Below are 121,896 nucleotides of genomic sequence, written 5' to 3' on the forward strand. Positions count from 1 at the left end.
GAGGTGCAGCGATCTGGTGTTGTGGGATGGTCCACTCGGAAAGACCGTCAGTGGCGTGCACCCGGAACTGTTTGAGGACATTGAGGTGACTGCACGCCACTCATCGACCCACTTTGCATGCTCCATGAAGGCGGAGTCCAGGAGGGTCGAGGTTCTCCATAACTACTGCCCCAAGCCAAAGAGCAGCGTAGAAGTCGGAACTACGGCTGCGTGCAATGCTGAGGTCGTGAAGTGGTTGCAGTGGGACAGCATTGGGGCCGCCTGTAACCCTATGTGCGGTGGTTGTCGTTGTGGAAAGTGCGCCCCTGGAGGGAAGGAGATGTCGCTTGCTGACGAGCGAGAGTTAGAGATCATCAGGGGAGGTCTGACCTTCAAGTTAAGCGACAACCACAGCGACAAGCCCCACTGGGACGCCAGGTACCCCTGGAAAGAGAACCCCGCTACCCTGCCGAACAACCGTGATGCTGTCAAAGCGGCGTTCCTGAAATCGGAGAAGCGCCTCGAGAGGGATCCGAAGTGGAAGGAGGCTTACGCGAGGCAGGTGCACGACATGGTAGCCAGGGGGGCCGCAGTCAAGCTTTCCAGGGCTGCAATGGACAGTTGGAACGGAGCGGTGTGGTGGGTTAACCACCTGACAGCACCCAACCCACACTCCGTCTCCACTCCTGTAAGACTAGTCTGGGACAGCAGCCGGGAATTCAGGGGTGTTAGCCTGAATGGCATCCTTCTGAAGGGCCCAGACGTATTGAACCCCATCCGGGCGGTCCTGCTCCGTTTCCGGGAGGGGGAGCACGCAGCGGTTGGAGATGTGTCCAAGATGTACAACTCGGTGTGGTTGGAGGATCAGGAGGTGCATGTCCATCGCTTCCTGTGGAGGGACTCTCCGGCAGATGACATCGAGGACTACGCCGTGGTACGGGTGAACATGGGGGATAAGCCGGCTGGTTGTATCGCCCAGGTGGCCATGAGGGAGACCGCCCATCTGCCCCAGTTCGCCAACAAAGTGGAAGAAAGACATGTTATTGTGGACAACGCCTATGTGGACGACATTCTGGTGTCCCACAATGACCCCCAGAGGCTGGGTGAGATCCTTCAGGGGGTTGAGGCCATTCTCGCAACTGGGGGGTTTTACCTTAAGCCATGGGTGCGGTCTGGCCATAGTGGGAGGCAAGACAGTGTTCCCACCAAAACTGAGACTATTGTATTGCCCAACCAGCTGCGCGACGAGGACAACAAGGCCCTGGGAGTGGGTTACCACGTGGGGAAGGACAAACTTTTCCTCATGGTGGCAGTCAATTTCTCCACAAGGAAGAAAAAGATGCGCACCGAGCTCGACCTCACCCTGGAGGACATAGAGGAGAAAACACCGGATCCCCTTACCCGTCGTATGTTACTGAGCCAGGTAGCCGGACTGTATGACCCCCTTGGTCTGGCGACGCCCCTGAAACAGAAGGGTGTCATTCTTGTCAGGAGGGCCTTTCAAGAGGCCGGCACATTGACTAAGGATACGTGGGATAAACCACTGTCTCGTGAGCTGCGTGGGAGGGCGATCGAGCTCTTCAAAGAGTATGCCCAGCTGAGTACCATCACTTTCCCCAGGAGTATTACACCTTCCGGCTGGCTGGGTAAACCCTGGGGGATTACATTTTCCGACGGGAGCTGTGACTCTTATGGGGCGGTTCTCTACCTGCGCTGGGAGACTTCAGGGGGTGTTGTGACCCGACTCGTGGAGTCAAAGGCTAAATTGACCCCCATCGACCAGAAGGGCGACGCTGTTAAAGCGGAGATCTGCGGAGCCGTCTTTGCTGCCCGACTGAAGGGGTATGTACTGAAGCACGGGCGGCTGGAAGTGGGGAGGTGGTACCACTTCGTTGACAGCCAGACAGTGTTGGGAGCCATCCAGCGGGAAAGTTATGGGTTCCAAACTTTCTTTGCTAACCGTGTTGGTGAAATCCAGAAGGCCGGACCTGTGACAGATTGGTGGTGGGTTCCCGGTCAGTACAACGTGGCCGACCTAGTCACGAGAGGGTGTTCCCCTGGGCAGCTTGATGGTGACTCCTCGTGGCAGAGAGGTCCCGAGTTCCTGACCAGAGCGGTGGAGGAGTGGCCCATGAAGTCTGCTGCAGAGGTGGCCTCCGGTACCAGGGAGGTGGTGAGTAAGCTCCAAAGGAAAGCTTTCTCTGCCATCGTTACAAGGGCTCGGGCAAAGAAGTTGTCTGCTTCAGGTGATCCTACTGTTGTGGGCGCCATGGTCGGGGAGGGTGCGATCACCTTGTCTCCTACAGTCGATGACAGGGGATCCTCGCCAGATACTGCCACAGGATCTTCATCATCAGCATCTAGCGCCTGCAGTACGAAGAAGTTTTGGGGGTCAGCTCTTGTAAGTCAGATGGATCTTTCAAGGTTTTCTACACTGAACAGACTCTGTGGGGCTGTGGGATATGTTCGCAGAGCCGTGCACTCCTGGTTACTCTGCAGAGGTCGAACCGACGTGCGAGAACAGTGGGAGGCAGTACTCACAGTCCGGGAGCGAGAGGAGGCATTCAAAGACGTATGTCTCGCAGCCCAGACAGGTGTGACCTTTCCCACGACAACACTCAACCGTCTGGTTGTGAACAAGGACAGTGCGACAGGCCTCTTGTTGTGCCACGGCCGGATCCAGTCTGTTGTTAAGGGGGGTTCTGGGGTCCCGCTGATCCCCTACAAGGAGCGGATCAGCACCCTCCTTGCTGAAGAAGCCCACCGTGTCAACCATGAAGGCGTTGCCGGTACCCTCCTTCGGATGAGGAAAAGAGCCTGGGTGGTGCAAGGTCCTAGACTCGCTCGCAAAACTGTGGACTCATGTATTCATTGTCGGAAGCGCAAAGCCAAGTTATGCTCTCAAGTTATGAGCGATCTCCCTTCTGTACGCACCGGGCCAGCAGCTCCTTTCGAGTATACAACGCTGGACCTGTTCGGTCCATACACAGTCAGGGACGGTGTGAGGCGGCGCACAAAGAAGAAGGTCTGGGGCGTGGTCTTCAGTTGTATGGCCTCGAGAGCTATCCATGCAGATTTGGTCGAGGACCTATCAACTGAAGGCTTTCTCAAGACTTATCAGCGTTTCACCGCCCTAAGAGGTCATCCCCGTAAGCTCTGGTCCGACCAGGGCACCAACTTCGTGGGGGCCAGACCTGCGCTGGAGGATCTCTACAGCTTCCTGGCGGGTATCGACAAGGAGGCAGTCCAAAGGAGAGCAGTTGTGGCTGGGACTGAATGGGTGTGGGAGTTTAGCCCAGCGGACTCGCCGCATCGGAATGGGGCAGCGGAGGCAGCTGTCCGCGTGCTGAAGAGGTCATTGAGCAGTGTTGGTGAGGAGGGTGATTTGACCATCCTGGAGTTCCAAACCCTCCTCTACCTGGCTGCCAACCTTTCCAATGAGAGACCGATCGGAGCCAGAGCTCAGGTTCTGGAAGAGACTGTGGACGTTGTGACACCGAACTCGTTGCTGTTGGGTCGAGCGGGGCCTAGAGGTGACACCCAGGGCTTTGAATTCCCTACCTACCCGTTCAGTCGTCTGCGAGCAGTCCAGGTGGAGGTGGACAAGTTTTGGAGGCGTTGGAGCCAGTTGGCAGGACCTCACCTGTTCGTCCGGCAAAAGTGGCATTCCCCAGCCCGGAATGTCTCTGTTGGAGACCTGGTATGGGTTGCAGACCAAAACGCCCTCCGGGGTCGATTCAGGCTGGGTCGTGTCGAGGAGGCGTGTCCAGATGATAAAGGTGTTGTCCGAGACGTCAGGGTGAGGATTTGTCATAGTCTTCCTATCAGCCTGTCCCAAGCCAGGAAGGACAAAGAGCCGTGTCCTTCCACGGTGCTACACAGAGACGTCAGAAGGCTGGTGGTGTTGCTACCAGTAGAGCAGCAGGAGGAGGCTTAACTTACTCCCCTGAGGACTTATGGACACTTGAATGCAGGACTCAGACCAAATCTGTGTCACTGGACAGTTATGTTGTTGTTGTTGTCATTTGAGAAGTTGCACATTATCTGTGTATTACATTGTTGTGTTAATAATAGTTATTGTGGCCTACTTACTCAAGGACAAGTAGCCCAAGTGGGAGGTGTGTGAAGTTTTCCTATTTTTCAAACATGTTATTTTGCCTCCTACTGTTTATATTGTTTCATTTATAGCGCCCTCTAGCGGCAGCAGTACACTTTGTATTTCTTCTTCGGTGGTTATTTCATTATGACTCGGTTTGACTGGTGAAGCTGAGCTGGTGAGTTGGTATACAAAGTAATTATAATTTGTGTTAAATATCATAACTATGTCCGTGCCATTAACATAGTGATGTTTATATTTTGTGTTTTGCAGTTGATTACCTGCTGCTGACGGCACAATCACTGTTTTAAGTGCTAAAATAAGCATGTGTGGAGTTGCTAATGGAGAAAATAAACACGTGGAAAAGACAGAGATTGAGTGTTGGAGCTGAGTGTGACACTGTTTCGCCGGTCAAGCACACCCCGTGCGGTGGGATTTATTAATTTAAGACAGTTAGGTTAACAAAAAACCGTACAATTATATTTGATACTGACATCCATGTTTCCCTCAGAATAAACTGTGATAACTCTGAGGAACCTTTACCTTTCCATAAAGAGCCATCATGAGGTCAAGAATTCACCTTGTCTACTACTTTGTCCCATCAGCTTAAGCTGTACTTTGTGTTTAGTGCTAATTAGCAAATGTGAGCATGCTAACCATCTGTAATCTTTTGTTTTGAAAACAAGAACATCACCAAAAGAATAAGTGCAGAGTTTTTACCTGACAAAGGGATCATGCTCTGAATAAATTCTTTCAGAAAGTTGGTTGTGAATAGAGAAACTCATCTGATGTCTTGTTGAAGTGGTTATTTCACATGTAAAGTCACTGAAACCAGAACAAAGACCTGAATATCTGACAGTAAAAAGATCCTCTTGAATTGACCTTTTCACCTCAGGTTAATTAACTTCTTGACTCTCACCACTCACAAGTGTCTAAAAAGGTTCGGCTGCCATCTGTCAACACACCAAACCTGAGGTTGTAGTGCTGTGATCACTATCTCACCATCTACACAGAGGGGCAATTTACTCCCATGCCCACAGGAGATCATAAGGCACTCAAGCGATAAATTACAAGCCTGAATCTAAGACTGCGGCTCCGAGTGTGTGAACAGAAAAAATTTGCAAAATGATGTGTCCCCGACTCGTTCCAGTGTGGTATGTGTCACTATCACAATAGGATGTGCTTCCTGGTACCTTCATGCTCAACTTATTGTTTTAATAAGAATACACAAGGGGTTTTTCACCAGTACTGAGACTTGTATGTGACATAAACATACAGGAAATTATGATTACAAAAGTTATGCAAGTTACTAATCTACCACGCAGGACATATTTGGTGTGTCACAGCTTGGGATTGTGTACTGATGTCATCTCTCGGTGACACCGGAAATCCTACTTTGGTTTCATCAAACTACAACAGCTCTGATACTTATATTGGTGCACTCTTAAACAGACCTTTCCATACTTTCAATGCAATAATGTAACTTTGACCAAAAAAGGCAATGTAGAAGGTTGAAAACCAGTCTAAAATGGGCTTAAACATACGAAACCACTGGTATGTCCTTTAAGGTGTGTATTTGTGGAAGGAAGTGGAGATTCAGAATCTATAAATGTCATGTAAAATTCATGGTATTCACATAATAACCACACAGGGAGTTCTTAATTTAGGTGGTGGATACGGATATGCCTGCAGGACAGCTTTCATCACTTTTACCCTGTAAAAAGTTAGAAGATTGAAGAAGATTGGGAAACCTTCGACAGCCTCCTTCTTCCTTCCTCTTTTCCTCTTCTCCCCCAACATGCACACCTGACAAGACAGGTGAAGCGAGGTAAGTAGCAACAAGAGGCAACAGCATCCCTCAGGGCTGAAGCTCCTCTCCTTTGATCCTTCACAGCAGATATGATCATTGATGGTCCCTCACCCTCCCTTCTCCAAAAGACCTTCAGAGTCATCTCTCCGAATGCAAGCTGCACTAATCTCAGTGATCCTTATCTCCACACTTCAAAAAAGGGACCAAAGGACCAAAAAAAATCCTGTTTCTGTCTCAAAGTTCAGTAAAATCTCTTGACCTAAATCCTAATGAGGAGTTTCACTACCCTGGGATGAAACAGCTCAGCTCTGCCACCTGTTTGTATGCTGTTATGGGCTCCGCTTTCCAAAGGAGTCTGAGGGTGAGCCAGAGTTCCTCATTTGTGTCGAGCTCATAGCTTTTAAACAGATGCTGGACCCGCTGTAGCCAAACCAGCCTCACTTTTAGTGTTGACCCATGTGGTGATTCTATTTAGCTTCTTACAGACCCCATTAAATTTACCCGAATGAGTCGAGCCAAATATATAAAGCAATTTCAGTTTATATGGAGTCAACTTTAGTGAGTCACTTTTAGTTTTTACCAGCGTGCACAGGTTGGTTTGAAGGAATCCTCCAAGAGATATATTTTGAGGATGATTTAAACTCTGGAGTATAAGTTTTTCTCCCACAGGAGATGTGTTATAGTGTTTGAGTTATATTGTTAGAAGCTTGTGTGGGAAACTCTTCAAACATGTGTTCCCCAAGGATGAAAACTGTGTATGCCGTTTGTTGACTCACACTGCAACACAATGTATGGCACCCACTCCCTTAGCATTCAAAAGAAAATGAGTGACAGATACATTTCAGCCGTGGTAGAAGAGTAGGCGGTTACAGAGGAAGGAATTAGTCCAATGTGTTGATTGTTCTTGTATAATTCAGCAGAACATCCCCATAAACTGATCTACACTCCCTCCTAATCATCTATTACCCTCCTACATGGACAACAAACACAAAAAAGCCCATTTCCCTCTGCGGATGGTTAGCTGCAATGGTTTTATAATGGCTTACACGTTTAAACGTCCTCTTCTATTTTATAGGAAGAAGGAAAAATAATAACAGCAACATTCCAGAGGGGCTGTAATTTTCTTCCGGCGGGTAAAAGTTGTCCATTATGGTCAGGGTCAAGGAACACATGCAACCCCGTCATCAGGGCCGCGTGGTCGGCCACATCAGAACCGCCCGTCACAACCAGTGGAAAGGCCCTGTCTGTTAGCACAACACACAGCCAATCGCTAGCCAGAGGCCCCAGCGCCTCGGTACATTTGCCCCCCCTAACCACGCCGTGCTCTAATTTAAGCACACATATTCCATTGAAATTACAGCATACATACCCACCCTTCCCTGCAATTTGCATGATTTGCACGCTGATGGGGTGAACTTAGACAATGTTGATACAGTGGATATTCAGGAAGTTTCTTTTTCCTTGTTTAGGACAGGGTTTGGGAAGACAAAAGTTTCATCTGGAATCTCTGGTTGATTCAGATTCATTCAGTCATAAAACAGCAGCTATCTTACACAGTTACGGATGACCGAGCAGCTAAAGTCACTCGTTCATAAAATTCATTCGGCCTTATCAGATGGTGCACGAGATTGTCTTCCAAACAGTTTTCTGAACAAGCAAACAGAAGTAAGAGGTGTTTGCCAGACCTCACACCACCAATGCCACAAAACTTAATCTGTCCAGATGTGCAGCAAAAACAAAAGTAATGAGTTTGACACTTTGTAAAGCCAAGTTTTCTTTTCATTATTTCGTCTGTGTTGGTAAGAGTTTGAGTTTTTGAAAGTTTTAAACTCACAACAATAGTCTGAAGATCCTTTGTAAAATGTGTAGAAATGAAAAATAATATAGTAATTAAAATGTTTTATGAAAGATGCCATACAGGAACATAAATCATTATATTCACAGCAGCTATATGATTTCCAAATTGGCACAGTAATAACTTATAAATATACATTTTCAAAAGAAGGTTATACTTGTTTTTTTACAACCACCAGAAATGTGCAAGTTGTTCATGCCAAATGTAATTATGATACCAAATGTTTTGCCTCCTTATGCCTCTATTGTGTGTTCAATGTTGTGCAGCTTGCACCCATTTTATAGGGATTTGTTTTAACTGCATGTATGTCTTTTCAAGCTGCAATAGTTAATATGTTTATATTAATAATATATTAATTGAATCTGACAACATAAAGGATATTATCTCCTGACACTGCAGTTACCCTCAGTCCTACAGGGTGTTTTAGTCTCATAGTTTTGGTTTTACAAAGTTAGCGACAAGCTAGTGAGCATTTTTTTAGGATTTGATAGAAAACCAAAACACAAAAGGAAATGGAGATGAAATGTTGGACTTATATTTGTCAGGTGGCCAAAAACTGCAAATAAATGCTAATGTCGCTCCTCTTTCTACTGAATGTGTGAATACGCTAATGCTTGCCATCATTTTATACAGAGGGATAATATGTTCACTGTAACGCACTGTAAGCTGATTCAACATAAAAACACTCATTTCCTGTTGCCATAAAAATGTGATTAACTAAACTAATCTGAAATAGTTTGTAAGTGAGCTCATGTATTATGGTGATGTAATTCCTCTAAATTTACAGAACATGAGAAAACAAGTTAATTACACTTAAGATGTGAAGTTTAATCAACAACTGTTGAGTGACACATGTTACAGTCAGAGTTGAAAGAGTCATCGGGGTTTTACAGTTGTGTCTGCTCCTGCTGGAGCCACTTTCATAACAGAGGTGGTACAAAGACAACAAGTCAAGATCCCAGTCATTTTATAAATTATAAGTGCATGTGAAACAGGGACTGAATCATCTTGGTTAGCATGGTTTTAATTACTGTCTGAAGAAGCAATCATGGCTTAGCTTAAGACACGCAGCATGCCTGCATTATTCATGGTAAGAGTTTGGTAACATTTTAGATTATGGCTTGCAAAGTACAGAGTAATTATTCCCAATTTACAGTGTCATGTTTTGTACTAGCAGTGTACCAGTACAGTACATACATATACTTACATAGGTACATGGAAACAAGCTGTAAAGAGAGAAATATTATGGGAAGTGATGAAGAAGATCTTTCACTGTTGGTATTTTTAACAAACGGGTCCCTATTTTGATGTTAGGTTGTTACAATTTGGTCATAACTGAGCAACAAAGGTGGATCAATCAATCAATCAATCAATCAATCAAGCAATCTTTATTTGTATAGCGTCAAATCACAACAGAGTTATCTCAAGGCACATAGAGCAGGTTCTAAACCGAACTCTTCAGGTATGTTTGGAGGAGCGTAGCAAAATTAGTTCTGCATCGCTTTAATTTCTTTCTTAATGCTTATAATTTAGTAATAAACATAATTTCTAGGACACAGGGTTGGCTTGTGATATCTGTCCTAAATTGATAATCTTGTTTTGTTTTGAATTTATTATCTGTGGTAAAAGAAGTTCCTAACTAACTAGATGGCTTGACATGACAACATTAAACAGTACTCAGTGTGATACATAGGTGCATTTGCAAACATGAAAGCAAATATGTCTGTGCAGTGGATTGTGAGAACAGTGTTTGGCCCATTCATGCATCAACAAATCCATGTCAGACTCTATCAGTGTTTTGTTAATGAGAAACGTTCTTGTTTATAACAGCATGAGTTCAAGTAAAAAACAAAACACACCCTGGCAACTTGTCTTGTATATCTGCTGTTGGAGCAAACTGTCAATCGGGAGTTAAAAATGTTGCCCATTGTGGGTTTTGGTCATGCAAGAGTACACTTCTTTCATCTAAAGTATGAGTGTATTGGCTCGTGGGATGTTGCTCAGCTGCATCAACACGGCGAGACAGAGTGGAATTTTACAGGTGTTGTGGGAATGTGAGTCTCATCTCTGCAAAGGAAAAAAAATAAAGTAATAATCTTCACTCCTACAGAGGCTTAATGCTTGTTGTTGAACCTGAAGTCAGTTGGCATGTATCTCCTCTTGGAGGCGTTAACAATGGATACCGTCCGGATCTCACGAGGGTTTTCTCAATGTGTGTGATAGATGCACTGAAAGATATGACAGACAACATAAGACTCACGCCTCACCTGGGAATGCCGCAAACAACACACTACCACTACTCTGCATGGTGTGTTTCCAGGGATAGACAGTGGCAGTGATGACTCATCACGGCGAGCTGGGAACCTGCAGGGTGAAATATGTTGTGGTTATGAGTTATTTTGATTAGACTATCAGATCCAGACACAGCTGATGGTATTTGGCTTTATTTTTAGAAGATTTGTCTGTTGTGTTTTGTTCTGAGGTGATCGTGAGAATCAGATTCCACAAGTCTTTTTGACATGATGTTCTTACTCTGCATTTCACGTCAACAAAGATGTCAGTGGTTGTGTGCAAGCAGTTGGCAGGTGTGCTCTGCAGAGGCGTGTTTAACTTTTGTTCACCAAGGAGACAAAGATATTTACAGAGAACATGATGTGCATACCTGTATTTCCTGGGGCTCTACTCGAATACTTTGGCATGATTTACAGTTCAATAAATATCTTTTACCTTTATAGGGCCTTTATACAACACCTCAGTTCAGCCTCTGACTGAAACCATCTGTTTTAGCTCCTGTCTTTTTAAGGCCCCCCCGCCTGATGAGCCCACTCTGTTGTGATTGGTCAGCTGCAGGAAGATGCCCCTCAGCTCCAGATGGAAAGTAAACAAATAGTAGTAGTAAGATTTCACTTCTTTTTCTTTATCCTTTACTCAAAATGGAAACCTCTCAAATACAGTAGTACGTGTTCAAGCCTGAGTCTAATCCAAACAATGTGAGTGTACAATGTGATTAATCTCAGCAACAAAGACAAACAATCCGATGTAATAACTAGGAGGAAGTAAAGGTAACATTGCAAATTAAGCGTTCAGAGCAGGCTAAAACCCGGATTTGTGACATTCAAAAGCATTTTTACATACGTTGCAGTCGAAATTTGGATTATGTTTAACATAAACGTGACATTATTATATTATAGCAACAACAGAAAATCACAAAAAAACATCATATGGTCCTTTTAAGATAACACAGAACAGTGATCCCTAACCAATGAAGGTATTTGGCATTTTACCAGGTTGTATGTGAGAGGTTTATCTAATTATTAACTCAATTAAAACTGAAACAGTTGTTTGATTTTTTATAAAAATGTATCCACGTGTTATGTAAAGGAAGAAAATAGCCAAATATAATTAGAAATATATGATTTTGATCTGTAGTGAATTTAAAATGACCAGTAAGTTTTCCATACTGATGTCAGATGTCACCAAATGTTGCAGTTGAGAGTTGAAAAATAGTTCGAAGGGAAGCAGATGGAAACAAACTGATGGATTAATGGTTGAAATAGCATACGTAACAGTATTCCATAAATGGCTGATATTAAAGAGCTGAAATTATTAGCTGTAAGTAATAGTTATAATAGCTAAAAGTAACAGATATAGGCTTCTGTTGAAATAACTCATGGTAAAATGGATTATCCAAGTGGTGGACATTCACAATTCAGTTATTCTCACAATACACCGTACAGTGCAGTAACATCCAGTTTGTAATCCAATTCATACGAACACAGGAACATGGTGGGCATGCTGTTAATGAAGGGTTCTGATAGCAATGCAGGGGTGACATCAAACAAAAAAAAAGTTTGGGAACCTGACCCAGACAATACTTCATGACAGAATGCTTGTAATCCACATGAAACGTCTTTATTTTGGGTTTATTTCAATACATAAAACATGCATTTGTCCAATATAAGAGCATCGTGGACATGGATGTCACGTTTACAGTTCAAGGCGGGCTTTGTTCAGCAGTGATGTGGTTCATTCATTTACTCAGGTGTGTTGAGGGCACCACAATGCTACGCTATCACACAGTAAGTGCTTTTGAATAGGAATTTGTTCATTGTCACATAAGATGGAGAGCTATGGGGGCCTTGGCATTTGAAAAGGCCACATTTGAGGGCCTCCTCGGTGAGTGTTTACCTTCAAGGACAAATGAAGCCATTGAGTCCCTGCGAGCTGTGAATGAGCTCCTTCTGCACACACGAGCTTTTTGAATACACATCAAAACAACCTCAGCAAACTCAGGGACACATTCCACAGGCGTTTAATGTGAGGGCAAATAGGCAACCACTTCAATAAAATACCTCTTGGATGGAATTGCATAAGTCAGAAAAGTAAGCGCTGGCCAGACCGGGGTGAAACTCAGGGAAACACTAACGACTGAAGGTTTACCTGAAGTTTTTAAGGACTGTTTTAAAGAGAGTGGATTTATTGTGTTGACAGGTTTACAGCAAACGCTGCGCAACTGGTTTGCACAGATACAAAAAGTTGATTGAGGTGATGCTGAAGATGTTTATCAGACCGAGTCAGAATCACACTGATCGAGGCAGAGTTCATTCATCAAATCTTTGTAAAATATATAGAGGAAGACAAAGAAAACCCTCCGCCACATGTCTATTTTTACATACCGTCTTTTTGAGGTTGAAAAGACAATAACAAGTTGAGCCCTGTGAAGGCCATCCTATTTTAATTATATTGTACCAAAGCTCCCCCGCCCCATCTCCCTCCCCTTTCCGCAACCCCTTCCCTTCACAAACACACACAAAAAGGCATCACATTACACGCTAACATCCCCGGTCCCCGCGCCATGTAATTATACAATCGGCAGAAAACATTTATTTTTAGGGTCAGTAAATGTTTGACTTCTGCTTGTGTGTACAAGGCTGAGAGAACAGGCAGGGGTATTTCACTATAAAATTTTTAACAACTCAAGCTTCATTGTCCAGTTTGGGGATTTTATGATCTGTAGGCGTTCACTCAAGTTGAAAGCATTTCCAGTTTCCAGCATTATCCAAGAAAAGATTTGAGGCACGCAGTGTTCTCAATATAACAGGTGTAACTAGTTAAAGCTACTTTGGTTGCTGTACATGATGAATTTTCGGTGTAATACTTCTTTTGTGACAGCTGTTGAAATTCGGTTCATTAATGAGATTAAGATACAAGGGGAGTAATTCCATTTTCACAGCAAGTTTTAATCATCTGATGAGTAATTATAACAATACAATACTTCTTAGATTACAGACAGAAAGATTAAATTAAAATGAAATTCAATGAAAAAATATATTGCACAGCCATGTTTCTTCATTTCACTTTATTGTGCCAGACATGTGGTTACTAAACATGAAGCAACAACCATCAGTAAAAAATACTAATAACTGAGTGGTTGATGGTCTTGAATAAATAAACAATGATCCAGGTCAGGACTCCCATTATTTTTATTTCATGTTTTTAATTACAATTTTCTTGAAATTCGTACAGCCCGGGAGCATTTTTGTTGCTATTTAATGGTGTACTGGCCAGAAAATGAGTTTTGCAAGCCAGAACTGTTTGAAGCTGGAAAACGAATCTATGAGTCATTGGGATTGGTTGACAACTCTATCAAAGCTTTTAATATATAATGTATTATGGGGATTTTGTGCTTCGGGAGGGTAAAATCTTAGTCATAGGATCTGCAACTTCTGCGTGAGTAGGCCTAATTCTCACATTTTTTAGACATGAGTGTGATGAGTAGAACAAGTATGTTTGGGCTTTCACGCCTTTAACAGATGCTGCACCTTTCCTGATCTGCACAGCAACAATGAGGGAAAGTCATTGTTATTATTATTTTTAAAAGAAAAGTGAACAGAATATACACAAGTCATTTCTTTCATTTATTAAAAGTAAAAACACAAACTCTTCCTGTGCTTTAACCCTTCCAAGGATGGTGTGGTGATCATTTTTATTTGTCTTATTGTCAACAAATCCCTTTAAAAGTTGCTGTGTTGTCAAACTCTGATCAATGTTATACCTCTGTGTCATAGGTAACACATAAGAGAGCCACAGTGTTGCATTGGTGAATTATTCCTTCTTTACATGAGTACATTTTGAGTCATAAATATGCACACAATGTGTATTAATCCACAGCTGAAAATAGTCCCCAACAATTACACCACTTATTTCTGTTTGAGTAAATCTTTTCATTAGATTTGTTGATTTAAGGAAACATACAGCATCATCTGGTTGAACCTCACTCAAAGTTGACAAAGCAGCCTTCGTGCAAAAGCACAACACCTCACAATGCTTTGTGTGTAAACACATTTAAGATACCGATATCACCGCAACCACACGGGTTCATTTTGCACATCAATCTTTAAGCCTGTATTTACAACTCGTTGGAGCATTTTGTGTATTGTGTCTGCAACGTATTTTTAAAAAGTACAAAGTGACTGAGAGACAAAAAGAGAGTGAGAGTCATTCTGCTTTCTAGTATCGTTTTGAGCAAAAAGAACAAGACAGCACACGGTTCATCCTGGTGTTTATTACTCATCATAAAGACGAAGAATAATAAGGGATAATTGCCGTTGCAGCTATAAGCTGTGACTTGTCTCTCCAATGTCTTGCTGTCCGTCACATCTTCTGAGGGCCGACGTGTATTTACTCAGTGTTCGGGTATGATGACCACGGTTCCAGTGAGTTAGCACATGTTTGATCTGTGAGGTTCATGTGACCTGTGAGGCAGCAGTCAAACAGATCTACGCCCCGCTTTTGTTTTCCAAGACGTACGATCGCCCAAAGCGAACTGTTTGCAAAAGTTTGGGCCTTATCTCTGGTTTAGAATAAATAAAACATTTGCAATAGAAGTTATCAATGTTGGTAATGTGCCAATGTGCATTTAATCTAATCTGCAGCAGGAGGACATTGAATCCATGCCAAGGAGTTTTACAGCACAGTAGGGAAATGTTCTATGAGTGTCTGTCTCGCTCATGTTTTTATCAGCTAAGGAACACTAAAAAACTCAAGCAGAAATGGATACATTGATTTATTTTTTATATCGTCCCGTCTTGACTGCTGTAACTCAATTTTCACATGCCTCAGCAAAACATCCCTGGATCATTTCCAAGTGGTCCTCCAGGTCCTCCAAAAGGTTTCATGTGACTGTTCTTCACTGGCTCCCCATCAAAGTCATAATCCGATTCAAAGTTCTTGGGATCACCTGTAGAGCTCCACACAGTCAAGCTCCAGCCTACATTAAAGATCGACATTACCAGAAGGTCTCTAATGTCCTCTGATTAGGGTTTTGCTGTTTGTTCCTGAATCATGGCTTAAAACTAAAAGACTAAAAGAAACTTTGCTTTTGAGTTTGTGCCTCCTAAGCTTTAGGTATGTCTCCCTTTGGATTTAAGATCTGTGGACTCTGTGGACACCTTCAGCAGCTCAAGGCCCATTTGTTTAGACTTGCCTGCTATATAAATAAAGTTGCGTACTCCTTATGTGATTTACCTTATCGAAAAGTGCCTATAAGTGTCTATAGGTGTGTTTTACTGGCTCAGACTTCAGATATGTTTTCATCCAATACCTCTGCAAAGTTCGATTTTAGTACATACTGTTTACAGTAAATTTTCAAAAATTACAAAATTGGGATGATTATTCCTCATAGGTTTCTGTTTTAAAATGATTCACTGATTTATTTTGGAGAAATGAAACTAGGTTTTAAGTTCAAAAGTGTAAAAAAGTGATATTATTCAATCAGCCATGGTCATAAGTAGCATTTAAAAAAATACTAAATGAGAAGGAGAAAGAAACATGCTCAATACGTCAGATAGATCTTTCTGTCACACAAGCCAAAATTTAATCTTGTCCAAATATCTGATGAACAGAGATTGATGGGGGACAATACACGGCACACCCATGGTTGTGGTTATGGTGACTCATGCTTAAAAATCAGGCTGCTGGCACTCATAGTGATAGCGGCACATATTCCCACACATTCAGTTATCTACAAACATCTTGAATATTCCAGTTATATAAAAGAGTTTTATACACTAAACTGCATCTCTTCTCCTGTGATGCAGTGACCTAAACTGATCTGTTTTATTTGATGCCAGTTTTCTTTCTTTACCATTGATTCCTGCATGCAACCTGAGATCACCTGAATTCATCCTCTTTCAAGGTGAAAGACCAAAGGTGACCTGCCTTTTTGGTTTTTGGAAAGACCTGCCTGAGGAGCCCCAGGTAGAGAAGTCACCTCACCCTGCTCACTCATATGTATATTACCTAACACGATCATAAAACTTTGTCTTTGCCTGTTTTATTATTTACAAGAATTTTTTTCACAACTTCCCATTGAGCACGACAGGTTGAGCACAGTAATGCAATTTGAACATTAAGGGTAATCAAAAGAGTTTCAGGATGAGTCAAGATTTAGCAAGATCTTCCTCATTTTGGGTCAAGCAGGATGTTAATCAGCCACAGAAGAGACCTCACTGGAATGTGCTGATAAAAGTCTCCTTAATGAAAGTCACATGTTGTATTGCTCCAGTATAGAAATAAGTGCAGTGAAGTTTGCCGTCAAAGGGCTTACCTGAAGAAAACTATCCAACCTGTGCTTGTTGAAGCAGATACATTCTGATTATTTGATAAATCAAAAATTATACCTCTCTGTTCTATATTGCCCCAAAGTTTATCTAACAATACAAATGAGTTTTACTGCTATTGTGATTCTTGATTAGTTAGGGGACGGAGGGACCTCAGGGCTACAGCTTCGTTACCTGCACTTTGTGTTTGGTGTTGATGGGAGAAGGGGTAGGGGGGTTACTTTACTAGAGATGCTATCAGGTGACGGAGTATTTACCTCCATTGGTGTTTTCTGTAATTAAAGAGTTTACTAAAAGCGGTGACCACTAATCACTTCAGCAACTGTTGACCTCCAATTCATGGTACCGTAGGTCCATGCGAGCTGAGACCAAGTATAAATGCACAGAAATTATGATACCGTTGAAATGAAACTGCCAATCGAAATATGAAACTTTCGTTTAAATTCATTTCTGTTCTACTAATTACAAGATGAATCAGTCATCTTTCTCTAATGTGTTTTGAGTAACAGCTCATCTTTGAAATACGACACTGTCGGCACAGAATCTGCAGCCTACGGGGGACGCCATGCCCAAAGGAAACCACTGAGAAGCCTTGACTGTGTTAAGCTGGACAGCTTATCTACGACACATCTCCAGGGCTGCTTAAAAAGTCTGCAATTATAGGTTGCCACAAAGAAAGAGAAGATGAGTTAAGCAGGGCTGGTACAGAGCGGGTGTATTTTAAAGGTTACAATTTACATCAAACATTTTTTCCAGTTCGTCCTTTTCAATCTATAATTGAATAATCATGTTTTGGTTTCTGTTTTGCTTTGCAAGACAATTTAGTTCATGTTAGCAGAGCAGAACAATGGGAGAAAAAGCCCCCCAGCTTCTCAAGCTGTAAACAGAGAATAATATCCATGACTTCAACCAAACAAGTGACCATGGTGCCTTTTTTCTGTTGGTTGTTCCTTCATTCACATTTTCTGTTTTGGGGTCATCAGCTCGGGATCTTCTTTTAAATGCCTCAATATGTTTACCTCTAACAGTTACTGAGTAACATGTTACACACTGACCCAAGCAAAAGGGATCCAAAAGTGACCAAAGATTGTATTTAGGTAAGTTTTGAAATCCCTCAATAAGATGTTGGACAACATTGCATAGACATATTATTCAATATAATTTTAGACTACTTTTTGTCTATTGTCGGCTTGGATTAGTAACATAATACCTCAAAGAAGCAGCTCAGTAAGAAGCTTAGAATATCAAGAAACACGACCTCCGTCATGCTGGGGACAATATCTGGGGCAGCTATGAATTTTATATTTTGCAATGTGATATCGCTACAGCAGGACATGTGATGTCATTTCCCCTGGGTGTTCAGTTTGGCAGGGTTGCAGGAGATTAAAGGTTCTTCCGATGTGCTTCCTCTGCCTCTGAAGAAGAAGCAGTGCGCTCCCCTTCTAATTTGCCTCCTCCTGCCATTTGCTGTGTGCACAGATTGAAGCCTTTGAAGTGGTGAAGCTCTCTTGCATATGATGTAAATGCTGTGTGTGTGCGTGTGTTTGTGTATGTGTGTGTGTGTGTGTGTGTGTGTGTGTGTGTGTGTGTGTGTGTGTACCAGTCCTGGTGTGATAATACAAAATATAAGAGTTCAACAAAGGGTAGATTTCCTGCCGTCCTCATTCCCATGTAACACAAAGCAGGTGGACAATAGAGGCAGGCTCAGTCACCGTCATTATCCGCTGAGATTCACCGCGAGCTTTAGTTACATGAGCCCGGCACACATCCCTCCAGTGACCCTACTGAACAGGTAACCTCGGGTTTATCTGCATGACCGTCAGTATAAGGTTGCATATGATGGCTTGTGTTTCCAAATGTTACTGTATATATGTTTTCCTACATTTGGGTAGAAAATTCTCCCATGAAAAACACAGCCAATATTTGAAAAAATGACAGATAATATTCAGATAATACACTAAAATAACAGGTAATGTGGTTAAGGTACTTCTTCCACATGCTGAGTTTGTGATTTTTTTAACCAAACTTTTGTTTCTCAGCAGGCCTGGCTGGTATGTTTTAACTGAATAAACAGTCTGAACAAAAAGTAAAACTGAGTGAATATGAATGATTTATAACACTGCTTAGAACTGAGATTAGAAGCTTCAAAAGCTTTGAATATGCAATTAACTGTCAATCTAAACTGTATATTTCAGCAACACAGTTTCTTCTCCGCTGCCTTCAGGCTGTTCTTTCAGCATCATGCTGAGAGAGGGACTGTTAGCAGGAGCTCGGCTGGTTTGTCTGCCTGCTGACAGACATTAAAACGTTCCCTCATCTGATAGCAGCCCAGTCTTTGATTAGTTAAGCGAAACAATGGTTCGGCAGCGAGTGTGAGATCACAACACAGAGCCAAAAAGAGAGAGAGAGACAGAGAGAGCGGGAATGTTGAGGCAGATATTGATTTGAAGGTTTAATTACAGCATCCTGCAGGGAAAACATGAGAGTCCAAACACAAATAATACATTCCTGTACCCTGAATGTGCAGCTGAGTGCATTTGAATGCAGATTTACTCTTTGTGTACATTTCACCATAGTGTGTTTGCATGTGGCAGTTTATGTGTGTGTGTTCATTTTAGTATCTAGAACTTCAACCCTAAACATTAAAACATTTCATATGCAGTATTAGACTTTTGACTGGTGATGAAACTGTAAGCAGCTTGAAATGTTGATAAAAAGCGGTCCAGCAGGAAACCACATTTGTTGGTGGAGACATTCCTTTTTGTCTTTGATTTGGTCTTTACAGTGTTATAACAAAAATCTGCCAGAGCCAGAGAGTTCAATTATTTAAACTTGTTCCTGATTCTAGTACAGTAACCTGCCTTATTCTTTATTCATTATAACTGTTTATTAATTTATTTGTGGAAAACTATCACTCTCTTTTGGACATCCATAAAACACCGAGTAACACACATTTGCAGTGATAAATATGTCTTCATAGGTATTATGATTGTTGTCAAATATTGTACATCAATAAACACTTAAATATTCTTATAACTGATTGTATCTACATTATAGTATAAAGCATGCATTGCGTGTTTGTATGGTCTGCAGTGTGTGATCAAAGAGGGTCAAACTACAAGATTAAGTCGATCCAGGGTCCTTTTTTAGCATAATTGTGTTTCCATACAGCTGTGTGCTTCTCTATTTACATTCACATTTTACCATTTGGCAGACGCTTTTATCCAAAGTGACTTACAAGGAAGGCAAGACAATCAAAAGCATTAAAGGATAGTGACTCAGTGTCTGGTACAAATTCTCAAGTAGCTGTACAATAGCAATGAGAAAGAGGGAGACTTTTTACATTTTTAAATAAGAAACAACTGAAAGTAGACAAGTACATCAGAAATATCATAAACATTAAGAAAGTAGTGCAACAATCAACAACATGCTAAAAGGTTGAATTTGTGTTTCATGTGACATAAATGCTGTTCATTATGTTATTCGGGCAGTTTTCATTCATGTCTTTTATCTATACCAGTATATTTTTGTGATTGTTGGAGCCTACTCCCATTATGTGGGAATGGAGTCACTGTTTGAGACTGTTTTTAATCCAGACGGCAGCTCTCCCACATTCTTCTGTCCTATTGGGGTTTTCTGGTGGCATGATGGACTCTCAGGTGGCTTTTATTCAGCAGGTCAACAAGACCTCACAGGAGCTGCTGGCAGCCCCGGTGCCCACACAGCCAATTCACCAGCACTCAGCAAGACAATAATGCAAGGGGCCCCTCACAATGCAAGGGCTCCCATTAACAATGAGAGGGACTAAAGCAGCAATCAATGCAGGACTCCCGATGAGGCAGACCAGGGCTGAGCAGACGTCTGGGCTGGGGATTTAAGAAGAGGCCTCAGGCAATCATACCTGACTGCAGGCAACCTGAGATGCAGGGTGGAAGGAGGGGCAGCGGTGGAGACACTTTAAGGGTTGAATGAATTGTTGGTAAATGTTACGGGGGGAGAAATCAGGATAACTGTTTAAAAGAGGTATTTATGATATAGCTTTAATTCATGGGTGCAACTGCTCGTGCTCATGCTCAAACATCACATTACATCCATATATTTCCAGCTTCTACAATAGAGACTGACAGTAGAATATTATTAGTCACATTTGATATCAGCTTTTCTGGCTTCTCTCCAGCTCTCTCCGGCCCGATTTTTGCGTCAACTCTGGAACACCACATAAGGGTAGCTCTCTGCACCACCATTCATGCTAACAGCCTGTAACATAACTGAAGGTATGGATGGAAGTCTACCGGGAACAGACCCTGGAGCCCAAGCAGTCAGGAGACCCTAAAGCCAGATCCTCTGTTTGAAATGGCAACTATTTAGATTTTATTTTGGAAAGTCAAAGGCATCAGTCAAAACTGCAGATGGCCTGATTATGTTTATTTGTTTTTGTTCAACACCTGCAACCTTTAATAGTGATTATTTGCTGATACTGAATTCTTTCACATCTGTTTATACAGTACAGCGGCACAGTGCATCTTTGTAATTTGAAAAAAGAAGAGCATCAGAGGCCTGTTATGTGTCTGGCAGCATATTGCATTAAAATTCAGATTAACTAACTGTATTAAATCTGATCACAAAAAAACACACAGTAGTCCTATAATGATGATAAAACAATATCACCCAGCAGGAATGACGTTCAATACAAACTACCTTTATGTTTTTCAAGAAGGCACCTAATTTTCATATAACCTTTGTCTTATCTGGCAGGGTATTAAAGTTAAATGAAATACAGATGGATGGTTTTAAATAGAAGGTACATCTAAACAACGTTTTGGTTCTTCAAAATTCCTCAGATATTGCAGCCAAGCACACTTCAGCTTCAACATTCAACCCGAGAAGCTCTTTTTTTATCAGTGTACACATTCATTAGTCAATTGAGAAACACTTTGCATCTGAAAACAAAGAACTAAGCATCTGAAAGAAGCAATCAACCGAAACAACAAAGAGCTTTTCTGGCATTAAACGATAAGTAAGAACTCACGAATCCTGCCAGAAAGTACCAATGAAATCATTTTAGCTCAAATAGAAAAAAATTTAAAAATTTAAAAAAAGGAAATATGAACAAATGGAGAGATAAGTGTGCTTGCCTGTGTCTGTCTGTTTGCACGTGTGTGTGTGTGTATGCACGTGTGTGTGTTTTAGTGACACGCCGCATAAATATTTACCATCTCTAACCAAATGACTGTGCTGATGTGGATTTAAAAGCTAACATTACAGAGGATGAAATAATGAGCTTGTGGTTTCAGGGAGCTGGAGGGAAACACGCTTGGACAAATAAGGACGGCGAGTAAATGGGGCCTTTGTTGAGCTCTGTGATACTTCTCACTCTGCACAAACAGAGAGGAGGTGTCGGAGGTGATTAGGAAAACAAATGTCAAGTTCTTTCACTCTGCTATCAGCTCTTTTCAATGCAATACTGCACAGGTGCATGGAGCGTGCGTATGTGTGTGTTTAAGTGAGCGTGTGTGGAAGCACGTCCAATTTAAGCTGCAGATTGTCAGGATTTGACTTGATGAATGCTTTTTTCCATCTTTCCTCTTGCCTGCAAAGACAATGTATGGCAGAATTACCCCTTTCTCTGCAATTGTTTTCTTTGTCTCTGGTCCAAAAACAGGGATGCTCTGAGGTGTATTGTCAGATTTGAGACACTACAAGCTCACACTGAGAAACGTTTTCAGTTGAATACACTGTTTGTCTTTTTGCTAAGTCAACAAGGCAAAAAGCATCTGAAGGATCGTTGCTTCTGCTTCCTCCACAAACAGGTTGAGTCAGGAGCTGCATAAAAGCCAACATAAGAAATCACATGCACCCTGAAGTGTCAGTGTACTGTAAGGAATTTTATGCAGTTGGCTGTGAGAAAATCAAACCCATAAATGGCCTTATCTGCATGACTTGACGCTACTCATAAATGGTAAATAATTACAAAGTAACAGACAGATGCAGCACATCCCACGTTACTGCGCAAAATGAACAGAAAGCACTCAGAAAGAAACAGACAAAAGCGCAGTCAGTCCTCTTTTATTTGTCTCTCTCTGTCAACAGAAGCACATATTCAGTTTATGATGTGCTCATTAAAATACTTGCAGAGTCTCAGCTAGCATTTTACTGGGAGGTCGTGCTCAAGGAGCTCCTCTGTAGATCATTTTATTACAGTTTTATTGCTCTAAGATGTAAACAAAGCAGGAAAAAACACTCACTAAAATTGTTTGCAGGAGTTGTCTCACTTTGACAATTTGCTCCGTTGTGTGTATCTGCAGGGGGCAAAGCTGTAATCCTGCTGCTGATTTTACTCGACACTTTCAGATCTATGAAAGCGCCATGCAACACACAACCACTTTTTTCCAGGTTCAAGTTTAGCTTAATGTAAACTTTTTTATGGATTCAGATGAACCTGCAGTATGAGCTGTTGCAGATATAATTGATAAAACAGTCAATTAGACACAAAATTAAACATATAGACAGACATCATCTTTTCAGAGGAGAGCATTATGAAGAAAGAGTTACAGAAATCTCAAAAAAAATGAACAACGAACCGGAATAAAAGATACACAAATTCCTTTTTCAACTGTTCCTTAAGGATCCAGCTATGAGGATCTATGGTTGTAACTATAAAAACACATTGAAGGTGTGGTGGAAGATGAGACCTGTAAGGTACAGGTAAGGTAAACACACACATGGAATGTAGTAATAGTTTTATAAGCCTGTTTAACACAAAACACACCTACACTGAGTAACGTGTCTACAAAAACATGTCCAAAGTTGATTTATAAGTATTACCCCAACACGAGTCTCAGATAGAAACTATCGCTATCGTCCAACCAATATATGCACAACATATAGTTTTAACATTAGTCATTTTTGAATTATTCAAACTGAAGCGATCGAGCCGCTGTGAAAAAAACACCCTTGACACTGATGAATCAGCTTCACCTTATCAATAGAAATACAGATAAGTACAAAATGAAAAAACAAATTGCTGCAAAGCTAATGTCAACGCCCAATGCTTTGCAAACAGTTTCCTTTCCATCCTTTGAACTCTGCATTTACCTTGAATGATAGCAGGGATATTATCAGATGCAAGAGGAGAGTGAGGTGAAGCTTGCTGATTTCCCCTTAAAACAAACAAGAGGAGAAGAAAATAGTGGCCTGATAAATAATTGGTTAAATTTCTGTCAATTTTTTCGCTTTTGCTACCTCTCTCCTTCTTTCTCTCTTCCTTTCCTCTTCCTTCTTCACTCTTCAGTGGATCTTTTTTTTTTTTTTTGCCATTCCAGTTTGGACCAGTTTTAATTGTGAAACCAAATCAAATCCAAACTTGTATCAAACATGCCACTAGGAAGTTCTCAGTATTTATATGCCAAAAAGTAAACCTTCGCCTTTCATCCAAGACATTTAGCATAATTTTGCTTGGCTGAGGCAGCGTTAGCATGAAGCAACACGAGGCACGACAGTGAAAACAAAGCAGCATAAGAGTGTAGTTGAACTGGCGATGGATTTGAAATTATTTTAAGTGGAATAAATATTTAACAATGAGATCCCTGTCATATTGGCATATACAAAGAATTTAGCTGTTAGGAAATAGCTTGTTTTTAGTTCATGTGCACATCTTTTTGATACAGTTAAATTCACTTTCGAAATCTTTTCCCCGTAACATTTTCAACACAACTAAGCAGTAACAGTTTTTTTTGAGCCAACTATGAGGCACAAAGATTTGAAACTTGCATGGAGATCATTTTGAGCTGTGGGTTGAACTTTAAATGGGACATATTCTGCTGTTTGGGATTTTTTGCTATTTATATACTATTAGGATGCTCGATCTCGCTAAAGTGAAAATTAAAAAACTTGAGGTGGATATATATATAGAAATGTTCCCTACAGGTCTCAACCCAGGCTTCATCCTGCTCCGAAAGGTTTTTTCTGCCTTGCTAATGAGCTAACGTCACCTCATCACACACAGTTGGTTCTGTAGTCCACGGTTTTTTCATGTGTTGTTGGCTTTTTTCGAACCCCTTAAACGTACACTTTTGAAAACGCTACTTTTAGTTTGAAAACTCTGGGATTGTGTCTTCCTCTGGATCGATGGAAACAGAGACTTTTGTAAACGATGACCGGGACACCCACGTTCACTTCCTGATTGGGTCATAACAGTCATGACATGCCCGACTTAACTCATGTTACTCTCATCATCGGTCCCAGGAAAGGTCATCTTTTTGCCACTGCTGTTCAGTCTTTTCTGCAACTAACCGAACAACCAACCACCGAGTAGACAACCTGCTTCCTGTTTACACTGGCACATGTATGCCCAGTGTATGTAAATGGTCATGTGATATGTGTGAGTATGGACAGAGATTATTTTCATTTTAAAATACAGTTGAAATGAAAAGATGTGAGTGTGGACATAGCCTCAGACAGAGACTGAACTGAGCACTGGGCAGCAGAAGGGTCAGTATGAGTTAAAGAGTTTTAAAAATGTAAATACTTCATCAAAAATTGTTTGAAAATTGCTGCTGATGCTGAAATTAGACTAGATATAAACTCTAAGTCCTCCGTGGCATTAAACAACCTTTCACCTTGTACATTGTGAGTAACTTCCTGCATTGGCTCGTGCTATATGCAAAACATCACATGAGAATGGAACATTTTTCATGACAAAAAGAAAGTACCTTAACAGCAAATTTTTTACTTATTTTCCCACGTGTGTGTTTCTTTCTCTTTCTCAGTCCCACAGCAGAGTTTTCATGTCAAGTCTGTCGTCACCTCTCAGGTCAGGCCCAGGGCACTGTGTTGTCTCCAGGTGAGAGGAGAGTCCTTCTTGTACTCTTGATGTTTATCACTTCAGTGCTGAGGACCTGCTGAGTGAGGTCAGTGTAAACTGGGATTAACCCTTCCCACTTTCTGGTTGACCAGGGGGTCAGGGGTACTATCCTGCCTCTCAGTCAGCTCCCTTGTTTTTACTTCTTTTGTCTGGAGGAGCATCTGAAATATTTCAATCATTTAAAGAGCTTTTCTTTGCTGAGAGGTTGCCTCCAGTTGTCAGAGTCGAGAGCTCATTTGAGCTAGAGCAGGTGAAACACGAGATGTTGGGGTTCTCCAGGGATTGATGGATTGCTGAGATGCCAGAGGATTTAATGGCTATTATTAGTGTCATGTCCTGGGAATAAAAAATCTTTCAATGCATCATAATCAAAATTTGTCAAAAAAAAGCAAAACTGTCTCAGTTTATATACTGACCTGTCACATGTTTGATAGTTTTTGTATTTAATCCAACAAGCAAATATTTCTTTTTAAGACAGTGAATTTGGCCTTTTTGAAAATTATGCATTAAAGGTATTTTCCCCCTCAGACCATTACAAATTACAATTCAAGACCATATTTTAGCATTAGAGTAAAATTCCGTTAAAAAAACTATCCGTTCTAGTTCTTTCGAATGACTTTTTTGTAAACGTGACTATCTGCAGAATGTATCAGCTGCTAAAGAGCAATGATAATTATGTAATGCACTACAGCTTATCTTTCATTGCTGTTAGACATTATAATAGTTGCATTACTCATATTGTAATTAAATATGCAATTAGCAAATATGATATTGGCGCCAGAGATCTGCCATTAAACTTCCAATGAAGTGCCCTGAACTTGGTCTTGCTCCAGAAGTCTGTGCGGCCACACTGTGACCTCCCAGGCAGTGTTTACTCTCCGATGCAGCATGAACATGTTTTCACTGTGGATCCTGGGCTCATAAAACACACTAATTAGAGGGCATCCTCCAGCCAAGTGCAGCTATCAGTCAGTCATTTTATGTTTATGGCCATTTTTTCTGTTGCTGTAAAACTCTGTTGCTGAAGTGGTCTATAGCTGGCTTGAGGAGCCTTAGGAAGAGATAAGGCACCTATAATTTCTCCGTATCAGCAGTGAGGTTAACACTGTCTCCATCAGGCTGTAACCCTTGGTCAGGCACCAATACAAGGATTTGACAGTCGCCCACGCATGTTCTCAAAGCCAAGGTCTGTGTGTGCAGTTATGTACAAGTGTGTTACGTTGTAAGTACCCAACTCTTGCATTTTTTGGAGGTAAAGAGAGGGCATCATTCCCTTGTATGTGTTTCAACAAAGCAGATTCCATCGTAAAGACCCAACGTAGTCTTGAGTGACATGCAAGATGCAGATTTGACAGGAAGAAAAGGGGAGAGGGAGGTATTTTGTTCTTGAACTGGATGTGACCATGTTAGCATGCTAAAAACGCAGATAGGAATACCTCACTAAAGCTCAGTTCAAACAGATACTGTATTGAAGGCATGAGAAAAGACCAACAATCCGGGTCCCATCCAGCAAGCATGCGATGAGTCATGGCAGCTTGGCAAACAACGATGTCTGGCATGACTCATAACCACTGACACATGGGTATCCAGAACACGTGGATGGGCATAAAACAGGCAAGTCCAGGCAAAGGGCTGCATCCAGCCTGACAGCCGTTTACATCTGGTGGATCTGTCCATCTAAGTCTATGTGCAGCAGGATCTTTCACCCGCTCACATGGCCATATACTCTTGTGATTAGCAGCCTATTGCAAACAGCAACAAACCTGCTATGAGTCACTGAGTCAACATGCAAGTTGTCTTCTTTTCTTTGGCACTAAACAGCTCCCATCCCATTGTCCAAATATTTCTACATTGCCCAAGAAAGAGTTGAGCAGTTATTCGTGCACATGTATGACAAAATTGCCAAAAATACCTATACACGTTCACATAAAAATATGCACGTGTTTCCTTTCTTTTTTTGTTTATGTTTTTGATTCATAGTTTCAAGTCCAGTTTGCAAAAGCAAACACGCTTACACACACACACACGCACACACCTGTCACTCTGGCAGTTATACAGGCTTTGCATATCCCGCCTTCCTTTTTGAACAGGATTTTGAGATTTATCTTTCACACTAAGCGAGGCATATGCTGCAGCCAATAAATTTGTCCAAGCTGATATAAACTGATCTGATGCAATATGATGTGTTGTATATTCATTCACTGTTTCCTAAGAACAGTCATAAACAGCTGTGAGATGTGGTTCGTACCAGGTATTTGTAAGGCTACTGTTAGGCTGGTGTTAGTTGATCCAGGGTGCTCCCACAGAGGTAAACAGGGCAGGCTTTCTTCAACCTGACATTAGATTGGACTCTGTGCCAAAATATGAATGACATGAGGACATTTAGTACTCCTGGTTTAAGCTCTCAGTTGTATTATGGGAACTAATACAGCTGGTAATTCATTTGGTGGAATGTGGCAATTCCTGTTGATGCCCTCAGGGAAATAAAGAGAAAAGACCTGACCAACTGTCCAAGTCTTTTAAGATTTCTGAGGCATAAAATCTGATTTTTCAGGAAAAACAAAAATCTGTTTTGTGGCTTTAAGGGGTTTCATTTGCTTTCAGTGTAAATTCACAGCTTGTTCCAAGACTTATTGAATTAAATGACATGAAACAAGCTGAGTAATCTGCCAAACTTTTACTTCTCGTGATCTTTTTTCCATCTTCAAGAGCACATTCGTGCCCCTGGACCTAATATAAGTGAAACTGGCCTGTTTTGCGGTTGTGTTGGCTAGTCATCTGTGTTGGCAGCAGCACGTAACTAGAAAGCAGTAATGAAAAACAACTGTTTCTGTGCTGACAACAACCTTAAGAGCGAACACATTCAAAAGTCAAACCAGATTAACAAAGAGTTGACGGCAGGGTTGCTAAATGTTTATATCAGAGCAAACATAGATCGTGAATGAGGCTATAATACTACTTCCCCTTTATCCCCTTCAGTAACATTAAGGGATTACTTCTACTTAAACATTTCTGTACCTATTTGCTTTCTTGCCAAGAGTTAGATTAGAAGATGGATGCCACATGTCATGTCTGTGCATTAAGTATAGACGTAGAGGAAAGTGTTGAGTAGCTTAGCTTAGCATCAAGACTGGAAGCAGGGAGAAACAGCAAGTTCAAAAATAGATATAATAATAACTCTGGAGTTCACAAATTAACATCCTATTAGCCCCAGCATGTAACTCTCCCTAAAATCCTCAAACAGTCATTTTTATATTTCTGTTTGTGCCCAGACTGAACAAACAAGATGTATTAATCAGTAAGCTTCAAAGGTGCTGGAAGGTGTATTTTTTTTTAACTTTGTTCGAAGCTAAATTAATCACTTCCTTCATCCACCTCAATAGTTACTGTAACACACAAACATAAAAGTGGTATCAATCTTCTTATTTCCCCAAAGCATCAAACTATTCCTTTAGAAAAATCTTTTTAACCCAAACTGTCTGATAGCACCATATCTGTAGCAGCTCGTTCCAGCTGCTCATTGAGGCTTTCTGATGTTTACAACAAGTGAAATCAGTTTTTTTTAGGCTGCACTATTCAATCAGATGGAAATATTGTAGCTGCAATATACACACATTTAGCACACATTTACAGAAACATTCAATCTGACATATTTGATATCTTTGGACACATCAGGATCTCCACAATAATTTAAAATAAAGCTATGTGGTTTGAACAATGTTTGGCTGCACAGTGTGAGTTTGTATTAACTGACTCACCAGCAGTTCAGTTAGGGTTTAAGAAATAAGTAGATAATGAAATGGCGATCTGTTTTCATAATATCAACTCTGTTTTACAGAAAAAAAACATTTCATGTCTATATAGAGTTCAGATACATCAATAAATAACAGCTGTAACTTGAGGGCCAATGAATCAATTGAATAATACTTTGATTTATCCGTTTTATCTCTCAGATTTTTCCTGTTTGAGAGAATCACATTTTGAGACTCTGTTCTGGATAAATGAAACATTATTGCTGAGGATATTTTGAAGTGTGAAGTTACAAGGAGGAAAAGAACTTGTCGAGTGGAGGATTTTATACAGGTTACAGTGAAGGCGTGCCGATGCAGCAAGTTAAAAAGTACAACACAGCTGCTCCATGTCAAAGCAAGCTGGAAATAAAATATCTGCTGCATTGTGCCAAAAATCTGTTGGAGTTAGGTTATGAAATTTATGAGACTGATAAAGGGAAATCCTAATCAAGAACACATGTTGTATTACAGATGTAGTTAAGGAAACCATCTGCCACTGACATCTACATTGTGAATGGTAATCCAAAGGAATTTGACAAGTTGACTGGAAATGTTTCACAATCAGTGTCTCCTAACCCTCCTTTGGATTTGTCATTTGTTGTTGCACTTCCCACAGAAAATCCACCCTGCCGTGACTTGAAAGTGTGGACGTGACCTCTCTGCGGTCATTCAGTGTCTGAAGATGAAGAAAAGGTCTCTGGGGTCCTGATGTAGCCTCTGCACTGGACACCACAGCTCAGAGGTCTCTAACAGAGAATGGGATACGTTTTCCTTTTCTTTTTTTTTTTCTCCAATGTCGCGTAAACACCAGCGCCAGACCTGAGTGGGATCAAAGTGCTCATTAAAGAAGCCCACAACCCTGAGAAATGGCAGACCAAATAGCAGCCCATGGTGGCGGGCAAAAACTAAATTTGGAACAAGGGCACGCATTCATTTCCCAGGAATGGGGTGTCTTAGGCAATTGCCATTGAGCAACGACAGTGTTTTAAACAGTGTTTTTTTAAAGCTACAGTAACAAACAGCTCAGTTTTGGTGCAGAAAACAGAGGAAGAGTTGTTCTTCCAGACAGATAGATAGATAGATAGACGGATAGACAGATAGATAGATAGATAGATAGATAGATAGATAGATAGATAGATAGATAGACATAGATAGAAAGAAAACAATCTCTGGTGCATGTTTTGGATCATGCATTGACAGTGAAATCAGTGGATGCCATGAGTCACATATTTCATTAATACTGTAAATATTCAGACGAATCACTAAACAATTTTGCTTTCAGCAGTATGTTGGATTTCTTTCGTCGCAATTGTTGATTTCAAACAGTCCAGCTGTATTGTAAAAAGGAAATTATGAGATTTATTCAAGATTGTGTCAGTGAAAAAGCAAAATGATGGGAGTACTCCGCCAGCTATTCATTACATAGTTCAGTGCAACTCTATAAACAGGTGAACAAACCTCCAGTTAAAATAACATACACTTATATGGAAAGAAAATGTGCATTACATCTTATTTTCATACCACAGAGGTGTCATAGTTTCTGCTCATTTAACGGTTTCCGCCAGCTGGGCTGAAATAGTAGTAATGCAGCATTTGTGTATGTGACTGAAACACACTGAGGCATCTGTTGTAAGTTGGTGAACACAGGGGTGTGATTCACAGGTTGCCACTACTTAAAATCTGCACCTTTTTTCTTTTTGCTTTTAAAGGGTATGATAGGAGTCAAAGGGGCGTCAAACAGCCCTCTCTATCGTTTGGCAAAATACAGAAAAACACATTTGATGTGGCTGCTGAGTGGGAGCAAAAACTCAAAAGCACAATTGCATATCACCACTTGCAGGCTTCTTGAAGGCTCAATCAGACTGTTGTTGTTAACATTTGCGTACAGGACAATAGGTTTTCCAGTTATGAACGTAAATCAAAACTGCCTCGTGTAAACAGACGGAGCGAAACAATCTGGAATCATCTGTTGATTCAGATTTCTATTTGAGTCTTTGTGATTATGGCTTTCCCACCATTGCTCTGTAATTATAGGCCTGCTCTCCTCAGCAGTAAGGTTCACATTACAAGTGCGGTTATCAACATGTGTGTGAGAGTGAGTGAGAATGTGTGAGAGTGAGTGTACGTGACAGGCAGCGGAGGACTTTCAGCGCAGGCTGAGCGTGCCTGCGGTTGACCTGTTACCCTTAATGTCCACCGTGGAGCTTACTTATCAGAGACAATGCTGCTGGTGAGACTTACAGTAATATACAGTGTGATACATGAAGTGTACTGCTGACCATGAATGTTACCGCTAAGTACAGTTTTTTCTTTAGGTCGTTGTTCTCTTCTTGAGTGTTTCCATTTTATGCAGCTTTATGCTACAATATTTATTAATAAGGGAATACTGTATTTTAAGTTACTTTACAAATCAAGTTGTGGCACATAAAACATGTTAATCATTATTACAATCATCTATGATATATGGTGTGTGTGTGCTTACTAACACACACACATCATTACAAATCCATTCGAAATTACACATATAAGGGTCAGCTACTCTGTACAGCTACTCCAAACGTCAGAATAAAGATGAAAGAAGATAATCATTAGTGTTGCCATTTACAGTAATACTGAGTCAGTATGCAACATGAGCTATTTAACGTCAATCCTGTCAGACAAAGGCGGACCTCACCAGTAACAATGAAACTTAAGAGGGGATAACATTGAAAATACTTGGAATGGCTACTCCTGAAAGTCAGAAATGTGTACATAATAGAGAATCTAGCAAACTTACTGTCAATACTGACTGACTGTGTGCCTTTAATTTGAGACAGGTGAGCTTCCTGTGGAGGTCTGCTCAGTGACAACAACTTATGAACTGCGCAAAATATCTAAAAAAGGACACAAAAACTCCAAAACCACAACAATACAATGACCTCAGTTCACAATTTGGTATACAAAAGAAATCTAGGCCATAGTCTTAAAATTTCTTTGTTTCTTTGTGGAGTGCCATCATGCTGGTTCATAACTTATGTACCTTTATTTTTATGTAATTTTAAAGGCAGGAATTTTAGTTTTAATGGAGCATTTTTAAAAGGTGGTATTTCCAGATTTTCCCAAGTAAAAGATAATAATATCTTGATGTTTGTTTCATTGTGAATGTAGCCAAAAAGACAACATAATTATGCAAAATGATGTTTCATTTTTGTCAAACAGGCAGATTTTTGAGTAGAAATGCAGGCGTACTGCCGTTAGGTAAAACCACATTTCAACTGGAACTTTGATTCTCCAGAGAAGTCATCAGTCAAACAGAGGACAGGACTGAGTTGTAGTTTCTTAAAGCTCAAGAGACAGCGCCAACAGTCCTACTTTTTAAGTGTAGATAGAGATATTCCCAGATGAGGCTTAGACAGGCCTAACCCTGAATGATGAATTAGGCTATTCACCTCTCTCAAATCCACACAGACCTCTGTGTGTTTTGTCACATGAAAACACAAGGTTGCCTCTTTACCCCAGGCCCAAGTATGTAAAAACAGAGGAAATAGCTGAAAGAAAAGGTGTCATTTTTCTTCATCTGAAAGAGTGTTATGTGTGTGTGTGTGTGTGTATGGCTGAGACAGAGAGAGAGAGTAGGAGAAAGTGCGAGTGCCTGCATGCGTGAGAAGCACATGGAGAGAAAGTGAGAGCGCGAAGGCAGAAAGAGTAACCGGCCTCTAATTCGCTGATCTCAGCTGATTACATTTTCCCGTCCAGACTGTAGACATTCCTCCAACCTGTGGCCGCAACCATCGGGCCCCTCGGTTTTAACTCTGTAGCAGAGTCCCATTAGAGGTAAACAACCCTGAGTCTATGCAGACCACAGAAACAGGTGGGCGTGCGAGGTGAGACTGCCCACTGGAACCCTGTTTGAGGTCAACAGACCAATCCTCAACAATACTTTTAACCTTTTGTGCATCTGATTTTCTCACGGACATCTAAAAGGAGAAAAAAATAAAGGATCCCTAGCGGTTTCTTTCTGTTTAGATGGCTGCGAATTAAAAAAAAAAAATCAGTGCCGCAAGGAGTTAAACATCAGATGTGTTTGCTGCTCAAATACAGCCTTTGAATTTGATCTGCCAAAGTTGATCGGAGTGAAGCTGTCATTCCCACAGGGAGCAGACCACTTCACATCCCTAGGTTGGCACCGTCGTGTGAAACAGCAATATCTGCCCTGATGTCAGTGACACAGGGAAGTTGTGACTTGGCAGAAATGATTAAGGTTCACAGCACATCTATGTTGCGTGTGTGCGCGCGTGTGCGCTCTGACTCAAGCAGCTCCTCTCACTAGGCCTGTGTGTCGCTGTAGGCCCGCAAACACATACACGCAGTCAAAACACACACCTCACCCCAACGACAGCATCAGTTTTTCCGCCATGGAGGCCACAAAGGTCAGGGAAACACTGGCAGCGTTTCAACAAGCGCGCACTTGACCCCCACACACACACACATCACCACCCCCCCTTTGCTCCTCGGCAGGCTGCACGTTTACTATCAACAGGAAACATCTTTCACAGTAAAGGAAGTGTTACTCTCTAATTGGCATGATGTGATTCAATGACCAGATTACTCTCAGCCAATGGGAGGGGGCTTATTTTAAGAGGAGGTATAAAAGGGAAGAGAGGCCCTTCCAGAAAGCTTAGACGGCACAAAGTTCTCACACTGACTACATGGTGTGCTCTCAGCTCAACTTCTGCAAAGTTGTTAAGACTGTACATAGAAGCATTACTAAGCACATCTGGTTTCATTGTTGTTTCATGGATCCCATAACACATCATGAAACCACAGTCTAAGCAAAAGAAGATGGGGGAAACCCAGAGTGCAAAAAAACTGGCCTCATTATGATTCTCCAGTCTTGGCATAAAGTATGCGTTCCTCCTCGCACATTTTACGAACAGAGAAAAATAATCCAGTAGCCTGTAATATATCATATAATAAATCATGTTGGAGCTAAAAAGGTAAATGAAGGTGAGAGGAAAGTCCAATTGAGAGGGATTTAATATTATTTTTTTCTCTATTCACAGAATTATTCACACTTTGGAGCTCTGCCTCATGACGTAGCAGCTACCCCCTCTCTGCTGCCACTGATGCCATAGCCTCATTTTTAGTCTGCACATTCCAAAAAGTGATTGTTCTTGCCAACTTTGACTTTGACTTTTTTTCTGCTTCAATGGACAAGGCAAGAGGCATGAGAACAGAGCCAAAAATATCATAATACAGAGGGTGACATTAGGGGAGCGCGGCCTAAGCGACGGGGAGCTATGACGGAGTTCCCTGATTAGTGAGTTACCACGCAGAGACAAAGGGCCTCTGAAATCACAGGAAACAGAACAATCAAAGAGCCGGCGCACATTCCAAGAAAAGCATGATCCAGGACGTTGCTTTGTCTGAACATCTGATGAAAGCTTTAGCTGAGCCAGTGCATTGAATTATTAGTAAGGAATGACACATAGGACAGACGGCATAGCTAAAATCTGAAATGACTGAAACACATACATCAGATGCTATCTGTGATCGCTGTTCCTCACATTTTCCTGCTGAGAGAAGGAAAATCAAAAGACATGAATCCATATTTGGATAAGAACTGACCCTAATTATAACTCCCACACTGTTTGAATCGGTCTTACAACCTCACTAACAGGTATTTTTATACACTTGCAACCCTCAAAACTGTGGGGTCCCCTTCCCCAGCACCACCGGGCCCACACAGCTTCCCCCGTGAACCATAAGGTTCGGCCTGGACTCATGAAATAACCAGCTCCCTTTCCCCAAAATGGCAGCTCTGTTTCCGCAGTGCTGGCTTGCTGGATTAGAACAATTCCCCACCAGCCCATAATTTGTGGGATTCTCATAACATGACACACCCTGCCATACATTTCCATTATAACCCCATTTTGTCCTCTGATGAGGCTATTTCAGGATGAAGGGCATCTTATCCAATTTCTGGTGAAGGACCCTGTGAGGGGCTGCTTCGGGTTAAGGCCTTCACAGATGGACTTCTAGCCGCTGAATGTCTCAGATTTCTCCTCAATTGTTCAGTAGCAGGTAACAACAGGGTTGGACAGAAAACCCTCAATGTGGTTGCACAAATTCCAGGTCAAGTAGAGATGAAGGAGATCTATTTTTGGCAAAATGTGTTGTTTATCTCGGTGAGTAAAACCAGTGGGGAACCTCTTCCCCCACAAGTCAGGCCCACTTCTCTAACTTGTGGCTCATGTGGCGGCCGATGTAATGTGGTTGCTCGAGTATTTATTTTCTCTTTCTCTTTCTGAGGTTGATGTTGTGAGAATGAGCAGCTAACATTAATTAGCAATAACTAATTAAGGCAGAGTATTAGGTAATCTAGGTATTAGTATCCCCTGAGTATAACAAATATGATATCTTGCAAATCCGTCATTACAGTATCACATGCAGAAAACAGGACAAGCTGTGGCTCCTTTCACCACATTTCCAGGCCGACAGTGTATCAGTCAGGCTTGTGTAACACAATGGGGCGCGGGCGAAAAATGCCAGATGAATATAAATCTTAGTCGACCTCATAGTCTGCAAAAACAAATTAGGGCCCGGCAGTACCCTTGGCTCATTCAGACACACACATTATATACACAACTGGTGTACATGTGTTTCTTTTAATCCCTGATTTGAAAGACAACATTCGACATGGGCCTCAGTGAAGGCAAGAATGTGGTATCTCTGTCTTGAGCCTGTGTGAGGTCCACGCTGCTGTGCTGATTATAGACGAAGCACAAAAGAGAGATGCAGAGATGGAGAGACAATGTTAATGCAGTTCTCACATGTTTCTGCTTAGGCTGAACAGGAAGGTTACAGCATGATGCCAGAATGCTGAATGATGCACCCGTTTCCTGATAACGTTAAAGGCGAAGAAACTTCAACACATGTCACTCAGACAATAAGGGATATTAATTTTATTCCATTACACCATCACTCCATAAAGACAGCCTGCACACATACACACATGAAAATACACATGCTCAAAACAGTCAGACACAAATGTGATTGGTGGATTATTGCCAAAAGCTTTACATACATTTTATTTGCAGTCTCAAAAAGGTGCTCTACGTTGAGTAGAGAGGAACTGTGATTGTTCATTGCAAGCATGCAAGCTAACTCAGTTTGCGTTAACCCACAACACACAAAAGCACACGCACACACACTCGAAACACACATTTCAGGAAACTATGGCCAAACTGTGAGAAGATTCACTGTTCGAAAAACAGGAAGTGGTTACCAGCTGCACCTCTGTAATACTCAAAATACTCTGTCAACCTTTCAGCCAATGACAACCGATGTCTGAATATTTTAAACTCCAAAGAAGGACTTAGAGAATTGCTTTATCGAATCCTCGAATTCATGTTTTATTTGCTTTATTTGCATAAGAAACAGATGCATGTTCAAACAAGCACATTATTGAAGGATTCTCGTTTGTGCTGGAATGCAGCCCCTCAAAGAAGCAATCCCTTGTCATTAGAAAGTTTCCCTCTCACGTGCATGCAGGCCTTTGTTAAAGAATATCTCTATCCCTTTAACAAAAGAATGTCTGAATTGCATAATGTGCCAGTCAGGTAGATTAGTAAAGGCTTATTCCCCTGCACCGTGTCTGTGCTGCTGATTGCTGTGCCTCAGGTTAAACAGAGCAGCTGCATTTGAGAATGTCGTCCTGAGCTGCATGGCTCTTCTTCCAAATGAACGCACATGCATTTATGGATCAAGTGTGTTTATCCCCTTGGCCTGCCGCAGGTTGAAGTACATGACCTGTCCTGCTGTGGGGCTGTGCCCAGGCAAGCTGACAATTGCAAGGGCTTAAATGAGAATGAAAACAAGAAACGAATAAATCCAGCCAAGTGTCCTTATCTGAGAGGTTAGTGTCAGCGGCTCAGGGGACAACACAGGCAACAGGTCTTGCAAAGAGCTGGCGTGAGAACTGGTTCTGACAGTTGAGCTGAGCTGCAAACAAGATGGGTCTGATAAGTACCTAAGAGAGAGCTAAGGTGTGTTTTAAGTGGTCAGTCAAGGTTGAGTGGGTGGGGATCTCTTGCTCTCCAGAGGTCATGGACTCCTGGATGCCTCAGAGAAGCAGCCACTTTGACCTTTTGACCCTCAAAGTAGTCTGTGAGAAGTTGTCATAGGCTCAGATGTTTAGGAGGGATAGTTGCTCTGTGTCGGCTTTCCCCTCTCCGTCAGAGCACATGCTGTTGCTAAGCAGTGGGTGTGTGTATTCACTATGACAATACAAGATGATCACACTTTTTGGGAACAGTTGTCTGATGAATAAGACAGCCACAGAGGAGTTACATCAACAGTCCTTGGAAATGCTGAAATAGACCTGACTCTGCCTTGACATATAAAAAAAAATATGCCTTGAAGCCTGATTTGGATATGCATGTTGATTATACACAGTATCAGTTTAGACATTGTTTCTCATTTAAGGTAATGGGAACGTGTGTCCAAACTTTTGACTGATACCATCATACCATCTGTAATCCAACACTGTGCTGATGTCAGATGGTGTCATTTACTTAAATTTCATCTGCTATTAGTTTAATTTTCACTCCTCAACCTATGATAACAACCCCCCACCCCCCATTTATTTTTCACAAAAAGCCCGTAAATTCCAGCCTGATCAATGGTGGGCCCCATTCAGGAAGTGAGTGAAGAGGCACCGATGATACGAGAGATACAGGTTATTTAAGAACAGCGGGGAGAAGGGGGGTTTGTAGTTAACCAGTCGGGTGAGGCCCCTAAGCCATTACAGTAGGTTAATTATACCTTAGTTGAAGTGTTAAATAGACCAGTAACCTGCGCTTTGGTCCCTTTTATTGAAGCCAGGTGTAGTAAATAAATCAATTAGGTATGTGGCTTCAGAAGTAATTTGACTCACTTCATTCCTCGGGGGAGTTTTCAAAGCTATCTTAAACTTTATATTTGGCACAGTGTGGGCATTTTCAGTTTTGCTACAGTAATACAACATGAGAATATTTAAAATAGCTGAAAATTCTCCAACTGTAAACGACTGAACAGATTTTCAATCAGGTTTCATCAGTGGATTGCACATAGCCACAAAAGAAACTGCTGAAAGTCGAGAGGAAACCGACGTGCGGCTCAGCAAACCACTCTCTCCGTTGAGGTAGCACACTTCACAAATGATGAACTGAATATTTTGCATTGGTGTGGATTCACTCTGTGCATCGTGGACCCACCTGGTTAGCTGACAAACCACACTATAAACACCAATTCCTGTCTGCAGGCTAAGACTGAAAGAGGACACATCAAAATCTGAAAACTGCGCGTGCCAAAAGGTCGGTACACACCGGATCTCGTTTGTTTGTCAACCACAGGTTGTTATCTTCTCTGCCTTTTTACAGCCAAACCCAAAAATCTAAATTACTCAGTTGTAGATACACCCATAGCACCTGAACATCCCTCTTAACTGTTCTAACTGTCCAACGTTGAAAAGGTATTACTAGTACTTGTTACACCCAAAAATCACATCATCATGTCTATTTTTCTCAAACTGAACCTCTCAGTACAGTCATCATTATTAGACATCTGTTAAGACATCAGACATTCATAGTTTCCATATTCAACTGCACAAGCCAACAAGTGCTACTGAATGCACTAGATACTGTCTGTAAGCATCTTTCTCACCCCTCATCTGCTGATTTTTTTTTATGACAGTTTGACTCGGGGTAAATGTCCCTTTACTCTTTTGAGATAGCATCTGTAATGTGCAGAGGAACCTACCTGCCCCAAGCCCCTCACCTTCCAACCCCCACCCCTCTCTCTTTCTGCCTTTGCCACAGTTTGATGAGTTATTGACTGTCTAGGTGCTGGATGATTTGCGGGTGAATCCGTGATGATGCCTCCTCGCCTTGAGACATGGAGAAGAACAGACTTCACCTGTGTGGATTTAAGGTTTTGTAATTACTCTCACCAAGACCTGACGTTAGATATCAAAGCATACTCTGACTTTAAATAGCGAGGTTGTACAAATACGATTCAATGTCAGGGTTTTCTTGGAGTTTACTTCATAAAATCTCATGATCCTCCGCAAGTTCTTTACACAACAAGAAAGAATATAAAATAGTAACACATCCTATCACCAATCTTACGCCCCTGCCCTGAGAATGAGCTCTCTTCACACACATTTAATAACTTATAGTAGGCTTTCACCCATTGTTGCAGAGGCATCCTGACCAATTGACCTCTGCACAATGACACTTCAGCTGATGACCTGTCCTCCCACTTGATTTACTACACGATGACTGCCATTCACTACGCAATTCGATTTCTATTTCACCATCACATTGTAACTCATACTCCTTTCCCAAACAACTCACTTCTGACAGTGTGAGCTGTCTGAAATGGGTCAATCTTTGGGCTTTGAACTCTGTGTTTTCAATGTCATCCATTTAGCAAAAACACAACACCATTCAGGGGTACAGGATCAATATCCACTCTCTGAAAGAACGCGGTTCTGTGAAAACAGACGAGTACACTCAAGGAATCGTAACCAGGTGTAGGAGAGGAAATACCTGGAACATTCCTTAATGCAGGAATGTTTTTATTAGCGTTTTTACAAATGTCGCCATTTTAAGGTGTGTACACTATAAAGTGCAGTGCAGGCTGGATCACTCAATCAAGCAGAGCGTGGCTTCAATGGGGAACCTGTGTCGAGGCCAGGGTTATGCTATTTGAACAGCTGGCACAGTTTAGTTCGGCATGTTCAAATGCGCACAGGTCTGAGGCTGTCATACCACACAGGGGAAAAAAACACAGGCCTCCCCCGGTTTTGGCAGGATAGACTTTATACAGTGTCATCATGCTCAACGTGTTGTGCGAACAGGCGTGTTAAGCTGCTCACAGTAGATGGTTCAAAAATCAGTGCATCAAAAAAAGAGAGTTGAAAGGCTGTTAGTCAGAACATCTATCTTTATAAGTGTGGAAGTGTGCAGCTTTCAGTTGTCTTTTTTTATGTCTGCCGCTGAGCCAGCAACTAACTCAAGTCAAAAAATTTACATATTATCAGTGAAACCCCTGTCACATCCGCGCAGTCAATACATGAGCTTTTAAAAAAAAGTTAAACATTTTGGAAAACACACTTACTTACTATCTTTCCATGAGTAAGAAGATTGAATTAAACAAACATGCACACTTCACAAAATGTCGAACTATTCCTTTAAAGTGAAAAAACACACACAAACAACTTATTTTACTATTTCACTTCATATATCACAATTTGCACTGAGCCTGGCCAGCATTTTGAACTGTCATGTGTCCAAAGGCCAGCCTAAAAATGTTTCAGTACTTTCAGAGTGACCCACTTGAAGCCCCTGAGAGCCTGCCCATTCTCATTTATCAAATAAAAAGCACCTTTCTTAGCACTTTGCAGAGAAAAAAACAACATTTTCACAGCCAACGAAGCCATGTGTGTGTGGTGTGACGAGTGGGACCGGTATGATTCCTGGTGTTAACAGCTAATAAATTGGGGCCCATCCCCCGGTGCTCTACTGGCTCAATTATATCCACATGTAGCCATTATTCCTGCCATGTTAGCTGGAGTGGGCTGCATATTTTTAAAAGGTGGGTTTCCATAACACTTGCTGAAAGCTACGTTGGTTGTCGAGACACATGTTTGAGCTCTATGGAAGCCAGACGCTGCCTGTTTTAATGCAGAGGTGCGGTGGAACGCAGCAGGAGCTCTTTGTCTTCAAAAGTCTCACCTCAGTTATGTGTGTAGAGACGATAAACAGGTTTGTTACCTGGACTGAGTGGCAAACAAAATTCAGATTAACCAAAAGCCTTGGGTGTTTTAACGCTTTTATCGACAACTTTCTACCAATATAACTGACTGATAAACCTAGCTAATGTCAATGCAGACCTGTGATAAATCCTGACTTTAAATTGTATTTTAGTAATTAAATTGTGTGGTTAAAGACATTCAGTTCCATGAAAAGCCTTTACAGACACTTACAAACGAACAAGGCCTGAAGTTAGACTGGTGTCTCTGTATTCTCCAGTATCAACTGGTTTGCTTTTTCATCTTAACCATGTAAACAACCAGGCAGTGTCATGCAGCTGCCATACATTATTCAAATGAATGCAGTGTCATTAACCACTGTATATACTGATGGTTACTGGCTGCTCTGTTTGGTGACAGTTATCTCTAACAGTGAAACTCAACTGTTCTTCAGTTATGCTAATTCAACCAAAGAAACCGTGCTGAATGATCCCCAGCAGGTACAAATGTGGGCTCAGGACTATCTGCTCAGTCCCTGTGCTGTTTTTTTAAACAAATGTTTGAGGTTTTCTGAAATTGGAGCAGGACTGGAGCCAGCTCTTTGAGTGTCACACTGTTGGCACGTGCCAACCTTTTCTGCTCAACATTTCTCTCCACCCCCTTGTCCTTCCCCCATTTTTTTCCTACAGGGGGGATGGAGAGCCTCAATGCTATCATTCTTTGATTCTGTTTGAATCTGGCCGCATGTGAGCAGGAAAAGGAGCCAAACGTGCTTCCTGAGTGGTCCGGGGGGGAAACGCTGTAATAAGCAAGGGGTGGGCGGTTAAAAATAACCGGGCTATATAAGCCCGGAGCAGGATCCCACTCACTCTCAAACTCTCACTGACTCTCGCTCAGTCAGGACGTCCCGTGCTGGTACGGCGCTACCTCTCACACTTACACACTGTTTTTCCATGGAAGTTAGTGGAGTGTGCCACATGATGCAGAGCTGATGTGTCCAAATCCTCACCGCAGTGACGGAAAACTTACAGACCTGACACAGACATGATGCATGCCTATATTCATGTCACTGACTTGAACAGTCCAATAATAACTTATAAGTGACAACATGGGGTTTCATCATGGACGATATGAGTCTAAATCTATACGATGAGCCATGAAACCCAAGCGTTGTGCTGTTTTTAGGACACAAATTACCAGGAAAATTCGCAACATTTAAGTTATTTATGGGAAAGTGTTTTGCAAGAGCAGGTGTATTAAAAAGCAGACTATCCTCAACAATGTATTTCATTGTCACCACTGCAAGAACATGTCAACTTCATGTCTTGACAACAACTTGACAACTTGTTGATAACCTGCTAACCTCAGTGTAGCTGCACAGATAAGTCAACAGCGATAGCACAAGCTTTACAATTGTGAAATGACAGTTGCCCAATGCTTAAACTATTGTGTAAATCTCAATTCAGGGAAAGAGATTTTCAGAGGCTTTTCTGGAAATGTTACATTCAACACTTATTTCATACGACGATTTCATTGGTTCCTCTTCTCAAGGAAAAAAGAGAAAAAAATTGCAACTTGCATGAGGCTGCAGGTCTGAAGAGCGAAAGTGACACTGTGTTTTGACTAAAAAGGACACAGGGTCAAGAATCTGCGGTGGGCATTGAATCCCTACCAGCTCCATGGTGTTTGTCCTATTTGTGACCTCTGACCTCTCTATAGAGGGGGCAGTCAAGGAGAGAATTTCCCTACAGGGACTAATTAAGCACCACTTCTGTATGAACTTACAAGACTCTTTCCCTGAAACCTCCACTGAGAAATGTTTTTGTGTGGGCTGGAGTCAGAGGAGAGTCCCACCCATCTTATGTGAGGCCCTGCTCATTCGTCCAGTTTGCCCATATTAAATTCTCTCGTCAGGTATGTACACTTCTCCACAGGAAGTGACGGATCAGAATGAAATACAAACCTGTCTCTAAAAAAGTCATGTGAATTAGTGCGCACTCCCTGCAAGGAAACACCAGACTTGGCCACTACACCTTTTTTTTTGTCTTTTCTCATCCCTTTGCTGCACCTCACAGAGCCGAGCACACTATGTACAGTTTTAGGCTACTCAAAAGCACATCTTACAGTCCTGTCTGTCTGCCATTTGGAGCTGAGAGATGTCAAGGAAGGTCTTACTACAGTTATGTTGAAAATCACCATCTGGTTGCATCATAACAATATACTGCAAAAGGGAGTGTGTGCAAATAATGGATAAACCAGCTAGGTTTAGTAGGTGACATGCTTGCTTTATGGTGACAATTTTGTGAAGAACGAGTAATGTTTAGTTTGTAAAACTGAATGAATGAGTGAGTGAATGAGTCATTGATTTGATAAATTTGTTTTTTTGTCAAGTAATTTCCCAGTTTAAAAGGTCACCAGAGTAATTTGAACTTCCTTATCTTTCTAGAATTTAGTCATGATCTGAACAAACCGTTTTGTCATATGAAAACAGCAGTTTAGTTGTCTATTCATTGTAGGGTTGATTCTGCCTTTATATAACTTGTATCCTATATGACCACAAATTGTTGCTTTTAAACAACACACACACACACACACACACACACACACACACACACACACACATATATAGATATATATATTTGAGATGTATGTGTTAACTAGTGAGTTTCAGAGGTGGTTGGTATGCAGATTTTGTTACCTTTTGACAAATCCAGGCCAGCAGTTTCCCCCTGTCATCTCGCCTTTATGCTAAACTAAGCTAAGCTAACCTGACCATCTCCTAGCTCCAACTATATATTGAACAGACAAACATAGAAGTGGTATGGATCCTCTTATTTAACTCACAGCAGGAAAGCGAAAAAGCTTATTTCCAGAACTATTCCCAACTATTGCTTTAAGCAAGACACCAAACCACACACAAAAATGTGAGCCACTTTGGCCAAAAGCATCCAAAAAATGAAATAAAATCAGTGAGGCTATGAAAGGTTCAGTGAAAAATCACACACACATTCAATATTCTGTTGAGATAGCCAGTTTTATATATTGAAGCACAATCAAATGTCCACAGACACTGTTGTTCAGCAGGTGCAAACCACCAATGTGGCCTTCAAAGACTGGAAAGGTTTTTTGAAATAATTAATCTATGAGATAAAAGTGTGACTATGAAGAGTACAATAGTGGGTTAACTTCCCTCAATTGAAACTGTGAAACATTACAAAGCGTTAAAGGTAGCTGAGTGACTGGAGAAGTGAGAGTGCCCTCGCTCTCACTGGTAGCAGAGGACTGCTGCACAGAGCTGAGGTCAGAGGCACCGGTCAGAGGTTCAGACATCATGTCGACTGCTCTGCTGCCTCTAAAAACACACTTCCTCTCCGGCCTTTACTGGATCTCTGCCGTGTGACGCATTTTCCACTGAACAGACAGCACAGATCAGGGATCAGGATGTGGAAACCTCACAGCTGCACTGACTGGTGATGGTGGACATGACAGCTTGATGAGAGGAGATCTGTCTGTCACGAGGAGCTGAGCTCAGTCATTCTGTGTTTGTTCAGATCATCAGTACAGAGTGCCTTTACATTTTTCTTTCACTGTACCTGTCGCAGGAGGGGAAGGGGAAGTTTGGGATTAAATGATGATTCAGTACGTGAAGATAGATAAAGAACAAGAAAACACATGGCCCTAAAGTATATTTATTCAAGTACTGTGCTGAAGCACTTGAGTATTCCCATTTTATATCACTTCTTACTTTTTTTGCACAACATTGCTGAAGGATATGTTGTAATTTTACTTCTCTACATTTATACAACAGAAACAGTTACCTGTTCCTTTGTTTTTTTGCAGATTGAGATTATTTAAATTAATTAAACTACAATGCATGGGATATAATAATTCAGTGCTATAATATATAATATTATCACTGACAGAGGACAGTCTGTCTGGAAAAATGGGTACATTTGAAACTTAAAGAACATTTTGCTGATAACACTTGTGTGCTCTAAGTGCTCTAGTATTGTAATTTACTATTTTTACACTGTGGCAGCTATCTTTCTTCCGCCACTGGTGTTGACTGTAAGATCTGATAAAACAGGAATAGAAAAGCAAAACACACTGAGATAGATGAGAGAAACAGAGATATATAGATGAACAAAGTGATGCTAGAGTGATTACAAATCTAGATATAATCAATAGAAGTGAATGTATGGGATTTAATCCAGAAACAATATTTGTTTTCAGTTCATTTCAGGAATGTAGAAATGACACATATGACAGAGTTACAGGTGACCTAATGACCTCTGGAACCAGCAGTGGTGGAAAGTACCTAAAAACAAATCTCAAGTACAATTTGAGTTGTACTTTATGTATTTCCATTTTATACTATTTTATACTTCCACTCTACTACAGTTCAGAGGGAAATATTGTACTTTCTACTCAAATACATTTATTTCACAGTTTTAGTTACTTTTTGATGAAGATTTGACACAATGGATAATATAACAAGATTTTAAAATACAGCACATTGTAAAAGATGAGACCAGTGGTTTTAGTCTTTTGACGTCTTACAAAAAGCAGTGTGTAGTCGGGGTCACATTTCAGATGCCTATGAGTTGTTAACAGCTCCACCAACTAGTGATTTTTCCCATTAAACTTCTCACATGGTTTTATTTCAATAAATGTTCAAATGATCCAATATTTCACCAAAAATCAAAGACTAGAGAAAAAGTCCAAAAACTGAAAACAGATGTGTATCAGAACTTTCTCTTCTTTCCTCTCCCATTAATCATCTCACAACCCCTCAGATCTATGACCCTTTTGACTGTGCGACCCCTAGGTTGGGAACCACTGGACTAAACTAGCTAACTGTATATAAAGTAATGTAAACTAGTTCCACCTCTAGCAGCTACAACAGTAACATGCTGCTCTAACACTGATGCTTCACTATTAATATTTTAAAGATGTCATATATAATAATATATCAGTAAGAGGGACCAAAACGCAACTTTTACTGTCATAGAGTATTTTACATTGCTGCATTTGTACTTTTACTTCAGTAAAGGATCTGAAAATGTCCAGCACTGAGAGCCAGTGGGGTCCTGCTGAGAAAACCATCAGACAGTCCTCATGTCAGAAACCAGATCTCTCAGGAGAAACAGAAACAGACAACAGTTGTAATGTAAATTTGACCCTCAATCGACACTGCAGTCCCCCCAGCCCCCATCCCCGTCCGTCCGTCATTAACACCTGAATGGGATGTTACCTTAAATCGTGTTTACATCAGGAGTGGTTAGAGCGTTAAAAAGCCGTGAAAACCGTTTCAGACTACCCTGGCGCCTGTTTGGACAAGCCTGCTGTGACAGAACAAAACCATCTTCCATTAATGATAATGAGCCGAGAGCTGAACGCGCCAAACAGGTGGAGGCAGCACTTCACTCAGCTCAGAAAATCATTTTCAACTCTCACTGACCTGTACACTCTACTTTTTTTTAATGATGATGAAACCAGTTTCAGAGTTCAGTTTAAAAAGTTAAACAGTTAGTGATGATTCATTTTTCATTATAATGGAGAAAAATAAAGAAAACTATAGGCTATGGGGAAATTAACAAACAGTGTGTGCGCGTGCGTGTGTCATAAAGGATGATTACATAACAGGCTGCCTTTTTGTTGTTAAAATTATTAACGATCTTAACTTCTAGTTTAACCCTCTAAACATTTTAACTAACTATTTTATTTCATTTTATTACCCTAACAACAAACACACCTCTTCAAGTTATGATTGACTGAAGTACTGACAGCCTTTTTATTAAGCTGTTGCTAAGGTTTGGCCTTAAGCAATTTCTGTCATTAGACTTGTTCTTTTCAGCATATTACGTAAGTATCTATGGTTGCTATATTGCCCGTGTGTTTGTAATTTGCCTGCAACTTTTTTCCAACTTCAGCTCAGGTGGGTTGGTCTGCTGTGTTTGCGTCAGTGTGTGGGGGAGGTGCTACACTTTATAGACGGCTCTGCTCTCCCCAGCCTGTCACACAGCGCACTGAGCTGCTGCCTGCTGTAGCTGCTTTATAAAGAGCTAAATTTACCAAACTTTACGTTGTTTCCTGAGCTCTCACAATTGGCCAGGAGTAGTCGGGTTAGAGGGTTATAAGCTTTGGAGGACCTCCTACCACCACTCAATCTTGTTCATGACTTTGAAGCGCAACTGTGGAGAGGCGACAGTAAGATAGGCGCACAGACTGTAGTGCGACTGCCGCTCAAAACGACGCGACTTTAAACATAATTTTTTCATTATTTCACCAAACGATGGCCTTATCCGGAGTGATGCTGCCGTCATTTTCGACATTCTCAAACCAAAGAGAAAAAACCTGGGAAAACGTAAGTTAAAAGTTATATTGTATTGTGCTTTAAAATCAGTGAGTTGCATTAGTTGTGACTTTGTGGTCTCTTATGATGGTGATATTAATATATTGTTAAGTAGTTGCAACTAATGTATTCGCTTTTGGAAAACAAGAAAAAAAACGTTTTTCCTTTTTTTAATAGAATAAAGCTCAATCTAAATGACCTGTCCGCTGGAAATCATCAGTATCATATACAGTGTTTTATTTCACAGCAACATAACAATGATGCTAAATGTTATTTTCTATTCTTTCAGAGGTGGAAAGGAGAGATGGACAAAATAGTCTCCAGCAGCTGCTCCATGCTTGAAATGGTACACAACCTGGACAATCACAGCAAAAAGGACGACGAGGATCTGAGTAATTTTTTGGATCTGGATTTTATTCTCGCCAACACAACTTGCTCAGACAGCGCGGCAGTATATGTGGGCACAACTGAGTCCAACATGTACACGACGGAAAACTCTGTGCCACCCTTCCCTACAGACGACCACCGCTCCCCGCCACCCCCGTACGGCGCCAGCCTCATGACAGAGCTGCTCCGCTCCGAAGGAACCAACAACTATGGCATTACGCGCAATCCCAACATTCAGGGGAGATTTTATGTCAACACGACGCCTTTCCCTCGCGTGGACAACATCAAAGTGGAGCCATCCATGGACAGTTACGGCCCTGTTTTGGGCATGGTGCCCCAGAGCTGCAGCAAAATCAAGCAGGAGGGGAACGTTTCATGCATGATGTCCTTCGAGCAGCCCCGAGTGGCCATCTCCCCTCGGGCAGCCAGCAGCATGACCCCGCCTCTGAGCCCAGATGACCAGGGGGCTTCGGACTGTCAGGCACCGATGTGCCAGCCCATGAACTTCGCGCAGAAGTATCACACCACGGCGGCTTTCCCGCACCATCCTCAGGCTCCCCAGATGCAGATGACCTACCACGCTCCGCATGGTGCGTTTGGCATGTACGATGAAGGTCTTAGCCTGCAGCCAGGCGCGCAAAGAGTGATGCTCACACCGCCCTCATCTCCCCTCGAGCTGCTCGAGACCAAACCCAAGAGAGGACGGCGCACATGGCCACGCAAGCGCACAGCGACACACACCTGCACCTTTGCTGGCTGCGGGAAAACCTACACCAAGAGCTCACACCTGAAGGCACATCTCAGAACTCACACCGGTACGTTTAAGCTCATGTTATAATTTATGTAGTAGCATATTAGGACCACAGCTTTGCGTAATTACGCACAGGTCTTCACAGATCAAACCCATGTTTCCCCTTTCAGCACAGACTAATCATTTCCCCCTTTCTTTGTCCACGCAGGTGAGAAGCCGTACCACTGCAGTTGGGAGGGTTGTGGATGGAAATTCGCCCGCTCTGATGAGCTGACCCGTCATTTCCGCAAACACACCGGACACAGGCCCTTCCAGTGTCACCTGTGTGAGCGCGCCTTTTCCAGGTCTGACCACCTAGCTCTTCACATGAAGAGACACATGTGAAGTAGCCCTCATAAGGACTTGGGGTTCACAGGGGGGGGGGGGGTTCTTGTGATTCAACTGATGTATTTTTTATTTAAATTGTTCTCCACATGACCAAAGTCTTTTTTTTTATAATATTAAAATTAAAAAAGTTATCATTTTCTAATAATGTAGCTGGTACTACTTTGGTTATATAAAAGCTTTAGAAAAGCTTTGTTTGCTTTACAGCAGGCAGACCAAGAAGGGGCTGGCCCTGTATATACTACTCTTCATTGACAGAACTGGAATGCTGTGTTAAACACAAAGTGCCTTTCTATGACTATGCTACTGTAAAACTCTAGTGTATGTTGTTGTCGACAAGAGTGAAATGCTCATACAGTTGCCTATCATGTGCAAAGACAATGTTTTATTTAAACTGCCTCACTATTTGAATGGCCTGAACCTTTTTATTTTAAATGTGGTCTTATTTTGGGTGATATTGTCTTGTCTTGGATTTAGCCCCTCTGTACACTATCAGGGCTTGATGTCCTGTGCATTATTTTCTACTTAAATTTATATAAATATGTACATGGATTTTATACTGTAAAATGTGTATTTATTGTAAATATTAAAAAAACTCAATGAAACTGAACTTTTGGCTGGGGAAATCCTTACTTCAGGAAATCACACGCAGTCACTAAAGATGTATATAGTTCACACGTTCAATGAAATGGACCACATCCACCTACTCACTCACCCTTCTGCACAGCATTTGAAAGCACTTTAAATAGGTGCAGTGGACCTGCAGATCATCACATCAGTTACACTAAATAGGTTATACACGTTGCCATTGGATAACCACTTTAATTTTAAAACATGGGCACTTGATTTCCACTGTGATGTTTTGCAGCTGCAAGACAGTGAAGGGCAGCCGCTTGTGGGCTTAGCCTATAAATACAAACACTCAATTTCCATAATTACAGAGTGAGCTGGGAGCCGTCTGGACGGAGGGGCACAGCAAACCCTCATCAGGGAGCCCTTAGACTCCCTTTCTGATGGGTAGAAATTATAGTAGGACATCAAAGGGCCTTAATACTACAATTACACAGAGTCACTCTACACTACAGATTCAAAGTATGAGTCTGTGCATATTATGTCTGTATGGTGTCAGTGAGCATCCGCATCAAAGACTGCATTGAGCAGAGGTATCAAAGCCAGATGGCATTTTTGAAAATATTAAAAAAAAAAGTCTTCAGATACAGTAAATGGCAGGCCATTGACAAGTCTTCCTGTTGCTTTATGATAAAGTTTACAACTTTAAACATGGCTTAATAAACACCACGCCTTTCATGAAATGTGGTGTCCCTCATTTCCGCAGTTATCTTGTATCCAAAACTCACCCATAACAACAACATGTATAACCATTGGCTGCATTGTTCAACATATCCAATGATCATATTTAAAAAAAGAAAAGAAAAGAGGAAGTACACATCAGGACAAAAATATCTGCAGTGGTCGATGCAAATGTATCACTCTCATTTCACTTTTTTTTTGTTCCAATATCAATGCAGAACCTCAAGATGTATAAACTATCTTAAATTCACTGCAGTGTATTTACAAGAAACTTTTTTAAAGTAGCAGATTAAGCAGAGTTCATCAAAGTCCTTCCTTTATACCACATCATCTCTGTGTTACTGCTCCTTAAGGCCACAAATGTAAATTCTATACTCATGACTTATATATTTACTTTGCTTTTAAAGTAACAGATTATTTTCTGTGGTTGTTACAATATTTTACTGAAAGCACAAGATTTACCTAATACCAGGAATGTTAAAAATCACTTTTATTCAATTAAACATTACAGTTTTGAGCCACTCAAAACTCCATTTTTTTAATAATCACATACATACTGTGCAATATTACATGTTATAATGATGATATGTTGATAAATAAGGCGCCGTCATTCTGTACATGTCCAGTAAGCTCTGGAATATACAGTGAATACATTATGTGCCAAATAAACCTGATTAGTGTGAAACTTATTACAAGAATGCAATATTTTAAGGCAATTAAACAAATGTCCTCTAACTGGATCATAAGACATTATGGGAGAAAAACCCCCACAAATCCACAGAAAACAAAATAGAAACAGATCCAAAAGGTTGTTTTGAACATCGAGAGAGAAGCAAAAATCTAACCTGTAAGCAGATCTCACTTTGTATAGGCGGTAGTGTGAAGCATAGAAATAAAAATGACGAAGCTTAGTGTAACAGCACCAGTATAAACTATGGAGGTTTACACTTATTCCATTTTATAGAGGCTCTTAGTTGTATGGGAGTGCAAGTTTTTTGTGGGCGTTACGAGAAGGCAAAGATGAATCATGTGACAAACACAAGTTGCTGACATCAGAGTGATGGTGCAACAGCGCTCCAGGTGGATTGAACTTTGTTCATAAAGGAAGACCTCAATGATTATCACTAGCATCTTAATTATTGGAAATACAAAAGCTGACAAATGATATGGCGCTAAATCTCATTTAACCATAGCAATTTTATAACTAAAATGCCTATCAAGAGATTCAAAAAACAACATCAATTGTATGTACCTTCTGAAGAGTATTGATTTCTTCAATGTATGTACTTTTGGGCTATAAATAATAGATGAGCAGGCATAAATGGCAACACTTGTAACATTTGAAATAAAAACATGAATTGTGCCATTCATGATCAGATGACTGAGCTCCAGTTCTTTAAGACTGGTTTGTTTTAAAGATGGACTCCGCTGGCCCTTAGGCGTACACATAAAACCATCATCAAATAATATTTACAGTACATGAAGAGGTTTCATTAAAAAAAAAAAACAACATTTGAAATTGGACAAATTAAATCACAGGCTAACAGAGCAGTTAGCATGTATAGTAATCCATAATCAATATGAATATTTCTGAGTAATTAAAGGTTATATAAAACCGTTTAAACAGTGCATTTTACAAGTACTTCATAGACCACAGATTTGTTGCTTTTATATATAAATAAAGCAGTAAAATATTCTTAAAATGTTATTTTTCTTGCAACAAACATCCTCTTGGATAAGGCAGGGTTGTAAGTTGTAGTCAAGTACCCAGCTGGTTTGGGTTGCATTAAATCGCTATGTTCTTGCAAGATGAAGCCAGGCTTAGATCTAGTGGCTCCATATTGTCCCTGATTATAGTTGCCATGTAGTTTGGGAGCAATGAACCTTAACTGGTTGCTAAATTTGGAGTCATTTGACATGTCTCCAGTCATGGCTGGAGAAACACTGGTCTCTTACACAAATTGGTAACGAGGGCTGCTAGTCGTGTTGGGCCAGTGTCGGTGTTGTTGTCATGAGTGTGCGGAGGACTGTTAGGCAGAAAGAGGGGGACTAGAAGTTGTGGTGGGGCATGCCCAGTCAGGCACTGGGCATGTCAGCCTTGCTGAGAGCGATGGCCAGCTCCAGGTCCTGTTGCTCCTGAAGCCGTAGTCTTCTCAGCCTCTCCTGCTCCTCGCGCTCACTCTCCCGTTTGGCCCACTCCAGCTGCTGGTTCTCACTTCCAAACTAGTGCAGAGAAACAAACATTAGATGTGGACCCCAAAAAAAAAGAGAGAGACAAAGACAGAGATGTCAACACATAAAGAGGCGCGTAGATAGACAAGTACAGGTTCTAAAAGTAACTGTGGATGCAAATTTTAAAATTAAATGTTTCTAATTAGGAAGACTGTCGACAATTACGTCCAAACTAATTTTATACAGAACAGCAAGTTAAGCAAATTAAAAAACAACAAGCCATATAGATTTCACTTGGACATCACATGAAAGTCAAGAAAAAACAATAAAAGCTTTACAAAAAGATTCCTACACGACACAAAGCGATACAGTTGACAGAAATTATCGGCCATATATTTCCCATAAACATAAGTGCTTGGATATTTATTAAACTAATTGTGCTCATCAATCACCGTACTCAAGATTATTCAGGTTGTTTCACATGCAAAGGATTGAAGTTGACCACCACACCCTTGTACAGTCTTACCTTGACACGTTCAGATCCTGGCAGAAAAACAAAGATTACAACACAGAGCTCCATATAAAAACCACAAATCCCTTTCACAACTGTCATGCTGGCATGTGGGATAAAATTAATTAATGTCATGTCAAACGATACAAACCAGACACAAAAAGCTGCCATGCATCATCTCTCCACTCGAGAGCACGCTCAGCTGTTAGGCTATACATGATGGCAGAGAAGCGGAAGACGGAGGACAATAAAGGAGATTTAATCTGTTGTGCTCTGCTTCAAGGCATATCATGCTTTGACAGCAAATAAGCCTTTACCTTGTACTTCAAGACTTAAAAAATGCTCCCCGAGTGCTACCTGACCGGGCAAGTTCGCTGACTTGCTGACTTAAAAGTTTATAAATCCTGACTTCCTGTCAAAGCCACAGACGACAGCAAGCATGCAAGACCCTTTACCAGGCAGACGAAGGCAACAATCAGCTAGATAGAAGTACCAGGACTGTCCAAGTCAGTCATGCAAATGTGTGTTTTCCGTCAACAAAAAGCCCTTAAAAAGCTCTCCGATGTTCTGTCAGTTGTTAGTCAACAGCCAGTAAACATGGCGGTCCTGTGAACGCGTGCTTGAGTCACTGCGTGAGGGAAAGTTAACAGAATTAGGCCTAGTGACAGAGAGCTGCCATGTCTGAGCCATTAGCCCCACAGTGATCAGTAGCTCATGCAGACACAAATACTTGACCCAACAGAAAACTGTAAGTATGCTACACTTACAGAGCCAAAATCTGCAAAACCCATTGGACAGTCTTTGGATGCGTTACTCGAATGTGTCGTAACAAAAGTGTCTTTACTGTCTGCTGTGGAGCAAGCACTCTGGGATGCCTCTGATGCACTCAAACTGAGCATACCTACTGGAGAGGGAAGACATTTAAGTAAGTACCAAATCCATGTACGAAAACATACTTAAGTGCCTAAACTGAAGATGTTCACGATTAAGAACCTCTTGGGAAAATAAGGTCACACCAGCACTAATGTGTAATATTGTGCTGACAAATTTTCACAGGAAGCCAACAGCTTCAAGTGCATACATAAGTCACCCAGGGGAAAGCAATACTGGTTCAAAAAAGGTGTTAACCACATTTTTTGAGTAAACTCACTGAACCATTGAAGCTTAACAAGCACAGTGTTGCTCTTTTTGAGCACAGACTTATAAAAGACGGGCACACCCTTGTCTACCGTAAGTGCTGAACCCACTTCGTATGTTAATTGTATTATAATCTGGCTACAATTATTCATCTGTCAAGCTTCGTTCAATTCAGTGAGTGACACAAACTGAATCTGGGAATTGGGGTGCTTCTACCAAAAAAAAGTCAAGAGTGCAAATTCTGCCTATGGTTTATTTGAAGGGGCCACATTATACCCCTTTTCCACAAGTTAACACAGTTCCCCGGTGTCTTAATAAATGTATCTGACATGGTTTGGTAAAAATACAACAAGGACCAAGCACCACAGCAGCTTTCTGTCTCTTCAGCCCTTTTCAGAACACCTAGTTTCAGTGCCTGTCCTGCTCCCTTCACCTCCTACTCTTTGGGTAAGCCAGCTACCATGGCAACTGTTGTGTATGAACCCCAGAGAAAAACATAGCGGTGCAGAAACTCCTATTGTCTCGCGTTACTCGACTTTGACCGTGGGACCACTTGCATTTGCTCAAATGTCCCAAACCGCCAGTGAGCAACAGCAGGCGCAGGGTTGAGATTTTAAGATAAAGCAAAATTTACTCTTTAACCCCAAAAGTTAAAAAACTTAACTCCTCCTGCCGCAAACTGCTCTGGATCAGAGGGAGCGGTACAATTTCAATGAAGCCTCGAGTGACATAAGAGGGGCCTCAAATCTGAATGACTTGTTGAATCATAAGAGTACAGAGCAGGCCAGCCTGCAACAAACTGACTCAGTGGTCTCATTTCACAGTTTGAGTGTAAGCATGCACATCAGAGACAAAAAAAAAAAAAAAAAAAAAAATTACACACACACACACACACACACACACACACACACACACACACACACACACACACACACACACACACACACACACACACACACACACACACACACACACACACACACACACACACACACACACACACACACACGCACGCAGTAGTTTTAGTTAGTTTTTCATAATATGGCCCCTTTAAATATTGCACTAATAAAACATCTAATTTGTAATACATGCTGCAATACACCTGGAGGCGGTTAGCCAATATAAACCTTCTAACTGGACCAAAATTTGTTGTGCAATTGTCCCTGTGATGCATACAGCCCACATCTTTTTCACTTCCCTTTCACGTACAAGGCACATATCTGGAGTTAGCTGGCAGGCTGACTGTGGACACATGTCTCTACCCCTTTCTGTGTGGTAAAGCAAAGGGGAACACAAACTTTCTCACGCTGTGGCTTCTGCTAAAAGAACAAGTGCAAGGTCACAGCGGAAGGGAACGTGTTGGGCATGGCCTGTGGGTAGTGTGTGACTTCACATACACACACACACACAAACCTCAAGATGAAAATGAGGCTTAATGCCTCCAAATGGCAGAGAAATGGTTCTCAGTCTTATCACATTGTTTAAAAGTTACACAACTGAATTAATATTTCAATAACACCAACAAGGTCACATCACTCTTTAAAACCCCATAGTACACCCATATCTCGATCGTCAGCTTTCCTGTTGACAACTTCAAAAGAAGAAATAACTTTCACTGCAACGTCACAGCTCAATTTTTACTTTTTAACACAATTAGAGCACAAAAATCCCTGTTCAGAAGGACAAGAGTCAATCACAATAAATACCCAAAATGATGCTGCCATTACATTTTAGTGACAGGTTGCAACCATTAAAAGTGGCACATAAAATGTGCACTCAAAAGAAAATAACTTGGCATGACAAATGGTATTGATTTCAACTGGTCTAATACAATGTTAGATGCTAATTATGAACATCACTGGACCATTAATATCGAGTTAAGCAGCAAGCACAGTCATGTTCAAACACACACACACACACACACACACAAGCACATTAAATCAGGGCTTACCATAGGGAGGTGCAGGCCGGTTAGGCACATTTTTCTTTGATGGAAGCGCAGGGTTGTCTGACTTCTGTTCACACACAAGGAAAAAGACAATATAAATCCCTCACCTGTCATTCACCGTGATGACTCCAACAGGAATGTCAGCCAAATTACAAAGCCTCTGGCCTCATACCACAGAGGTTGTTTTCATAAATAAGATAAATGGGCAGAAGAATAAGAAATCACTTATAATGAGAATAAAGTAAACAACACAGCTCTCTACAACTTGAGTGGAAAGTTATGTTTTATGGTGCAACTGATTCATAACTCTGGGAATCTGTGGAGCTTACCTTCGACATCTGACTAAAATCGGCAAATCCACCTTTGCTTCCAAAAGAGTTGCTTCCAAAGGGGTCCGTTGTCCCGAACACATCTATGAGTGACAAGAGTACATTGAAATATATTTGGAACATTTGAATACGTTTACGGAAAGAGCCAGAAAACTATAATGAAGTACAGTCCCAAACCGCACGTTCAAAATCATCTCAGCATCTTTGCTTATTTTGTAAAGGGCCTGCGTGCTATTTTCAGCAAAGGGAATGTGGCATGACCGTTAAATTTTCCATGACATTTCGCAAAATCCTGAAAAGCAGAGGTTTTTGTTTAACCTGACGTATGCATCTGATCAGCTAATTAAAGGCGTCAGTTGGAGTACTGTTAACCAGAACTGTGCCCAGGTTGTTTTGAAGCTCAGTGGTATGCCGCTTAATGAAAAAAAAAGAGAGGGCAAACTGCAGATGGTTACAGTGAAAAAACAAAACATTGTAATATAATATGTTTGTTGTGAATGTGCAACCACAAGAGACCCCATTCATGTGGAGCACGCTGTGTTTTCTTTTGCGCACAGTAACTCAGCTCAGGTCTACAGTTGCCTCTGTGTTCCTCTGAAGGTGTGTAGCATGGCAGAGCATTGGTCAGCAGTAGCCACTAACTTAAAACAACTTCCGTGACGAATGAAGCAGAGCAGCTCAATAGTGGCAGATATAAAGGCAGGACAGAGGCAGGAGTGAACTGGTTAAAGGAGTGGCAGTGTATTCTAGTAGAGCAGGACCAGCAGTCACAGAGTTTCTGTTATGTTTGGCTCCTGCAAGCCTCCTGTTTTTCCAGGGTAGGGGGAGTATTTTTAGTTGGCCAGTAGTTAAATGCGTAGGTACTCGACTAAAAATAGCCCTGAGCCACAGGAAAATTTGAAGCCGCAGTGAGTAAAAATTGTTTGCCCCTGATGCCCCCAAAAATAAAATCTAAATCTAACACGTCACCCAGAGTGGCAAAGAATGACTCTTTGAGATGGTGTTGCACAACGAGAACGTTCTCTCACCTATAGATGTCAGTTAAAAGAGTCACATTCTGGGAAAGTTGCACGTATTTAGTGCAGAGATGACTATGCATCTGTGCTTTCAGCTGACAAAGACACTACTGCAGTATCACATGATACTTTCCCATCTTCATAATGACTTAAAAGAACATGAATAAAAATACTGAATTGTTTTTCAAACTGTTATATACAACAAGCCAATTTAAAAAAAAAAGCTAAACTGAGAAATGTAGTATTTCTCACACAAACATGCACAAACGTTCCCTCAGGTTAATCTTTAAATGAACCACTTAGAAGACCAAGAGTAAAATCTCTCTTTATGTACTGACATTCCAGAATGCTTATGGCCATCAAAGTACCTGAGTCCGTTGGTTTTGATGAAAAGGGGTCAGCTCCGAAGGCACTTGGCTGAAAAAACACAAAACGGCAAAGTACAAGTTCAGTAAATAATCTATTAAAAGAGCTTGTTTAAGATACAAAAAACATTGACCACAATAGCATAGCCACCAAAAATCTTTCTTTAGAGTGCTGGTTTACATTTCCCATTATCTACAATGGAGAAGACACGTCAGAACTTGTTTCTATCAGCACTGACAACTACAGCAGGTCTTTTAAAACAGGGAGCATAACATCTTTCAACTTAAAGGAAAAGAGTGATAGCGTTCTTGCAGTCATATTGCTTCCAATCAAACCAAGAATGACACTTCTAGCTAAGAAAATCAGAGAGCTAAAAAGAAGACGCGTATGATACCTTGGCTGGAGGTGTGGGTTTTTTATTGAAGGGGTCTGAGGATCCAAACATGTCAGACTTCTTGAAAAAATCTTCAGATGCGGCGCCTTTGAAGGGATCACTTTCTTTGAATGGATCTACCCCAAATGGATCTAGAAGAGGAACAAAACAGTGGTGAGTGAAAAGCAACTGGCTTGGCTGGGTTAGGACTTGAATCATTTTCAACCTTTAAAAAGAATCTGAGGTTTTTTTTTCCACAGCATGAACTCCAACAGACTGGAACAAACAAACATTTCCATTTCATTTACGTAGTTGCACAATTTTGGCATCAATAACGTAGGTATATTTTAGGAATTTAGCCGAAATGCTTATTCATAATACAGGTGTTCAGACCTTTGAAGGGGTCGGACTTGAAGGGGTCCTCTGTCTGGAAGGGGTCAGCTGGGGGCTCCTTGGCGCTGCTGTTGTTGAACATGGCTATCCTTGACTTGAAAGATTGATCCTGATAAAGATAAAAAAAAAAAAAGTAGCATAATATAAAGACGTGTATTGATTCTGCACTAAAATATTATTCAGCATAAAAAACTGTGCACTTAGGGGGTCTGCGGCCATCTTACATCAAAACACAGTAAATTTATGACAAGGCATACTGTAATCTCCTTTTGGGGGCAACAAAACAGGGGAACAAACAGATGTGCATTTTTATGTTTGTGTATCCCTATGGCATCTTAATGGTAATGAAACAGCCAAACTGGCAGGAGGTGATGTAAAAAGATTTTCAGTCAGGTTCTCTTTTTTTGTTTAAGGGATGGGAACCAAAATCTGAGCCAGGATCATCAGGTGTAAAGGTGAATAAGGTTTCGGTGTACTAGGCTAAATTCTTGGGGTCAAATGTATTTATTTTATTTTTCATCTCCTCACCGCACTTCTGAAACCTCCGTTCTCCTTCTCAGCAAATGGTTCACTCAAATCTGGCAGGTCGCTGAAGTTTCCTCCATTGATGTCGTTTAAGGAGCTGTTGTACTGCTCAATGGTCTTGGTCACTTCCTTTTGGTTGTCCTGGATCAGCGACAGCTTACTGCGAGCCTAAAAACACATGAAAGACATCGGCATCATTTCCTTCTCTATTCAACAGTGCAGAATTTCCTGCCAGGTAGAAATAATTATGATTTCAATCTGCACCTTAAAAGTTTTTACAAAATTCATTCTTTAAAGTAAAAATAGAAATTGAACACTATTATCCTTGAAGCAATTTATTTATTTGCTTTTCCACCATGAATTTAGTACAAATATGTTCTTTAAAAGTCTTTACCAGATTAAAACAATATGACCTGATTTTTAGCAAATGCTATAAGTGGTGGTGAGTGGTTGAGTTGGTCCAAAAGAGCAATTAAAGTATGATACAAGAAGGCAATTAACATTTTCACTTCATTTAAAAATGTGTGCTCCCCAATGCACTGTAGCACAGTAGAAAAAAGTAAAATTTATGTATTCAAGTGAGATTATTGTATCCAAAATATACCCACCAACACCAAAATACAGTAAGTTCATATTCTATAGACAGTACATGAATATAATCACCTTACACCTTCTTGCACAAAAGGGAAGTCATTATCATCATAACCAGTCTTAATGCAACACAATGCTGAGCTGATCAGATGCCTTATTGGCCATAAGTGCCAGAACATCTTCATGTGACATGTCTCTCTAACTGTACTGACCTGGTTGATCTCTTCCTGGGTGGTTTTGAGTGATTTAACTATGCTGTCCAGCTGGACGCGACCAGAGAGCAAGTTCTGCTCCAGCTGGGCCTCCTCCTCCTGCAGCCGGCTCAGGTCCACCTTGGAACGGCCAAGTTCATCCTCCTGGCTCCGGAGGTCAGTCTCCTGAGAGCGGATCTGGCTCTGCAGGGACGAAATCTAGAGGGTGGAAGAGGAGATATTTGCAGACTCATCATTTGTGTAATACTTTACCTGCTGCAAATTAAGTACTTATAACTTATGTGTCATTTAGGTTGCTTGTTAGGACAGATTGAGGTAGCATTAATATTAAGGTATATTTTCTAGAGGATGCAAGGAAAGGCATTGCAGTAAGACTGCAGTCCTTGCACATACTTATAAAGTAATTGGCCTCAGTTGAATCAGCAAAACAGTTAGCTAAGTTAGAGACAGTCTCAAACACTTGATGACTTTGTTAGAAGTAATAACCTGCAGTACTTTCCTTTAAACAGACCTATCCCTAACCTGACCTCACAGTTTGATTGACATATGATATCTGGCAATACCTAAACTCATCAGCTAAGCACAAACATCACACCACAACATGATCAAAGATGCATGACCATTCACATGTCACCCGAAGCAAAATACAAAACACAGCAGCGTTTCTTCTGATGATATGCATGTCATTTTTATGTGTCAAGACTCTAACCATCTGTGACTCTTCCTGACACTTCTGCTTGACGTCGTTGAGCATCCCCTCCAGCTTGGAGCGCTGCTGGTCCATCTCCTCCAGACGTTCCTGAGCTTCCTGCTTCTGGGACTCGAGGTCCTGCAGGCTGCTGCTCTCCCGGTCCAATTCATTCTGCATGTCCTGAGGCCAAACACACACGCACAGGCATATTCAACAAAAAGACTCTTCCAGTTCACCTAGAAATTGCAGAACTTGGTGCTTAACTTGACAATCTTCTTGAGTGAATCTCAAAACGTGCATTACTTCAAAATGACTATGAGTTTGCCTTGTTTACAGTTTTGTATATAAATTATGTATTTTTAGGCTGTCTAACAGAAAGGTTCATTAGTAGGGGAGACTGGGGACAGTTGCAACACTTTTTACATTACTCTCAGTTACTCAGAGACTATTTGGACTAGGCCCACCAAACCTTTACATATTAAACTTACACATGTCTGCTAATTACCCATACCATTTAAAGATGGTTACATATAACATAACAATCACAATATTGATTTGAATAGAAAAATTCAGATGTTGCAACTGACCCTAAACATGGGGACAGTTGCAACACGGATCAGGGACGGTTGCAATATATTAAAAACACAGTAAATTTAACTAATTAATTATTATTTATTTATTAATATTTATCATAGGCCTACCTTGTGTCAATGTACAGATGTTACTGAAGCTATTAAAACTTGAATAACTTGCTTGGTCCTCTGAGAATACTTTTTTGCTGGTCCAGTACCCTGCAAGCGGTATCTTATTTGATGTCCCGCTTACAAGTCTTTTTTGTGGAACCTGAATAATGTGGTGTGGCATATGTCGAAGGCCTTGGCTACTGCCCTGACTGATTTACAATATCTGAGGCTCGTTCCAAAATATTGAGGGGAACCCCTCTGTTAGTGACTCTTTTCCTCACTCTTGGCATACTGAAAACAAACAGAATACAATTTCTACTTTTAGATAATTTATTCACTATAGGACAACAAATACATCGACTTTTCTCCTGTTTTCACAATGAAATACATGAATTGTGCCTATTTTTAACTTAAAATCTTCAAAAAAACTGTTTAGTGGTCTGTTTTGATATGACTAGCCAACTTAAAACTGTTGCAACTGTCCCCATGGTATCAGTCAGGACAAAACATCATGTGCTAGCTAGCCACACTGACATTGACACATGCTAACCATATCACTGAATACTCAATAAAACAATGATTCAAACTAGGTAAGTCTGAATTCACTCATACAAAAGGTCAGGACAGTATGACAAAAATTCAGCTCATGAAAAAAGCTACTTTCATACATCCAAAACAACTTTTCTTGATAAAAACAGGACCAGGTGCTCAATATGGCCTCTCTCTTCTTGGTGGGCAGAGGGTCTAACTGAGCATGTGCAGTGTGAGTGTCATCACTCTAGCATGCTTCTGATTGGAGAAATAAGACTTGTTGCAACCGTCCCCTGTTGCAACTGTCCCCAGTCTCCCCTACTCTTTGTGTTTCCATTTCATGAGACACTAATTATCTGACATTATGGTTTGTAGATTTTTTGGCTTAGACTTACGTGAACTTCACTATTTTGGTGTCTGATGGATTCCTCCTTTTCCCTTATCTCTTGTTCCATGATGAATTTCTCTCTAAAAAGATGAACCACATAGTAAAAGAGCAAAGGAGAGGAAATTACAATTTGATATTACTCACTAACAAAGCAACTGTAGGCATTTTTTAACAAGTTTGTAAAGACAAATTAATGAAGAAGAGTGTGATGAGAGGAAGTAACAGCATTGAAGCGACACCCCACTCTACTGACACTACTGAATGTCACTTATTTAGTAGTTCGAGCATTGACGAACAAGTATGTTCAAAGTTATCTGTTGATACTGTTGTTGTTGACATGTGGAAACAGAGAGATTTACAAAAAATCAACGTGAAAGAAAAAGCAAAGGAAGTGGAATTTGTTGTATTCAGTAGTACATTTTATACCCTCATTGACAATATACACATTTGAAGGAAAAACCCCCCCTGAAATTTAGACTGTAATTGTATACATGCCATGATACTTTGAAAGAGTACTCCAGTATTATGATGTGCTTGATCTTATTTCAACTGTCATAAAGCTGCAAATTCATGTAAGCTCAAAATATGCTTTGATTGGCCGAACCAAGGTCTCTACAATAATAACTTCTCAGCTAACTCACCCTTTGTAAAAAATAAATAAATACATAAATACATAAAAAATCAGATATGAACACCATCATAATTATCTATTTTTTTTATTGCACTTATAGTTTAATGGAGCTTAGATCTCACTACAGCCTCCCCTATTTTCTTAGAGGAAAAGAAACAAAGCTATCCTCCTGCTACTCCGGGGCTCACCTCTGCAGCTGAGCTATTTCCTGGCTGAGGTCGTCCAGCTCTTTGATGCCTGTCAGCTCCGCCGACCCTGTGGAGCTGGTGCTGTCCTGAGGCGACAGACATTGAGACAGACAAGTGAGACGGCAGAGAGAGAGAGAGAAAAAAAAAGGACAATCAAACAAGTAAGGAGGACGTTAGGGGGACAGGAGGTGAGAACAGAGAAAACAGGAGACGGGTAAGAGAGAAAATGGATACGAGGGATACAAGGGAATGTTAGAGGGAAGACAGGGGTTAGGGAAAAGGAAACAAGAAGGATGAAGAAACAGAGCAGAGGGGAGATGAGTGGTATGCAGGGGTCTGAGAGGAGCTCCCTGCTGATATGTCTAGCAAAACAAAAGACACAGGACGGAAATACAAACACCTTGTACAGCTAAGGAAGGACAGAGACAGAGCCAGACAATACATGAATGAGGAGGCATGCACACAGATAAGACAATATGAGAGATTACAGTGGAATTTGGCTAAATTTTTAAAGAAATGTGATCAGTAACAGCCACGAGTCTCAATAGAAAATATGACCGTCCCAGAATCCTCTCCCTGTGAGCAAGTCAAGCATTGATCAGATATACGCTATCTTTAACTTTATCTCTTTTTTTTTAAGTTTCATGTTCGACCACAAAAAGGGAAGTGTGTAAAAGAACTATTTGTTTGAGATGATACCATTTTTAAAATATTTGTTTTATTTAGACTTTATGTCTTTGAATTATTACTCCGCTGAAGTTTTCTCTCTCTATTAATAATACTTATCTGTTTATAATACATACAAATAACTAGAATGTCTTTGTTGTGGGAAACTAGGGTGTGGTTACATATTAGAAGTTGTTCCCTTTGTGGTTAATTTTAAAACCTACACACTTTAGGCAGCTGTTAGCAAAAATGTTTGTACATGTTTTCGTAATAGTTAAACAAGTGAAACATTTTCTTGGGTGTTTAGTTTATTTATACAGTCAGAGAAACTGCAGCTTGATGACTGTTCTAACAGTTAGAAAATAGAAACTGAAATCCAAAATTAAATATCAAAGTGTGATAAACTGACATCTGATGTTACCAGTGCACCCTTGACTTTTGATGCTTTTTGAAGATGAAGTCATTGGTTGGCCATATCCTATATTTGCATTAGCAAAGTGTAGTTGTAATTATTAGAACTCACTGATCTCTCTCGGAGCAAAGGAAGGTTTAGAGTAGAGAAATTTGGGTAAAATCCAAGTCATTACAAATCTGTTGCAAACATTATTAAGATGGAACTATTCCTGTGTTCCCTTTATATTGGAAAATAAAGTGGAAAACTGGCAGAACAGAAAGGGCATGGGCCCGTTTACACCTTGTGCTCCGAACTGAGACAGATGATATGACAGAACATCAGCGCCACCTTGTGACGAAAACCTCAACTACTCACTCTGCGGATATTAGCTAATGCAGCATATTCAGGTCTCACAGCAGACATAAGCCCCGCGTAGCTCTGTTAGACAGGATAGAAAAGCAAAAACAACAACAGAACAGTTTTGCAACAGCAAGTATGGAAAGCCCAAAAGCAGCACTCACCATTTACAATGTACATAGATGCAGGGAAACATAAGACTCTTGAGGAACAGAGGCAAGTGAAAAATCTTAGTCTTTTGATTGATGAAAGGCAACAACTGCAAACCACCAATATGGATTTCAAGATGTTTGTTGGCTTGCACTTAAGAGCAAGAGTGAAAGATAATAAGCCCGTTAATAAAAGAAGCAATTGAAAGATCAAGTGGTGATTGGTTCAGGATAAAGTTGGGACTCACGGATCCTGCAGTCCTCTCTGAGGGGGGAATCATATCTGGGGTGAGAGTAGAGGGAGGGTCCATGCCTTTAGTGACCTTCTGCTGAATCAGGTACATGGCCAGAGAGAACTGCTCCCGGCTCAGCTTGCCCGTCTGTTTAGTGTCAGCCAGTCCCCTGCAGAGAGGAGAGAAAATTATACCCAACAATCACAGATAATGACATCCATCTGATATTGCCAAACATGCGGTCTAATTTCTGTGGTGGCTAAGAGCACTCTGAACTGCAATGTACTGCAGTTTGAGAAAACACAAGCACATCTTAACTACTTTGACAACAGAAAGGCAGTATTTAGAAAAAATAAGTTTCTAGACTTCATAAACGTTATAGAAGCGAATGGATCAATGGATCTGACAGTGAAAGTAATTTCACAGGGGGTGTGTAACACTCAAAACAATTAATTCAACGTTTTATAGCCGAAATAGTAGGTTATGGCTGGGTGTGCTGGCCATTGAGCAAACTGGGACAAACCCCAGCTGGCTGGTGAACTGTCAAAAAAATACATTCTTAGGCCGCAGCCACCAAAACATATCTGTTTTTAGCTCTTTGTCATTCGGGGTGAGAGCATGCTGCATGCCTGTATCAGCAATCACAGCAGAGCCTCCCTTTACTCTTACTGCCAGAAGGGGGAGACAAAAGTCCCACATTCCAGCTTTACACACTCACTAATGATGTTTAAAAATTAGATAAGTTAGTTTTTCTAATAATATTCTGTATATACACATTCTAATATTAGATAGAGAGAGACAGAGACAGACAGAGAGAGAGAGAGAGAGTTCTTCAGTTTTTAGTGTCTCCCAGAAGCTTCGATTGTGTAGAATCTCAGTTCTGTAGTGTTGTATTTGCACAATTTTTCTGTTTGCTGTTTGCTTTTTTATGCTGCACATGCATGTCCAAATTGATGAATGTGTTTCTTACTATTCCTGAAATTTTTGATGACTGAGCTGTCTTGAACCCTGTAATAAAAATAAAAAATAAAAAAGAACAACTAAAACCAAATAAATATGATCTGAACTAATCTGTGGTCTCACCATATCTGTGCCAACATAGTCTGGGAGAGACTGGACTGCATGAAGATCTCTATGACCTCAGTCCCGGTGACGAGACCATCATTGTCAGTGTCCATCTTCTGGAAGATGTCATCATATCGCTCTCTGTCAGCCACCGGTACTACCCAGTTTACCGCCGGCTGGAATGAACAACGAGCAACATTTACGTGATTAGGGATGAGGGACAAAACATATGTTACATCTTCACAGTTCTCTTTATGAGCTTTATTTTGGATTGATGAGTTTGGATTTCTGAAAGAAAAGGTGGTATTTTCATATTTATTCATTATATTGATTAAAAGTAAAAATTGTGCTATAGTATTATAGATTACCCAACATGTCCGAGAAGACGCCAATAGAATGCACTTTTACCAATAGTTTACTACAAACAGCATGATGATTTGTTACCGAGTTAACCAACCTCAATACTGGAAAAATCATCATGTAAAATTCAAGTTTAAATTCAGACTTTTGTGACTAAATTACTTGATAAAAGCAGAGGAAGTGGTTTGGAAAGGTTACCATAAAATGTGAAATGGACAGTCTAATTTTTGTGTTGAATAAGACAGAAAATACAAAATGGTAAAATTAAAATAGCAAAGAAAGAAAAAAAAAAAAAAAAAAAAGACGACGACATCGCAGAGAGCCTCACTTTTCTTCCCTGTCAAGGAGGAAACCTGTTTTTCCAAAGGTCTCAAGTGAAAGATCCCTACAGCAATAACAAAAGTATAAAGAAACACATAGGCCTGTGTACAATTCTCACAACAATGCGGCAAAACAAGTTCACCCATTATCAACAGAAAGAATTAATGCATGAAACTGTGTCTTTTTTTTAACCACTGGGCTCTGCCCTCGTGACCATTACTAAGGGATGAGCAACAAGAGATAAATGTAATGAGTTTATTGAGAGGGACTTGATGTTCTTCAACGTTTTTAGTGTTTTTCACACAATGCTTGTTTGAAGAGAACTGCCCATGACAGCAGACATACAATCCCATGTTTACTTTGCCATGAAGGAAACAAGACTGGTAAACAAACTACTACTTTTTTCTCTCCATACAATAAAGCAAAAATGAACATTCAAGTCTACTTTAAGAAGTGAGTAGGACTAACTAACCCAACAATCCCATACGAGTGATTATTGACTTTAAGTAACATTTGATTGTGACAATATGATTGTATTGGTTACTGTTTTTTAAAATGTGATTGTCTAAATTAATGATTATGAACAACATTTAATTAAAAGCTTATAAAAATTAGTTATTCGAGTTCTTGTTTTACATGTGTGTGGAGATTGATGGCGTACTGCAGAAAAGTGAAGCACAAATATACATTATATTATTACACTGAACATTATATATTATATTATATATTTATACTATCATATAAATATTGTGATATTAATTTTAATCACATTGCCCAGCGCAGCTACACTTATCAAATGTCATGAAAAGTCCCACTATGCCTACATCAACAGTTTAAGCATCCCAAAAGTGAGGCTACAAACCTGTGAGTTAGATTTAAAGGAGTGTTTTGGAGAGAGGTTGACAGTAGTGGTGGTGAGGGGACTAGCTCTGCCCAGTGGAGGAGTGCTTCGCAATGTGTCTTTGAGAGGAGCCGGACCAGAAGTAAGACCAGACAGAGCGGGCAGGACAGCCACAGCACCTGGCAGCACTGACGCAGATTTTTTCCTTTTGGAGGGAGGGATGAGGGAGGCGGGTAAGGTAGTTGGGATAGGCTCATTCTCCATGGCCCGATACACAAGATGCATGACCTACAAAATGGGAAATCAGTTCATTTAATAATATTAGCAAAAACAAGTTTTTTGTTTTTTTAACTCCAAATTTTTTTAAGTATTAAGTATTAGGACCCCAAAATTAGCCTGGAGTGACAACTTACCACTGTGAATTCATATTTGTCCAAGTGTCCATCTTTGTCTACATCACTTAAGTCCCAAATCTACGGAAATATAAAGTAAAATGCCAGAATTAACAAGAAGAAGATTAGGTTGCTTTGAGTTATCAGGTGACAGAAAGACTGTGCAACAGTGTTACATCTAACATGTAATATCACCTTTCCTAACACATCCAGAGGTAGCTTAGAGTTTATCAAGACTGGCTTCACTTTATCACCGGAGAGGAGACCATTTACAGGGGACAGACTCTCAAAAATGCCCTCAAATTTCCCTTTTTCATCAGGCTGGAAAAAGGAAATAAGAAAACAGGTTTAAGAAACAAGCCACATTTTCTTCATATTCTATGAAATGTTTTTGGTTGATGGTATCAACTCACCCTTATTGCCCACTGTGAGTCAGTTGATATTGTTGAAACACTTAATAATGGGCTGCTTGTGTCTCTCTGTAAAAAAAGAAAAAAAGAACATGACTTACTAGGTAGATTATCTGCAGAGACTAATACAGTTACAATCGCATGAAGATAATGAAAAGACAGTAAGGACATTTTCTCCTCACAAAATAACTTCCTGAGACACTTAGTATACATTACTTTCTAACACAGAAGTAGTTTTTCCCCTGCCAGCATGTGGCAGTAGCTGAAGCAGTTATTTCAACACTCACAAATTTGGGTGCCGCTAACGTTTGGTTGAGGTTGTTGAGGCTGATATCATTTCCACCCTGTGCTGAGGCCACCAATCTCAAAGCTATGAAGAAACCCTACAAAAGAGGAAGAAAGAATGGCAAATCTAGTGGGTTTTTTTTGCACACATAAGCATTACCAATCACTGCAAATGTACAGAGAAATTCTGTTACCCGCTTATCCAAGTAGCCTTTTCGTTCTGAATCTGCCAAATCCCAAATCTTTAAGAAAAAACAAAACAAAAACAATACTAAATTATGGAAGAAAAAAAAACTAAATTAAAGTCAAGAGGGCAGTGAACAAATATATGAATGTATTTGTAAGTGAATGTGTGTATGACCAACCTTTCCCAATGTACTGCCTGACAGCCCTGATGTCTTAAGGAACTGAGCTGCATCTCCAGCTGATATTTTGCCATTATTTCCTGGATCCAGCTACAAAGAACATGAAGTACCGTACAGAAGAAATAACAGCGTTTGATTGATATCATATGACTGGTGATATTTAGCTAAATAAACACTAAAAGACAAAGCGCAAAGCAGTATCCCCGACCATACCTGTCTGTAGTAGCTCTCATAGGCTGGGTTTCCACTTGATAACTAGAGAAGAAGAATGTAAAATATTATTTAAAAAATAGTAAATATACACCCCAAATAATTGCATTGGTTAACATATTGTCCACATTAAGCTGTTGGATATGAACGTAAGCTGTAATGTTAGCAGACTGTAGTTACATCATCAAGTTAGTCCGACGCTCACGTTAGCTAACTAAAGGTTGTTGTTCAGTTTAACCAAGCATTTAATGTTATTAATACAATCCTCACTAGTAATTACTGCTTTCCTTACAGCAGTAGCTGCTTTAAATTAACGCCAGTGCCATTTAAACGGCACAGTTGCTCTGCTGTCCTTACAACTAGCTAACCGTGTTAATTTAACCTAGTTCACAACGAGCTGTCTCTAATACGGCCCCACCAGCTAATATCCACCACTGCTGATAAACGGGTTGGCTGTGTGGTGAGAGCATATAGCGATTGTAACTGTCACTCGATGGTGTTCAATATAAAAATTCGCATATTTTTTCCCGAGGTGTTGGAAGTTGTTACCTGACTGAGAGTCATAAGCGCCGCCATATTTCCTGGTGTCTCGGGAGCGCGCGAACGCCCCTTAACCGGTACATGCACGAGCGGCGACAGACGCCTTTTCACCCGCATTCCGCGAGGACGCGCCCTAGTTCGCCTCTGATTGGCTGGTAGTCGTTACCTTCGTTGGCTAGGTGGGTTAGTTTATCTAGAGCAGGGGTGTCAAATATGCGGCTCGTGGGCCAGAACCGGTCCACCCCAGCTCACTTTGCTTCCTGTCTTCTTTATTTACATCTGTACTACCTTCCTTCCATCGTTCCTCCCTGTCTTTTCCTTTCTTCCTTCCTTCCATCTGTCCTTGCTCCCTTTCTTCCATCTTTTCTTCCTGTCTTCTTTTCCTTCAATCTGTCCTTCCTCCCTTTCTTCTTTCAATCTGTCCTTCCTCTCTTTCTTCCTTCAATCTGTCTTTGGGCTGTGTGGCCCTTGAATGAAAATAAGTGTGACACCCCTGATCTAGGCTAGAGGTTTGACTTATCAGTCACTCTAATCTAATTGCACTGACTGGACCTAATGAGAAGGCATATCTCGTTTCTTGCCTAGTATAAAAATACTCAGAGACATGACAATAAATATTGTATCTTGAATCAGAGGCAGTGTAGGGACGGGTCCTCGCAGTATGCGGGTGGGAAAATAATGCTGATTAGACGTGCTGGTGGGAAAATAATGCTGATTAGACGTGCTGGTGGTTCCGCAAGGTGTATGTGGGAGCAGTGACTGATGCTGAGAGGGACTAGCCTTTACGGGAAAATGTATTGTAGGCAGGGGTGGTAACCAGATTTAAAGGTAGCAACACTTGAACAATTCAGTTTTTATCTTTGTAAACTGATCTGTATTACCAGGTTCGTACCATGAATTTACCATTTATTCCTTTAAAACAGCAACATTGAATTATTATTATTTTATAAACCCTAGTCATATCTTATTAGTCATTTTTTCCTGTAGTTGCATGCATCATATGAAACCTGACATCAGAGATTGAGTAGGCTTTTACCATTATACAGCCGCCATTTCTCAGAGCAATTCATCTTGGTATCAATACTGTAATATGGTATGTTCAAGGTTTTGTTTTTCATTTTATGTGAAACATGAGAACAAACTGTAGTTGTCAAGTCAACTTACATACTTTAAAAATACGACTACGTACAGTACAGAATATGACCACACCAATATGGTTATAATCTTTTAATAAAAACTTTGGTATCAATAACATTCTGTCCAATAAAAATAAGCGTGTGACCCTAAGTGATGTCATCAGTCACACCAGGGGCTCACCATCTGTTTCTCCAGACATTCAGGATATAATGCAGGACCCATCACATTACCATGAAAACATGATGAATCATTAAATGTAGAAAACCAACTGCATTGTACACTTAGATGAAGATTAATTTATGTCCAAACATTTCATTCATTTCTGCCTTATAGAGTGGGGAAAGAAAAACAAAGTCAGTGCCACAGATGTAACCAGAATAAGTTACCTTATATTACAGTCTGGATTTCTATCTGTTATTGTTTGATCTTACACATTTTGTTTTATGTGCATTTTGTTTTACCTTGCTGCAAGGGGAAATTTCCCTTTGGGGACAATAAAGTTAATGTTGGAATCTGAATGGTTTGACATCTACAAACTTTCTGGAATCTGCAATTAAAAAGGACAACCGTGGATGCCAGGGCCTCCATATTCTTTGTCTTACTAAAATGCTGGTAGAGCATGTGAGGAATGGATGTGGTGGAAGGTGGAAAACCTTAGAAAGTACCCAGCAGCTTAGAGGCAACAGGGTGGCATCATGACCAAAATGAAAGAGAAACTAAGTCCATAAACACCCACTCCCACCCTTCACTACATAAACCCCCAAGTTGGGTTGTGTCCAAATCGCAGGGAAAGGATGCACAGCAGCCACAATACCCCTGGGAAATAAAAAGGACAGAGTTTCTCTAGGAGGTGGGACAGAAAAACTATCTGGCCAGACCTCCTCAAAGCTCATCTTTCTCCTTTACTTCCTCATCATCTGTTTCTAAAGGTCCATCCTCCATGTCGTCCTTTGTATCTTCATCGTCATCTTCGTCCTCCTCCTCATCTATGTCTTCGTCCTCCTCCTCATCAGCCTCTGTGTCTTGCTCTTTGGTTTTCTCCTCATCTTCTTTTTGTTTCAGGTCATCTTGCTCCTGTTTCATTTTCCTCTCTGGTTCCTGCAGACAAAGTCCAGATAATCATAAGCTGTGTCTTCTAATTGAATTTGTATTACACAGGTAACAGTTGCATTTGTTATACAGGTTTACTAAATATGCAAGTATGGATCGTAGCCCCGGCATACCTTTGTGGCACCCCATGTCTCATTTCCAATGTCTTCTGCTTCCTTCACATCATCTGTGATCACGAAGTTGTCAAAGATGGTACCAGATTTCACCTGAAATTAACCGTAATAAATGTTAGCTTTGGCATCATTACAGCAATTACATTAATACAAATTTAAAAATATCTGTTTCTCTCGCTCACCTGCCAAAGATCAAGACCCAAAACGCCAATCTTTTCAAACTTGTAGATGTCTGAATCAGGACTGTACTCAGGATTGTCAATTTCAGGGTGCACCCAGGCTCCTTTGTAGTTGGGATTGTCGATCTGCTTGGGTTTCCATTCTCCCTGCAATATAAAAGCTATTTATTATGCTGCAAAGGCATCAGTAGACTGAATGCCAAACATTTTTAGGCACAGTAGTACAGACTCTAGTCCAAGCAAACCTACCTTGTACTCAGGGTTGGGGATCATGGGAGGTTCCCACTCTCCATCCATATCCTCATCCCAGTCATCAGGCTTTTTAGCATCAGGGTCTGGAATGTTTTCAGATTTGTCCCAATCCTAAAGAAGAAATAATAAATCCTTGATTTAAGGCAGGATCATTGAACGGTAAAATGTTTTCTGTTAACTGGTTCATTTTTCCATCAAATCTGATTTGATAGCATTTAAGACTCCTATCGGGATCAGTGCCAAAAAGACAAAACACAGGAAATTTTATGCTGGATAAGGTTGATTAACTACAAGCTAATGGCAGCACAATTATGTTAGTGAGCTTATTCACCTCAGGCTTGGTGTCATCAGCATCATCAATCTTGGCACGGTCATCCCAATCCTCTGGCTTCTTGGCTTCGGGGTCCTTAATTTTCTTAGGAGGCAGGAAGTCCCAGTCTTCCTCCAGACTGCCAGATTCTACCTTATTGTTGTCAATCTTCACCTCATAGGTCTGGTCTGGATTCAGGATAAGTGTGTACAAGTGGGACAACTCATCATCCTAAAAGAAACAGAAGTGTTTTGGATTAATCCACTTGTGGAGTGTGTGTTTGTATTTCACAATAATAATAATACTACTACTACTACTACTACTACTACTACTAATAATAATAATAATAATAATAATAATAATAATAATAATAATGAGGAGGAGGAGAAGAAGAATGTTTTCACATTTAAAATGCCAGAATTACCTTGCACTTAATTTCTTTCTTGATGAGATGATTCTTGCCCTTGTAATTGAAAATGACGTGAACCTTCTTGGTGCTGTAGCCACAAATATCAGGGCCTATGTGGAAAAAAAAAGAACACCATCACTGAAAGTTGCAAATTATTTTATTGTAGCCATTTGACTGCAACAGTTGCTGTCTGAATTCTGGTAACAATCACTTACCAAACATGATGTAGTATGAGGAATCTCCATGCATGGCAGTCTGCTCCAAGTCAGTAGGGAAGACCTTCACATAGCCACCACCGCAGTCAATCTTTTGCTCGTGCTTGACTGTAAACTGGATGACCACAGGCTTGCCTTCATTGCTAAAAGGCTCAAAACGGGCAGAGGTGGCATAGAAACGAGCGTCCTGGCTTGTCTGCAGACCTGAACAACAAAAAAGTGTGAAAGAAATCCTTAATTCAGGCACACAATAGAAACCACTGCACTTAAGCTGGAGGTAAGATGAGCTGTTCAAACAAAACTACAGCACTGAGGTTGAGCTGTGTAAGCAGTAATTTACTGCAGAATAAGGTAGCAACAAACAAACTTTCTCTAAAAACTCATTCATTATATCCTCCAGTAGTTACACAAAGGAAACGTTTGAATGACAGGTGACTGATCAATAATTCATTTCAACATTAAGAAAGTTTACCTTTATCTTTCTCAGCATCTCCATAGAACTTGCCAGCCGTCAATTTCCACTCTCCGTAGTCAGACTTGTGTTTGGAGTCCACCCAGCGACTTCTCCATTCATCTGAATAGAAAAAATGACTATTAAGTTCAACGAGGTCTAACAGTTAGGACACGTATTTCAAGACTTAAGTTCAAGAGGTACTTCCCCAAAATAAGTGACATTAACCTGCTGTTCATTCATTTGCGTTTATTAAATTTACTGTCACTCTGGTTACAACTATTTAACTCTGCTATTTAATTAACAGTTTGCTAGCTGTCGGGGCCTTGCTAAGGTTAGCAAGCTAAAATTGTCAACTTAGCTTAGACTTAAAAATGCAAAACAGTGAAGGTATTATTTAATGAACTGCTGATTGAAAAAGAAGAATCCTAGTTTCATGAGAATACGAGTTTAGGAAAAAAAATCACACTAATTATTCTGACCTGAAAGATGGGCTAACAGTGAAGCTAAACGTGCAATGAATTAACTAACACAAGCAGTATTATGACTTCCTCTGCATAACTTACCACCATCCAGAAACTCCTCCCGAAAGTAAACCTTTGCATGTACGCTGTAAACCACTAACATTACTGCAATTACACCTAAGACTTGCATTTTCCCCATCTTGGCTCCACTGTCCGCTGCTGACTGTAACCCCTTTGCTTAAATGGTGAATATCTTAATGGAGAAGGAGGAAGAGAGGAAGGGGGGATATTTTAGAGTCGCTCCAGCGAACAGATGTCTGCTCGCTATTGGACTACAGGACGGTGTGGTCTGGACCAATCAGAGTAGACCACGAAACACAGGTCCTGTCCGCAGGCTGATCCAGGATCCGCTGTTATTCAGGTTAATTCATTTTTGTTATTACAGCAACAGTCCAGCAGAGGGCGCCAAATATAACAAAAGTAAATAAAAAACATTTCTCCAGGCACCCAGGAAGCATTAATCATTACTAGAAATCTGAGTTACTTACCGTAATGACCATGATTTGGTTTACTCATTTACTAGAAAGCATATTACAAAAACTTCATGTCGACTTTTGAACTGGCAAATTAGATAAGCCCATTTCCGCCAATGTGATGGGAAAAAAAACCTGTAAGTCAATATAATGAGAAACTTTGTCAAAATAATGAGATACTATATTAAATTAATGACTTAGTATCTCAAAATAATAACTTATGACTTATTAGTATCTCATTATTTTGAGATACTAAGTCATTATTTTGATATACTAATTAGTATCTTTTCATCACATTGGTGGAAATGGGCTTCCACAGAAAATAAAAATAGTTTCCTTATTTGGCGTCATCACTTTGCAAGTTTATGTAGCCTATGCCAGTTATAATGAATCACTTGTAACTCAACTACAGGTCAAGTTTAATTATTACTGAAAGGAAGTACCTGGACGAGCATCATTTCTTTATCTGACAAGCATCATTACTTTATCTGAAGACAGTAGTAGTAAAAGAACCGTTAGGAACGTTAAGAGTTATTTTTTAAACGTCACGTCTGGCACTAACGGCTGCACAACGGTTCCAGTTAATGGGCCATGAAATATTGATTTTAGTGAGAAAATCATAAAAAAACATAAACCAACGACTCCTTTTACACCTGAAAGCGACTCAAACAGTCAGAAAAAAATGTGTTTGAAAGGAAGTTGTCGTTGTGACGGATAATGAAGTGTTGGTAAGGACAGAAACAAGTTAACAGTCTATTAACATGATATGTGACATTGACGTTTTTAGTTAAACCAACGTAAACGTGTTAGGAACCTTAGTATAGGTAAGTTAACCAATGTAATAGCTGTTAAACTGTATTTATGTAGTTTTAATTTAACTTCAAGTTCGCTAGGAGTATATTGGTAGGTTAGGTATTGACGCTATGTTCAGCCTATGCTAACCTAGCTCAACAGTCAGTTTCATTGATGATGTGTGTATTTGTGGGGTGGGACAACATATCTAATGGTTACCCCTTAAATTAAACTCTTCGTCATGAATATTGGTCCGATTTTTTTTTAACTGCACTAATTTACTCAAAAATGTCATTAATATATCAGTTTATAGGTATCCCACCTCTCTGAGGCTTCATTAAAGTCAACATAATGGCCTAAGACTAAAGCACAAGTATCAAGTCAGGCTTTTTTCTTATTTTTGAATTCAGAGAGGATAAGCAAAACTGAGTCTTTCAGCAGCGAAAGAGGATTCTGCCTGAGCTCACAATGGATGCACATGAACCAAAGTCAAAGAAGCATGGCTCTCAGGTAAATACATGTAACATCTTTAACAGACATAGGAAATGCAGGCAATCAATGCCATTAAGCACAATTCATGCGGCACTGCATTTATTAATTTAACAAGTTACTACCATTAACACTGCTTATCATCCTCAGGCCAAATACAAGCAGGCAAGAGAAGAGCGAAAGAAGCTCCTCGCCCCTGCACACATGTACATGATTGATGTCCTGGCTGATAGGCTGATGTTGGAGCCAACAGCAGTAGAGGACTTTATTTTAGACTCTCCATCTGTGAGTGTGTCCTATGGTCTTTGTTATGGAGTTTCAGAATATTTCATAGGACTTGGACTGTTTTGTGTTGATTATGACCAGTCAGGTCTCTGATCAAAATAAATGACAACACTGACATAACGAGATCTTCTCTGCATTTGGGGAAAATATGCTCCAGTTGCACCTTGCACTTTTAATACTACAATACCGTTGGGGAAAACAGAATAACAGAAATGTTCCAGTCCAGTCTTATAAATAGGAGCTTTGATGTGGGTCAGATCGTTTATACTTTGTTGACTGACATGACCAGAACATAGTGTTTTTGGTTGAATGTCTTTTATCCCTAAGCTGCATTTGTGTCTAAGTTATCATTTCTTTCTCTTTTCAATTGTTGAACAGCTGGCTGCTTTTGATAATTTCTTTGCCGAAGGAGGTTGTAAAACCATTTCCTTTGTGTATCAAGAGTCTGAAGTCCCAGGAACAGGTAGGAAGATAATCATTCTCAACTGTCACACATTAGCCATTATGTCACTGTAATTTGGTTTTACTTGACTCTCTTCAAGCAAGTTGAAGATATTTTTAATAGATGATAAAATAATAGCAGCAAGTCCCACAGGACAGATGGTTGTAAAGCACTCATAAGTGATCATCTGTGGGTCCATATGTGAACTGTATGGCATTTTTAGATGGTTCATCTGTGTAATTTGGGTATAAGTCTGTACTGTCTAGTAAACATAGTTGATTGTACTTGTATCCATACTGGTTAATATTCAAATGTAAGTCTAAATAAGCATTGAGTAATGTTAATGTACATGTCCATTTCCGTTTTTAATCTCTTCTCTTATGTCTTTAATCATTTGAATTTAATTTCAGAGTGTGGCCGCTCATATCCTGGGGCAGCCAAAGGGGGAAAAGTATTGAGGCTATTTATAGCCAATTTGTCTCAGACATGCCTTACAGGCATTTGCTGCTCTTTCACACGGACCAGAGTGGACATTCCTGTGAATCCAGAAAACATACATGAGGTAAGAAGTGTAATGTGTAAAATGGTCTTTTCTGTAACTGTATTAAATGTATTGTTGCTAAATAAAGCTGTGAAGAATTAGATAATTAACTTATAATGAATCACTGAATCAATGAATGTGCTTACATAGCAATTTGTAACAATGAAACAATTATGAGTGTTGCAGTGCCTTTTGATAACACATTTTTTTAATTTATATTTCTAATAAAACTAGAAAACTCTAGTTTAGAACATAATCCACGAAGGCTGGACAACTATAAGTTAATTTTAATAATAGAAATTGATTAGTTTACAAGGTTACCACGGTTTAGTGCATATTGGGGCTTTGTACATTAATTCATTTTTAAAAATGTCAACTATGACAGGATCATCACAACTGACTTATGGCAATTTAAATGCATCATGTTGTTAGAGTGCACCAATTGTCAAAATTCTATCAAATTTTGTGTGATTGATTTATGTTGATATTCTATCATGTCTAAGGAGTTTACAGTTTTTGATTGTATTCAACTAAACTGTCAATTTAGTATAACTTTACCCAGTTAGATGGAACTAATGAAACTTTGTCAAATTACCTAGGAAGATGCTCGCTCCAGATGACCATGTAATTAGCAGTACACAAATTTGAACTTTTTTGCCTTTTAATTTTGTGAAGTGATCAATGATCTTTTCTTGTTGCTTTGTAGGAGATCTTGTTTTCAATGGTCAATGCCACAGAGGGTCTCCTGAAAGGAACCAGGAATGCCTTCAAATTTCTGCTACCAGCTCTTGATGCAGCACAAAACTGGGGTGTCTTAGAGAAGTGTAGACATGGAGCGAAAATTATAGGAAACTTCAAGTACACCATACAACGTTGTCTCCTTTCCTTTGATGGTAAATCATGTTTTGCTTTCAAATTTTGTTTTGATGTTTAGAATTATAATTTTAACCTGTCATCACCATTTTTATTGGCAAATCACACTTGATTGCTTTTAAATTGTCATTTGTTGCAACAATGCCATTACTGTAACCAAATGGTGGTCTTTAAGTAGTTTTGATGATCTTGTACTTTGTCTCTTGTATTTGTACCCCAGACATCCAGATGAGCAATGAGAGTATCGTTCATCTATATACAGTCACAGATGTTGACTTCACTAAATTGGCGACCCTTGAAGATATGAAAGATGCGGCTGCCAACTTTGACCTTGTGCATCGACTGGAAGAAATTCTGATGCTATGGTATAAGCAAATCGAGCAGGTTGGTTAAATGAAGATCTTATTTGTTCTATTACTACTCTAAAAGGAAGTATTCAATTTATGTAATCCGAGGTATCAAAAACTAAGATTCAACAATGCATTACACTTGAGATGTCAATCTCAGAGCCTGATCGGGATCTATACACCCTGTCTAAAATAATAGTAAAAACTGGATTAAATTATACATAGATTTTTCATGATTAATGAATTTATATTTTGAAATATTAAGTCTATCACTATCTTACTATATATTAACTGAATTGCTATCCTGTGAAAAGAAATTCTAATCTTTCTCTGTATCTGTGATCATCAGGTCCTTATAGAGAGTGATCAGCTGAGGAAAGGAGTTGATTCTGCAGGGCCGCTGAGTGAGTTAGAGCATTGGAAAAGAATGTCCTTAAGGTTCAACTCCATCATCAGTCACATCAAAGGCCCAGAGTGCAAGGCAGTTGTAATGGTGCTACATATAAGCCATTCCAAAATTATGAAGGTATGGATACTTGAGTGTTCAGCCTAAAAAGTAATACATTAAGAAGTTTTTGGTTGTCTGATCAAGGTTTGTGTAGAGATAAAGGCGTCACTCAAAACTTAAAAAAAAAAAAAAAAACTCAGTGTAGTATACTAATAGATTCTGCGAAATTAAAACCCGAAAAAATGTATTTCAATGTTATTATTAAAAAAAGGTTATTGTTGCATTTTACATACTGATTTCGACCTTAAAGGTAGAATATGTAGAATGAGCAGAACAACGCCATCTAATGTCTCGAGATCGTAGTCGCAACAACCAAAAAGTAATTCCAGCAGTCGGGTTGCCAGGTCCGGTGCCGGATTTTATTTTAGCTCTAACTCTGTAAATATACCACTTTATCCACATGTCTAACCTTTTTAGGCGAGAAAGTATCCCTTTAGATCCACAATGTGACGCTCATTTGTCCAAATAACATCTGCTTAAAGTTTTGTTCCTGCGAATTCGGAGCCACTCAAGTTAGCCGTAGCGAGTAACGCACTTCCGGTCATTTTCACAAAATAAAACACCCGTTGCCTTTTATTATTAAGAAAACCATAACGATAGAGTTGGTGCTTTTATTTTGAAAACAGGAAGCGAACATACCCTCGCTGTAACTGACTTGAAACTCTTATTATAATGTCTCTGCTTGAAACCACCGAGGTACATTACATTGTAACGCCAGTGGGAGTAGCAGCAATGTCTCTGCATGTACTGCCTAATCCTAAGCACCGATTGGCTTGTGTGTGGTGTCGTCAGAAGCAGGAGAGGCTCACGGTCGTAAACATCTAGTCACGTGTACTCTGAGATGGACGCGCAGGTCAGGAAATGACGTAAACAGACCGTATATGGTTTGTTATTTGTGTTATTACATTACGTGTTGGACTAAATACATGGACATATTGAGGAAAATATTCCGGTTTTATGGAAACGGATTTCATATTTCACAAGAATGGATACTTGGCGAGCTGTACAGAAAGTCCTGTGTCATAAGATGATCGTTGTGGATAAAGGGAAGACTTTGAAGGTATGTAGGCATTATAGCTTTTCTCACTTAGCTGAGTGGCTAGCGGAGCTAATCGCTAATACTATTACGGCTGTGAGCAACCATATAAGTCGTGAGTGGTCTTGAATGAATCAGAACAATCTAAGCTTTCCAACGATGTACGGCATGAATATATATGTTTAAGGGTTGGTGTTTAAAACATTCAGAAGAACGTGTGGCTACCTCCTAACATCCGTCCTGTCCCGTGAACGGAACAGCGTGCGTTAAGAGGTTAATGATCAAATATCAAAATCCGAATAGCGTCAGAAAGTCAACCCACTCTCCACATTTCCATTGCTACCGTTTTGATACTTCATGGTACACAAACAAATAGCATCTCATATGAAAGCTAAGACCCTGGCGAGTTCAACAGTACCACTATTATTGTGCTAAAACCTCAGTGAACCAGCAGCCAAACAATACAAAGGTCAATAACCACTTATCTACAGCTACTAACAGATATTCTGTCTTACCTTCGAAGTTTTGTGATGAAAAGTTGTACTTGAGAGCAAAAAACGCTGGTTTTAGTAAGTCCAACACGGCTCTGCTTGTTTACAACTCCATTTCACCCAGTGCCTGCCTACAGTAGCTGCACCGGAACAACAGAAAACCCTGGCAACCCGCAATTCCGGCCGCTAATTGGCTGGTACAATGTACACAGATCGTGTCAGAACGTCATTGTCGAACCGTCAAAAAAATTTAAAAATATTAATTCAGACTAATTTTTTTTTATTTTTATGGAAAAGCAATACTTTCATTCTGTACCCCTCAAAACGCCCCGTGGCTGTATTATTATTTTTTTAAATATAGCTTTTAATAAATATTCTACATATTCAACCTTTAATTGGCATTTGTGGATATGTGATAAATTGTTAATGTTTGGTTCACTTTTTCATAAGGTTGTAAAGTGAAAAATATTGTGTTTTAAAGTGGCACATGTACAGAACATACATTCTAAATGTCTAATTCTAGTGGATAATTGCTCACTTTTCTCTGTCATATTGTTCATTTAATAACTTTATTATTGTATATAAGAAAAACAACAATAATTAGTCCTAGCTTTTTCAGAGTCCTTCCCTTTATAATAAGAATACTATTATGGGGAAGTAGTAATCATTATGTATACATTGGCTCAAATTCATATCTAAATATTGACACAAGATATCAGCTATCAACTTCAATAGGAACTTCAAAAGCCATCAAGCCATACACAGGATTGTATTTAACCAAACCTTTTCAACCATGTAGATGTGGAGGGAGCTGGATGCCAGGATAACAGATCGTGCCAATGAGGCAAAAGACAATGTAAAATTCTTGTACACACTGGAGAAAGTCTGTCAACCTCTTTACAACAGTGACCCGGTATGTACAGTAAACAGTAGAGGATAAACACTTTGTCGTCATCATTAAAGTGTGTGTTTATTAGAAATTAATTTCCTTAGAGACACAGTATTGTCAATAATATGTTTGTATGATTTCAGGTCACCATGATGAAAAGTGTGCAGAATGTGATCAGTGCCATTCAAATGATTTACAGTGTTTCACAGTACTACAATACAAGTGAAAAAATATCTGCACTCCTCATTAAAGTGAGTGAGTTCAGTTGAGTTGAGTAGTATTCAGAAAATGTAGTTCTGATCAAAATATATAATGTAAGGACACAGTTTTCTTTGTGATGTTTTAATAATTTAATGCCTCCAAAAATGTATCAGGTCACAAATCAGATGGTCACAGCATGCAGATCATATATTACTGACGATGGCACTCGTCTTATATGGGACCAAGATGCCGAAGACATCATCAGTAAAATGCAGGTAATGATCACACCCATATGGATAACATTGTTTTTTTATCATTAGTGAGGCTTGAATAAAACACACATTGACATCAACATGTTACGGCTTTATTTATCTTTTGTCTTTGGCAGGACTGTATCGGCTTGTATCAGGAGTATCAGTCTTGCTTCCAGAAAACAAAGAAACAGACAATGGAAAGACCTGGAAAGAAGTCCTTTGAGGTCTCAGAGATGCAGATTTTTTGCAAGTTTGAGGGCTTCTGTAAGCAACTTGAAAAGGTACAATCCAAGATCCCATTTTTATTCCTCCTCTTACCACAAAGCCTCATCAAGTAACAATAAGCATCATCTTTTCTAGATCATACAAATAATAACCGTGTTCAAGACGTATGAATCTCTCAGCAAATCAAACATTGAAGGCATTGAGGTTCTGGCCAGACAATTCCACACTATATCCATGAATGTGAAAAGGAAGCAGTATGATATGTTGGCTCCAAGGACAGCTGAATTCGAAACCGATTTTGCTAAGTTCATGACTCAAGTCAGCCACATTGAGGTATGTATTTTATCCTGCTTCTCTAAATCTGCAAATTGTTCTGGTATTGATAGCCCCTATTTCCAATCTCCCTATTTATACTCAGCATTGTTTCTGAAGTACGGTAGAATAAAATTATTTGCTACCCTTATCTACAGAACCAGCTGCGGGCATTTATGAATTCATGCTTCTCAAACATCATCACATCTCAGCAATCTCTTTGCCTAATACAGCGGTCAGTATGTAATATTCAGATATGACTGTAATTATGTAAACTGGATGATTTCTAATGAATTCCTTTACCTGTAGTTTTCAGAGGCTGAACATTCCCTGTCTAAAGAAAGAAATATCCAATACTGTGGGTCTTATTCTTCAGCACTATGCCTCAGAAGTGGAGTTTGTGAAAAAGGTATACCATTTGCATGAGTTTATAAAAAGAAATTGACATAGTATAATCAGATTTGTTCTAACATGGACTTTGATTATGTGTTGATCTGCTTATGTGTATATCTGCTTTTCTTGCAGCTCTATGACTTACAAAGAGATGACCCTTCTTTGGCCAGAAACATGCCTCCTGTGGCTGGGAGGGTTGGTTGGGTCAGGCACCTCTACAGAAAAATAGAGGAACCCATATCATACATAAGAGTAAGACCTAATTTCTCCCATTAAAACAACACAAAATTGTTGTACTGAAATATTTCATTGTTGCATGTATGTCATGATCAACAGAACAACTCTGACATCCTGTGCAGTCCTGAGGGACAAGATGTGGTCAAAATGTACAATCAGACTGCAGCTGCATTAGTAGAGTTTGAGTCTGTCTACCACATAGCATGGATGAGTGAAGTATCAAAGCTGGATTATGGTTGGTTCTTTTGCCTTGATCTAATATTATCATACCCTTGATGCCACACAATACTCCTTTTTAGGTTGCATTATAAGATCATGTTAATATTCATTCAATATATTTTCTCCATAATCTGCTTCTTCAGTCTTGAATATTACACTGCTGGTTCGTCACCCAAAGACCGGAAAATTAGTCGTCAACTTTGATCCTAAAGTAACTGAGGTCATTCGGGAGGCTAAGTGTTTGTTAAAGATGGGTCTGGAGGTTCCAAAGCAGGCTTTACGTCTGGTCAAGCTGGAAAGCAGCATAAATGCCAATCACCTCAGACTGCAGGTAAAATATGTTGTTATATTTTGTCACAGTGGGATGAGTTACCTAAAATAAAATGACTTGTATACTTTATTTTTTCTTATAGACCATTTTGGCAGACTATGACAGCACTTGTGAGAGCATACCTCCAGACTTCACCAGCTTGATGGCTTCAAAAATAAAAAATGTAAGCAGTTTGTAAATACAGTACACTTAAAATTATTAAATGTAATTAAATACAAAAATATCAAATGGTGGAAGAATAACCAATTTCATGTCCTCAACTACAACATAAATAGTTCAACTCATCAGTCAGTTTAAACAAACATTAGTGCCTTCAGTAAATAAGCTTTCTTGCCACAGACTGAATACATGTGGAACCAGCTGTTCATATTTTAATGGATTTTTTAATCTTTTGAGTGTTTATGTTTTAATTTATCAATGCTTTGTCTTTTATGATAAATTACAAGGTGGAATCTGCACTTCGCCACGGGTCAGTGCTGCTCACCTGGTCATCCTTCCTCCTGGACAAGTTCTTTCAAAATGTTGACACTGCTTTGTTTGAGCTCAAACATCTTGTAAAGAAGGTACATTACTCAATAAAAACAACACGTGAGCTGTCCCTCCATTTCAGTTATGGATATCGCAATAACATCAAATATATTAATTTACTGTTTATAGTGATAAAACTAATGAGTCTCTGAAAATAAGAAATGAATCAGTTCTTAGAAATTTTTCTATGCTACATTTTCTGTTTTCAGGTGCGGGATATCTGTAAGATACACATTGATGATATCCTTAAAGACATCTCAGAGACTGTGCTGATTAAGCTTCCTGATGATCATGCTTGTTCAGTGCAGCACCTGATTGACCTTAATGAGGTATGGACTGTAATGACCATCTTATTTTAGTCCTCCAAATAAATTCATTACATAAAGTTGTATATACAAGTGTAGGTTCAGCTTTTTAAGTTTACACTTAGTAGTGGGGCAAGTATAAAATTGTATGCTATAGAGTTTTTTATTATATCTGAGTCACCATTACAGTCATTGTGTTATCATTTTTTTAGACTCAGTGTAAGGAGTGGGCAAAGACATTGGACCACAAATGTGGTCATGTTAAAGATGCAGTGAAGGAGCTGTGTAATGTGTTCAGTGACATTTATGAATTAAAAGGCACCAAGAAGACTGAGGAACCTGTCCCAGGTACCCCTAAATTCCTATTTATAGTTGCATGCAAGTCAAAAGTACATAAATAACCATCATATATCCACTAAAATCAAACATAATTTGTGTATTATTTTACGTATTAATTTATGCTTGGACACACTTTTTCAATTAGAAGGTGTGTTGGGTACAGTATGTACTTAACTTTTTTACTTATAAAATGTTTTAGCATGGAAGTTCACAGGAGACATCCAGAAGACCCCTAATGAGGAGGAGATAATGACTTCAGAAGGTCCCGATAGACATAAAGCAATCAAATTTGAAAAGGTAAGTTTGTTTATTAACACCAAAATGTTGTTCATGGTGTTTATAGTATACCAATAAACATGTGATTGCTTGAAATGAAAATTGACATTTCAGGAATTTAAGAAGCTTTATGAATACTTAAGTGCAAGGGTGTTGGATGCACTGGTCAAGACAACTAAGTTATCTCTTGACACACTGAAAAGGAGAATCTTTGGCACCAAGTAAGTATTTCTGGGTTTATCAGTATGTAATATAATACCTTAACAGTACCTTAGCAACACCATACAATTTCTTACAGAAAGACATCAACTTATCAGAAGTCAAACTCTGTGTCTAAGCTGGTCCCACTAATAAAATCTGAAGTCCAACTGATCATGCCCAATGTGGTGAGTCTCTACTACTAATTGACAGCTGATTTTAGTTACACTAGTTACTTTATAGGAGGAAAGGATAATCTGGAATTGCTTGCCCATCTTGTGAAACAGAAAATGTTGTTCCTCTGTCTGATATTTGTTTGTGATTAGGTGATGATTCCCACTGTAGATGAGATCCAACAAACCATAACTCATCTGATTGACTTGGTGTTGGAAGTTAGCAAGGGTATTATTTGCTGGCAGCGGGAATATGGCCATGATGGCACAAAGAGTAAAGGTGAGTCATAGTAAAAAGACACATACATTTTTTTAAAAACTAAACAAAGATAAGCTACAAGGAAAGACATATGCCTGAATGTATAATAAAAATATGGGGATAGTAATAAAGAACACTTAGTATACAGTATGGGGTAAGTTTAAGTTAATAAAGTTATTCAATTGTTGAGCTCTGTATTAAAAAAATGAATAGTCAACATTGATTATTTCATCTTTTATTTAATATGATAATACAATGTATAATAAAATCAATACTCACAATTGTGGGCAGCTCTCAGTATTCGATGTGGTGTGATGTGAACATGATTAGTTTTATTAACCCTAACCCTTTTCAAGAACAAATTGTGGTTACTTGTAATCATCTCATAGGCAAAGAGAAAGAGAATTTCTATCAAAGAGTTGTTGAACACAAGGACATCAAAAAGGCTGTGGTCAACCTGAAATCAGCTGTTAGCTCTGAGAGAGAACAAGCAACTGATGTTTTGGAGCAGTTCAGTCCATTCAGAGTGATCTGGGATGAAGACAGAGACCTCAAAATAAAGGTGTGTTGTCCTGTGAACATAATATATTGTTTTGACTTTTAGTCAGAATCTCTTTTTTTTCTTACTATAATGATATTAATATTATCTTAACTTTTAAAGGAATTCATGAACAGCAATCCATCCTTGATCCAGATGAAATCAGAAATCCAGCACTATGACTCAGTTGAACATGAAATTGATGATATCAAATCCATCATTGCTTTCGGGTTCACTGAATTGTCAACAGGTAAGGTAGCAGTAATGTCTTGTATACAGCAACTATTATTTTTCATCACTCTGAATTTCTTTCTGGCCCCTACATTACATTTTACATGGTGTGATAGTGGGTTAAATTTCTGGGTAGAGAGTAGAGAGATAGCTTTACGGCACACAGCCAGAGGGAGGAGCAAAAGCTAAGCTTTAGTTAAGAACGTTACCATGACAACATTTACAAATGAGCTCTAAACACAAAATACAGTTGAAGCTGATTAGCAATGTAAGTTTTTCAGGTATTTGATAATGAACCAAGGATTGAACAGATTTACATTTTGACCTCATGATGTACATGATAAAGACGGAGATTCTCAAATTGATTACAGTTCATCCTGTGTCAAGCATTAATGTCTGTACAATATTAAAATCTACCCAATAGTTGTCAAGAGATTGAACTAAAAACCAAATGTCAACCTCATGGTGGCATTTGGAGGAAACTCACTATGATAGAGCTGAGGTTTAAAAATCATACACTTATAATCTTTTAAATGCTGTTTCTTTTCACACTGGTTACGTCATCATTTGTGTTTGGTGTGTGAACTGTGTAGAAGTTAGAAGGCTGCACAACAAATGATATCTCTTGTATACAGATCCATTTAAAAGGTCACTAACAGTTGAGACTAAAGGCTGGAAGAAACTCTTATGCAAATACCTGAAGGAGCAGTACAAAAAGAAAATGATTGACACCAGCATACATACCAACAAATACATCATGCAACTATCTCATCCTGTGACTAATCTGGAGGATGTACGCAATGCCATGGGAGCCCTGTCTAAGCTTCGGGATGCTGAAATACAGACTGACATGACATTGATTTCCATTGAGGTATGAACAGCACAGTCATTTCTTTTTGATGAGAGTGGCATAAATCTAATCTCTTACTGCAACAAATGCGAAGTAAATAGGAGTGTTTGCAAATGTGATTGACCAGTTGGATTGTGTTGTTGCAAAATCTGAGCCAGGTTCAGGGTTTTTGCTGGGGGAATCTGGTGTCCTGTTGCATTTCTGTATTTAGTATGTATCTTCATAAGTTAGAACTGGAGTTTTAATGTGTATTTGTAATTGTCAAATAACCATCTTATGACATTTTACAGGAAGCCTTTGAAATTCTGACTAAATATGAAGCAGAAGTAACCAAAAAAGAAGCAGAGGGTGTACACAATCTGAGGCATTTCTTCACACAGCTGCAGTCTAAAGCTGTTAGTATTATCATTATATTTATGCTTATTTTGTTTTTGGATATTATAATCTGTATAAGAGTTCATTTTTAGTAACTCTGTGATCTTGTTTTTTGATTCCGGACATTCCCAGAGATCAGTTCAAGATGAACTTGTTCGAAAGCAACCCAAGTTCAAACTAAACCTTGTGGAGTGCGTTGCCACTTTCCAAAATAATGTTTGCACTTTTGTAGAACAATATGATACAGTAAGTAATTTGTACATTTTTGTGTTTAACACTGTGTGTAAGTTTTCAACCATAACAATTTGAATTCATATATTAATAAGTTCCTATGGCATTTAAGGAAGGTCCCATGGCTGAGGGCATAGCTCCTCAAGAAGCCAGCCTCAGGCTCCGTGCATGTCAGGTAATTTCATGTAATTTCAAATTCAGTGTCACTTTTCTGCTGCTCTATTCCATAAAAGTACCAATAGTTTCCCAGGCAGCATCATGGAGGTTGACTCGCATTTCAGGACAGTGCTGCACAAAAGCTATCAAACACTATTGATTTTTGAATGAATAGATATTTGATGTTATTTTTGGCCTGGCGGGAGTTCTTGTCAGCTTGACATTTTGCTTAGTCTCAATTTTTTGTATTGTGTTTTTTCTTGTTTGTTTGTTTTATGTTGTTTTGGTTTTTTTTTGTAAACTACAAAAATACAAATATATATTAGTATCTTACTTTTCTGAGATGGTAGTGTCTTGTGTATTTGATGACCTTTTTTTTTAATTTTATTTAGGCTAAATTTGAAGAACTGTGGAAAAATTTCAACACATATACATCTGGGGAGCAGCTTCTTGGCCTGCCAGTTACGGAGTATGAATGTCTTCAAAAGAAAAAGTGTGTTACTACTCTACAAAGGCTTATCATACATTACACTAAGAATTGTATTAATACTTTGATTATAATTGTATTTCATAATGTACTAATAAAGCTTTGATTTCCTATGATTACCTTAGAAAAGAACTTGACCTGCTTCAGAAACTCTATGGCTTGTATAATGCAGTGATGGGTAAGATCAGTGGGTACTATAGCATTCTGTGGACAGATGTGGACATCGAAAAGATCAATTCAGAACTTTTGGACTTTCAGAACAGGTACATTTTCCAACACTGTTTTCTGTTTCTGTGAGTTTTTTTGATGGGGAATGATTTGGCTTGTAGTTAGGCACATGCCAATATCAAAATGTAATTAGCTAAATTAATAGGGTGGAAATATTCAAATATATATTATGAAGGGAAGCGAAAAAACAATTACTGTATTTCTTCATAAATGTATCCTTTTTTTCTTTTCTAGGTGCCGAAAGCTACCCAAAGGACTAAAGGAATGGCAGGCTTTCCTGGACCTGAAGAAGACGATTGATGATTTTAGTGAGTCATGCCCTTTGCTTGAGATGATGGCAAACAAATCTATGATGAGAAGACACTGGGATCGGATCGCAAATCTAACTGGTCACGAATTTGAAGTGGAGTCCAGTACCTTTACACTACAGAACATCATGGAAGCACCTCTGTTGAAATACAAAGAAGATATTGAGGTTTGCTCTCAGTTTAGACAGTGTGGTAACATTTAAACACACATCCCATTTTGTAGCCACAATATTGTATCTGTTCATTTGTATTCACCCTCTTAAGCTTGGCTTTCTTCATCTGTAGGACATCTGCATATCAGCTGTGAAGGAGAAGGATATCGAGGCCAAGTTGACACAAGTGAAAGAAGTCTGGTCTGTGCAGACATTGAGCTTGAATACATTCAAAGATAGAGGAGAACTAATGCTGAAAGGGGCAGACACAACAGAGATCCTTACCATGCTAGAGGACAGTCTGATGGTGCTGGGGTCACTGCTGAGTAACAGGTAGAACTGAGCAAACAGTAACTTGAAGTTTTGAGTTGCTGGAAAATTAGATTTCACATTCAGAATGAGGAACAAGTGTAAGCACATCACAAATCTGTGCTGCTGCTAAGTGCATTTTTTGTGTGATTATTTCTCTCTCTACCCCTGATTCACCTGTGGTTATTTTTATAAGGGATGAGAGGAACTTATATGATTGGTCATTATTGAATGCGCCCGGACAACTCCTGCTGATTTTGTATTCCTCCTACTGATAATGTATTGAGCCTCTCTTCCACGTTGTACCTAACTGTGCCGGATTGCATCTGTGTTGTGCCTATGTCTGTGGTCACCAGAATTGTAAAATGTACTGGTCACGTCCATGTGTGTCGCATTTGGGTCCTCAACCTAATTCAGGAACATGAAGCCCAATGTTTTGTACTGTCTTTAGGACCTTGTGACAGTGGTTATTTCTTTGTAGGTATTGTACCTTCTACAAAGCAGAGATCCAGGATTGGGTCTCCAAGCTTTCAACATCATCTGATGTCATTGAACAGTGGGTTATTGTGCAAAATCTGTGGATCTATTTGGAGGCTGTGTTTGTTGGGGGTGACATTGCCAAAGACCTTCCACAGGTATAATTTATGCTTTATATCTTTTTATTCTTTATTTTATTAAAAAATTAAAATGTTGAGGTATTGAGGTTAATTGTAGCATGGAGATATTTCAAATATATAGCATACAGTGTAATCCTAATTTCTTCTTAAAATACTTGATTTTTACCAACATAGGAAGCAAAGCGTTTCCAGAATATTGACAAGTCCTGGATTACGATCATGCAGCGAGCCCAAAAGGTTACAAATGTGGTGGAGTGCTGTGTGGCAGATCCAACTCTTGGACAGCTCCTCCCAGACCTTCAGAAACAGCTGGAGTTCTGTCAAAAGTCTCTTGCAGGGTAAAGCTTTGCCAAAGCTCTTTGTAGTTTGTACCCTAACCCTGTTTGAAAAATCAGTATTTGCATTTTAGTTTTCATTAGACCTTTTTTCCACCTATTTTTGTTACTCTGACTTGCCAATGTCTTTGAATCATGAAGAAGGGTTTGGAATGAATGACGTGCTGCAGGTCATACAAATGTTATTGTACAGTGGATGAAGATGATATGCACACTGGATTGATGTTATCTGACTCAACAGGTACCTTGAGAAAAAACGACTCCTGTTCCCACGATTCTTCTTTGTGTCTGATCCATCCCTCTTGGAAATCCTAGGACAAGCAAGTGATTCTCACACAATTCAGGTTAGAACATTTATTATTTATTTATTTATTTACTTATTTTGAATTTTTAAAAGATTTCTTAACATTGAGAAATAAGGAGTTTTAGCTTTTCCTGTATTGCTTTTCATATGAATTTACTTAACTGTCAGCCATATTGACTTATTGATTGCTTGAGTTTGTCAGGAAAAAAGCATTTGTAAAACTAGTAACTTTTTTTTTTTTTTTTCCAGTCACATCTCCTTGGAGTTTTTGATAATGTCAATGAAGCAGAGTTTCACACAACAGAATATGACAGGATCTTGGCTGTTATTTCACAAGAAGGAGAGAAATTACCGGTATGTAATGTTAATTGTATTAACTTATAATAACTGTAACATTATGCAAGAATTAATAGAAAAGGGTACAAAAAGATATAAACGTACACTAATGTACAAAAAGTAAAATTACCCATGAAGAATAAAGGTGATAAAGGTGTTAAATTGTGGATTTTTTTTATTTTTTTTAAACTCTTTTTGTAGTAAACTTGTTTAATTTTGTACTTGATTTCCAGCATTGATCTTATAGAATAAAGTAGTAAACATGTGTTTGTGGTTCCAGCTGGACAGTCATGTCCTGGCACAAGGACCAGTAGAGCTCTGGCTCGGAGTGCTGTTGATGCAACAGCAGTCTTCATTGCACACTGTTATTAAAGCTTCAGAACTAGAGATCAATGATGAAGACTTTGATCTTCTCTCCTTCCTCAACAAGTTCCAAGCACAGGTCAGTGTGACTAGTGTATGCCAGAAAAGAAAAAAAGGCTAGATATCACCCAAATGCCTTTGGATTAGATTCTAGGTCAACGGTTGGTTTGTACAGGGTGTTATTATAGCAGATGTTCTCCCTTGCTATGAACTATGACAAGAACTGTCCACCCTCTAACCACAACTCCCCATAGATGCTTCTGCAACAGCAGTTTGAAACTCTGTTCTCTATAAACTTAGACTATCATCATTGCACATTGTAGATAATGTGAATCCATATTCATATCAAAGTACTACATGGTGATCATTTGACAACTTTAGCCTGAGTGTCTGGAATTATGACCTCAGGACTAATGAAATAACTACAAATTTAATCATGATTTTTTAAAATGAATTTACCTTTCTCTGTGAACATAGTTTTTATATTTTTGGATGTACTTTTTGTCAAAAGTTTGTAAAAATAAATAAATAAATAATAATAATAAAGATAAGTAACCTTGTAGTGTTGGAGTATGAAGAGAAACTGGTGACATTCTTATGTCTTTAGTTGTTTTTTTAGTACAGTACCAGTCAAACGCTTAGACAAACCTTCCCATCCCCCTTCATCTTTTTAATGCCTTTTTACTCCTTTAGGTGGGCTTGCTGGGAATCCAAATGCTTTGGACAAGAGATTCAGAAGAGGCACTTCAAAATGCTGAAGATGACAAGGAGATCATGCCTCTAACCAAAAAGAAATTCTTAAATCTACTCAGCGTTCTCATTAAACAAACAACCTATGACCTGAGCAAGTTTGACAGGATCAAGTATGAGACGCTTGTCACAATCCATGTGCACCAAAGTGATATATTTAACGACCTAGTAGGTTCTTTGAAAAGTCTTACTGTTATCATGGATCTTTTAATATTATAAAATAATGGTTATTGTCATTTGTATAACACATTCAGATTGATGTTCTGTTTTTTTCCTCAGGTAAAAAAGCGTATTAAATCTATCAATGACTTTGAATGGCTAAAGCAGAGCAGATTTTACTACAAGGAAGACCTGGATAAAGTCATTGTGTCCATCACTAATGTCGACTTCATTTATCAGAATGAGTTCCTTGGCTGTACTGACCGTTTGGTCATCACCCCTCTGACTGACAGGCAAGAGAAGACAAATTACTTAAAGGCATACTATGCAGGATTTTCCTTAAGAAGCTTTTTATAATGGAATTAAATTTTCATATGGGATTTAATTTCTTAAGTTGAGTCAGAGAGTTGCTTTTCTATCTGCAGGTGTTACATCACATTAGCCCAGGCTCTGGGCATGAGCATGGGGGGAGCCCCTGCAGGGCCAGCTGGCACTGGAAAGACTGAAACCACTAAGGACATGGGTCGCTGCCTTGGCAAGTATGTGGTGGTCTTCAACTGCTCCGACCAGATGGACTTCAGAGGACTTGGCAGGATTTACAAAGGTATGCCTAACAAAATGATTCATCCAGTAGTGTGGATATTAATTATTTTAGGTATCTTATTTTGAAGTTTTGTCTTCTTTTTTGTTTTTTTTAATTGTTTGTTTCAGGCCTTGCACAATCAGGGTCCTGGGGTTGCTTTGATGAGTTCAACAGAATTGACCTGCCAGTGCTGTCTGTCGCTGCTCAGCAGATCTACATTGTTTTGCAATCACGCAAGAAGCATAAAAGCACTTTCATCTTTACTGACGGAGACTGCGTGAGCCTGAATCCAGAGTTTGGCCTGTTCATCACTATGGTAGAACAAACAAATCTTATAAATCTTGTAATTAACATTTCAAAGCAACATCAGATTTTTTCCAACATGTTGTCATTCCATGCCTAGAACCCTGGATATGCTGGTCGTCAAGAACTTCCTGAAAACTTAAAAGTGCAATTCAGGACAGTGTCTATGATGGTGCCAGACCGGCAGGTACGTCAAGGCTACTATTGATGGAGAGTAATTTTATTCATTTTAGCTATAGTCCTAACTGAAAGTCACTTCCTCACTGTTGTTTTTGGCAGATCATCATGAGAGTCAAACTGGCCAGTTGCGGATTCAATGAAAACGTTATCTTGGCCCAGAAATTTTTTGTCCTTTATAAACTGTGTGAAGAACAACTCACCAAACAGGTGAGAGGCAAATGACCAGTGCCTAATTCGGAAAGTGAATAATTATTGACACACAACCTCTACTATTTACCAGGTCCACTATGACTTTGGCCTGAGGAACATCTTATCTGTGTTGAGAACACTAGGGGCCAGTAAGAGAGCACGACCCAATGATTCAGAGTCCAGCACTGTCATGAGAGTGCTGCGTGACATGAATCTTTCTAAACTGGTAAAGACAGGAACTCTATTGACAAAGCGAGATATTACATCTTATATTTTACTGTGTAGGCAGGCACCGTATTTGAATCTTTTTGTGTGTTTCAGGTGGATGAAGATGAACCTCTCTTTCTTAGTCTGATCAATGACCTTTTCCCTGGTATCCAGCTGGATGGGAGTACATATGTTGAACTTCAAGCTGCTGTAGCTCATCAAGTTGAGCTTGCTGGAATTGTCAACCACCCCCCATGGAATCTTAAGTTGGTCCAGGTACCTCAAAACATGTTCATACACATGCTTTGTTCCTGTCGTCTTAGATTTTACCAAGTGTTAATTTGGAAAATACCACTCTGTTATGTTACTGTTACCAACAGCTTTATGAGGCTTCACGTGTACGGCACGGCCTGATGACTCTGGGCCCAAGTGGAGCTGGGAAGACTGCTGTCATCAACATCCTCCAACGAGCCATGACTGAATGTGGAGCCCCACATAGAGAGTTGCGCATGAACCCAAAGGCCATCACGGCACCGCAGATGTTTGGCCGTCTAGATGCAGCCACCAATGATTGGACAGATGGCATTTTTTCCACTCTGTGGAGGAGGACGCTAAAAGCCAAAAAAGGTTTGTGACACAAAGTTGAGTGCACATTTAAATATATCTTCATGTATGTCATTTGTTGCCTCATTGCATTATTGAATGAATTATTTTCTATTACTTAAAGAGCCTTACAATTTAGCTCTGATTCACACTCACCCACCTACACATACCTAGGTGTGTCTTCAGGTTCAGTATCTTGCTCAAGGACACTTCAACATGTGGACATGATGTGCTTGGGTATTGAGTCTCCAGCCCTGCCCAACAAGTAAAATACTCAAGAGGTAGTTTTTAATTTAACATTTGAATTTTGATGGCTGATCATGGATTCCCTTCAGGAGAGTTCATATGGATTTTGTTGGATGGTCCTGTGGATGCCATATGGATTGAGAACCTGAACTCTGTGCTGGATGATAACAAAACACTGACTCTGGCTAATGGTGATCGCATCACAATGTCTCCATGCTGCAAGCTGGTGTTTGAAGTACACAACATGGATAATGCTTCCCCTGCAACTGTGTCTCGGGTGGGTATGGTCTTCATGAGCTCCTCAGCTCTCACCTGGCATCCCATACTGCAGGTAAAGTTGTCATCAGTCATCCACGGAGAAAGTCTTCGTAGATTAAAACAATACTTTTATCACAATTCTGTGCTTAAGTTGAATACAGGCTTTATGTTTTAGGGATGGACTAACAAGCGTAATGCAGAAGAAGCAGGAAGCATTATGGGTTTATATGAAAGGATATTTGAGGATGCTTACTTGTATATGAAGCAGAACCTTAAACCCAAAATGGATTTTTTGGAGTGCAACTACATAATGCAGGTGTGTACCAAGAAGAAATGCTGAAGTCAGACAGTAATTGGATAATGCTGTTAACCTTTTTCTTACAACACAGAATAATCTGATAATGATTTCCTTTTAGTCTGTGAATCTGTTGGAAGGCCTCATCCCAACCAAAGAGACAGGGGGCTTAGTTGGTAGCAAACACATGGAACGTCTCTTTGTCTTCTGTCTAATGTGGAGTGTGGGAGCCCTTTTGGAGTTGGACGATCGTGACAAACTGGAGACCTTTATCAGAGCACATGACAGCGGCATTGATGTGCCTGAAACAAAGACAGGAGAGACTATGTTTGAGTACATGGTCAACTCAAATGGTACATTAATTTCATATATTTAATACCACCTCTTTTTTTTATCTAGTTTTAAGTGATGGATAACCACTGTATGTATGGTGATTTCTGTTACAGGTGAGTGGTGTCATTGGAACAACCATGTGGGGGAGTATATCTATCCAACAGATTATGTGCCAGACTATGCCTCCATCCTTGTGCCAAATGTGGATAACACAAGAACCTCTTTCTTGCTGGAAACTATTGCCAAACAACGCAAGGTGATCTTGTCCCTTTCAAATGGATGTAATTTTTATTAAAAAAGTAATTACTTAATTTTGTTTACAGTATATCTATGAAAGACTTTACATATTTTTCTTGTATAGGCTGTATTGCTTATTGGTGAACAAGGTACAGCCAAAACAGTGATGATAAAAAGCCATACAAAAAAGTATGATCCTGAGACAGACCTGTCCAAATCTCTGAACTTCTCTTCAGCAACAGAGCCTGTTATGTTTCAGGTAGAATATTTTTTGTGTTCTGTATTGTTGTCCTTATTAAGTTTAAAATAGAGTTTTGTTTGCAATAGCAATTTTTTTTTCATTACAGCGAACAGTGGAGAGCTACATTGAGAAACGAATTGGCAGTACCTATGGACCCCCAGGGGGACGCAGGATGACTGTCTTCGTTGATGATATAAACATGCCCATTGTCAATGAATGGGGAGATCAGGTGTTTATATAGCAGGTTTTTGTTATATATTTACTATTTCATGTTCAGTCAATTCAATTAGAGTAACTACTGTATGTATCTATCCAACAGATTACCAACGAGATAGTCCGGCAGATGATGGAAATGAGTGGCATGTATAATTTGGACAAACCAGGAGACTTCACCACTATTGTGGACGTGCAGATACTGGCTGCCATGATTCATCCTGGTGGAGGGAGAAACGACATTCCTCAAAGACTTAAGAGACAGTTTACTGTCTTCAACTGTACTCTGCCATCTAACATCTCTATTGATAAGATCTTTGGTACCTGTCCCTAAAATTACATTTTCTCTGCTTTCTATGTATTAGCTCTAATGAAACACTGAAGTTGTTTTCTGATGTTCTGTTTGTACAGGTATAATTGGCTGTGGATATTTCCATGAATGCAGGAAATTCAAGCCTGAGATATCAGAAATGGTGACATGTCTTGTGTCTGCTGGGAGAATTTTATGGCAGTGGACAAAGGTAATCACTTGGAAAATAATGTGGAATTGATCATAGTGATAGATTTATTAATGAAGACATGTCCTGATTGTATGATTTCACATTAAAGGCAAAAATGCTTCCCACACCGTCCAAGTTCCATTATATCTTTAATTTGAGGGACTTGTCCAGGATCTGGCAAGGAATGTTAAACATCAAGGCTGAGGAGTGTGGTGATGTCTCCACTCTCTTGGCTCTTTTCAAGAGTGAATGTACGAGGGTGATTGCTGATAGGTACAGTGAAGTTCTTACATTCCACAAATCCCCCTTTAAATACAATAAAATGCCAAAAAGTTCAACTGAAATGTATTTTTCTATAGGTTTATTTGCGCTGAGGACAGAGAGTGGTTTGAAAAAAATATAACTCGTGTGGTCGAAGAGCATGTTGATCCCAACCTCGTACCAGAACTTCATCCTGAGCCATACTTCGTCGACTTCCTGCGAGATGCCCCTGAGCCCACTGGAGAAGAGGATGATGATGCCTGTTTTGATGCCCCCAAAATTTATGAATTGGTATGACCTTGGTAATTAGGCCATTTAATGATATTTGTACTGTTATGTCACCATCATCTGAGCAAACTAATGTTCTTCCAGGTGCCAACTTTTGAGTTCTTATCAGAAAAGCTAATGATGTATCAGGCCCAACACAACGAGGTCATCAGAGGCTCCAGCCTAGATTTAGTTTTCTTTACGGATGCCATGACTCATCTTGTCAAGGTCAGACTAGAAGCCAATCTAACAGATACATATCCTGTAGTGAAGACTACAGATAATTCTGATTCATTTGAGATTTGCCTCCCATAGATCTCACGTGTCATTCGAACGGACAATGGAAATGCCCTGCTTGTGGGAGTAGGAGGATCAGGGAAACAGAGCTTGACTCGCCTGGCCTCATACATAGCTGGATACAACATCTTCCAGATCACGTTGACAAGGTAAAAAGAGCAACGCAGTAACAAGAGATGCTGGTAAATAGGATGAAAACTCAATAGCTAATGATGTATTTTGTTTTAAAGTGTGTGTAGAAATGCAATATTGTTAAATGTTATTTAAAGTAACTTTTTGTTAACCCAATACTGATCACTTTTTCACCTGAATGCCTACCATACACTAAAAGACTTTGAAAAGACTGAAGTTTGACACCCTCTCACATTTAAAGACAATGTGTCATTAGTCACTGAGTTTTTAGGCACAGATTTTGCAAAGGCTGAGGATCTTGCACTGTCACCATTTGCAAGACTACACCTAGATTTCTTTGGAGATTATTTCCCATCCTGCTCCTGGTGGAAATCTACAAGAGGAAAAACTGTCAAATAATTGAGCAGAAACAGAAGCTGCTCTTGGCCACAGCTGCCTTTATGTGTGCAGTAGTTTGTTCTGAAAAACCTGACAAAAACAAGATGTAAATCAGCTAATTCATTCAGTTATAACTGAACAACAACTACTGTGAAGAGAAACAACAGACGCTACATACTGATTGCTTCTGTTATTAACAGATTTTCATTTAACATCTTTTATTTTTTACAAATAAGATTTTGGAGAGATTCATGTTTTATAGCTGAGACAATCTCATTTCAGACGGTGTCCTCCTGTACTATTTTTACAACTTTAAAACAGCTATACATTTTATACAGCTGCCCACAGAAACCACTTTCAACTCAAAGGCAATTTTTTTTAGTGGTAAGGCTATTTTGATAAGAAAAATACATTTTAAGAGGTTAGTCGTGTATGTAAAGCCAAATGAATAAGTATCCTTTGAACCTTTGTTGGTATTTTTGATCCAGTTTTCCAAAATGATGTGTTCTTACCAATCCTCATTGTTTTGCTACATTCACACTTAAGAATACTTGTTTCTTACACTGCTGTGTTTGTCTTTTCATTAGAACATACAATGTAAGTAATTTCATGGAAGATCTGAAAGTGTTGTATAAGACAGCTGGGGCTGACGGCAAAGGCATCACCTTCATCTTCACTGACAATGAAATCAAAGATGAGGCGTTCCTCGAGTACCTCAACAATGTTCTTTCTTCTGGAGAGGTGAGGACTTCACTTTGAGGGTGAAAAGCACTGATGTCTGTGAACCCTCAATTCATGATCACCCAAACAAACTTATATTATATTTAGACACTGTAGTTGAGGACTTTCCTATTTATTCCATTGAAACAATAAATCATGTTAGGATTATGTTATTGTCATAATGGAACATTTTTACAATTTTGGCTTACTGAGGTATTATAAATTAAGTCCAAATTTTGTAAAAAGATCTCAAAGTAATGCTAGCCCTAATGAATTCACTGTGATTTAACTGTGTGCAGGTCTCCAACCTTTTTGCTAAAGATGAGATCCAAGAGATCACCCAGAACCTGATCCCTGTGATGAAAAGGGAGTTGCCTCGTGTTCCACCAACGTTTGATAACCTTTATGACTACTTCATAGCACGGTCCAAAAAGAATCTGCACGTAGTCCTGTGTTTCTCTCCGGTAGGTTAAAATTTAGTCCATCCATTATGAAAAGCTGGTTGCCCTAAGATCAGATGCTCAAAAACTGTATCCTTGTACATTTATACCTTTTGTTTCAGTTGTCACCTATGGTAATGTCATTGTCTAATGTCCTGTTTTTGTTCTATTGCATTACATGCCCAAAAGAAACAAACTAGAACTAATACCTTACACACACACTTACAAACCTATCCCTGCACTAATTAATATTCTTTCTTAGATTACGTTGTATCTATCATGGCTCCACACTTTACTATACTTTAACTATTCTACTATATACTACTACTACTACTATACTTGAACTTTAATATATAAAAGAACGTTCATTACATTTAAGCCCTTGCCAAACAGGTTCACATACTGTTGATTAAGTCTATCACCACCAGATAAATCTCTACATTTGTAAATCAGCTATTTTAATGTGGTTGAGTTGAGACATAGCAAAGGACAGAAGTGCATTATGCTTCATTAATGCATCTTTTTTTTGTACTACTTAGAGACTGCTATTTCTTTTGAGGCTACAGAGATTACACAAACCCAACATTAGCCAAGTTCCAATATATTCTGTCATCTAGTTTTTTCATATTGTGTCATCTTAACCAGCAAAAGTGACATCTGTATGCATTGAGAGTCAGATCCCAGTCACTCACATCAGAGTGCCCAAATCATTTTTCACATTTGCACACTGTAGCCTTGTGTACTCTCCTTGACAGGTGGGACAGAAGTTTCGCTCCCGATCTCTGAAATTTCCAGGGTTGATATCCGGGTGCACAATGGACTGGTTCACCCCTTGGCCCAATGAGGCTCTGGTGGCTGTGTCCAACTATTTCTTGTCAGAGTTTCCCATGGTTTGCTCTACTGATGTGAAAGCATCTGTGGTGACCACCATGGGTACATATCATGACAAAGTATCCATCACTTGTGAAAGCTACTTTGAAAGGTATAACACTGAGATAATATCTATATTAATATTGTTACATTATATTTATTTATATCCATATATACAGTACCAAGTTTGCTATGTTTTGACTGGTACTGTACTTTTTAGTTTAGAAACATATTTCACATGAACTTAAAGTTGTATGCTGTTTGATCTTTCAGGTTCAGAAGAAGAACTCATGTCACCCCCAAATCCTACCTCTCTTTTATAAATGGTTACAAAACACTGTACTCTGAAAAACATGACTACATCAACACACTTGCAGAGCGCATGAATGTCGGTAAGAAAGCAGCAAAGCTAAGATAAACTACGATTAGGATCTTATTTGGGACAGCTTTGCTAGGTCTACTTAGGGAAAGGATTTTTATAAGATATTACTGATTTTCAGGACTGGACAAACTGATGGAGGCTAGTAAGTCTGTGGCTCAACTGTCAAAAGATCTTGAAATCAAGGAAAAGGAGTTGGCTATAGCATCTGTCAAAGCTGACAAGGTAAATAATAATATAGACTAAAGCCTCTCATGACCCTGCAAAAGATAAAGAGCATGATATATAATGGATGGATCATGTATAACTTATAAAATCTGAATTAAAAAGTGACATGAAACAAAACAAACAAAGGTAGTGACAAGTATGACATATAGAGTAAGTTCATCAATTTGTCAATGGGGGTTTTGTATTTTTCATTAAATATGGGTTATAATAAATATAAATGTTTGCCCTATATTTTGTGAAAACAAGAATAACTGGAAAACTGTATCACATGTCAGCAGTTTATGGACATTTATATGATACCTCTTATGTGAGACATTTCTTGTTGCAATCATGAAGGTGGTGGCAGAGGTAACAGTCAGTGCCGAAGCTGCTACCATTGTCAAGAATGAAGTCCAGGTTGTGAAGGATCGAGCCCAAAAAATTGTGGATGCAATTGAAAAAGAGAAAGCCATTGCAGAAGAAAAACTGGAGGCTGCAAAACCAGCATTAGAAGAGGCTAAAGCTGCACTGAATGTAAGACTTATGTTACTTCTGTTGAGTATATTATATTTACAACATATGGAATATACATTTTGATATATTTTGAAATTTTACAGACCATCAAGCCTGCTGACATTGCCACTGTGAGAAAACTGGCCAAACCTCCTCATCTGATCATGAGGATTATGGACTGCTGCGTGCTTTTATTCCAAAAGAAGTTAGACCCTATCTCTATTGATCCAGAACGGCTATGTCTTAAGCCAACATGGTCAGAAGCACTGAAGGTAGCAAAAATCCTTTTTTAATACATTTTTATAGTTGTACCTCTGCTCCAGTAACTCACCACCTGCACGTTCTAAGTGCTTTCTGTGAACCTAAATTATTGTTTTCTGTACTATAAGAATATTCAAAAGTTACTCATGGCTGCCTTTTGTCTGTCTTTGTCTACTCTTTAGTTAATGAGTGGCGCCGGTTTCATGACCTCCCTCCAGCAGTTCCCAAAGGACAAAATAAATGAAGAAACTGTAGAACTTCTGCAGGTCTACTTTGACATGGATGATTACACAATGGAAAATGCAAAGAAAGTGTGTGGTAATGTAGCTGGTATGCTTGCATGGACGCGGGCCATGGCCACATTCTTTGGCATAAACAAAGAGGTGCTGCCACTTAAGGTAAAATTCACCTTCATCATTTATGCAATATATTAATGGCATAGTTAGTGCTGTATTTAAGGATTAATGATACCCATAATTTAAGCTAAAGGGCTCACCTACTGATGTACATAATGTAACAAAGCTCAATACAAACACATTTTCAGTTATTTTAGTTCTCCAATCTGGCATGTAAGTTTAGAAAGGAAACAAAAGTTGACTTTAAAATTTAAGTTTGTTTGAGTGGCATCACGCATTTTATAAGAATCATATTTTTTAGGATGTAAATTATAGAATTTAGTTAATTGATGTTATATATTCCACTGTATATTACAAATTATATGATGCTTATAAAAATATTTTTGCTGTACTCTAAGTTTTGTGAACATCAGTGTCCTTCATCTGTGACTAGGCTAACCTGGCGATTCAGGAAAGCCGCTCAAAAGTGGCTACCAATGAGCTAAACAAAGCTGAATCAACGCTGGCTGAGAAACAGGCTGAGTTTGACAAAGTCAAGGCCAAATGTGATGCTGCAATGAAAGAAAAACAGGTGTGATTTTACCTAAACATTGCATTTACTTCGAGCTAGAAATTGTAATTTGGAGTGACCTAAAATATCGTGTTTTTTAGGACTTGTTGGATGATGCTGAGATGTGTAAAAATAAAATGCAGGCTGCATCTGCACTTATTGATGGACTAAGTGGAGAAAAAATACGCTGGATTGAGCAAAGCAAAGAATTTAAATCACAGATCAACAGGTAGGTTACAAAGAAAATAGAATCTAGTTTAATTTTAGTTGAAAAATAATTTTTCATGGACCCATACAATGTTGGGGACAATTATTATAATGATTATGTCTGACTTTTTCAGAGGAGATTTTTTGTGTTGTACGTATCCTGAACATTTGAAAGACTTTAAATGAGGCCATTTGCTTCTGCTCTCTTTGGCAGACTTGTGGGTGATGTGCTACAGCTCACTGGCTTCCTTTCTTACTGTGGGCCATTCAACCAGAGTTTCCGTGATATGTTATTGAAGGACATCTGGGAGGCAGAGCTCAGGAGCCATAAAATCCCTTTCACAGAAAATCTTAACCTAATTTCTGCCCTAGTGGACCCTCCCACTGTAAGAACAACAGAAAACTGCCACACACACAAAAACATACTTCTACAGTAGCTTGCATAAGATTTTATTCATGTGATGAAACATATTCATACCTCTATTTAACTGTCTAAGATAAGTGAGTGGAACCTTCAAGGACTGCCAGGAGATGACTTATCAGTGCAGAACGGCATCATTGTCACAAAAGCAACAAGATATCCCCTCCTCATTGATCCCCAGACACAAGGAAAGGCTTGGATTAAGGAAAAAGAAAAGGCCAATTCACTCCAGGTACAACACCTTAATGAAATGCAATTGATCCCCCCCCCGCCCCCCGTATGGTAACCTATATAATGAAAATACTGTGTCATCTCGCTTTCAGGCCACTTCCCTCAATCACAAGTTCTTTCGCACTCATATGGAAGACTGTCTTTCCTTGGGACGCCCACTGCTTATTGAAGATGTGTGTGAGGAGTTGGACCCTGCCCTTGACAATGTCCTTGAGAAAAACTTCATCAAGTCTGGGAGGAGTTTCAAGGTATTTCAATGTTATAACCACTTGTAATTGATGATACAATTGTAAAATATGTCCTCTTTTAAATTCTTGGACTTTTCCTGTGTAGGTTAAAGTAGGAGACAAGGAGGTGAATGTGATGGATGGATTCCAGCTCTATATAACTACCAAACTGCCTAATCCAGCATACACCCCAGAAGTCAGCGCCAAAACATCCATCATTGATTTCACTGTAAACATGAAGGGCCTGGAGAACCAGCTACTTGGTCGAGTCATCCTCACAGAAAAACATGTAAGTGATTATGTTTTGCCATGTACACAACCATTTTTTCTCACATGGATCTTTATTAATGCAAAATATCACATTATATGGTTAAAACAGCAACAACGTGTCAGTTGGGTTTGGTTGGCTCAATCACCTAAATGTTCTCTTTTCTGTCACCTGTAATGTAATACTGATCCTGTCTAAAGCTCTATGTGGATTTAAGTACCACTGATGAGTTGTGATGGTTATCTTAATGTGTTTACAGGAACTAGAGGCAGAGAGACTGAAGCTAATTGAGGATGTGACTGCCAATAAGAGAAAGATGCAGGAGTTGGAGGACAACTTGCTGTACAAACTTAGCAGCACAAAAGGTACATCAGGAAGATGTACCTTTCATGACATGAAGTAGATTCATGTCATTTCTTGGACACCTGTAATGTCATATATTTCTGAAAACTAAAAAGTGTTATGTTTGTGTAATTGAAGGTTCCTTGGTTGATGATGACTCCATGATCGGCATTTTGAGTGTCACTAAGCATACTGCTGCTGAAGTTAGTGCAAAGCTCACTGTTGCAGCAGACGCAGAGTTGAAGATTAATGTAGCTCAAGCAGAATATCGACCCGTTGCCTCCCGAGGTAGCACCCTTTATTTCCTCATCACAGAGATGAGCATGGTCAATGTCATGTACCAGACCTCACTCGGCCAGTTCCTCAAAATCTTCGATCTGTCACTAGCAAGGTATGATCTAATCTAAGCCAGTTTAAAAAGTTTATTTCTGAATAATCTTAGTGCTTTTTTTGAGCATGGAACAGTATTTGAACTAAGGACCCTACCTGTCATACTAGGTCACTCAGTACCGTACAGTCAGAAAATGTTTTCTCACATATTGTTATGTTGCAGCCATCCACTGCCATTACAAAGGGACTGAATACTTATGTTAATGTTGATATTTCAGTATTTCCTTTTTTATAAATTTGCAAAAATGTTTAAAAATCTGTTTTTGCTTTGTCATTAAAGGTTACCGAGGGAAAAAATTAATTTAAACTATTTTAACATAAGGCTACAATATAATGTGAAAATAAATGAAGGGGTCTGTATACTTTGTGAATGCATTGTGCTTTGTGAAACTAATATTAATATTATAGATAAACCAAAAAAGATGACAATTTAAACACAACCTTAATTTTTACCAAATAATGGAAGAGCATATCCTTGTCGCACACTGTTCCGTACATGAAGTCTTTCCTGTGCTTACTATGTTTTTATAGGTCTGAGAAGTCCTCGAAAACTCAGAAGCGAATTGCAAACATCATTGAACATCTGACTTTTGAAGTGTTCAGATACACAGTTAGAGGCCTGTATGAAAACCACAAGTTCATCTTCACCCTTTTGCTGGCCCTCAAGATTGACCTACAGAATAACAAAATAGAGCACAACAAATTTCAGATTCTGATTAAAGGTCAGAAAATCGTCATTAACAGAAAAATGTAATCAACCTTTTTCTATGGTGTATTTTAACATGTCAATATCCTACATGTACATCTAGGTGGTGCAGCTCTTGACCTGAAGACATGTCCCGCAAAGCCATTCAGTTGGATCCTTGATATGGTGTGGCTTAACTTGGTGGAACTCAGCAAATTGCAACAGTTCAATAACATTATAAACCAGGTGAGCTAAAGTTCTATGGATTATATCATATATTAATCTTATTCATTCATAAATATGCCCTAAGGTGTTGCTATTTACATATCTTGTAGGTGTCTCAAAATGGAAAGGCCTGGAAAGCATGGCTCAATGCTGATGCTCCAGAGGAATGTGTCATCCCAGATGGATACAACGCCCTTGAAGTCTTCAACAAACTTTTGCTAATTAGGTTGAGCCCTGCTGCCAATCGCATTGCTTACTGCATGTGTTCAAATACACAATATAACATTTAATTCTATATTCCTACAATCCGTTTCTTCCAGGTCATGGTGTCCTGATCGTACCTTGTCTCAGGCCAGAAAGTATGTGGGAGATTCCCTCGGCATGAGGTTTGCTGAGCCAGTCATTTTGAACCTTCACAGCACATGGGAGGAGAGTGACCCTCGCACCCCACTAATCTGTTTCCTTTCCATGGGCTCAGATCCCACTGAACAAATTGAAGGACTTGCTAAGAAACTCGAACTTGGTGAGACTCCCATATTTATACTCCATTGTTTGAAACATTTTGTCTTAACCCTGACGACTGCTTCCTTTGTGTCGTGTTCTCATAATATTTTTCTGTCTAACAGAATGCAGAGCTATATCCATGGGGCAAGGGCAAGAGGTGCATGCAAGGAAGCTCGTTCAGATGTCAATGTCACAAGTATGTATTCTGAGTTGATCAAGTATTACATTGATGTCTGGTTACTTGACCTGATCTGTGGGCTCTTTATCTGAATATGCATAGGGAGGTTGGGTCCTCCTGCAGAATTGCCATCTGGGACTGGAGTTTATGGATGAATTGCTAGATACAATCACTACAGCAGAGAGCATGCATGATACTTTCAGGGTGTGGATTACCACGGAACCACACAATCTATTCTCCATCACACTCTTACAGGTGACATTTTACTATGTTTTTATGCAAGGTGTTATGAATGTATTACTTGTCATCATTGCGTCTTGCCCCGAGCCTCTATAAATACTGTGGTGATTTTTTAAAAATATTATATTATATGAACAAGCTTCAAGCAAACATTTTTCCTCCCTTCACCTGCAGTCGTCTATCAAGTTTACCAACGATCCACCCCAGGGAATTCGTGCTGGCTTAAAACGAACATTTGCAGGAATTTCACAGATCCAGTTGGAAGTCAGCAACCTGCCCACATGGAAGCCTTTGCTGTACAGTGTGGCCTTTCTCCACACTGCTGTGCAGGTAATTATCACTGAGAAGATGGTGGCAAAATATTGAAACCCTGGCTGAGTTCAGACTAGAAGCACAGAAGGGTCAAAATAATTCATCATATTTTTTTTATGTTATTATTTTTTATTTCTAGGATTCAACAAGTTAATTACATACAAATGAACTTCCTAAATCCTATTTATACAAAATAAAATAATCTGTGTTGTATTACTTGCCATTTTAATTAATTCTGACCAAGATGTGCCTGAACTGTGAGGAACTCACTAACATTATAAATGCAACACCATTTTCTTAATAAATCTGGCCCAGAATGTTTTGTATGATTATCGGATATATTTGTTTGGGGTTTATCCCTTGGAAATCCCTCTGAAAGGCTGTCATGATTTGAGTCATTAGTGATTTAAAAATGTAAGATTACACTTTAATTTTCGCATTCTTCAGGTTCACATTACATACATGATTGAACATAATTTCAAATCTGCTCATGTTTTTGAGTTTGTTCTCTCAAACACAGCTAGGGAAGACAGGCCTTCATAATCACATAGTCTTCAGAATTAACTGATTATTATTATTGGCTTGATTCAGTATATGATCATTTGTTTTACTGCTTCCTTTTTAAGGAACGGCGCAAATTTGGACCCTTGGGTTGGAACATACCCTATGAATTCAACTCTGCTGATTTCACTGCAAGTGTTGAATTTGTTGAGAGACACCTGGATGATTGTGGTCCCAAGAAGGTAAGGATTCAATGATCTCATTTTTAAGAATTTCTTTACATCTTTCCTCACTTACCACGTTTTGCTTTTTCCCCACAGGATGTGTCATGGGTAACTGTGCGTTACATGCTAGCCGAAGTTCAGTATGGAGGAAGGGTCACAGATGACTATGACAAACGCCTACTGAAGTGTTTTGCTCGAGTAATAATCACATTTTTTCATAATCTGGAATTTCTTGTAGATTACATATTGGAAACAATACGGGACAGTATAAACCAATACAATTCAACAGCACCACTGGCAACTCAATGTACTTAGTACAATACATTGGAGTTTGTGTAACGTTTATTTTTCCATTTTTAATTATAGGTGTGGTTTAGTAAAAAGATGTTTGATCCAGCGTTTTGCTTCTACACGGGCTACAAAATCCCAGTGTGTAAGACAATAGAGGAGTATATGGAATTTATTCAGAACCTGCCTACTATGGATTCACCCCAAGCTTTGGGGCTGCATCCTAATGCTGACATCACGTAAGTTGATATTATACTTGACCTCTCAATAATACACTGCCTGGCCACCAAAAAGAAAAGCTTTCTCCAGCACATCCCAAAGATTGTCAATGGGGTTAAGGTCTGGACTCTGTGGTGGACAATCCATGTGTGAAAATGATGTCTCATGCTCCCTGAACCACTCTTTCACAATTTGAGCCCGATGAATCTTGGCATTGTCATCTTAGAATATGCCAGCCCGTGCCATCAGGGAAGAAAAACTCCATAGCTGGAATAACCTGGTCATTCAGTATATTCTGGTAGTCAGCTGACCTCCTTCTTTGGGCACATGCTGTTGCTGAACCTAGACCTGACCAACTGCAGCAACCCCAGATCATAGCACTGCCGCCACAGGCTTGTACAGTAGGCACTAGGCATGATGGGTGCATCACTTCATCTGCCTCCCTTCTTACCCTGATGCGCCCATCACTCTGGAACAGGGTAAATCTGGACTCATCAGACCACATGACCTTCCATTACTCCAGAGTCCAATCTTTATGCTCACTGGCAAATTGAAGCCTTTTTTTTCCGATTAGCCTCACTGATAAGTGGTTTTCTTAAGGCTGCACAGCTGTGCAGTCCCAATCCCGAAATGCTCTTACTTTCACTATTAAACATAGCCCTGAGTTCTACTGTTGTTTTTCTACGATTTGATTTCACCAAATGTTTAAGGTATGTTTACTACAGGCATGCACGGGCATATTCCAAGATGACAATGCCAGGATTGCTCAAATTGTGAAAGAGTGGTTCAGGGAGCATGAGACATCATTTTCACACATGGATTGCAAATTAATGCAACACTGGATGGAAATCAATCTTGTGACATTGCAGAAGCTTATCGAAACAATGCCACAGCGAATGCATGCCATAATCAAAGCTAAAGACGGTCCAATGAAATAATAGAGCATGTGACCTTTTTTTTTGGTGGCAACTTTTTTTTTGGCCAGGCACTGTTTATAATGTATGATATTGCTAAAATCACAAATTGTGCTTGGTGTTTAATGTTGACCAGATACCAGACAAACACATCTGCCGAAGTGCTGGATACAATCACAAATATCCAGCCCAAAGAAAGCGGAGGGGGGTCAGGAGCTACTCGGGAGTCCATTGTTTACAGCATGGCAGAGGACATGTTAAAGAAACTGCCTCCTAATTATGTGCCACATGAGGTCTGTTTGTTTGATCAACACTACATGGTTTTAGTCACTAACCTTTGCACTGACTATATTCTAAACTGAAATGTAACTTTTGATGGTTTAAGGTCAGAGCCAGGCTGTTGAAGATGGGTGCTCTGAACCCAATGAACATCTTCCTACGTCAGGAAGTGGATCGAATGCAAAGGATCATCGGCGTTGTGCGCACTAGTCTGACTGACCTGAAGCTGGCTATTGATGGCACTATCATAATGAGTGAGGTCAGAATACTGAGTCATCCCTCTCTACCAGTAAAAAAAAACGTTTTTTTTTTAACAACTTTAAAGTGCTGTGAAACTACTGATCTGTACTTTACTCCCAGAACCTCCGTGATGCCCTGGACAATATTTTTGATGCCCGTGTGCCAAACCTATGGAGGAAAATCTCTTGGGAGTCATCCACACTTGGCTTTTGGTTCACTGAGCTTGTGGAGAGAAATAAACAGTTCCACAGCTGGGTGTTTGAAGGAAGGCCAAAAACCTTTTGGATGACAGGCTTCTTTAACCCACAGGGTGAGTAAAAAGAATACCGTCATTTTTAAAGTTACCTTCAACCAATAAACAGACCAATTAAAGACTAGACTGGTTGTATAAATGCTCATCTTAAGTCTCTTTAATTTTGTACTCAAATAAAAATAAATAAATTCCAACAAATTCATCCCAATTGATAGATACATATTGAGCTTGTGGGTGGTAACATGTTCTAAAATAAAGGCAAATGTCAACATTAGCTGAGGTTGAATTTATGTCAGACTACAGTACTGATATCAATTAATTATTGTCTCTGTCCTGGGCGATGATTGTAGGTTTCCTAACTGCTATGAGACAAGAAGTAACAAGGGCAAACAAAGGCTGGGCTCTGGACACAGTGACCCTGACCAACAAAGTACTGAAGCAGGCAAGGGAGGAGATCACAACTGCCCCTGTGGTGAGTCATATACTAGCAATACACCAGCTAATAATAATACATGCATCCCAAATTCAGCTGCCACTTACAGTCTTGATAAACTTCAGTATACATTGTTCATAAAGAAGTGATGTTTATTCATTTAGGGAACATACTATTCACTGACTGCTTTTCCTCAACAGGAGGGAGTTTATGTCTATGGTCTGTACTTGGACGGTGCCGGCTGGGACAGGAAGAACACTTGTCTCATTGAGTCCTCACCTAAAGTGCTGTTCACACCCTTACCTGTCATCCACATGTTTGCCATCAACTCCACTGCCCCTGTGGATCCTAAGCTCTATGTCTGCCCCATTTACAAGAAACCAAGGCGCACAGACTTAAATTATATCACAGCAGTGGTGTTGCCTACCCCCCAGTCACCAGACCACTGGATCTTGCGTGGCGTTGCCCTACTTTGCGACATAGCATGAGTGATAGCTGCATGTTTGGTTCATGTGTAATACTGCTTAAAGTGAAAATAAATTAGTTTTTTATGTCAAATACCTGTAAAGATGTCTACTTAAGATCGTTATTAATTATATTATATTGCATTGTAAAGATTTAGTATTAGGCATTATATACCATTTAGCATGGATTGTCTGCTAATTGACAAATTATTAAAGTAGTATAAAGTGATGAGGTTTTCATTCATTCATTCTTGCATCGGATTCAGTGTGCCAGTCAGTATGTTGGCCAGATTTTGCAAATGGCTTCTCAAATGTTGCAATTAAATAATATTTTAATTGAATAACTGATCACAAAGCCTGAATGCTATTGGTAAGTCTACTCATACCAGTAATATGATAACCTGGTAAATTCCTTTTTAGTTCTTTCTCATCTTACCTAAAACTCTTGACATTGGAATTCAGAGCAGAGCTCTCACCAATCAAGGAATGTTACAGGTAAATGATACTAGTATACATCATTTATAAATGACTGATATTCCAATCATTTAGTAGTATAGGGTTAGAATATAAAGTATCCAGTTAACTCTAGTCATCAAGTTTCGCAAATATCTTTACCCCTTCTCAGCATTGTGGTTCTAAATTGGTCCCTGAAAACAACATGAAAAAAAAACTTAATGTGTAAAATTCTTCAGCAGCCTCAAATTATGACCATTTAAATAACTCTCCATGTCTGCTCTGTTCACAAAATACCTGACAGATCTAGACAGATTAGATTAGATTAGATTTAGGTCAGTACAGTATGTATAGACGTCAATCCCAGCACATAAAATGGAACAAGGTCTCCTATTTGATCTTACTGCTTTTTTGTAAAATGAATACGATTTTGATACAGACACATTTTGTATAGGATGGGAATAGAGCTAAAGCCTGATACCTCCAACACCTCAGGAGACAAAGCCAACCACCAGACTGTTCAGGCCCACACTCACATCAGCACTGAAATGCAGGTAAGTCTTGTTGGAGAGAAGCCAAGAGAGAAGTACTGCCACAGTGCCAGATAATACTTGAATCTTTACAGTTCTCAACACCCAACTTCAGTTTTATTCAACACTATTCAGTGAATAGATTTAATCAGGCTCTTATTAGTCACTCCCTGTAGAATTGTAGTTGTCACCCATGGGAAAAAAATAAAGAGACTTGCTTACTTACTTGTTTGTTGTGGCTGAAAATTGAAACAAGTACAATGTTGACCATTGTACTTGTTTCAATTTTCAGCCACAACAATTAGCAACAATTTAGTACAAATATGTGTGGAACATATTGAACATAAGAATGGCCGTTTCTATACTTTCCCATTCTGCTGTAATAAACTTCATTCAAACTGGGCACAGCAATCATTTTCCAATTAGTATGGTTTAAAATTATATGCCTTTTTTTTCTTTTTTTTTTTTGCAAACACATTATACAGTTTCTCATTTTGGAAAATACTGTTATAGAGGAAGGCATTCAAGCCAGTTGATTGTCTATGTTGAAGAGAAGCCCTTTGTTGCCTGTGTGGTTTCCCCTGAGTTATGATTAGTATTTGTTTGACCTTGCAGGTCAGCATTAGTGTCAGTTAGGCATTTATCAGTTAAGGCTAAGACTAAATTAGTTAAGTGAATGTTAGTCAATGCAATGGATGCTAAATTATGTCATTTAATGTGTGTGGGTGCATGCTATTCACATGTGTGTCTGTAAGGTTAAAAAGGGGTTGCTGTTTGAGTGACATGACCCTTTCCTAAAAGTGAACACTGGGTGAAGACGAGCAACTGGCGCCAGCCTTCAAATCCCCCCCACCCCCACCCCCTGAGTGATCCCCAATTATGTCAAGAGGAGAAAATGATGTCCCTTTGAAAAGTGTTCTTAATCAAACCCAATTAATTCCGCTCCTTTCCCTTATTATTTCCACCATGGACCACGTCCTGCTAGTCAGCCTGTTAACTAGAGCCTGGGCCCCAGCTAAGGTCACGCTTGGCCAAGCAAATAACATAATAATGTGTGTAATTATTTACTAGTTCTACCAAATCCTGGGTGTTGATACATTAAGTCTTCATGAGAAAGGCGTGGTATAAGAGAACTATCACTAAATATACCAACGTCTAACAGTTTTCATCTACATCCTTTCAACTGACTTATTAATGAGTAAGTTTGGTAAATGCTCTCCTTGAAAAACTTAAAGGTAGCAACTAATAGGAAAGCAGTGAGAAAATGAACTTAAAAGGCCTACATATTGTTTGATAAAACTCTCAATTCAACTAAGTTGGGTTGAACCCTTAGCCACAGTAGCATTTTAAAGCCGGAAACCAAGATCAGGATGTCTACAATCATACACTTTTGATTGAGATGATAAGGAAAGTAAGTTTTCTATATAGTGGCTACGATGGGTTCATACATCATTATTTTCATTTCATTATTTCATTATTCATACATGTTCTTAAAGGTTTGAGCAGTAGCAACCCATTCAGTAGTTAAAAACTAGGACAAGGCTGGCTCCAAAATCTTTTAACCCCAGTGTTTATTTTTGTCTAATTTTAAGTATTGCATTCTAAGAAATAATTTTTCCAAGTTTGAAACCAACTTTTCATCAGTCTACTGCATAAGCAAGCAGTTGGCTTTGAAGGCCAATTTTGATTGTTGCACGACACAAATGACGTGTTTTTGACAAGAAAAAAAAGTGTCACTCCACACTTTGCTTTCATGTTGTGCACCAGGAGAATTTTGTCATTACCACCAATGTCCTTGTTTATTTAGTCCTGGTCAAGATGATATGATGTAACTAAACAAGCTGGCCGAGGATAGCGTCTGGTTACCATAGAGATAGCTAAAATCTACATCTCATGGTTTTTTAAATTTCTGTTTAGTGATACTTATCAAAACTGTTGAGTGACCTAGCATTACACAACCTTTAATTCTTCAGCTGCAGCAATGTAAAGGTTAAATCAGAGGGATTTACTTATTTACCCCCTACCCCCTGCCTATAGCACACTAATACATTCACCTAAGACTAAAAACCAGTGAATGCAAAAGTATTTTAATTTCCTCTAAATGTACTTTTTCCCAGCAGTTTACCCTCTGTCCCTCCGGTCAGTTCATGTGCTGCTCTGCCTAATACAATAAGCATAACCATGCACTCAGAAGAGTTTTTAATTTTCACCTCTTTCATATCATTGTTCCTTCCCTAAAACACAGAGCCCCTCTTAAAACCATTGTTTCAGTATTTAACAGTTTCCTACCATCAACCTGCACAACTGTTTGTGAAGCAGAAATTGTGAAGCATATAACAGAGGCACCTCATTGAAGTCAGTGTATAACGATTTTAGATCGTCTACCCAATTAATACATCCCTGCAAAGTGCTCACATGCAAAACAGACTTCTATGCAAAGCTTCATCCAAAATAAATTGGGGCAGCTAAGCCACGCAGGCTACTGGAGGGCAATTAGAGCTTGAGCCCTTGTGGCCTCTGCAGCCTAGCAGGCGGGGCCTCCTGACACCCCTGGTTGGGCCTGATGGAGTGGAGTTTCATCTGCCTAACGGCCTGGCAAAGCTCCACAAGCCTGAACGAACACAACAGGTCTCCATCAGGCCAGCTCGCTCTGTCACAGCTTACATGGCCTATTGTACACCAGCGCTCATTAACGGCACTAAGTCATGTTGGTGTCTTGCTAATGCATGTGTGGAAAGAAAAACAAGATCAGCAGTCGAAATGCTTCTACAGTGGTGGTAACGTAACTTTATTTTTTCTTTTGCATATGGAAAATGAAAGTCACATTCTAAAAACTTGAAAGGACTAGAAATTAGTATATAATAATGTTGAAAACTGATGAAAATAATATTTTTAAAATAATAAACAACCTTACACATTCATTTATGTGTCCTCTGTTAATAAGAAATGTGCCTTTTTGTTTCTTTGGCTTTTAGTCCACTGTTGTCAACAGGGATTATAACTAAGTATACAACCAAACCTATACAACTGACAGTGTAGATGCTGCCATTTCTAAAGGCCATCATATACAGGTAATGTTCAATAGTGATGTAGATGAGAACACTTCCTTACACTTATAGTGTCCACAGATAGATTACCATTGACAGATAGACTTGCCTTAAAGCACAGTAAGTATACTCAGTAGTGCTTTGCTACCCAGGACCCCTCTGCATCACTTCAGTGCACACACACCAAGTACATTATAAAAACAGACACACATTATCAACATGACCACACAGTATGTCTCTGAGCAGCGTCAGTGCAATGTCACCTTAACGTCATCTCAACGTCATCGCAACGTCATCGCAACGTCATCTCAACGTCATTTCCCTCTTGTTACATCAAACTGTGCTACTTCCAAGAGGTACGAGAAGTTGTCAGCTCCCATTAACTTTCTCACTCTAAATCCACTTGACTTCACTGAACATTTTGTGATCAATGACATGAGGAGCATCCTTTACCAAGGATGAAGATTAAGACATAATAAAGAGCAACACTGATATGTTGTGCTGTTTATATAAATTAGAGATAAATTGGCAAGTTTGAGCAGAGTTAATCAGGTCTTGAAATGGGTTCTCCCGGGGCATCTGAGGGCATCCTGTCTATGGCTGAGAATCCGAGGTTAATCGCTTTAAAAGTAGTAATTAGGTGTTAAGAGGTATGCTTGTCTGTTTAAATTAGCCTCTAAACCAGATTACGCTCTGTGACTTCCGACAACCTCCCCCATCAGGTTTAAATACTCTCCAAAGGCCATTTTAATTATTTAAGTTTTTTTTTAAGTTAAAAATTAAAATATTACCTTTAAACCGGGGTCAAACTGGGGAGAAGAAATTTTGAAATAAACACCTGTTGCAAATTTGTTTAGAAAGATGGACAAAGCATAAACCCAACCAAACAGATATACAGGGAGGTGTTAAAACAAACAAGCACGCCTCTTAAAACAAAACAAAAATTCATAACAAAGCTTTACAGTTTTGAGAACTAGAAACTGTGCCAACAAACTGTATCAAAGCACAACAGTGTCCATGTATCCTCATGAAGATAGTTCAAGTGAGCAGCAAAATCTTACAAAGTACACAGAGTTAAGTCAGTATCATCTTATTTATAATGTACCTCAAATGCAAGTAAAGCACCCCGAACACCCCACATTTAAGACAGGAAACTCGTATAAAATTGTTGCAATTTGTCAACACGTAATAACTCCAAATAAAAAAATGTTGCTACTAAGGCTGCACTTAGCCTTTCATATACTACATTGCTGTTTCTTTGTGCTGTCGTAAATGCATCACAACATTCAAAATTAATCTTGACACAAATAAAAGTGTCAATAAAAATTGAATGCAGAGGATAGTCATTTATTAAAACAAAAGAGTGTGTTTCCAAACAGTGTAGTAGTCAAAAATGTATATATGATAAGGAGGTCCTTTAGAAGTCATGTATAAGGCTTTCCCGTCCAAGTCTAAAGAAAATTGACCCACAGAGGTTTGATCATTTTTCCTCAGGGTTGATCAGTTCATATAAAATTTATAACATTTTTAAGGTGAATTTTTTTTTTTTAATTCCCAAGAAATTAAGTTTCAGCTATTCTTCAGTGTCAGTGAAAAATTTGACTTTTGAACTTCTTGTCTTCGTGAATCCTCTCCGTTGTATAAAACAGTGGAAAACAAGTCTGTAAACATTCACTGGAGCAGCCTCAAAAGTACCTCATCAGGTCACATGTGTTGCCAGGTTTTATCCATAGACTGAATGTGCTCTTTGGCCTTCATCCTGAGTGCTGCAATGCTGGAACTCCTGTCATCCTCCATTGGGTATTTGTCGTTGAAGCTGGGTGGGCACTGGTAGGGAGGTGGACCCATGGGCTGCATACTTTGGACCATACCAGGTGGGGTGTTGAGAAAGCTGTGGCTCGGATAGGCCGGCTGCAGGCCCTGAGGTGAGCCCATGAACCCTGGGATAGTATGCATGGGTGTGGCACTGGAAATGGGCGAGGTGAGCCAAGGATCTAGGGGCATTGGGTTGGCCACTGGCCCCACATTGGGAGGCATCGGTGGACGATTGAAAGATAGCATAGGGGAATCGTGCAGCTTCATGGTGCTAGTGTCCATCTTCTCTTGACGTCTCCACTTTGCCCTCCGATTCTGAAACCACACCTGGACAGAAATAAATCCAGTGAGATATGATGGTACAGTGTAATGGAGGCACTGAGACACAGAAATGCAGAAATGATCACCAGAAAAATACAATCCATCTCGGAGGGTTTGGGCTGGCTGCTACATTGTGTTTTCTGATGGTAACACTTGGGGTGGGTGAAAAAATAATTTAATGCGAGAAATGAGATTTTCAAAAAATAGTCAGAACTTGATTGTGAAAGTTGTGCAGCTCCCAGATGGTGTAGAGCATGCACATACCATATAATTAGCTTTCCAAGACAATGTATTTTGTGATAGTACATTATCACTAAAGACTAATGATAGCGAAGCAGGGCTGAACTCCAGCACTAACAAATAAGACCGGCTGACCAACACACACCAGCAACACTTCAGCATCAAATCAAATTACTACTAAATCACTGAAGAAAAAGACTCTCTCTGTAGTCAGTTTGATATTTAAAGGCTCTCTACAAGTGCTTTTCCCAGTATTGTTTTTGCATGTTCTTACTCCATTACTCACACTCACCCACACGCACACAGACACACACTTTGTTTTTGCAAAAAATAGTTGACTAATGATGTTGATTAGTAAATTACACTTTCATATGATTATTCTTAAATGCTTACACAGGCAGAAGAATGTAATATGTTTCCAAATGAATGGGGTGAACATTTTTAAATCACAAAGGTTTCTCTGCTTTTTTCTGTTTGTCGCCTTGACAGTCACCTTCATCAAGACGAGTTAGCATAACTGTCAGTTATGTTTCATATTTCAGTTCAGTGGACAAAGGACACAAATCAATAGCTTGATACAGCGTGTACTAGGATAAGAGCTTTAAAATAGTGCACCACTTTCTATTTATTGACTCAAGGATCAGTTTTGAACTGAAATACATCCTTGAAATAAATAATGTCCATGTCTGATTCTGTTGCTGATCAGAGCTGTAGCAGAATATTTGGAGCTGGAAACAGTGTTGTTATGAGAGTTTTTGTAGGTAGAACCTATTTGTCACAATTACTAAATTAATTTATATCTGATTAGTAAATGTGGTATGCTGGACATTAGGATATCAGTCTTTACCTGAACCCGAACCTCAGGCAAGTTGACCTTCATTGCCAACTCTTCACGGCTGTAGACGTCTGGGTAGTGAGATTTCTCAAAGGCTCGCTCCAGCTCATGAAGTTGATAGGTGGTGAAGGTGGTACGGTTCCGTCTGTGTTTCTTTTTAGCATGCTCTTCCTCTTTAGCCATGTCAGGAGACCCCTCAGCAATGTCTTCCTTTTGCATGTTGCTCATTTCCCCATCACACTTGTCACTGGAGAAAAGGTCCGATTCTAAAATGATGAAGAAGATAGTAAGGCCAAAATAGTTATCATTAACTCTCTGAAATGTTCACACTTGAAGGGAAAGGATGTTTGTTACAGCTGCCCCTCTCATTACAGATGTCAGAAACCAAGCTGAAATTAAAAGCACTCCTCATTGGCAACATGTCAACATATTTAGGGCTGTGACATGGTCATGCTATGTTACATGTAACAACCATTTATTCTTGTACGCTTGAATAAGTAGTTCTACCTCATTAGTAGATACAAAAATATAGACAACAAAAAGTTTTATGCAGGGTGTCAGTATTCATATTTATTAACATCTATCAGAATTAATCTAAGATATATATTTTTTAATCAACTGGTGTGCAAATGGTAGCCAGTAGCAGTCTTCTTTACACTTTGGCAACTCCTGACTTTCAACTTTACCATTCTGACAAATCTTATTTGGCTCAGCAAAGGACTACATCAGTTTAGAGACGTTCTACTTTATGCATTACCTAATACAAATACAAATAAATAAAATAAAATAATGTCAACAGTGACAGTACAGTGAATCTTTCAGAATTCACACTTCAACCCTCTTTTGGTTTTCCAAAGACACCTTTGTTGGTATTTATTAATTATGATAGCTGAATACCATAGCCAAAGCATTTCTTAGGCGATCAATTCTCAAAATAAAATTTGCCATTCTATTTTTTTGAGAATTATTATTACCAACTTCAGCAGCATTGGACACTAAATTTGTAAGAAGTTGCATCCTTTCAAATCAGGGTCAGATTTGCATAAACATGGTTCACATTCCACAGCATTTCTAACAAGTGGGTCACTCTCGCTATTTCATTAATTCTACTCACTGTGACAACAGTAAAACATAGACAATACCTCATATTCTGAACACTAGTTTTCAAGACAGAATATCCTAGGAGAGAACATATTGTCTTAAGTGAAATTTAACTCTTCTTCTCGTGATAAAAACAGCTTAATGTCTGATGCCCTTTATACAGTTGAACACCAGGGGTTTGGCATACCCATATGACATCACGTCTTTCACTGAATTCTTCCCCTGCAGTAATCCCACAGTAACAGATGCTACCAGTTAAACCTGCAAGTCCCCGCCTCCTCTAATCTAACAAGGGACTTTAGTTGGCCTTTGCACAAGCCAAGTAAGCAGTCATAGTCTGTGTCTTCCAAGAAATAGATGTAGAGCAACTGAGCCATGTGTGTGGTGCACCAAAGCTTGTTAATCATACCAAATCGTTTTAGGCAAGATGGTCACCAGATCATTGGTTTGGAATAATGATGCCAAGCAGCAAAAGCTGTTTTTGGGAGGGGGTGGGGATGAACAGAAAAAAAGTTTTTGTTTTTTCCACATTATGTCTATGTTACATAGTTCTATGAAAGTATCCAGCCTGACACATTCATCTTATCTGTGGACAAAATTTATAAAATAAATCTAATTTTGCCAGAGGGATCAAAAGTGTTGCAAAATTGTGCTTTGACTTATAACTTTTAAGTTTTTTTAGCATGCTAAAAATGAAAACAGTGCTCAGCTTGTATTGTTTACACTGGAATATTATAGTGAAGAGTTTTCACAACAGGAAAGGATATCAAAACAAAAACAAATCATCTCTGTTCTGTTGCATAATCCACTTCTCACTGCCCATGCATTCCTGCTCTATCCGCTGACTGCTCTATCCTCGCTCACACATCGGCCTGCATCTGTTACCTTAAAATGTTTTACTCTAAATATTTTGATTTTGCTCAACATGTCAAAGTTAGCAAAGACCACAGGTAAATCGGCTGAATTGACTTTTGGAGTGGACATAGTAGAGTACAAGTGTAACTGATTACATGGCTTTGGTTCATTGGTGATGTTCCAGAGGGCTGAATGCACAGTGCCAGGGCCCTAAAACATCTGATTGGAGTGCAGTATTAATGCTAACAAGTCAAAATGTCCTATAAGGGCAAGTCATTCCAAAACATTGTCTCTTGGTTTTGAATATATTGCTCAGTATAAGCCATATATGACTTTGGAAGAATAGCTTGAACACAAATCTAACATCACATTAAGGGGTAACAGCAGGTTTACCACCAGTCAAGCCTTTATTTTGGCTGACGTGAAAGGCCAGTGAGATTAAATCAAAGGTAACTATTGTCTGTTTTCTTTCATCAACTATTATCTTTAGATTGAATCACACAAGTATAACTGGACTTATATGTAGTTCTATGCTCCTCCTTTTGCACTCTGACCTTATTGCTTATTTTGCAACTCAGGGTCTAAAGTATAATAATTATATACGTACTTCACACCACTGTCATTGCAGACAACCACAGCCATCATGACATTGAACTTTGTTATGGAAGACAGTGTACTGGATACCGGTCCAATACAATGAGACAACAATATGGGGATTTTGCATTCTAAACCAGAGATACACCAAGAGACTCTAATAAACTTTATATATGTCCATTGTCACTCTCTGCACAGTCTAAGATAAAATCCCTGAACTTACTGTGATCATGAAGACATATACAGAGACTGTTTGTACAAGACAATACGTTCTTTTCTGAAAAGACTCACCATGGTAGGAAGAATGCTGGGAGCTGTCACCCAGCTCTGAAAGATGCCCATAGGGATCTGAGGGGTCCTGCTTGTCAGGGTGCTGTTGGTTTTCTTCATTGGCTTTTTGGCCCTCATCATCTCCTACTGAATGGAGTAAAGGGTCCTGGTCTTTAGTGAATCCCAGTATGACATCGATGCTGTGGACCCTGCCTCCAGTGCTTGACCCAGCACCTTTTGCCATATCATAGTTGTCCAGGCAACTGTCGTCCACTATTCCGAGTGTATCCATTGACAAATGCATCCGAGCCTTTGGAGATACTTTCTCTCTTCCTTGTCAGAAAAAAACCCAAAATGCTACCAAGTGAGACAAGGCAGAGCAATTGTTGTAGAGAGCTGTTATCCTGCGTCACATGCAATGGAACAGCCTTGTTCTTCAGGGAACACTTCAGTGAAGTTGAATATGTTTTTTTGTGGATAAGCAGAACAAACTCACATCTTTGTCTGCAAACAAGTAAGTGAGAGAAAAGGAAAAAATGACATGACACATTCATGACACTTAATGAATCATTGAATAGCTTGTTAGTCTTTATAGGTTGTTTACGTGCTGTTGTTGTAGTGGAAATGAGATTTATTCTGACAAGCGAGATCCCTCATTTTGATTATTAAAATACTCAAAGTAGTACAAGTACTTCAATAGTGAGTATGAAATTCCTTCACGAAGTTCATGCTTTTCTACCACAAGAAACTTCATCATCTTTGTCTTGTTTCTGTCACAGTCATATGTTGTTGACTACAAGCAGACCATTATTTTTTCAACAAAAGATAAAAGTGGGAAGAATTCTAGTGAATCAATGACGAATCTTTGCTCTGCACATGGACACTTTTTGTATCAGTGCATATTATAATAGTTTGAAAAAGAAAACCAAATTACTCAATTATCAGATGCCCATCTGGTTAAATGTTTTAAACATTTAAAACAGCAGCATTTTTAAGTATTCACATAGGTATGCAGTTAATTTGGATTAAAATCCACCCAAAGACATCTCGTGTGCCACCGAAAAACAAGTTGAACTTAAACGATATTTGAATCTCTTACTTGACATAAATTAACTTTCTGGAAACCTATACAATACATCATTATCTGTTACGAATGACAAAATTTACAATAAAGAAAGTACATAAAGTAATCTTACCTTTATTCAAAGTCCTATCGGAGGTTAGACTGTGCACATTGTGTCTCTGTAGTCCATGTACACAAATGACAATATCTACTGTAGGCACTTGTTACTCCCTGTTAAGTCCTTGAAATCCCCTGCACACAAGTGAGCAAAGAACATGCTGTTGGAGCCCTGTGCAACAAGCATATGTAATGTCTTTCTCTCCTGACAAAAACTCTCCTTAACCACACAGGACACCAAAGCTCGCGGGGGAATGGTAGTAAAACCAAAGGGTTTAAGAGGTTTATTAATTGGAATCCTTCCCCTTTAAGAATGACTGACAGTTGTTTTCTGGTCAAGTAATTGCTCCAAATGTGTCCTGCATTCAGACCACAGAGGGAGGCCATTGCTAATGAAGCCTTGACAAAACTTTCAAAAAATCTATTGTTAGAAAGATAATGGCTCGTACTGAGAGTTTCCACTAATCCCTTCATTATAGACAATGTAAGGGAGA

At 39.6% G+C, this 121,896-nt stretch overlaps 5 protein-coding genes across 7 annotated transcripts; 2 read left to right on the forward strand and 3 right to left on the reverse strand.

Annotated features, from left to right (window-relative positions):
- The first annotated feature begins 46,826 nt into the window (after window positions 1-46,826).
- Window positions 46,827-49,272, forward strand: LOC128368715 (Krueppel-like factor 2). Its single transcript, XM_053329570.1, has 3 exons — window positions 46,827-47,158; window positions 47,436-48,348; window positions 48,493-49,272. The coding sequence occupies exons 1-3, from the start codon at window positions 47,087-47,089 to the stop codon at window positions 48,666-48,668; spliced, it is 1,161 nt and encodes a 386-aa protein (XP_053185545.1). The 5' UTR covers window positions 46,827-47,086; the 3' UTR covers window positions 48,669-49,272.
- Window positions 49,273-50,460: 1,188 nt separating this feature from the next.
- LOC128368717 (epidermal growth factor receptor substrate 15-like 1) lies at window positions 50,461-69,309 on the reverse strand. Of its 3 annotated transcripts, XM_053329573.1 has the most exons (24): window positions 69,262-69,309; window positions 68,716-68,757; window positions 68,503-68,592; window positions 68,332-68,379; window positions 68,140-68,235; window positions 67,856-67,921; window positions 67,638-67,763; window positions 67,464-67,523; window positions 67,072-67,338; window positions 65,547-65,704; window positions 64,479-64,632; window positions 64,100-64,162; window positions 62,665-62,750; window positions 61,853-61,925; window positions 60,262-60,423; window positions 59,553-59,750; window positions 58,753-58,917; window positions 58,225-58,333; window positions 57,853-57,983; window positions 57,461-57,509; window positions 56,077-56,159; window positions 55,751-55,814; window positions 52,678-52,694; window positions 50,461-52,202 (listed from the first exon to the last, which is right to left on the reverse strand). In XM_053329573.1, the coding sequence occupies exons 1-24, from the start codon at window positions 69,286-69,288 to the stop codon at window positions 52,056-52,058; spliced, it is 2,481 nt and encodes an 826-aa protein (XP_053185548.1). In that variant the 5' UTR covers window positions 69,289-69,309; the 3' UTR covers window positions 50,461-52,055. The 3 variants fall into 3 exon arrangements, with proteins under 3 accessions (XP_053185548.1, XP_053185550.1, XP_053185551.1); XM_053329575.1 differs by lacking the exon at window positions 64,100-64,162; XM_053329576.1 differs by lacking the exon at window positions 52,678-52,694 and having other exon boundaries at window positions 52,061-52,202.
- A 1,155-nt stretch (window positions 69,310-70,464) lies between these two features.
- LOC128368821 (calreticulin-like) lies at window positions 70,465-74,155 on the reverse strand. Its single transcript, XM_053329705.1, has 9 exons — window positions 73,995-74,155; window positions 73,450-73,551; window positions 72,978-73,181; window positions 72,778-72,872; window positions 72,375-72,584; window positions 72,041-72,154; window positions 71,795-71,938; window positions 71,613-71,705; window positions 70,465-71,487 (listed from the first exon to the last, which is right to left on the reverse strand). The coding sequence occupies exons 1-9, from the start codon at window positions 74,089-74,091 to the stop codon at window positions 71,272-71,274; spliced, it is 1,275 nt and encodes a 424-aa protein (XP_053185680.1). The 5' UTR covers window positions 74,092-74,155; the 3' UTR covers window positions 70,465-71,271.
- A 1,530-nt stretch (window positions 74,156-75,685) lies between these two features.
- LOC128369683 (dynein axonemal heavy chain 8-like) lies at window positions 75,686-110,185 on the forward strand. Its single transcript, XM_053330762.1, has 92 exons — window positions 75,686-75,727; window positions 75,857-75,991; window positions 76,370-76,454; window positions 76,844-76,995; window positions 77,681-77,867; window positions 78,068-78,231; window positions 78,544-78,720; window positions 81,029-81,142; window positions 81,262-81,369; window positions 81,493-81,594; window positions 81,708-81,854; window positions 81,934-82,131; window positions 82,269-82,345; window positions 82,420-82,519; window positions 82,636-82,755; window positions 82,840-82,975; window positions 83,103-83,290; window positions 83,373-83,453; window positions 83,737-83,853; window positions 84,028-84,147; window positions 84,336-84,471; window positions 84,662-84,759; window positions 84,853-84,959; window positions 85,037-85,124; window positions 85,263-85,389; window positions 85,758-85,930; window positions 86,030-86,156; window positions 86,773-87,008; window positions 87,278-87,382; window positions 87,495-87,608; window positions 87,706-87,768; window positions 88,142-88,242; window positions 88,362-88,499; window positions 88,699-88,939; window positions 89,058-89,257; window positions 89,715-89,868; window positions 90,025-90,188; window positions 90,427-90,529; window positions 90,739-90,843; window positions 91,106-91,267; window positions 91,882-92,106; window positions 92,218-92,390; window positions 92,523-92,701; window positions 92,809-92,996; window positions 93,084-93,170; window positions 93,263-93,370; window positions 93,444-93,578; window positions 93,674-93,835; window positions 93,940-94,186; window positions 94,498-94,739; window positions 94,842-94,982; window positions 95,083-95,314; window positions 95,408-95,550; window positions 95,656-95,790; window positions 95,879-96,001; window positions 96,092-96,305; window positions 96,397-96,506; window positions 96,595-96,758; window positions 96,845-97,037; window positions 97,119-97,241; window positions 97,329-97,459; window positions 98,408-98,561; window positions 98,840-99,004; window positions 99,736-99,962; window positions 100,124-100,242; window positions 100,351-100,454; window positions 100,794-100,970; window positions 101,054-101,221; window positions 101,393-101,608; window positions 102,000-102,137; window positions 102,218-102,345; window positions 102,538-102,709; window positions 102,821-102,976; window positions 103,068-103,223; window positions 103,309-103,491; window positions 103,730-103,835; window positions 103,951-104,203; window positions 104,734-104,924; window positions 105,012-105,133; window positions 105,223-105,338; window positions 105,433-105,635; window positions 105,739-105,812; window positions 105,897-106,049; window positions 106,209-106,364; window positions 106,973-107,089; window positions 107,168-107,269; window positions 107,438-107,598; window positions 108,629-108,785; window positions 108,878-109,030; window positions 109,132-109,321; window positions 109,615-109,736; window positions 109,898-110,185. Exons 1-92 carry the CDS (start codon window positions 75,686-75,688, stop codon window positions 110,183-110,185), a joined length of 13,674 nt encoding a protein of 4,557 aa, XP_053186737.1.
- A 5,710-nt stretch (window positions 110,186-115,895) lies between these two features.
- Window positions 115,896-120,526, reverse strand: LOC128369069 (retinal homeobox protein Rx2-like). Its single transcript, XM_053330029.1, has 3 exons — window positions 120,244-120,526; window positions 117,415-117,668; window positions 115,896-116,333 (listed from the first exon to the last, which is right to left on the reverse strand). The coding sequence occupies exons 1-3, from the start codon at window positions 120,524-120,526 to the stop codon at window positions 115,896-115,898; spliced, it is 975 nt and encodes a 324-aa protein (XP_053186004.1).
- Between the last annotated feature and the right edge of the window lie 1,370 nt (window positions 120,527-121,896).

The sequence above is a fragment of the Scomber japonicus genome, chromosome 12, assembly GCF_027409825.1.
Source record: "Scomber japonicus isolate fScoJap1 chromosome 12, fScoJap1.pri, whole genome shotgun sequence".
Classification (NCBI taxonomy): domain Eukaryota; kingdom Metazoa; phylum Chordata; class Actinopteri; order Scombriformes; family Scombridae; genus Scomber; species Scomber japonicus.

Coding starts and splice junctions, on each gene's coding strand:
- LOC128368821 (XM_053329705.1), bottom strand. CDS start 74,091: ATGGGGAAAATGCAAGTCTTAGGTGTAATTGCAGTAATGTTAGTGGTT. Junction 73,552..73,994: donor GGAGGAGTTTCTGGATGGTG/GTAAGTTATGCA, acceptor TTTTCTATTCAG/ATGAATGGAGAAGTCGCTGG. Junction 72,585..72,777: donor AGAAAGAAATTAAGTGCAAG/GTAATTCTGGCA, acceptor TGTTTCTTTTAG/GATGATGAGTTGTCCCACTT.
- LOC128369069 (XM_053330029.1), bottom strand. CDS start 120,526: ATGCATTTGTCAATGGATACACTCGGAATAGTGGACGACAGTTGCCTG. Junction 117,669..120,243: donor CCAGCATTCTTCCTACCATG/GTGAGTCTTTTC, acceptor TCATCATTTTAG/AATCGGACCTTTTCTCCAGT. Junction 116,334..117,414: donor TGCCTGAGGTTCGGGTTCAG/GTAAAGACTGAT, acceptor ATTTCTGTCCAG/GTGTGGTTTCAGAATCGGAG.
- LOC128368717 (XM_053329573.1), bottom strand. CDS start 69,288: ATGGCGGCGCTTATGACTCTCAGTCAG. Junction 68,236..68,331: donor AAGGCTACTTGGATAAGCGG/GTAACAGAATTT, acceptor CCTCTTTTGTAG/GGTTTCTTCATAGCTTTGAG. Junction 56,160..57,460: donor ATCAAAACCAACGGACTCAG/GTACTTTGATGG, acceptor TGTCACTCATAG/ATGTGTTCGGGACAACGGAC.
- LOC128368715 (XM_053329570.1), top strand. CDS start 47,087: ATGGCCTTATCCGGAGTGATGCTGCCGTCATTTTCGACATTCTCAAAC. Junction 47,159..47,435: donor GAGAAAAAACCTGGGAAAAC/GTAAGTTAAAAG, acceptor CTATTCTTTCAG/AGGTGGAAAGGAGAGATGGA. Junction 48,349..48,492: donor ACATCTCAGAACTCACACCG/GTACGTTTAAGC, acceptor TTGTCCACGCAG/GTGAGAAGCCGTACCACTGC.
- LOC128369683 (XM_053330762.1), top strand. CDS start 75,686: ATGGATGCACATGAACCAAAGTCAAAGAAGCATGGCTCTCAG. Junction 93,579..93,673: donor ACATGAATCTTTCTAAACTG/GTAAAGACAGGA, acceptor TGTGTGTTTCAG/GTGGATGAAGATGAACCTCT. Junction 107,090..107,167: donor ATGATTGTGGTCCCAAGAAG/GTAAGGATTCAA, acceptor TTTTCCCCACAG/GATGTGTCATGGGTAACTGT.